Genomic DNA, 127,614 nt, shown 5'->3' with positions numbered 1-127,614 from the left:
TAGGATAAGAATAATGAGCTTGACAGAGAAATAGCCTACTATAAGAGAAGATGCAAAGAGCTAGATGATCAGATGGAACAAATGAGTAATGCAATCCCCAAGAGAGAAATTAAAGGTCAGAATTTTGTTTGGTTGCATCGTTTGCTATTTCTCTATTATTAAAAAAAATATGCCTTTGTCTTCATTTGTAGTCCAAAGAACCACTAAAATAATGGCTTACAAAATTTTGTCTGTCTGACTGACTTTCTGAATTTTATTTAACTCGAGCCGTTTTCTTTATTGTTTCAAGCTAAAAGAAATAGATAAGAATTTTTCTCGTATTCATTCGAATCCGGTGGATAGGAACCGGTTCTCATCCATACGAAAAAACTATGTCTAGCATCGTATTATATCCAGCATTTTTACGAATATAAAAATGTACAATTATAAGATTAAAGCAAGTTTTTAATTATAATTGTACATTTTATATCCGCGGAAAGCTGTTTAAAATACGATGCGAGAAATAACTATTATTCATTCCATCCTATTATATAAAGTAGTAAGCGTTTTTTGTCTGTCCCGAAGGATCTCTCTAGCCGCTGAACCGATATTGTTCTTTTTTACAGTGAAGCTTCTTATAGGTCCTGGGAAGGTTTTAAACTTTTTTTGGGGAGGGTGTCTTTACCCCCCTCCCTCCAAAAACTATTTTTTTTACTCTTTTGAAACTCAAATTTAAAAAGGGATGAAGTCAATTTTCCCCATTTTACCTTAAGTGCCCCTAGAGGCTTCTAGGGGCGTAGCCGCTAGTTAACATTAAAGCAATAGTGTTATATAATGTATCGAAGTAGTATGATGTCTTTTTGTCTAAAATTTACAATGTCTAATTTATGTTTCTTAGCTGTTTTTTTTTTTGTAGATTTACAAATTAACCAAGGGGAGGGTTTTTAATGCAACCATCTCGTAATCAATGTATAAATGGCACTTAGAATTCGAATTTCGATCTAAAATTCTGCATGAGTAATCCTTGGTAGGTCTATTTTCCCTAAATCGAACAAAAAGTTGAAAAAGTAACGGCGAACGGCTCAGCCGTTTAGCCGTTTTTGGCTATTTTTAGCCAAATTACGTAGGAATCAACTTTTTGAAACATATCTTTGCTTTAAATCATGTGAAAGGATACAAAAACAACATTTTCAGATTTCTAGTACCAGCAACATTTTGGAGCAGAAAATAGTATTATGTGGAGATAGGTTTCATGATGATTTGCACTGAAAATAGCCCCAAAAATGGCTAAACTGCTGTGCCGCCAGCTGTTAGCTGTTATTTTTCCAACTTTTTGTTCGATTTAGGGAAAATAGACCTACCAAGGATTACTCATGCAAAATTTCAGATCGAAATTCAAATTCTAAGTGTCATTTATACATTGATTACGAGATGGTTGCATTACCCCCCCCCCCCTAGATATACCACACTTTTCTGGGATCTTGCCAAGTCAAGTATCAACTGTTGGGAATATCAAAGGATGACTCCATGCAAAATTTGAGCCGGATCCGGCCAAAACCGGCCGTGAATTTTATGAAAAACCGGTTTTTTCCGGTTTTTAGGAGGTATCTGTAAATCGATTCAGCTGGAGCAAAACCGGTTAGAGGTACAAAAAATTTTACTTCACATGAAATTTAGCCAATGCAATTGCCTACAAAATTGTAATTCATCATCAACTTGATTGGACAACTCTTTCCCCTCCTAAATGTCCCTTAAAACCTCGGAAACGGCAAAAATCGCAAAAAATCACGCCTTCGGCGGCAAATAACGGCTAAACGGTCAGCCGGAGGCGAATGAAACATAAATAAAGAAATGTCTGCCTCAAAAAGTTGTTCAACATCAAAGAGATGCTTGAAGTCTCTAAAACGACTCCTTCCCCTCCTTTAAGGGGAAAAACTGAAAAAACGTGATTTTCAAAAGTATGCCCACTTCGTGGGTGTGGGGGGCACTGAACCCGTCACCCCAGGGTCACCAAATATAAAGTCTAGGCGGCCCACAATGCTGAATTTTCACCAAGTGAAAGTCTTGTGTCATTATCTCTTATGAGAAAAAAGTTATTAATTAATTAAAATTTCAAATTGTGATTTTTTGATGGATTTCTTTGATGAAATGACAGGCCGGTCAATTTTTAGGCCATTTTTTGCGGTTTTTGGGCCGTCACGCCCAAACGGTTTGAGATAATCTCACGGGACCTTTTGCCCAACCTAAGTCTGGTTATTTGTGAGGTCTAAGAAAAAAAAATCCCGGATTGGATGAAGCACGACGTCGCTGCGTGCCGTCAAAAATCGCTGGTCGGCTCATTTTGCCACCTCAAACCCTTACCTCGTGCCATTTTTCTGTGTAAAGATTATAATTATAATCTTTTGCGTAAGTCTATTTTTTTTTTCTAGACCTCACAAATAACCAGACTTAGGTTGGGCAAAAGGTCCCGTGAGATTATCTCAAACCGTTTGGGCGTGACGGCCCAAAAACCGCAAAAAATGGCCTAAAAATTGACCAGCCTGTCATTTCATCAAAGAAATCCATCAAAAAATCACAATTTGAAATTTTAATTAATTAATAACTTTTTTCTCATAAGAGATAATGACACAAGACTTTCACTTGGTGAAAATTCAGCATTGTGGGCCGCCTAGACTTTATATTTGGTGACCCTGGGGTGACGGGTTCAGTGCCCCCCACACCCACGAAGTGGGCATACTTTTGAAAATCACGTTTTTTCAGTTTTTCCCTTTAAAGGAGGGGAAGGAGTCGTTTTAGAGACTTCAAGCATCTCTTTGATGTTGAACAACTTTTTGAGGCAGACATTTCTTTATTTATGTTTCATTCGCCTCCGGCTGACCGTTTAGCCGTTATTTGCCGCCGAAGGCGTGATTTTTTGCGATTTTTGCCGTTTCCGAGGTTTTAATGGACATTTAGGAGGGGAAAGAGTTGTCCAATCAAGTTGATGATGAAGTACAATTTTGTAGGCAATTGCATTGGCTAAATTTCATGTGAAGTAAAATTTTTTGTACCTTTAACCGGTTTTGCTCCAGCTGAATCGATTTACAGATACCCCCTAAAAACCGGAAAAAACCGGTTTTTCATAAAATTCACGGCCGGTTTTGGCCGGATCCGGCTCAAATTTTGCATGGAGTCATCCTTTGATATTCCCAACAGTTGATACTTGACTTGGCAAGATCCCAGAAAAGTGTGGTATATCTACCCCCCCCCCCCCCCTTAAAATTGTGTTTCACATGACTCTATATTTGTTCATTTTTTGTTTATCTTATTGATTTATTCGTTGACCTTTGCTTTTATAGAAACTTGTCCTTGTTTAAATTTTTTGTAAAATGTATTTCTTTAAAGCATTTAAAAGCCTCAAATTTGTAGATGAGAAAATCAAGGCAGAGTTGAAACCCAAGAAAGAAGAATACATTGAAAAAGAAAATGACAATTTTGAAGTTATAGATGTTGAGTAAAATTTTTTAATGATAGATAAAGATTGTATGAAAATTAAGTTATATGGACATATAATATTTTCTTTGAGCATTCGTCTCCATGCATGTATTGGATCATCAAATAATTGATCAAATATTCGCCCCCATTTAATTTATTTATGAGCTGTATGCGGATGTAATAATTTGCGAAAATTAATGCACATGAGCATTTTCCTGTTCTATTCTTCCAAGACTAAGACGCAATTTTATTTCATTTAAATTACCAATGTATTTTTTTTTTAATTTTTAATAAACTTTAAATAAAAATTAACTTGCCTCTAACTTTTCCGTCATTCACTGCTGTGAATAAGAGCATTGTGAAATTAAGAGAATGTAACAATATACAAATTGGATTTGCCAAAAATTTAATACAAAAAAACTTTTTTCTACGTAAATGTTTGATAAATGATGCTTTCCCCAGGTGTGTATATTCTATATGGGATCCCCTGCTCAGGGGGGGGGGGGAATAAAAAATAAGTGGTTGGAGGGGAAAAAAATGTAAAAATTAAGAAAACTTAAAATATTTTTTCCATTTTCACCCCCTCCTTGGTGAAAAAAACTAAAAAAATATGTGTGGTAGGAGGGATAAAATAAATTAAATATAGAGTTCTTTAAATATTTTTCCATTTTCCTACTTGGTGAGAAAAAACATGGGGGGAAAAAAATAAAAAAAATTGTAGCCGGGGAAAAAAATAAATCTTGTGCAGAATATACACCCCTGGTTTTCCCTCAAAGTGCCTAATGAGCATAAAATCCTCTTTTAAGTGGGTCAGCCCCCCTCCCAGAGGGGGTAAACTATACATGCGGTCTTCTAACCCTCTGGGAGCCACCCTGTACCCTATATATAACCTAACCTGACTAAAAGTAAACATTAACGCGAAAAATTTAACCCATCCCCCTTGTTTTTAACTTGCTTCAAATAAGGGTGGGGGGGGGGGGGGAGAGAGAAGTTTTTTTGCTTGACTAGGCACTTGGAGGGAAACTGCCCGTAATTTTGTACTAATTTTTTGCATGCTCTATTGTTATTAAAAGATGATCTAATCCAAATCTTTCATTTGCTGTTTTACCTCATGTTAATTGTTGGGCATTAGACATTTTTACCAGTATATGATTACAATTTAATAATCATAAAAAAAATGGCAGCAAGAAAAGATATTTTAATAAATTTGATAAAAATTACTTACATATTTTTAAAAATTATTTAACTGTGATTACTTCTACCCGTTTCCAAGACGCTTACGATGAATTTTTTTTGCATAATAGGATACTTTATGGTGTTCTCAAGTCAGTTATAGTCAAAAGTAAATTTTCAGTGTTGATACGTTTGATATTCTAATCTGTGAAAAAATAGCGTTTATCCATTTAAAGGGAGAAGGCTGAGCCCAAATTTACAGTAGTTGTTTTCTCGTATTCATTCGAATCCGGTGGATAGGAACCGGTTCTCATCCATACGAAAAAACTATGTCTAGCACCGTATTATAACCAGTTTTCTACATCTCGGGGCTAAAAAAACTGGTTTTAATTTAATAACTATACATTCTATATTCGCGGAAAGCCGTTTATAATACGATGCGAGTAATAACTATTCTTTTTTTTCATTTTCCTATTTATTCTCTAGTTTTCCGTAGACGTTTACTTTAATCCTCGGTTTTCCTTAAAGTGCCTTCTCGAGCATAGAAACCCCCCATCTTTATTTTGAAATAAATAAAAATAGGTGAAGAGGGGTAGATTTTTGTGTGTTTGTTCAACAGATAGCTACCTCCCCTCCTTTTCAATGACCTTTTTCGTATCCTAGCAGCACATTGTTTTCTGCTGTTTGGATGTGTTAATATTCCCGTTACCATTGGTTGATTTTCAAAGACCAAATGAGAGTCGGCACAAGGTCATTGCGATAGGGAAATATAGCTATTTAACCCTTTCTTCCTCTAGTGTTCTACTCTAATGGTTGTTGTTTAATAACCTAAACATTTTATTCCTCTACTAAAACTTGGTTTCAACCCTCTTACTTTTTATTTTAGCCACATGCATGTTACATATAGAATTTACCAAGATATTTGTTGAAATATATTTTTCTACTTTTATAATACAATTTTGTTTATTTTCTATTTCAGATTTACGAAACAATGTAAAATGTTAGGTTCTCGACAAACATGAGTGGTTTTGGTAAAGATTAGGGTTGGGCCGGATATCTGGCAAACGTTCGATATTTGGCAAATTACCGGATATCCGGCATTAAAAATCAGCCGGGTATCCGGTATCCGGATAGTTTCGACGACGAGCCGATGCACTACGTGTTGAGCCACGGTCGCGGGTTAACATGAGTTGTGTTAGAAGCGAAGCTACTCTGTAATGTTGCTTAATATTTTACCCTTATTTTTTAGTAATGAAGCTACTCCAAAACTATTTATGCGTCATTCTGTCCGTATGCCTATTAGGGATATATGGGTTTACTTAGCTTCTACAATAGATTATTATAGAAACAAGGATGACAACGTCCATAAAAGCAAAGCACTGAAACGGTAGAACAAACGGACATTATAAATAAAATTTGTTGAAAAACGCTAGATACAGGATAATGTTTATGGACATACTTTAATTTTTTAGGACTTGATTATAGGATGCTTCGCTTATAATATTGTACTTTGTTGTCCTAGGAATCAATATTTAAAAAATCAGATCAATAGGATAATTTTATCTGATACAAATTTGTTGTTAAAAAAGTTGAAAATCAACATGTTTAAAATGGACGTACGGACATTCTAGTAACGATTATAGAGTGGCTTCGCTTTCTAAATCGTACCTAACTACTACAAAAATTACTGTGCAAAGTTTAAAAACAATTCTAACATGCCTAAATTAACGAAAAAAGCTATCCGTTACAGACGGACGGACGGACCGACCCTAATTATATAAAAGCTTCGCTTAAAAAAAATCTGTAAATAATAAGTATAACAATCTTTTTATAAGATTTATATAGTTCTTCTGTAACAAATCTTTATTTCCAAATATATCACTCTACTCGCTTTTTTTCTCACTCTCTCTCTCTCTCTCCTCCCAGAGAGAGAGGGGACAATGGGCTGTTTATTGCACTAGTTCCCAAAGTTTTATAATAACGTTTTCTTTTGCGTTGGCTTAACAACTTTGGAGACTTTAGTGAATTTTGATTTATGTTGGTTTATTATCACACCCCACCCGAAGGCGTGTTAGGTTAGAAAAAAAACCCGCAGAAACGGTTTACACAGGATGTACTGGGACCTCATGGTGGTTTCAGAACATGCTTTCCCTAAATTGAGTTAGTAGCTTCCCATAGTAGAAAATTTTAAAATTACTTTTGGTGATCAAAGTTTACTTTTAGTTCTAGACTACCTTCACCTAACCTGCTTTATTGTCTTATTTTGCCTTTTATTTTTATCATACAAATTCGCTCACATTATAGTTGAAATGACAGATATTAGAGCTTTCTAAAAAGGTCTCTAACATTGTTCTAGCTATAATACTTTTTGAGATATCTTATTTCAAAGTATTGCTGAAAATCATCTTTTACACAGCAAAAAGTTGAAATATAAAATTAGTTATTTTAGAGTAAATTACAAGTATCTTCATTTAAATCTCTCTAATATTGCTCCAAATTGGACAGTTAAGGTGCCTAAAACTATCTACATTCAATGGACAATCCAAATCCACACTTTTTGAGACTTTATAAGTCAACAGGAGAACGCTAAAATGTAATATCAAAAAAAAAAAAATGTAATTTAATTTTAATTAAAAATCACTTTTAAGTCATTTTTAATAATGTAAAAGGTGTTTTAAGTTAATAGAAACTCCTAATTAATTATGATTTATGATTTTACAAATCACAGTACTAGTTTAAAGTACCTAATAGTGTATATTAACAAAAAAAATGTGGCCTAAGAATAAATTGTTTCTTTTATTATATGTGAGATCATTTATGAAAGTCTTTTAATTACTATGTTTTCTTAGTTAGGGTGGCTAAACTAATTTTGTTTCATAAGGTTATAAGAAGTTTAAAAGGCCAATAAACTATTCTTAGAAAAAAATACTAGAATTAGTAGATTACATTTGTAAACTGCTTTGAAATGCTTAAAATTCTAACCAATTTTTGGTTTATTTTCTATGATTATGTCTATTTTTCTTAAGATATGTTTCTATTTGTTCAAAATATCAGATGATTGTGTTTTATTGGCTTTCTAATTACAAAGTGACAACTTTATACACCATAACTTACCTTAAACTCCTTGCTAAAGTCGATTATATTTCAATTTATTTAAAAAAAAAGGAAATATTTTTTCCTTTATCATTATTAAAAATCACTTCAGTATGCTCCTATTGGCAATATAGTCTTAAAAAGTATGTATTTGGATTTTCCAATGAATGTAGATAGTTTTAGGCACCTTAACTGTCCAATTTGGTCAATTTAGAGCAATATTAGAAAGATTTAGATGAAGATACTCGTAATTTTCTCTAAAATAACTAATATTATATTTCAACTTTTTGCTGTGTAAAAGATGATTTTACAGCAAAACTTTGAAATAAGATATATCAAAAAGTATTAGAGCTAGAAAAATGTTAGAGACCTTTTTAGAAAGATCCAATATCTGTCATTTCAACTGTAATGTGAGCGAATTTGCATGATAAACATGAAAGGCAAAATAAGACAATAAAGCATAGTAAGGTAGTCTAAAACTAAAAGTAAAATTTGATCACCAAAAGTAATTTTAAAAGCATGTTCTGAAACCACCATGAGGTCCCAGTACATCCTGCGTAAACCATTTCTGCGGGGAGTTTTTTCTAACCTAACACGCCTTCGGGTGGGGTGTGTTATGTTTAGTGTTCAAACGTTTAAACCACAAATTTCAATCTACAGAAGAGGTAATTTCGTGTATCATCATCTGGAATGTACAACAATTTATCGACCATTGTCTGTTCTCCTCCTCTGTGTATGCCCTAATTTTTAGTTTATAAAGTTTCAGAAGGATTCGCTTCTAATGGACATAATCGTCCATATTTTAGTTGGTATATTCCTGTCTCTGGTAGTACCCTTCGCTTCACAAGATCCGACCAATCCTATCTTGGATAAGGCCATTTGAGGCCGTCACTTACTTGGTGTGCCTTCCCTTCTGCGCATATTATCAAATCAGCAATGTGATTCAGCTTATACCAACAACGAAACTAATTTGAAAAAAATCCCCAAACCTTTATGTGACTTTCAGCTGTCTTTGGGGGGTCAACCCATAGTAGAATTGACGTCCTTTACATCTGCCCCCAAGTATTATTTTAAATTTATTTCGCTTGTTGGTTATGCCTTATTCCTAACTGTGATTTATATTGTTAAGATAATCAATAACAAAATAATAATAAGGTAGGTATGTACATTGTTCAGAGAAGTGTCAGTTTGTTCTGTTGTAATAATATGCAGTCTTGATCCGAGAGAGAGAGGGGACAATGGGCTGTTTATTACACTAGTCCCCAAAGTTTTATAATAACGTTATCTTATTTGTTGGCCTAGCAACTTTGGGGACTTTAGCGAATTTGATTGTTTGGTTTATTAAGTTAAATATTCAAATGTTTCAACTACCTACTAATTTTACGCTACAGAAAGGGTAATTTTGTGTATCAACGTTGGGGATGTGCATCAATTTATCGGTCATTGTCTTATCCCTTTAGATCCCTGGAGTTTTCAATGATAAAATTGAAGTAAAGGGGAAGTCTAAATTTGTTCTGTTGTAATAATATGCAGTCTTGATCCGAGAGAGAGGGGACAATAGGCTGTTTATTACACTAGTTAAAGTTTTATTATAACGTTTTCTTATTTGTTGGCCTAGCAACTTTGGGGACTTTAGCGAATTTGATTGATTGGTTTATTAAGTTGTATATTTAAACGTTTCAACTACTAATTGTAATCTACAGAAAGGGTTATTTTGTGTATCAACATTGGGGATGTGCATCAATTTATCGGTCATTGTCTTTTCCCTTTAGATCCCTGGAGTTTTCAATGATAAAATTGAAGTAAAGGGGAAGTCTAAATTTGTTCTGTTGTAATAATATGCAGTCTTGATCAGAAAGAGAACGGTCATTGTCTTATCCCTTCAGATCCTTGGAGTTTTCAATGACAAAATTGAATTAAGGGGAAGTTTACATTTGTACTGTTGTAATAATTTTCGGTGCTAATGGCAACTGGGGAATTGTATTCACACCTGCTTACAAATATTTGGCTTAGTCTGCACTACAGGGAAAGATGGAACAAAGCCAGGGATGGTTAGGGTTGGGCCGGATACTTTTTTGGCCGGATATCCGGTATCCGGATAGTTTCAATATCTGGTATCCGGCCGGATATCTGGCCAACGCTCGATATCCGGCAAATTACCGGATATCCGGCCAGATAACCGGGTATCCGGCAGTAAAAATCATCCGGTATCCGGATAGTTTCAATATTCGGTAACCGGCCGGATATCGAAAATGGCCGGATATCCGGCCCAACCCTAGAGATGGGACAATGGGTGAACATTTAATCAACTCCTAATTTCGTATTTCTGATTTTGGTAGTGTAAAAATATTGTGTAGAAGAAAAGTATGTAGATTTTGTCATTATGCTCTCCTTCTCTGACTAAACATAAAATATTAAATACAAACAAATTTTCAAAATTTCTTCAAATTCTTCACATCTTAATACTAAAGTAATTAGATGGTTGGTTGTTCGCATGTTTGTCTATACCTAATTTAAGGGAAGTTTTGTTTTGGGTCCTAGACAGGATTTGACGTTTTTTTGTCCCATTTTTAAAATCATTTTTTTCATTATATCATTAACTAGTGAATTTTTTTTATCTGTATAAAGCAAAAGATCCCCTTAATGAGTGGAGCAATTTTGCTGCTCTTTTCAAGAAAGTTACTATAAATACCACGGGAAGGTTTTAGGCTATTTTTAGGCTAGAGAGTGTCTATGTGATACCGGATACTTATTTTTGGCGGATTTCGGATTCCGGATTTTAGCAATATTTTAAAAAGCATTTTTTTAAATTAATAAATTTAATTGCTACTTATGTCCTAAAAATTAATGTTCTTGGTGTTCTCTATAATTCACTTCCGAGAATCGAACCTTAGGCTATTTTTAGGCTAGAGAGTGTCTATGTGTTTGACCCATATTATATGATACATACAAACCTAAATATTGTATATATTCCCTTGATATAACCAAAACTACCATTTTACTCAGCATGCAACAATTTGGTTCAGTATTCAATTCAGTATACGAGCAACATTAACACCACCATTTTAAAAGCGAACCTTTTGCATTTATTCAATGTGTTTCTTTTACATCATTCTATCGATTTTAAGATGTGCTTTAAGTCCTAAAAATATAAGTAAGCTGTTCTTAAACAGTATTCTGTAATTAAGCAGTTCTGCATTTACCTACTATTTTGTTTAGACCTAACATATGCATTATTACTCTACAAGTTTTAATGTTCGTTTGTCCTAGCTTTTGAGAATTTCCTCTATGGATGTTGTCATCCTTTGTTTTCAATATTAATTAAAGTACCTTCTAATTTAATCTAAACATAAGCAAACTGTCTTCCCCAACCATCTGTAAATAAACAGGGAATAAGGGAGGGGACAATGGGCAATTATTTCAATTTAAGAGTTTTCACTGAAAAGCAATGAAAACCAGATTTATCCAAAAAATTTGACCAAAATTATAAAGGGATCATGGTAATATAATTGAGAACAAAATTAGTTCTTAAAAAAATCATTTACTTGAAAATTAAATTACCAATACATCACAATGTAGTAAACATTCTGTAATTAATCACTAGTAAAATCTTGTTTAGAACTTCGTCAACCCTTCTCATATATTTTTAACTGCTACCTAAATTCAAGGGGTTCTTAGATCGTTTAATACATAAATATCACAGTAGAGTTTCTATACATGAAATGCCATTTTCTTGGGAAAAATATTTGTTAAAACCAGTCATCTTAGGACAAATTTTTCTGTCTGCTTTATTCAAAACTAACTCAGCTAGTTAATGGGGCATTGATGCGCTAGTACCCAAAGTCAGCCAGAAACTGCTGAATTCTTGCACATTCCCTTTAAGCCAGTACCCAAAGTCTGAGACTCTTAAAAATTGAACATTCTCCCCTCCCTTACTCCCTGGTAAATAAACGTTTAATGTAAGGAAAGCTTTGAAAGTTCTATGTAAGTAAGGTAGTATGTTTGAGGTTTAAAGTGCAATAAAAAATTTGAAGATGCGCCTTCACTTTCGCATTTAATCACAACTGCATTGCAAATTCGCAAAATACACAATGGCAAATAAATTATTTAAAGATGGGAGTAAATTTGGGGGTATACACAGTTTTGGCTGTTAAAATAATGTTCTTGAGAAATGATAACGTGATGCATGTGCGGCAGGGAAAGTACACCAAAATGATTTATTAAATTTGCATGAAGTTTTCCTTTCTCAAATGAATAGAAAAATCCCCCCTTTTTTTTAAATAAAAGGCATTATCCTTACATGGGAATTTGGACCATCATAAATGATGAAAAACATATACTTAGTTATTATAGCAATGCTGACAAATTTTTTTTTCTATTTTAACAACTAGCGGCTTCGCCCCTAGCCTCTAGGGGCTTTGCCCCAAGGGATGATAAAAAAAAGTTAAGGGGAAATTCGTAAAAAAAAATAAGAAGGACCAAGGAAATCTCCTACAAAAAAAAAAAATGGGGGAGGGATTTTTTTGTTTTTGGGGGGTTGGGGGTGTCCCACCCCCCAAGAAAATAGCCTAAAACCACCACAGGACCAGTAAGTATATTCCCTGATGAGTAGAATCCGATCGGTTCAGTGGTTACCGAGATCTTCAGCTTCAGACGGACGGACAGACATTAAGATACTTTGTATTATAGATATATGGATATCCTCCTAGCCTCTAGGATTAGTCCACAAAGTGAAAAGTTGCCATTTAACATTTGATTTAGATTTTGTTCTCAAATAAGAAAAGAAGGTAATAGTTTCTTTTTATTTAGGGCCATATCTTCTAAGGGTAAACTTTCCTCGCCGTTTACAAGATCATACACACAACCACTCATTTAGTTCATAGTAACTGGTGCGGCTTCATTCTAAGAATTAAATATAAAAATAAAATAGCCTAAAACCATTTTGGGAAATGTGTGAAGGTTCCCTAAAATGGAGTAAACGGACAAACAAACAATTCTAGCAACTCTATAGGATTAAACGTTTGTTCTTGTGATATTTTGCGGATTTTTGTTTTTAAATATCTTTATCCAGAATCCCAGTTCCTTCCATAGAATAGGAAGGGCCTTCCTTGGCAAGTGCATGACTAATACCCCACTCCCTTCTATTTCTCTCACCTTGTTTAGCGCCCCCCCCCCCCCCCCCCACATAATGGGCCTGGAAAGTTTGAGAAAGGTGGAGGGGGAGGGTAGCACTAACAGCTGAGTTACCAAAACAAGAGTTGAGTTAGATTCGGACACTAAAGTGAGATGTAATACATGATATTCTTCACAGATATACTCTACTACAGCACACCCGGTTATTATTTACACTTTTGAAGACATAAAACATTTTTGTGATTGTTAGAACAATTATCTTGTGTAATTTCGTGGATTTTTTAGTGGGTTTGGGATCTAAAATCCTAAATTTGCTAAAAAGGGACTATGCACGAACAAGAGCAGGAGATCTTAGTATCATACAGCGTTGAGCCACAACTATATATTAGATTTCTATTAAAGATAATAATAAATAAATGTTAATAATCCAGTTCTACCTAAAATAATTTGTTAAAACTGTGATTATGTTAAACAAGTTAAGTAAAATCATTCAATGTTTTCAGAATAGAACATTCTTTTGTAAATGTAAATTACTAGCGGCTGTTCCCCTACCATCTAGGGTCTTTGTACTCGAAGTGAGGGCAGAATATTAGCCTTAAACTGTCCTTAAAATTAAATCTATTAATAACATAGCCTTAAACAATCCTGGGACCTAAGTAAAGCCAAACTAAATATGAGAACTCATTCGGTTCAGTAGTAATCAAAATCTTAAGCTGCAGACTAAAAATTAAACTACTTTATATACGCCTCTAGGGACACTGGTAGGAGGAAGAAAAGTTGACCTCATCCCATTCTAAATTTGAGTTTCAAAAGAGTTAAAAAATATTTTTTGGGGGAAGGGGGTGAAGACACCCTTTCCAAAATTAGTTTAAAACCTTTCCAGGACCTATAAGAAGCCTCACTGTAAAGGAGAACAATATCGGTTCAGCGGTTAGCGAGATCCTTTGGGACAGACAAAAAACGCTTACTACTTTATATAATAGGATGATATAACTATTAACAGAGCTAGTAAATTGTAAATATATATTCAGTAAAGTTGAGTTATCTTCTGCTTTATTAGAGTTTGATGACTTTAAAAAATATTTACAATTCAAATTTGTTTCTCATAACACTGATTTATTTATTTCATTTAAAAGGGGTAGTTTCACGAAATGCATTTGAACTTAATCTAGTAAACCGCATATTTTTTCCTGGTTAATTGGTTAAACTACATTTATATGGCATATATTTGAAAGAATTTCAATTTTCTACCACGTAGTTTTTAAAATATCAAGACTTGAAAATAATCTTTTTAAATTGCATATATCACAAAAAGACGATTTTCAAGTCTTGATATTTTCAAAACTACATGGTAGAAAATTGAAATTCTTTCAAAATATGCTACATAAATATAGTTTAACCCATTAATTAGCAAAAAATATGCAGTTCACTAAATTAAGTTAAAATGCATTTCGTGAAACTACCCCTTTAATTTGATACATAACTTGATCTCCTCCGTGCATAGTCCCCTTACTTATTAGAGCAAGCTTCTTACCAAATTACCTAAATGTATAAAAGCTTTGCTTTTAACAATGTATTCTGTATGCTTAATATATTTTGTTTATGTTATACATACATTTATTGAGTTGTGGATCTCATAATACATGAATTTGCCTCTAGAATTTTAAGTTAGATAAGGCCTAGATATATAAAGGTTAAGTTAACCCTCTTAAAAGTTGAGCTCTGATTGGGGTTAGGTTCCCTTATGGGCTAAGAACTTGGGTTTTTTTAATTTATACCTTTGTTTGAATATTTTCATATAACTTCATATTTGATATTGTTATTAGATTTCTGTCTTAATTGTTAAGCTAGACTTTTATAGATGTTGCCATTCTTGTTTAGGTCCAAAACTACTTCTATGTGTAAGCCATTAGCATACAGAACAATGCTTGCATTATGCAGTCTTAATACATAAATATAAAGTGATACGCAAATAAATAAAAATCTAAGATTATATTTCTTCTATAATAGGAAACTTTAAGAATAACTTTAAAAACTTTTTATTACCCAAAAAATGACAAACTTATATTTCTACCAATATTTTTTTCATATTTTTCTTAACATTCATCAAATTTTGCCTTTTTATGGTAAAATAAGAAAAGAAAGTCAATTTTTATTGGATTCAAAATCTATATTTCAACTCCTTTTACTCGTTCCTTTTGTTTTGGAATATAATAAACAGTCATTGTATTGTTTGTTTTTATTAACTTTTAGTATAGTTCTCAGAGAAATCTACTTTTATACTTGCAAGCTGTATTATTTAGAATTGAAAGGAACAGATAACATTATACCTCAATGTTTCGGAGCCGGGAGCCGGGAGCAGCAACATTTTTCGTGCAGCCGGATCCGGAGCCGTATTTTTCGATAAAAACGACTCCGGCTCCAGATAAGCTAAAAATGATTTTTTAAGTAATATTATAATTTGGCAACGGTCTATTTCCATATAATAAACTGAAAAACTATTGTTACTTAACAAATAGACACACATTTACAAATTCAATAATAAACAAAAATTGATATATTAATTTTAAGGTAGGAGCCGGAGCCGGAGCCGCATCAAAATTATACGGCTCTGACACCATGTTATACCTAATCGTTCACTGGTCTCAAGTTCAAAATAAAAACAAAGAGGCATATTTTGGCTCTGTTAAGAAACGACAGTGTAACCGCCGCTTATGCCGAAAACCGCAGTTTCCCCGCTAAATTCTTTTCTTTTCTTACCTCCCAAATAACCGAATTTTAATAATCTGAGACAAATTTTTTTTTTACATAATGTTAAGTGAAAATACAAGTGAAATTATATGAGAAAAAAAAATAATTTTGTCTCAGATGTTTAGAAATTGTATGATTTGGCGATGAAGACAAAAAAAAACTCCATGTGAGAACGGCGGTTCGCCCCTGTTTCTTCACAGTTCCACATTTTACCTCTTTGAAGTGACTGCCATGCCAAATTACAGTGAACTATTATTTTAGTTAAGTTCCTTTAACTTTTAGTTTTGGTTTCAAAAAGTGTCACACTCGCCACTCCCTTTATAATAATGCTTTTTTTACTAAAAATATACCAATCATTTAAATGTACTTAAATTTAGATTACGCTAGGTGTAACCATTTCATTTTTTATGTGTACTTCTTTACACAGGAATCAAAAGTAGTCAGATGTAACGTTTTAATTTTATACATTTTAAGGATGACTTCAGAGATGTCCAAGCGGGGGGCCGGGGAGGGGGGGGGGGGGTAAAGAGGTGATTACCCCCCCGGCCCCCCCCCCCAACAATTGTTTTAACTTTTATTTGATAAACTAGTGGCTGTGCTTTTTAATGGGGCTTTGTATTCAGAGAGGTTAGAAAAATAGCTTGAAACCATCCCAGAATTTCAATCTAAAAATGTAATAGCCTAAAACCATCACGGGACCTATTTAAAGCTTAACTAAAAATAAAGAACCAAATCAGTTCAGTGGTTATTGAGATCATAAGCTTCAGTCAGAAAACCCTTACTACTTTATATAATAGGATTATGATGTGTTCTTAAAAATACCCAAAATTATTCGGCCTTGATACCTTTATTAATGTTCATTTTAGCTCATGCTAGAGTATATTGCATGAAAAGAACGCCCTGATTACGTACGAGCATTGAAGGGCATGGATAAATTATATAGAAAACAAATAGACGGCAAATCAATTTTTTTTTCAATTTACAAACTACATGAGGTGAAATATTAATATATGTTCTAAAAACCTCTTTATTAATTTGAATAAATTATTTGGATCAACTGCAGTTCACGGTAAAATATTCCTGGTAACGAATATTTCCAAAAATCTATTAATTTTAAAGGCTGCTATCTGCTAACCGGCTGAACGTACAGATCATGCCCGCACACTCTTTTAAGCGGCATAAGAAGGCCTACAAATAATCTGAAATGGCCATAAATCAATAATGCATAGTTATCTCGCAGTGCAGAGAAATGCGTGAAAAAGACCTATTTTACGCGCTTTTTCTTCAGTGATGCTTTCCCTGTGCATCATTGGATCTTGGCTATATATATTCCAGATTATTTGTAGGCCTTCTATTGCCGCTTAAAATAGTGTGCCGGTATGATCTGTACATTCAGCCGTTTGGCAGCTAGCAGCCTTTAAAATTCATAGATTTTTGGAAATATTCGTTACCAGGAATATTTTACCGTGAACTGCAGTTGATCCAATTATTTTATTAATTAATGATTCTTAATGATAAGCGGATATTGGACATTATTGTTATTTTTCATTGAATCTTTATCCCTGTGATGTAAGTTTGATATTTTTAAATGGTAGGTAAAAATAGAACACGCTATCTTTTGTATGACATTACTACAGATAGAAGTTTGAAAAGTAGGATTTTCTGATTAGGGCTTCTCTACATTTAGATTAATCTACTTGTTCGTTTAACGAGAAGAACTAAAAGGTATTAGATCTTTTTGGTATAGTCCCTTTCGTAACATCGCACCTTATGGGGCGAGTCTTTGTATTTTTCACAGTAGCTTTTCTCCTATTTCTAGCCCTTGCGGGGGGCTCTAACCCTGCGGGGCCAATTACCTAACCCTGTGGGGCAATCACCTAACCCAACATAACCTAACATAAAATCCTTATACTAAAGTAACAGGATGTTTGTCTGTGTATCTGTGTGTCTGTACCGAAGGATCTCGCTAACCGCTGAACCGATCGGGTTCTCCTTAACAGGGTAGATTCTCATATGTCCCAGGAAGGTTTTTAACTATTTTGGGGGAGGGTACAACCACCCTCCCAAGAGAAATGACAAAAAAATCGAAAACTTTTAAAATATATGGGAGACTTCAACTTAACATAAAGAGAATTATCGTAACATAAAGAAGTAACGTAGAGACTTTAACAAATAAAAACATCTAAAGTGCTACTAGAGGCCTCTAGGGGCGTAGCCGCTGGTAACCTATAAAAAGCCATTATAAATTACGACGAATCGCCCCTTATGGGGCGATGTTACGAAAGGGACTATTCCCGATCTTTTGATCCTCAAAATAAAGTAACAGGATGTGTGTTTGTTTGTGTGTGTGTCTGTTTGTACCGAAGGATCTCGCTAACCACTTAACCGATATGGTTTTCCTTTACAGAGTAGCTTCTCATAGGTCCCGGGAAGGTTTAAAGCTAGTTTGAGGTAGGGTATCACCACCCTACCACGAGAAATCGCAAAAAAATATTAAAAAATGAAAAAAAAACGCCGCCCTGTGGAGATTTTTGGTACTAGCGGAGAAAATAATATTTTTGGCAAATAGCTGATTTTAACATAGATTGAATAAAACAATTTTACGTGTCCCTAGAGGCCTCTAGGGGCGTAACCGCGTGCTGACTTAAAAATAAACTAATGTGGGAGGGAAGCAACATTGGAGAGTAAATTATACTGGTACCCAAAGTTTTAGAAACATGTCCAATCATTTTTTGGCTCAACACTTCTTGTGTACTTGATATGTTGGTTCAAAATAGTGGTGTGTAAACTTTTCAACCAATAATGTTAATTTATTATCAACATTAGGGACTACATCAATTTAACGTCCATTGTCTTATCCTCTAATATCCTTGACTGTGACAAATTAAATAGAAAATTTATTCCGGTGTGGCTTCAAAACCGATTCATTTCCGCTGGATTAGAAACGGTTCTAAGCCCGAATGAAAAATCATGTATCGTATTATAATATTTCCTGTTTTCCACGAATAAAAAAGAAACAATTATAATATTAAAACCAGTTTTGTCGGCTTTCGGTTTGTCGGTTTGGCCGGATATCCGGCCGGATATTGGACATTGAAGCTATCCGGAAACTGGATATCCGGCTAATTTCTAATGCCGGATATCCGGTTATACGGCTAGATATCCGTTAATTTTCCGGATATCGAACGTTGGACAGATATCCGGCGAGAACCGGATATCCGCTATTAGAAATTGGCCGGATATCCGGAATCCGGCTTTAAAAAGTATCCGGCAAAACCCTAGTTTAAATCTTATAATTGTATATTTTATTATCCGTGAAAAGCTCTTTATAAAACAATGCGATAAATAACTATTACTTTTTCCTTGTGTTAATGGGAATTTTTTTACAAATTAAATTAAAGTTCAAAATGAAAAAAAGTTTTAAAAATTTGAAATCTATTTTAAATGTTTATGATGATATTATATTTCAGTTTATTACGTGATAAAGCATAATTAGTTGTCTTTGATTTTTTCAGTGCTTCAATTTTTCATATTTTAAATGTACTGTTCATAAAAAAACAAGGATGACAACATCCATAAAAGCGAAGCACTGAAACGGTAGGACAAACAGACATTAACACTTGTATAGTGTCAGAACTGAATAATCATAATATAAATTAATGTATAGGAGTCAAAGCAAAATTGTAATTAAAGTAAATTTGTTGAAAAACTTCTTGATACAGGATAATGTTTATGGACATACTTACATTTTTAGGACTTGATTATAGAGTTGCTTCGCTTATTACATTATAATTTGTTGTCCCAGGAATCAATATACCAAAAATCAGATCAATCGGATGATTAAATTACATAAAAATTATTTGTTAAAAAAGTAAAAAAAATCAACATGTTTAAAATGGACTTACGGACATTTTGGTGATGATTATAGAGTTGCTACGCTTTCTAAATCGTACCTAACTACTAAAGGAATCACCATGAAAAATTTGAAATCGATAGGACTAACGAAAAAAGCTATCCGTGACAGACGGACGGACGGACCGACCCTAATTATAGAAAAGCTTCGCTTTTAAAAATGAAAACAAGGATGCAGACATGCATAAGTAACAGGAAACTTTAGAGACAAGACAATGGATGATAAATTGATGTACATCCCCTATGATGTTAGACAAAGTATACCTTCTTTTATCCATTTTGTTTGAAAAGTTTTAACATGGCTTGTTTGAAATAAGATTCAATTAAAAATTTCCAATATTTTTGAGCCAACGAATTAGTAGGCTTGTTTATAAACTTTTGAAAGCATTTTAATTTAATGCCCAATGTCCCCTCTCTCCCTTAGCTAGCATGGATAGCAAGAATTTGATCAACAAAATAAAATTTTCCACTGAAGAACAGACAGATGGACATGGAAAGTTAAAGAAAACTTTCCTAGTTTATAAGATAGTCTGATTTGAGTTTATACCAACAACAAAATTAATTCGAAAACAAATCACGAAACCTATACAAGATTATTAGCTGTCGTTGGAAGGGGAGGGGGGGGACTTATTAGAATTGTCGTTTTTTTTATCTGCCACCAAAATATTATTTTACGTTTATTTTGCTTGTTGGTTACACCTTTTTCCTGGTCTGATATTCCTGTTCATAAAACATTGCAAAAATTATAAAATTCAAAAGCTGCATTTGAACCACCATTTCAGACCAAAAATGGATGATGAAAGACGTGTTCCCATGCGGATGGGAGAATTTTCTGTTCTGGACACTGAATTCAACAGCATTAAAGAAAGGTAATTATCAGCGTTGCGGATCTAAAGCCGGGAGCCGCCATATTTTACTTGAGCCGGAGCTTTAGCCGTTGAAAAACGGCTCCGGCTCCGGGTTAGCTAAAAAAGAGATTTTTTATTAATTACAATTTGGTAACTCTGTTTTTTCGTGTGCAAAAGTTTTTCAAGTCCATTTTTATCAAAAATTGACAATTTAAAACATTCAAAAGTCAAAAATAGACTTGCTAAAAAAATATGTTGAGTTTTTCTTGATTTTATGACACAGAATCAAACAGTAGGAAAATATGGATCATGGAATGAAAATGAAGTAGCTGGTTTCGTCGTATTTTCATAACACCTCTTCTCCTATTTTTAGCCACTCCAGGGGGCTGTAAACCCGGCGGGGCAATCATTAACATTTACCTAACCTAAAATACCCTATTAGAAAATACTAATGTGAATATCCGTTTCGCCCGGATATCCGGCCATTTTCAATATCCTGCCGGATTCCGGATATTGAAACTATTCGGATACCGGATACCCGGCTGATTTTTAATGCTGGATATCCGGTAATTTGCCGTAAATCTTTGGCCAGATATACTACCCAACCCCAATAATTGTATTTGTTTAGATTTGATAATGAAATGAAGAGAATGGAAGATGAGATGAATAGGTAAGTTAAAACAATTTTATTTTATAAAGATTACTAGCGGATACGCCACTAGAGGCCTCTTGGGGGACGTAATAGTTATTTCTAGCATCGTATTCGTATTATAACGGGTTAAGATCAGATGTTTAACAAAAATATTTTTTCGGCTATGGAAATTTTTCATTTTCTTTGATTTTTCTTGGGTGTGATGGTACCCTACCCCAATGTAGCTACAAACCTTTCCAGGATCTATTAGAAGCTTCGCTGTAAAGGAGAACCATATCGGTTCAGCGGTTAGTGAGACCTTTTTTTATACAAACAAAAAATTCAGCGGTTAGTGAGACCTTTTTTTATACAAACAAAAAAGCTTACTACTTTATATAATAGGATTAGCTATTTATTAATAGCTTGATCTTCAATGTCAATTCCAATTCATACAAAAAAAAACAGAGATCTTCAAAGAATTCAAGGGTACTTAGTATTTTTAGGGAAGCCTTAGTTGTTTACATATCTGTATCTCTAATTATATTCTAGGTTTCGTGGAGAATTGATGAACAGAGAAAGCTCTCTCTTTAGAAAAACTGGCTCAAGGTAAGTTGTCAATGTCTTCATTTTAAAAAAGCGCAGCTACTCTCTAACAAGAATGTCTAAACGTCCTTTACTGTTTACCAATTTGTTAGGTATCTGGTTTTATACATTTTTGTTATCTTTTTTAAAAGCGAAGCTTTTCTATAATTAGGGTCGGTCCGTCCGTCCGTCCGAGATAGATAGCTTTTATTCGTTAATTTAGGCATGTTAGAATTGTCCTATCGATTTCAAACTTTGCATGATGATTCCTGTAGTAGTTAGGTACGATTTAGAAAGCGTAGCAACTCTATAATCATTACCAGAATGTCCGTACGTCCATTTTAAACATGTTGATTTTTCTACTTTTTTAACAACAAATTTTCAAGTGTTTTAATTATCCGTTTGATCTGATTTTTGGTATAGTGATTCCTGGGACAACAAAGAACAATATTATAAGCGAAGCAACTCTATAATCAAGTCCAAAAATGTAAGTATGTCCATAAACATTATCCTGTTTTTAAGCATTTTTTCATCAAATTTACCTACAATTTTGATTCGACATTTATACATTTATGTTCCGATTTTTCAGTTCAGATACTATACAAGTGTTAATGTCCGTTGGTCCTACCGTTTCAGTGCTTCGCTTTTATGGATGTTGCCATCCTTGTTCCCCCTTAAATTTAATTTTTGAACAATATAACCCTATGAGTCAAGTATGCCTTACATAATCCGCTATTTATAATTACTTGAAAAGAAAATTATAAATATAAAACTTTATAAGATGTAGGTATATTTTTTTTTGATAAATGCATTATTTGAAACTTTAAAAATGAAGTATCTTGCAAGAAGGAGCATACAGGATTTTCTTTTTGACAGACTTTAATATTACACTTTAAATTCAATTCAACTGAGGTTTTCTTTTTGTGTAATAAGAACTTGAAAGTTTATGTTCTCCTGAGTATAGCGTACAAGGTATCTAAAGGGATAAGACAATGGCCGATAAATTAATATACACCCCCAATGATGGTACACAAAATTACTCCTTCTGTAGATTACAATTAATTGTTGAAACGTTGGACACTCAACTCAATGAGCCAACCAATCAAAAGCCACTAAAGTCCCAAAGTTGTGAAACCGAAATAAGAAAACGTTATTGTACAATTTTGGAGACTAGTTTAATAAACAGCCCAATGTCCCCTCCCTCCCTGATATCATGTGCTGTCTAAAAATAAATGTAAACCATTCATAATTAACAAGTAAATAATGTCATTGTCAAGCACTCCTTAATATTTTAGTTTCAGGGATAGGACACAACGACAAAAAGTTTAAATTCTGTATCTGGAAGCTAGTAAATATAGAGGGAAGAAAGGATTTAGATTATTTTACGCGTCTTTATGTGCAGCAATCTTTAATATTTTGCAATTCATGGTTTTATTAAAGTAACATAAATAAATTGGTCTTTAACAAAATTAATCGTATTTTTTGTTTGTTTTACAATGTTTCATATTTGTTCACAAAAATTCAGATTTTCCTTAAACAAAATTTACGACTTACTTTTAGACCTTTTTTTATTCGTATGCATTAAAATTCATTATTATACTGAAAGCAGGAAAGAATGTATGCCCTCCGCAGGGGGGTTACGGTCTTTGGTGCACTACTATTCGACTATTCCTAATAAGTTTTTAAATCTCATTTTAGGCAAATAATATTAATTCAACCGATTGTGCATTATTGTAAAAGATTAATTTCAAATTATCTGGGCCACTGCATTCAAATTTTCTTTTGGCTGTTTCAGACCTTAGTTCCTGAATGTTTAACACGGAATTTTTAAAATTGCAAAAGTTTAACAATATGTTTGCTTTAAAAAATTACATTGAATGCAAGTGCATATATATAGTAATAGTTATTTCTCGCAAATTATTATAAACAGCTATTAGTGGTTATAGAATGTACAATTATAAGATTAAAACCAGTTTTTTTTAGCCCCTAGGTGCCGAAGACACGGGCTAAAAAAACTGGTTTTAATCTTATGATTGTACATTTTTATATTCGTAGAAAGCTGGATATAATACGATGCTAGACATAGTTTTTTTCGTATGGATAAGAACCGGTTCCTATCCACCGGATTCGAATGAATACAAGAAAGGAATTTGAAGGGGGGGGGGGGTAATTTTTTTTTTTTTTATGGGGGAGGAGTTGGTAGTCGACCCCAATATTTTAATTTTAGTTTTAAAAAGAAAAAAATTTTTTTGGGGGGGATATTTTTCATTTTTGGGGGGGTTTGGGGTGTCCCAACCCCCAAGAAAATAGTTATAAACCTTCCCGGGAACTATGAGAAGCTACCCTGTTAAGGAGAACCCGATCGGTTCTGTGGTTAGCGAGATCCTTCGCTACGAACAAACAGACAAACAAAAAGACAGAGAGACATCGTTCTACTTTGTATTATAGATATCTGTTTGTGTGTCTCTACCAAAGTATATCCTTAACTGCTGAACCGATATAGTTCTCCTTTACAATGTAGCCTCTTCATGTGTCCAGCAGGGAAGGTTTTGGTGGAGGGTACCACCACACTCTAGGAATGCTTAACATTTACAATTTGGATGGCTGTTTATTTCTAAATTGAAGTCTTAGGATATTTTTTTTATACTTTATTTATACTCTCTCCATTACCCCTCAGAAGAAAAACTTATATGATAGTACCGAAGCCTCTAATTGAAATTAAAAATTCATAATTACTTTATTTTACAACAAGCCACGTGGTAAGTTCCTCTTCTGAGTCAAGAACTGTAAAGAATGGAAAAGAGGTGGAGGGAAATAAATCTTCATATACCTACAGGTTCCAGAAACTGCCTGTTGTGTTTTGTTTGTGCTTGTATCCTTTTTTCAATTACATGCTTGAAATAGACACTAGCTAAATTATTATCTTATTTTTACATTTAAAAGGAAAATTTATGACTTACTTAAATGCATTTTTGTTTGTTTGATATTTTAGCATAATTCTTAAGTTTTATTTTTCAAAAAGTATCTGTTTTATTAACTTTAATCACTTTTTATACCTCATCTGCATGATTTTATAGTTTTTAACTTGATTGATTTACTTAAAATGAACTTGTTTTTAATTTTTTCAGAATGCACTCCTGTCACTCAAAGATATAGTTTGTGAAACATGTAGAATATCTATGATATTTGAGAATTTTGGAGTAAAATATTATAACTAGAAATTGTTTACCTATTATTTTATATGCAATTAGTTTAGTGCACTTTTGAATCTGTTAAAGTTAGATCTTATGGATTAAATAGAAAGTAAAGATGTGCTGCAAGTAGAGTTTACATGACCATCTGTATTTCAATATGGCTGTCTTTCAAGAATTTTAGCATGCATTCCTCAGAGAGGATAATTGAAAATTTCCTGCTTTGTTAACTGTAGGTGTCAAATATTATGCCAGGTTTTTGTAGAAAATTGTACATGATTTGATGGCATACATAATCTTTCAGTATGGCTCAAAATTATTATATGCTAGCAGAAACTAGAAACATAATTTCAAAATCAAATTTTAGTTCAAGCAGTGGAGAACCTGATTTGATACCAGGAGTAAAGGGAAGACTTGGAGGTCATTCTGCTTGGCTTCAGGTAACTTTTTAGTATATTCTGGAACATATTTGATACCAGGAGTAAAGGGAAGACATGGAGGTCATACAGGTAACATTCTAGTATATTCTGGAACATATTTGATACCAGGAGTAAAGGGAAGACTTGGAGCTCATACAGGTAATGAAAGTAATACCTCTAAAAATATGTTATTTTTAGTTAAGTTCAGAAAAAATTATGATACAGATATTTTTGAAATAAAAGATATGCAAAAAAAATTGATTATTTGACAATGGAAAAATCAGTGATGATCATCTTCTCTTGTTAATCTTTCCCTTTTGATTAATAATTATAATATAAATGTTATATTTTTTCTTGTTTAAATGATTCATTGTTTTTATTTTTAACATTAATTTATGGTTCATAATTATATGTAATAATAATCTTATTGTTAAAAACATATAGTGTGTGTATAAGTGTTCTGCCAATATGAATTAGTCCAAAGAAGTTATTATTAATAACTATTATTCATATTTACACATTGCCAAACCATATGGCCATAAGTAAATACGTATATTAATTATTTTTGCACAAAGTTTTTCAATGGTTTTTATATTCTTAAAGTTAGGTAATAAAACAATTTTTGAATATTTTAGCAATTTCATCAATATTGACAAGAATATAGATTTTCTTTAATGAACTAAAAATGTATTGAATAAACATAATGGTTAGATTTTGAAATCAGGACAACCAAATTTTAGCCAAATGGGAAGGGGTTAAATTTTAGAATTTCTTAGTTTCAATATTTTCATTCTCTTTCAAAAAATAATTTTGGGGTTTTGGGTACCCTACCAATTCTAGTTTTATTTCATAGATTTGATTAATATTGCACAGTTTTTTCAGTTATTGGTTTGTGTATTATGTAATCATAGAAAATTAATATTTGCACTTACATTATATTATCAATATCAATATTAGTCTATTCAGAACCATGAACCTGAAAAGGTTAATACGGTTGGTTGCAACAGTTATTTGTGTGTACCAGCTAGCACAATCTATCTACAAGTATTTCTCTAGACCAACTGCTGTATCAGAAGCAGATGTTGCCCTTTCTGACTTGAATCAACCACCTGTAGTTGTAATTTGTCCTAAAATAAAAGAAAATTCAACTGCCCTAAAAGATTTGGGCTACAGAAGATCATTTAGTTTTTTTCTTGGCAAACCTGAAGGATTACCTGACAATCAGTACTCTTGGGTAGGGTTGGATGGAAGTTTAACCTTTGATGAAGCTAAGAAAATTATATTTAGTGAGGAATTTGAAATTGATCTAACACATCATGTTAAGTCCTCTTTCTTTGCAAATGAAACTAACACTGTCAATCTATCAAACATATTCATTCCCTTATATGGAAATTGTAAAATGGCCAAAGAACTTGATTTCAAAAACAATCTTGGATTCTTGGAAATAAGTTCAACAGTCAGTGTTGAAGTGTTTGTTATAGATCCTTCTCTTGTAACACACTTTTCAATTCCTCAAGAATCATTTACTGGCGCAGATATTCACCTAGATATCTTTGAGGAAGAAAAGGAAGAGGCTAAACCTGATGCCATTTCTGCTACAGAAGAGAATGCTACAACAGAAAAAAGTAATTTCATCTTTATAAAATCTCTTTTAAAAGGAAATTATTCAAATGATTTGATTGAGATTAATACAACAGTAACAGAGGCTAGTTCAATGGAACTAAGTAAGAAGATCCAGAAAAGAAGCGTTGGCTCTAAAACTAAATCTTCTGATCTTCAATACTTCAAAATAAAGATCAAGCGCAGAACATTATTGCCTGATGAAGGATGTGACACTTACAGGGAATCAAGTTTCGCTCAATGCATCCAGAAAGAATTGTCTCAGAAATTGAAACCATTATTTCAATGCATACCCCCTTGGATGACCAGCAATCAGAATGTAAGTAATGTTATTTAAATTTATTTCATTACCTATTATAAATATAAAAAGTTTTGAATTAGTTTGTTCATCAAAAAAAAGTTAAATTTTTCACATGACAAGCAGCAAATTCAGCTTATCTTTATTTTTAATAAATTAATATTCTATTATGGACATGATTTGATTCCTAACTATCCACTAAATGATTTAGAAATAGGTCTAAGTTTAAGTTTTTAATTGGGAATGTACACAGCTAGCTTAAGCCAGGTACAGGTTTACCTGAGCACGCCAAAGAAACTGACTGGCAGGGGTGTTCTAGGAAGGTATTGTGAGTTCATAACCACTCTTACTTAAATCGTAGCTGTAGCTTCCCTACTATGATTTTTTTCAAAATACATTTTCTTGGCTGCTGGGTTTCAATTTTTCTTTCATGAAATGAATTGTTTGTTTCAGTGAGCTAGTTTACAAAGTTTACAAAGTTTAAAGAGCAAATCTATCTGTTAACTGGATATCTCAGTCATATAATCCAATCCATCAATGAAAAATGATATAAGAATTCATATTCTTTTACTAATTATAAATTTTAAAGTAGATACTTTCAAGGTTATATAATTTACATTTAGGCTAATAAACCATCCTTATTTTTAATTTAATTGATGAAAGCAATGATAAAAGCCTGGTGAATATGTATCAGATTGTCCCAAAATATTTCTGAGACAATTCTGAAACACCTAGTATATTTTTAAATTCTCTACTGCAAATTATATCTTTGAAGTCAAAGATAAATAAGATTATTTTAAACTTAATCATCTAAACTATAATATGTCTGAAACAAGTAAACTGAAATAATCATAACACAACAAGAACAAACTTCTTAGTAGAAATTATATTTTGATTTATTCAAGCCTTCTCAATTTTGATCATTTGAGAGTTACTGACTGGTAATATCAGTACATGTTTAACAATAGATCAGATAATTGACTCAAATTACATTGATAATTGATACCAGAACCAATTTCTTGTTGGTTGAACAAATTATTAAAGAAGGTCTCTTCTTTTTTAAAATCTGATAAACTAATTCAGATGATCTATACAGACCTGCATTTTTCTATCTTTGGAATCTTGCAGTCAAACAAATATTACAATTGCATTTCTGCTCCGTTTTATCATCTGAACAGGTACTTCTTTGCAGAATAAGATCTTTATTATTAGGCTAGCAAGTAATTCAGTTAAATTACCAGTATTTTTTGGCAGTACTTAAGATATTTCAACAAGTACTGCATTTGCCAGTTGGAAACACAGGGTTGTTAATGTTATAGTTCACATTCACTAAATATACAGAAGCTCTCAAATGATTAGAATTTAGAAGGCTTGAATAAAGCAAAATATAATTTCTACTAAGAAGTTTGTTCTTGTTGTGTAGTATAGCTCTAACCGCGCGTTTTTTGAGAAATAAACATACCATGTAAACTATTTCAGTATCACCTACTCTCATTATTTTTTTTGTCACAATGGACACAGACCATGCCATATTTGCCTGTTAGTGTAAGGATTTTTTCAGTTTACTTGTTTCATATTATAGTTTAGATGATAAGTTTAAAATAATCTCATCTATCTTTGATGATATAATTTGCAGGCTTGAATAAATCAAAATATAATTTCTACTAAGAAGTTTGTTCTTGTTGTGTTATGATTATTTCAGTTTACTTGTTTCAGACATATTATAGTTTAGATGATTAAGTTTAAAATAATCTTATTTATCTTTGACTTCAAAGATATAATTTGCAGTAGAGAAATTAAAAATATACTAGGTTTTTCAGAATTGTCTCAGAAATATTATGGGACAATCAATACAGATTCACCAGGCTTTTATCATTGCTTTCATCAATTAAATTAAAGATAAGGATGGTTTATTAGCCTAAATGTAGATTATATAAACTTGAAAGTATCTACTTTAAAATTTATAATTAGTAAAAGAATATGAATTTTTTTATCATTTTTCATTGATAGATTGGATTATATGACTAAAATATCCAGTTAACAGATAGATTTGCTCTTTAAACTTTGTAAACTAGCTCATTGAAACAAACAATTCATTTCATGAAAGAAAAATTGAAACCCAGCAGCCAAGAAAATGTATTTTGAAAAAAAATCATAGTAGGGAAGCTACAGCTACGATTTAAGTAAGAGTGGTTATGAACTCACAATACCTTCCTAGAACACCCCTGCCAGTCAGTTTCTTTGGCGTGCTCAGGTAAACCTGTACCTGGCTTAAGCTAGCTGTGTGTAACAACCAAATCTAATTGGATCTACCTTTTCCATATGCCTTCTTTTATAGAATTACAAGGTTCAAAAAGTTTTTATTTCTTGTTTTAGTCTGTTTGTTTTATCAACATAAATTTTAGGATATTTGTAATGGAATTGTTAACAATGCATCCACAGATGGTACTGACACACAGATAAGAGATGTTGTCTTTCCCCTAATGATGAACAATGAGGTTGATTGGAAGTGCAGGAGACCTTGCACAACTATGACAGCAATTGCCAGAAAAATGTACCAAAAGAAACTTGCTCCTGATGAGACACCATCTGTAAGACTTGTATTGGATTACACTGTGAAGGATACTGCTACTGTTATCACTTTTACTGGATTTGATCTTGTAATTGACATAGGTACAGGGATAAAGGACAAGTAAATGATTCTAAATTTATTATTTTTAGCATATGTTTATTTGTTTATGCATAGGAAAAAATATGCATAAATGTTATTGTTCTTTAAATGAAGATTTTGATTTTGTAAAAGTTTAGTCTTAAACTGAAATCTTAAGTGTCTGTTTTTTTATGAATAGAACTATTAACTTTAAAAATTCTATTTCCATTTACTTATCTGTTTATCCCTGCAACAAGGCAGCTCTCTTGGTCTCTGGCTCGGCATGAGTGCTGTTAGTTTGGCTGATGATGCCATAAATATTTTTAAATGGGGATCAAAACACAAGTTGATCAAATAGTTGATTGCTGGAAATAACTTAAATTTTCTGTCATCATCTTTTATTTATTTGTATTTTATGGAAAGTTGGTATATGTTAAATTTATAATTCTATTTTGATCTTTTGAATGCAATCATAATGAATTAAAAATAAACAGTTTTAAGAAAATTAAATATTATTATACTTCGACAAAAAAATTAATAACTTAATTTTTTCATGCTTAAATATTAATAACCAGATTTTAAAAATCGTCTTTTTGAACAGCTCAAGAACCATGAACATAGATATTTTTTGTATTGATGTATCTCTTGACTTTACTATAATGTTTAACTTAATTTTTAATTATTATATTATAATGAATTTAAAAAAAAAATTTAATGGACACCTATATATCATTGTATATTGTACTTTGTTTTTTAAAATAAATCAGCCATTTGATTCCTCCTTAATTCATTGTTTAATTTAGAAAATGCTTGAACTTACTGTATATATTAAGCAAAATTGTTCATGTTTAATTTCAAATGAATAAATCTTTTGTGCTTATAGAATTTGGATTCTCCATTGCTGCATGAGAAGGAAAAGAGTGAAATTGCTGGTGAAAAGGAACTTAAATTAAGGTAAAATTAAACCAGCCTATTATTTATTGTAAAGGGGGGCGGGGGTGGGGGACATTTATAATTTTTATAAATGACACTTGGAAATATTTATTGTTTGAGCTTTTTATTATGTGTATTTGCTTTTAAAAAAATGAACTATGCCTTTATGGTGGTCACCTGTCATACACAAAAGAACAAGGGCAAGATATTAACATTGAGCTTTCATAAGACAGGCAGGTCAAATAAAGCTAAATTAAGGCTTTTTAAACATTTCTTTAAATAATCCTTTAAATCATTTGGTACAAGCTTTTATGAACTATTACTAATCAATTTATTTTTTAAAAAATTATCAGTTTATCTTATCAATATTGTAGGTTTGATGTATCCCAATATGGACCAGAGGAGATAATTGTCAAGACAATTGATAACAAACTTTTGGTCCAGGCTAAACATGAAGAAAACAAGGATGGAAGGTTAGTGCAGGATAACATGGAAAGAAAACGAAGTTGCGGGTTTCGTCGTATTTTCACAGTTGCTTTTGATAGGTTAGGTTAGGTAAATGTTAATGATTGCCCCAGAGGGTTAGGAAATTGGCTCTGCAGGGTCAAAGCCCCCTCCAGGGGCTATAAATAGCAGAGCAGCTAATGTGAAAATACGACGAAACCCGCCACTTCGTTTTCTTTCCATGATCCTTAGTTTTTTTTTATTTCGGTTGTGTTGACATTCAAGTTCTCATGTATCCTGATGAGATACAATTTATAAGACTAGCGGCTTCGCCCCTAGCCTCTAGGGGCTTTGCCCCAAGAGGTTTGATCAAACCAATTTTCGTATTTTAGATTTAAAATAAAAAAGAAAAATTTTTTTTTTTGGGGGGGGAGGGAAGGGGGTTAGTCGATCCCACTATCTTATTTTTAGTTTAAAAAAAAAAAGTTTTTTTGTGGGGGGGGGTATTTTTCATTTTGGGGAAGTTGGGGGTGTCCCACCCCCCAAGAAAATAGTTATAAACCTTCCCGGGACCTATGAGAAGCTACCCTGTAAAGGAGAACCCGATCTGTTCAGCGGTTAGCGAGATCCTTCGCTACAAACTAACAGACAAACAAACAGACAGACATCGTTCTACTCTGTATTATGGATATATAAATTTAACAATCTAATAAGCCCTACTGTTTTACCGCTACTCACACCCTTATTTTGTTGTTATTTTGAAGGAAAAGATCGAGATAACCCCAAAATCAACTACAGCTAACCTAAAATATTTTCCTTGTATATTTAAAAGTATCGGTAAGTCTGTGTGTCTGTCTAAGGATCTCGCTAATATCTGAACCGATATGGTGCTCCTATACAATGTTGATTCTCATATATTTCCTAGGAAGGTTTATAAATATTTTGGTGTATGGTGCCACTAACCATCCTAAGAGAAATCTTCCATAGTAAGAAAGCAATTTTTTGTTTGTTTAAAACTAGAATTTCCTCAAGTGCCTCTAGGGGCGTAGCTGCTCATATTAATATTAATAACAGAGTCATATTGTTTGTAGATCTGTGTACCGTGAATATAACCGTGAGTTTCTCCTGCCACAGGGAACTGATCCTGAGCAAATCAAATCTTCCCTTTCAAAGGTATCCTTAAATAAAAGTAGAAGGTATGTTTGTTTTTCCAGGGAGTGAGTAGAAATTGGGCTGTTTATTACACTAGTGTTCCCAAAGTTTTATGATAACGTTTTCTTATTTGTTGGCTTAACAATTTTGGGGACTTTATTTGAATTTTCATTAGTTGGTTAATTTTTTTCAGTGTCAGTCAAATCGTTTCAACCACTCAGTAATAGTTATTTACAAAGGGGGTATCAACATTGGGGATGTATATCTACCATGTCCTATCCCGTTAGATTCCTGTTGTGTATCTGTTTCTCTGTCTGTGTGTTTGTATCGAAGGATCGTATTAAATGCAGCATTGATTGAAATGGTTCTTCCTTTTAAGTAATGCTTCTCATAGGTCCAGGGAAGGTTTATAAACATGGAGGAGGGTACATCCCTAAAGAAATCGCCCTTGGAAAAAATACCTTTTCCTTCATCCAAAGAATTTTTTAACTTCTTCTTTTCAAAACTAAAATGTTCATGGTTGTTCCCTCCCCCCTTGTTCCCTAATGTTCCGCTGGAACAATTAAGGACCCCAGGGAGGAAGGGAGGGCACAATGGATCAAATATTTAATATTTTAGGGTTTCAAACCTTGGTGCCTAGCTTAAAGTGTTCGTGAAGGATTTTGACTGAATTTGGGGACCTTAAGGACTAGCGCACAGTTGCCGCGGAATTTGTTATGAATGAAACAATTAACACAAATTCTAGCAGACAAAAAAATTATGTTGTATAGAATTATTTCGGCTGGTTCTAACAAATATTTTTCCCCAAGAAAATGTCATTTCATGTCTAGAAACTCTACTGTGATATTTGTGTAATAAACAATCAAAAACCCTCTTGAATTTTGGTGTTAGTTAATCATATCTAGGGAGGGGATAAAGATGTTCTAAGGGCAATTTTTCAAGTGATAGATTACAGAATGTTTACTTGATTGTGATGTACTGGTAATATAATTTATAAGTAGGTGCTTTTCTTATTAGAACTCTTTCTCATTTTGAGTTATCTAATTTACATAACCCTATACACTTTAAAATTTTCTGGATAAATCTGGTTTTTTTATGGCTTTTCAGCGAAAACTCTCAAATTGAATTAATTGCCCATTGTCCCCTCCCTTCCTCCCTGACAGAGCCCAATGTTGAACATTTTTAAATAATATATTTTTAAAATATTTAAAACAACCTCCATAAAAGCAAAGCTCAACAGGTCAGACGGCCAAATAGGGAGTAACAACGCATTTAATATTATTAAAAGTATGATCATAAATTTCATATTGATATCAAAATAACTATAAACAAGGATGACAACATCCATAAAAGCGAAGCACTGAAACGGTAGGACAAACGGACACTAACACTTGTATAGTGTCAGAACTGAATAATCAGAATATAATGTATAAATGTCGAAGCAAAATTGTAAGTAAAATTGTTGAAAAACTGCTTGATACAAAATAATGTTTATGGACATACTTACATTTTTAGGACTTGATTATAAAGTTTACTTCGCTTATAATATTGTACTTTGTTGTCCCAGGAATCAGTATACCAAAAATCAGATCAATCGGATTATTAGATCACATAAAAATTTGTTGTTAAAAAAGTAAAAAAATCAACATGTTTAAATGGACGTACGGACATTCTGGTAATGATTATAGAGTTGCTACGCTTTCTAAATCGTACCTTACTACTACAGGAATCACCATGTAAAGTTTGAAATCAATAGGACAATTCTAACATGCCTAAATTAGCGAAAAAAGCTATCCGTTACGGACGGACGGACGGACGAACCGACCCTAATTATAGAAAAGCTTCGCTTTTTAAAAGGATACTCAAAACTTGATTTTATTCAAGATGTGCATATTGGTGATGGGAATTAGTCGCCAACCTGAGAAAAAAAAAAATAGTACCTGGCTAATATATATTTACCCATTAGTGTTATGGAAGGCGGACAGACAAAATGATTTATAGAGGAGCTTCGCTACGAAAAAAAAAATTGGTGCTTAAAACTTTTTTGGGTTTTTACGTCGTTATGCACAATAATATTTGCTAATGTTCAGCAAACAATAGGCGAATTAATTTTTCAACACATTATTGGAATTATGCTACAATTTTAGTTTAGTGAAAATACATATAAAGATTGAGTAATTTAATCTTTTTATTACATAACAATTGTTTAATATATATAGTAGAAAGTTTTTTTTTGTCTGAAACTTAAGATTTCAATACTTAACTTAACTGATTGAGTTCTACTTTTTAGAGGAGATTAACATAGATCCCGGGATGGTTTTAGGCTGGTATCTTATTTATATATTTAAGCCTTGAGATGGTTTTAGACTATTTTATGTTCCTTCTTACTTATTTGAAAACAAAGTCCTTGGGGACATATATTTGAGAGAAATTCAAATTTCTACCAGGTAGTTCTAAAAATTTTAAATTTTAACACTTGAAAATCATATTTTTTGGATATATGCATTATTCAACACAAATGGCTGTTCTGTTTTCATCAAAACAGTATGATGAATATTTTGGTGATGTCTAATTCATTGCTATTTATTGTATTACAAAACTTCATATGTTAGTTGGTATTCTTGTAACTTATGCTTGCTATCAAACTTTTTAAATGCACTTCATGCAACCATCCCTTTTAACATATTTTCTTTTCAGGATGGAATCTTAACAGTGGAGGCACCTCTGCCTGTTCCAGCAATTATGCACAAATAATTATAACCAGTTGGAATCATTTGTATTATAGTTTACTGCACATATAATTGGAACTAAGAGGATTCATATTTACTGCAAATAGTGGAAATATTACACTGTGGGCTAGAATTGAATCAAGACAAAAGTAAGTGCCGAGCCCTGGGACCTATGTATGTTGAAAATAGACATAAAACTATGATGATTCCAGGCAGGGGCGTCCAAGCTTTTTTTTGGGGGGTGGGGGGTAAAACATTTTAGGGGGGGGGGGGTAATTCGTGTTTTGGGGGGGTAAAATGGCGAGCGAAGCGCGCCGAAATTTTTTTTTACCCCCCCCAAAATTTTTACCCCGGGGGTAAAATTTGATTGGGGGGGGTAATTACCCCCCCTAAAATCTGTTGGGGGGGGTAAATACTCCCCCCAACTCTGTTGGGGGGGGGTAATTACCCCCCCCCAAACTAATTTACCCCGGGGGTAAAATTTTTGGGGGGGGTAATTTAATTATGTAAAAAAGCACCTACCTAATCTATTAAGTTAATAAGTACTATCTTATAACATAAAGTAGTAAGTAAGGTTTATTTGACTAAAGCTTCAGATTTCATTTTTTTTAATACTGAGTTCTCCTTTTTAGGAAAGCTTCACATAGATCCCATGATGGTTCCACACTATTATAGGTCAATCCTTTGAGTGGTTTTAGGCTATTTTTCTCCTCCCTTTTTACCCTTTAGAAAACACGAGTTCTTAGATGCTAAGGGCGCCACTACTATTCAAATATATAGTAGTATCTCATTCTTTAGAACATAAAAATACAATAATTAACTCACTAACCAATGAACCAATATGATTTATTTGACTAAAGCTTCAGATTTCATTTTTTTTAATACTGAGTTCTCCTTTTTAGGAAAGCTTCACATAGATCCCATGATGGTTCCACACTATTATAGGTCAATCCTTTGAGTGGTTTTAGGCTATTTTTCTCCTCCCTTTTTACCCTTTAGAAAACACGAGTTCTTAGATGCTAAGGGCGCCACTACTATTCAAATATATAGTAGTATCTCATTCTTTAGAACATAAAAATACAATAATTAACTCACTAACCAATGAACCAATATGATTTTACTTTAAAGTGAAGCGTCTTATAGGTCCTGGTAAGTTTTATAACTAGTTTTGAGACACCCTGACATCCTCCCAAAAGAAATCGCCTATAGAAATTCTTTTTCATTATTTAATGAAATATTTAATTTAGTTAGGTATCTATTTTATGGAATCTTCAGTGCTTTACAATTACATCATAGATCCCCGGGATGGTTTAGCCCTTATAAAGGCCCAAGCAAATAAAACATGATCAAACTATTAAATTTTTTGTTATCATGGTTAAGAACTGTTTTAACTGGTTGGACAGTAAAATTTTTTTTTTAAGAACATTCAATTTGGGGGGGGGGGTAAATACCCCCCCTCAAAAAATCTTTTTTAAAGAACATTTATTTTGGGGGGGGGTAATTACCCCCCCCCCCAAAAATGGTTTGGGGGGGTAAATACCCCCCCCCAAAATCGTTGGGGGTGCCTACGGCACCCCCAGGGTAGGGGTAATTTTTTTTGGGGGGGGTATTGTTCACAAAATTTTGGGGGTGCCAAATGGCCCATTACCCCCCCCCCCCTTGGACGCCTATGATTCCAGGTAAAACCAAATTATTTCAGCGGGGGCTTTTTGAGAAAATTAGATTTGAAATTTCAAGTTTAATTTTCACTCCCTAGGAGATGCCGCATAATCATGACAAGAAAAGCAATATTATTTATTTTAAATTTTGAACAACTTTGCTTTTATAAAGTTCTTCATAAAACCCCTCCTGAAGGGAGTTAATAAATGGCCATTTTTATCACTTGCTTTGCAAAGGTCACGCTGAAATATTTTGGTTTTACCTGGAATCATCATGGTTTTATGTCTATTTTCACCATACATAGGTCCCAGGGCTCGGCACTTACTTTTGTCTTGATTCAATTCTAGCCCACAGTGATTATGTATGTATTGTGTATTGTACCATATTTATAATTGGTACCATTTTTAAAAGCGAAGCTTTTCTATAATCAGGGTCGGTCAGTCCGTCCGGAACGGATAGCTTTTTTTGTTAATTTAGGCATGTTAGAATTGTCCTATCGATTTCAAACTTTTCATGATGATTCCTGTAGTAGTTAGGTATGATTTAGAAAGCGTAGCAACTCTATAGTCGTTACCAGAATGTCCGTACGTCCATTTTAAACATGTTAATTTTTTACTTTTTAACAACAAATTTTTATGTGATCTAATTATCCGATTTATCTGATTTTTGATATACTGATTCCTGGGACAACAAAGTACAATATTATAAGCAGCGATAGTCAAATCCTAAAAATGTAAGTATGTCCATAAACATTATTCTAAAAAATCAAGCAGTCCTTCAACAAATTTACTTACAATTTTGCTTCGACTCGTATACATTTATATATTCTGATTATTCTGACACTATATAAGTATTAGTGTCCGTTTGTCCTACCGTTTCTGTGCTTCGCTTTTATGAATGTTGTCATCCTTGTTTTAAATGCACAGTTCATATAATTGGAACCATTTGGGATCATTGTTTATACAATATACAAATAATTGGTTCCAGTTGGAATCCTCTTTTTTTTGTAATGTACTAGAAATTGGTACCAATTTTATTAATTATAAGTACCACATAGATAATTGTACAATTATTTATCCTTTTGCACAAGAAATGTAGAAAATAATTTACAGTATCGCTTCGAAACCAGTTAATATCCAATGGATTAGAACCGATTCTCAGTCATACTGAAAAGGGATGAGTAGGTTGCGCTAAAAATCCGTAAAGGTTGTGAGTTGTAAGTTAAAAACAGTAGTAGAACGATAAATTTTTTTGTCTAAAGTTCTTTTCAATAAGAAATACACATATTTAGTGAATATTACCGTTCTACTACTATTTTTAAAAGCGAAGCTTTTCTATAATTAGGGTCGGTCCGTCCGTACGTCCGTAACGGATAGCTTTTTCCGTTAATTTAGGCATGTTAGAATTGTCCTATCGATTTAAAATTTTGCATGGTGATTCCTTTAGTAGTTAGGTACGATTTAGAAAGCGTATCAACTCTATAATCATTACCAAAATGTCCGTACGTCCATTTTAAACATGTTGATTTTTTTACTTTTTTAACAACAAATTTTTATGTGATCAAATCATCGGATTGATCTGATTTTTGGTATATTGATTCCTAGGACAACAAAGTATAATGTAATAAGTGAAGCAACTCTATAATCAAGCCCTAAAAATGTAAGTATGTCCATAAAAATTATCCTGTATCAAGCAGTTTTACAACAAATTTACTTACAATTTTGCTTTGACTCTTATACATTTAATTATGATAATTAAGTTCTAACACTATACAAGTGTTAATGTCCGTTTGTCCTACCGTTTCAGTGCTTCGCTTTTATGGATGTTGTCATCCTTGTTAAGCCTTAAAAACTCACGACACATTTACGGATTTTTAGCGCAACCTACTCCTCCCTTATTTATAGCATCGTATTATATCCAGTTTTCTACGAATATAAAAATGTACATATGTCATATAGGTTAAAGCCATTTTTATATCCGCGGAAAGCTGTTTATGATACGATGCGATAAATAACTATTTGAAACCTCGAATGTGACAAAACACAAAATTGGAAGAATTCCTTGAACATGGAACAAACCTAGCCCAGCTTGAAATCCATATTTTCTTTATATGCACACAGCAACAATGTTTCCTATATGTACCAATGTTAACCTTATTAATTACACTTAGTACATTTTTACAAGTATTAGACTTTAAATTTGTGAGTATTTATAAACTTTTTTTTACCTTTTCAAAAACATAAAATCTTTTTGATTTTCTCAACGCTATAAGAATTAAATTTGTGTTCATTCAAAAAACAGGAATGTCCAGTCCACCCCCCTCCCCCCATAAAACTTTTATTACCCTCCCACACAAACTTTTGAATCAACACAAAAATTTAGTTTGACGCTTTTTAAGAATCTGTATTCTAATTTTTAGTTTCTCCATTCTAAGATATAATTAGAATATTTATTTCATTAAATGATACTAAAAAATTATGTATAACATCGTATTACAGAAAATTTTCTGTAAATAATTATATCAAATCAATACCAGTTCTGGTAGCCCGGGCCTTCGGCCACTGTGGGCAAACAAAATTGGTTTAATGTAAAATTTTTCATTTTGATATTCACTGAAAGCTGTCTATATTACGATGCTATAAATAACTTTTTTAATATTCATCATTTTTAAAATGTTCTTGTAAAGCTTTACATGTCATTAAAAATGTCGCTTTCAATTGAAGACTTATTAGTGTAAGCATTTTTTTCTATGTATTTGTATTTAATTTTAACTTGTCTAGTTTAGGCGTGAGTTGTACCCAGGGAGGGAGGGGGGGGGGGGACTTCAGAATATAGATTGTACTAAGGTGGATTCTTTAAAAAAAATTTGCCCCACTAATCGCTTAGTGGGGCAAAATTGTTTTCGTGAAAAATCCTCCAAAATCACATAAAAAATCTACAAAAATTAAATAAAATCTTATGTTAATAACCCCTCTATGATTTTGTTTAATTTTTGTAGATTTTTAATGTGATTTTGGTGGATTTTTTCTCAAACCAATTTTGCCCCACTAAGCGATTAGTGGGGCAATTTTTTTTTAAGAATCCACCTCTGGTACCCAATGTTATGTGTACACATTGTCTCCTATGATTCATCGGCTTGAAAACTTTGGGTACTATTGCTAAATCTTTATTTGTTGGTTAGGTAAATCTAGAACTGTCCTAACTTTTAATCAAACTATTTTAGTCTTTTTTTTATCAGTTCATCCTTTCTAGTCTTAGGAAACGTTTGAACACTAAACCTAATAAACCAACCAATCAGTCCCCAAAGTTTTTAAGCCAACGAATGAGAAAACGTTTTTGTTAAACTTTTGGGACTAGTATAATAGCCCATTGTCCCCTCTCTCTGGAAGAAAAAGCACAGGTCAAAAATATTGACTATACTTAAAATGTGCCCTTAAAATTGTAATCAAAATTTATATCTAACAATTTTAATTGTTTAACACATTTATTTATGTTAATTTTAGTTTGATATTATTCTAATGTACCAAAATTTATGTAACACATTCCTTTTATTTACATGATCTTATTTTAACATTATCAGTATTACTATTAAAATATTATCCGATTCTAGCGGCTACGCCCCTTGAGTTCTCTAGGGGGCAGCTTTAATCTTGAATTTCTTCAAATAACAGATTCTTCTTTTTTCAATTACATTTTGAAGTACCTTTTTACATCAAAACTGAAGCAATGGACTTTGAAAATATTTGCAATTTTTATTATATTTTGTTTAGTTTTGTCAAATTTGCAATGTTAAATAATAAATTTTAGAAAATAATGTTTAACTTTAGTCAAAAATTGATTTATATCCGCTGGATTAGAATCAATTCTCATCTATGCCGAAAAATCATGTAAAGTATCGTATTACTTACACTCTTTCACGAAAAAAATCATAAAACTAGTTTTGTTAGTACGTGACTTAGGTGTTTTCATTTTACTATCGACGGAAAGCTGTCTAAGCGCAACAGTTCACATCATCTCCAATTGTAAGTTGCATCATTTACAATCATTTTACTAAAATTAGTATCTGATTTACTACTGTTTTACATTTTATGTTTTTAATTAAACACAGACCCTTAAAATTAATCTTGCAAAAAAATCATTAAAAACATTAGGTATTGAAGCCTAGGTAATGACAACTTTGCTTTTATTTTTATCGGTTGTTCTATAGTAACATAGAGGAAAAAGTCATTCTATGATGGTAGGTCGAATTTTACCGGATTGACTACATACTTTTTCATCAAAATATTTCTTTTTTCGTATTCATTCGAATCCGGTGGATAGGAACCGATTCTCATCCATACGAAAAAACTATGTCTAGCATCGTATTAAATCCAAAAAAACTAGTTTTAATCTAAAAATTGTAAGTTCTATAACCGCGGCAAGCCATTTATAATACGATGCGAGAAATAACTATTAAAGTTTTTTTCTTAAAAAAAAACATGGCGAACATGATTTTTTAGTGACGTTTTAATAAAGTAACAGGATGTATATAATTGAAAAATCTCTAACCACTGCACTGAACCGATCACATGATTCTCCTTTACAGGGAATTCTCATAGAGTTAAAGAAGGTTTAAAACTATTTTGTGAGAGGGTACTTTAACCCTTATGTTAAAGGAGCCAACGATTGAGCAACCGTTATATTAAGACTTTGGAACAACCGCGCTTTACGATGCGATAACCAATCGTTTCATTTAGATTGTTAAAAAACATGCTTAATAACTTTAATGCCAGCACTTTTTGCAGATTCTACGCCTTCAATTACAGCAACTCAATAAATATTTTATCCAGCAAGAATAATTAAATAATCACAAAATCTTTACAGGTTTATGATTATCTTTAGCAGCAAGACTTGCCAAGTAAATGGTATACTAGAAGTACAATACTAGAGGACAACTCCACAAAAAAAGGATTATAAAATCACATTTTCCCAATTACGTTACGGACGAACAGACATTTTGAATTATAGGGTAGTTTCGCTAGTAAAACAAGGAAAAAATATTTCAACGTCTAGAATACATGTATTAAAATATTTTTCAAGGACAGATTCTGAGACTAAATAATAAGAATAAAAATATCTCATATTTAAAAAAAATCACAGTAAATGCGAAAGAAAGTTAATTTATAAACTTCTTTGTAATAAAGAATTTACATATATATAGAAACTTGAACATTTGTAGAATTTTTTAATTTCCAAAAAACTTTTACCTTATTTTACTTGTAAATATTGCTTTGAAAATGAGCAAAAAGAATCTTTAATACATAAAGGAATAAAAATGAGTACTTTGCAATTGCATAATAGAAATGAAAAAAATTACAAGGCTTTGGACAGAGAAAAGAGATGGGTCAATAGAATTCAAATTAATACCCCTACATAATTTCTCAAGTTGTTGGTTAAAAAGGTACCAAAAAAAAGATCTTATTTGGGGGAGATTATTTATCATCCATTATCCCATCCCCTTATCTCTTTAGATTAGACAGATATTTTACAGTTTTGGCTTTCAAGTTCAATGTATACAATTAAGTTTTTCGGAGATTTTTCATGGTTTGTATTGCTGCTGGAGAATTTAGTTTGTAGAACCTGGCAGACTAAATTCTGCTGGTTATGTATGGAGGAAAGGTTTATTCTATTGTTGGTGACATTCAGGAGTTTCTTTTGCATCTTTGGGATCAAAATCTGGGTCTGCATCGGAGTCTGAAAAAAATTAAGATACAATACTATAATAGTTTCAGCATAAAAATTTGCAAAATCAGGAGGAAAAAAAGACAGAAAATGTAAAATTCTAATATTTTTTTTTATATATAGGTCAAAAGTTTTCGAGGTTTTATTAACAAAAAGAATAGGTATTATTATATAATTCTCTAATTTAGTAAGTTGTATGATACCCTTAGCCTAATAAATGTACTAATCTATAAATAGTAAATACCAAATTAATAAAGCAAGGAACTGTTTAAACAGCTCAGACAAACAATTTACCTAACAATGAATAGTAATGAGTTACGCCTGTTTTTAAATCTAGCCATTCCCCCCAAAACAGTAGTTATTAGTAGAGACGCGGTTTGGGCAGAGGTTCGAACCTATCACCTCGGCCAACAAGTCTTAGCTTTTAACAAATGTCATTACCTTCTTCATCATCATCGTCCTGATCAGATTCCTCCTCATCATACTCACTATCCTCCTCCAGAGCCTCACCAGTAAAATACAGAACAGCACGGGGTATTATCCTCTCACTAAAAAAAAGATATCTGTTTAGGAGATCTTAATTACCAATCTTATTTCTATTAATGAAGGAAAAAAACGGAATTATCCTATTAAGAATTAAATTTTGAAAATTTTGCCCCCTTCCCCCCAAACAAAACTGACTCTGGCCGCGGCGCTTTGACCTACAAAGCCGCAGCGCTCGGCCCCCTAGCCTACAACATAACCTAATTGTAAAAAAATCTTTGTTCTCGGCCAGTCATATTTTTGTCAGAGGATAACGCCGAAAAAAACAAATGGGAAAAACTTCTAAAACATAGACAATTAAAGTTTTTACAAAGATCTAAATAGAACTTCCATTGACCAATCCCCAATAAAAAAAATAGTGTATTATTTTTCAATACCAAAACTCTATTTGAGAAAAGTCTGTGGCAATTTGTATGAAAAATAATTTTATCTAGCCATGAACTCTACCAATTCAGCAAAAGCATACTGAATCGGTCTATCGACTGGCATAAAAGTTTAATTTTTCCCGTATTCATTCGTATCCGGTGGATAAGAACCGGTTCTCATCCATACGAAAAAACTATGTCTAGCATCGTATTATATCCAGCTTTCTACGAATATAAAAATTATATTATATTATATATTATATTATATTATATTAATTATATTAAGCCCGTGCCTTCGGCACCTCGGGGCTAAAAAACTGGTTTTAATCTTATAATTGTACATTCTATATCCGCGGAAAGCTGTTTAAAATACTGCGAGAAATAACTATTCTCGTATTCATTCGAAACCGATTATTATCCGGTGGATTAGAACCGGTTCTCAACCATACGAAAAAAAACTATGTCTAGCATCGTATTATATCCAGTTTTCTACGAATATAAAAATGTACAATCATAAGATTAAAACCATTTTTAGCACGTGCCTTCGGCATCTCGGGGCTAAAAGACTGGTATTAATCTTATAATTGTACATTTTTATATCCACGGAAAGATGTTTATAATACGATGCGAGAAATAACTATTAATTCTTATTTAAAAGTGACTTTGTGTATCGAAGGATCTCACAAACCACTGAACCAATATGATTCTCCTTTACAACGTAGCTTTTATACGTACTGAGAAGTATTTCTTTATCTTCTTTTTGAATTGAATAATAGCGGTCGACATAACCCCACTCAAATTGCCCCTAGAGGCATATTCGCTAATAAGACAAAATGCAATCCATTTCAGTTTTCCTAACGGGGAAAAAGTCCATAAAAATCCACTCATATTCTAAACTATAAAAATGTACTAAACACCAATACCAACACTCTGTGATGATAAAGCATGTGGCAATTTGATTGTTGTTTAGAAAATATATGATCTAGCCATAGTACTCTACCGATACAGCATAGGTTTGGGCTGAACCGGTCTATCGACTGGCTGTTACGAAATGACATGCGACCAGAGCTGGATCTTTAAATGTGTAGCCGTTGCCGTAGCTGTAGCCGTCACCACTGCCAGTGCTGCCAAAAAACATAGATCTTTAAATGTTAAGTTTTTACGTACTAATATTTTTTATTTAATATAGTTACTAAAAATTAAGTGGTTGTGATTTAAAGATCGGATATAGCCGTGGCCACTGGCCACGAGTAGCCAATTTGATTTATAGATCGCTTTTTGGTTAGTGGCTGTACCTCTGGCAGCGGCAACGGCTACACATTTAAAGATTCAGCTCTGGGATCTCTAAAGGGAGAACACAATGGCCGATAAGTTGATATACATCCCCAATAATTATAAACAAAAATTCTCTTTCTGTATTAGTGGTTGAAACATTTGGACACTCAAATCAATGAGCCAATCAATCAAAATTCATGAAAATTGGAAAGGACCTTTGCTTTTTTTTGACCAACTCAAGGGTTCACAACCAATGATGAGTATCTTTGCACGAGACTGTGAGAAAAAAATACTAATATACATATTATCTGAAATTAGTGGTTTGTATAGCTGCACTAATTGGCGTTCGCATCGTATTATAAACAGCTTTCCGCGGATATAAAAATTATTAATTATAAGATTAAAACCAGTTTTGTTGGCCTACAGATACAGACAGGGGTGTATATTCTGCACAAGATTTATTTTTTCCCCTGCTGCAATTTTTTCATTTTTTTCCCTCCTGGTTTTTTTTTCAAGCAAGGAAGGGGTAAAATTTTAAAAAATTTCAAAACTCTTTATTTTATTTATATTATCTCCCTTCCCACACATTATTTTAGTTTTTTTTTCACAAAGGATGAGAGAAAAATAGAATAAATGTTTTCATTTGTCTTAATTTTTTCACCCCCCCCCCCCCCCAACAACATATTTTTCATTTATTTTACCCCCCCCCCCCCCTCCTCAGCAGGGTCAATTTTAAAAATATACACCCCTGGATACAGATGGCACCGACTAACAAAACTGGTTTTAATCTTATAATTGTACCTTTTTATATTCGTAGAAAACTGGATATAATACGATACACGATTTTTCAGTGTGGCCGAGAACCGGTTCTTATCCAGGACCACCGGATATTTGTCGATTTCAAAGCCATATTGGAAAAAAAACTGTACTACTCACTTGATATAATGACCAATCTCGAAGTCGGCAGTAAGAAGAGCTTGTGTTTCCTCATCCACCTCGGCCTTGGGATCATCAGGAACCTCGGGAGGACCGAAGAAGTTGAAAAAACTGTCGGCCTTAACCTGAAATTAATACACATGTTAGTTTGTTGCTTAAGGTTCGAGCCTCAACAAAGCTGTGGCATGCTAGAGACTGAATATATGGTAACGAAGAATCTCGCTAACCCCAAGTTCTTCTAAAAAGTAAAACTTTTCGAGAGGTTCAGAGAAGGGTAAAATCTATTTTGGAGTGGAGTACCTCCAGCCAAAACGGAAAATATAACCTTATTTATCCAGTTTTAAATTGATATACTAATGCCGATAGGGTCGTCGACATTTATAAAATAAAACAGATAGCCATCAACTAAAAATTGGTAGGAAAAGGAAAAATACAATTGGGCAGATAGAAAAATACAAGAAAACTCTTTTCCACCGAAGTATCTTTTTAGACTAAGAATGTTTTTACCTGTTTTGTGATGGTTCTAACGTTGCCCTTGTTTTTATGCTTCTGCTTCTTCTTAACAGTCTTCACTGTAATATTCTTTCCTAAAAACACATCGATTCAAATAAAGTTTTAGTTATTTATCGCACCGTATTATTTTCAGCCTTCCGCGGATATTTAAAAAAATTAAGATTAAAATCCGTTTTGTTAGAGGATGAAGTTCCTAGGGTAACATTGGTATTAATTTTTCAAATTTTGTTTTAATATTCGTGGAAAGTTGTCTACAATACGATGCTATACAGGATTTTTCATTTTGGCTGCTAACCGATTAAAATACAGCGGATATTATTAGGTTTGTAATCTTACGATTTTTCTATATTACTATCAACGCATCGCAACAAGAAATTTTTTTTTTATGACCTCAATAAATGCAAAGCTTCACAAGACAGTTGAACAAACGAACATTAACATTTAATCAGTAAATGCATTCATTCATGTCTTAATTGTTCCTTAAATTTTTCGATAACCCGCCATATTAGTCATTTTTACTTATTTTTATGATATCTTGCTACTTTAGATAATAGTTATTTCTCGCATCGTATTATAAACGGCTTTCCGCGGATATAGAAAGTACAATTATGAGATTAAAACTAGTTTTTTTAGCCCCGAGATGCCGAAGTCACCGGCTAAAAAACTGGTTTTAATCTTATGATTGTACATTTTTATATTCGTAGAAAGCTGGATATAATACAATGCTAAACATAGTTTTTTCGTATGGATGAGAACCGGTTCCTATCCACCGGATTCGAATGAATACGAGAAAATCTATTTACCTTTCTTCCAATCAATAGAGCATCCCTTGCACTTGATAATTTCTGGTCCCTCGAAGCTGAATGGATCATCTTCCAAGGGTTCGCACTTCATCTCATACTCTTTTGTTAATACGCCATTTGTGAAATAATCATTCTCCTAGAAGAAAAGTATTTAGTTAATGTTGTTGTATTTTTAAAAGTATGTTTAAGGGATGTTTATCTGCTTGGGATCCCAAAACAAGGATGACAACATCCATAAGTAGCGAAGCACAAAAAATCGTCGATGGGAATACGTACAGGTAGATTTAAAAGGTTTTTACTAAAATCAAGAATAGATTTATTGGATAAAATAGACATGAAACCTTGTTTTATTTTGCATGATGACGATGGTCAAAGTAAATTTTTTTAAAGATGCTCATAACAATAGGAAAAATTATTTTGATACTGATATCCCATAAAAAGTCAAAATAAACAAAAATATGGGGAAATATGTAAAACATATAAAAATAGTCAAAAACCTGATAAAAGGCAGTCTGGCCGTCATGGTTGTTTTATTAAAACGACAAAAAATTTAATTTTTAAATCCTTAACTTAAAAAATTTGGAAAATCGGACCATATACAATACACTGAAGATATGGAAAAAAGTGTTAAATATATAAAAATAGCCAAAACCTGCCAAAAAGGCAGTCTGGCTGTCATGGCTATTTTGTTTAAAAGACGGGAAATTTAATTTTGATATATGTAACTGAAAAAAATTTGAAAATCAGACCATAAACACTGAAGATATGGAGAAAAATGTGAAAAATATAAAAATAGCCTAAAATCTGCTAAAAATCGGTCCGAACGCCAATGATGTTTTATAGTCAATTGTTCTCCTTAATGATGGGAATGTTGTCAAAAAATTTCAGCATTCTATCTTTTATAGGAGCTGAGTAAAACCCATTTCCCCCATAGCGTTACGGACGGACTGACTGACGGACGGACGTGACTGACGGACGGACAAAGTGAATTATAGAGTAGCTTCGCTACTAAAAAGTAAGTAGGGGGGTGGATATATGAAATAAATCAATCTTATAGGATGAAATACCCGCAACTTTAGGATTTTTTAGATAGGCCTCCAGGTTCCGGAGCTCCAGGCCTCCAGATGGTCTCTGTACAGGTGAAAATGAAAAAAACAAATTAAAAAAAAAGAGTTAGAGGTCAACTTATATAACAAAATATGCATATTCATCAGCTGACCTCTAACTCTTAATTTTTTTCATTTTTATCCAGGGGTGTATATTCTGCATGGGATCCCCGGCTCAGGGGGGGGGGGGAGGGGAAATAAAAAATAAGTGGTTGGAGGGAAAAAAAATGTAAAAATTAAGAAAACTGAAAACATTTTTTCCATTTCGCCCCCCTATTTGGTTAAAAAAAACTAAAAAGTGTGTGGTAGGAGGGATAAAATAAATATAATATAGAGTTCTATAAATATTTTTCTATTCCCCCCCCCCCCTACTTTTTAAGAAAAATCTAGGAGGGGAAAAAAATAAAAAAATTTGTAGCAGGGGAAAAAAAATAAATCTTGTGCAGAATATACACCCCTGTTTTTATCTGTACATCAACCACCTGGAAGCCTGGAGCTCCGGAACCTGGAGGCCTGGAGCTCCGGAGTTCTATCAATGTATTACACAGGTAAACCAACCTGAAAGTGAAAATTGATGGTGAATCCCATGGCAGGCTTCTCGTGGATTTTCACGGTAACATCCTCCAACTTTTCCAGGATAGGTTCATCATAGTCCTGCACCATTTCTGCCAACATTTCCACGTTCTTGAAGATTGTCAACCAGAAGTTGGGGATACCCTTGACGTCCTCCTCCTGAATCATGGTAGCAATGGGTTTGGACAATATTTGCATTATATTCAATGCGTTGTAGCCATCCTGAAAAAGTATTTAAGGTTTCAAGAAATTTTGTAACAAACCAATTCCAAAGGTGGCTTTAAGTGGTCTTGAAACCTTAAAGTACTTTTTCATTGGGAACAAAAACAACACACAAAACAAAAAACTAACTAAATCAAGTAAAGGAAGCAATGTTAATGTAATAAAATAGAAAGATACTGTCTTCTTTTACCCAAACTACTCTGCAATGTACTTAAAATAAAAAAAGGAAATCCAATGAAGATTATTCAGTTAAAGAAAAAACTAACTCGCGATAACTTCATAAACAAAACTTGCTCCATCCTATTATATAAAGTAGTAAGCTTTTTTGTCTGTAGTAAAGGATCTCACTAACTGCTAATCCGATATGGTTCTCCTTTTTAGTAAAGCTTCTTATAGGTCCTTATATGGTTTTAGGATACTTTTTTTTTGCAAAGACGTCGATGTAAGGTTTTAGGTTTTTTTTCTGCCCTTCCAAATCCCGTCAAATATATATAGCTCTTCCATATCCCTTCGAATAAAGAGCCCCCAAATGTTAGGGGCGCAGCCACTAGTAAAACATAAACTCTGGAAGTTAGAGAACATTAAACTAAAAATTATACATACAGGTACCCAAAGTTTTATAAACATCATATTCATTGCATGGCTTAAAAACCTTTTAGTGCATTTGATTGGTTGGATTCCATCTAATAAGTAATGTCTAAACTTTTCAACCAATAATTTAAATCTTATTTATTGTTCATTGTCTTATTCCTAATTGTCCCCTCTCCCTTTCTGATGCTAATCCTTATACTAAAGTAACAGGATGATTGTCTGTGTGTACCGAAGGATCTCGCTAACCGCTGAACCGATCGGGTTCTCCTTTACAGGGTAGCCAGGAAGGTTTACAACTATTTTCTTGGGAGTGGGGAACACCACTAACCCCCCAAAAAATGAAAAATACCCCCCATAAATTTTTTTTTACTTTATCTTTTAAAAAGGGGGGGGGCGAAAGTGACACTTTTTGAAACCAAAACTAAAAGTCAAAGGAACTCAACTAAAAAAAGTGTTACAGGTCTGACATTTTGCATGGCAGTTGCTTTATAGGGGTACAATATGGAACTGTGAAGAAACGGCGGCGCAACCGCCGAAAACCGCCGAGAAAAGTCAACAAAAATTACGGCGGGAAACGGCGGTTTTCGGCGGTTGCGCCGCCGTTTCTTCACAGTTCCATATTGTACCCCTATAAAGCAACTGCCATGCAAAATCTCAGACCTGTAACCCTTTTTTTTGTTCAGTTCCTTTGTTGACTCTTAGTTTTGGTTTCAAAAAGTGTCACTTTCGCCCCCCCCCTTTAAAATAAGAAATCAAATTCGACTCCCCCCTCCTCATGGCCTCTAGAGGGCGTATCCGCTAGTGAATTATAAAGTAGCTGCTAGCTGCGCTCTTTTGTAATATCAACTCACCTTGGCTTCTGTAACTTGATCCTTCTTCTCGTCTTCAATTGTTGCCTTCTCAAAGATTTGTAGATTTAGTATAAAAATAAATAAAGAGGGACGCAGGAGCGTGCATTCAGTTTCGCTACAGGGGTGTATATTCTACATGGGATCCCCTGCTCAGGGGGGGGGGGGGGGGGGGGGGAATAAAAAATAAGTGGTTGGAGGGGAAAAAAATGTAAAAATTAAGAAAACTGAAAACATTTTTTTCTATTTCCCCCCCCTCCTTGGTGAAGAAAAACTTTTAAAAATATGTGGTAGGAGGGATAAAATAAATAAAACATAGTTTTTTTTAAATATTTTTCTATTTCCCCCCCTACTTTTTAAGAAAAATCTAGGGGAAAAAAAAAAAAAATTTTGTAGGGGAAAAAAAATAAATCTTGTGCAGAATATACACCCCTGAAACAACGAGAAATAAAAACACAGACAGTGTGCATTCAGTTTCGCCAAGATTCCTCGAGAAATGAGGAGTGTTTAAAAATTAAAAAATGTGTAAAATTAAGAGAATTGTGAGTTTATTGTTATAATATGGTGCTCTCAATGATTTGATAAATAAATACACATCTAAATGGAAAATATTTTACAAAAGAACCCAATTTCGCATATTTTTATATAAAAAAAATTCAACCCCGCCACAATTTTTTATCTGTTAACAGAAATCTCAGCCACAAAATAAAAAATATTTGTATCCGTGGACAATCAAGCTTACCTTGTCCTTAACTTCTGATGAAAGCTCTGCCTCCTCGTCCTCGGAATCGCTGGGGAAGTCACATTCTGCATCTGTGGGCTCGTGGACACCTAGCGAGGAAAATATGAATTAAAATCATAAACTTCAAATTTGATTATCAGAAGATGTAGATAGGTTCCCTTTGCACAAATTGTATATACCAAAAAAGGAGGGATTCTCTTTTTGTATTTAACTAGCGGTTTCGCCCCTAGCCTCTAGGAGCTTTGCCCCAAGAGACGATAAAAAAAGTTAAGGTGAAATTCGTAAAAAAAAATATTATATCACATTAAAGGGGGGCCCGGGGGGGGGGGGGGTTAATGCAACTATCTCGTAATCAATGTATAAATGGCACATAGAATTCGAATTTTGATCTAAAATTCTGCACGAGTAATCCTTGGTAGGTCTATTTTCCCTAAATCGACCAAAAATTTGAAAAGTAACGGCTACCAGCTCAGCCGTTTTTTGGCTATTTTTAGGGCAAATCTGTCATAAATTACGTAGAAATAAACTTTTTGAAACATATTTTTGCTTTAAATCATGTGAAATGATACAAAAACAACATTTTCAGATTTCTAGTACCAGCAACTAACGGCTAGAACCGTTTGAAAATATTTTGGAGAAGAAAATAGTATTATGTGGAGATAGGTTTCGTGATGATTTGCATTGAAAATAGCTCAAAAAATGGCTAAACTGCTTAGCCGCCAGCTGTTAGCCGTTATTTTTCCAACTTTTTGTTCGATTTAGGGAAAATAGACCTACCAAGGATTACTCATGCAGAATTTTAGATCAAAATTCGAATTCTAAGTGCCATTTATACATTGATTACGAGATGGTTGCATTAAACCCCCCCCCCCCCTTATTGTAAAATTTCTCTCAAAACTACGTTTAAGAATCTCTGTCAAATATAAGTGTTAACAAATGGTCAGTAAGGACCTGCCATTCATTACCAGAGTAGCTGAGCTATTTGATCGAAGTTCATGGGTATAAATTCTGCACAATATTTTATACCCCCCCCCCCCCCCCGCCTCTAAATATAGTTAATTTAAGTTTCCTTCTCTATTTGATTATATATATATCATACACATGGCTCAGCTGACTATTATTTTCACCCCACCCCCTAAGCAAGAGATCGCATGCAAAATATACAACCCTGACAAAGTTAAATTCCTACCTTTAACAATCTGTGTCCTCTTATCAAATAGTGGTTGGTATAGTGCCTGGTATTTGCCTTCCAGTTCTTGAACTTCTTTGTAAAAATCTGATTCTATTTTTGTTGTCTCTAGCTGCAGTTTCTTCAAACTTTTCAATCTGCAAAATTGGGAAGAGTTTTAATGCGAAAATCTTGCTTATGAGATAAAAGATAGTTTTAATTTAGTATTTGGGTGATACATATTGAAGATACAATCGCAATCCCGATTTTGCCTTCGATTAAAGCAGACCAAATAAAATTCATCTCTCGTTTTCCTCAGAAACTAATTGAGAAAAGAAGATGGGGAAAGCCTCGAGAATTAGCAGCTAACAGTTGCAGGGCGACCACTCCAAAACAAAAAAAATATAGTATTTTTATAGTATATTTTTTTTATCCATATAGTATATATAGTATATTTTTTTTCACTCATATAGTATGATATAGTATCTGACTTTGAATTATTTAGTTATACATAGTATATACATCATTCAATAATAACTCAAAGCAAAGCTGTTATCAAAGCAATTTCACATATAAGGGGGATGAGGGGAAGTTTTGGCGCTTTCGCTTAATCTGTGATTATTAGGCTAGGTATTAATGTGAGACTATAGGTTATTTGGAATAAAGTTTACTTTTGGGTAGTATTTCAAGTATATTTAATCATTTTTGGATAGGTCTCCAGGTTCAGGTGCTGCAGGCTTGCTGGTTTCTGAACAAGTAAAAAATATTTAAATTTGAAAATTTCTGTTTGAAAAGTTAGGGATCAACTTATTAAACAGAATATGCATCTTTTTGGATGTTATTAACATATCTAAAGAAAAAATTAAGATAGGCCTCTAAGTTCCGGCCTTGAAGGCCTCCAGGTCCACTCTGGACAGGTTATAAATTATAAAGCAGAATATGCATCTTTTTGTATGTTATTAACATTAGGTAATGAAGAAAAAATTAAAATCGACCTCCAAGTTCTGGTCATCCAGGCCTCCAGGTCTACTCAAGACAGATAAAATTCAAATTTTTGTTTGAAGAGTTAGAGGTCAAAGGGGGGAGGCGGATGTGCCACTTTTTGAAACCAAAACTAAAAGTCAACAAAGGAACTCAATTAAAAAAAGACTTACAGGTCTGAGATTTTGCATGGCAGTTGCTTTATAGGGGTACAATATGGAACTGTGAAGAAACGGCGGCGCAACCGCCGAAAACCGCCGTTTCCCGCCGAAATTTTTTTTGCAATTTCTCGGCGGTTTTCGGCGGTTACGCCGCCGTTTCTTCACTGTTCCATATTGTAACCCTAAAAAGCAACTGCCATGCAAAATCTCAGACCTGTAACTCTTTTTTTAGTTGAGTTCCTTTGACTTTTAGTTTTGGTTTCAAAAAGTGGCACATCCGCCTCCCCCCTTTTAAACAAATATGCATCTATTTGGATATTTTTTTACATATTTGAAGAAACAATGACAGGCTCAGGTTCAGGTGCTACAAAGCCTCAGGTGGACTCTGGACAGGTAAAAATCAAACTTCTTATTTGAACAGTTAATGGTATATTTGTTAAAAAAATGAGCTTATATTTGGATGTTATTTATATAATTGAAGGAAAAAATTTTGGCCTCCAGCTCCAGGTTTAGGTGCTGCAGGCCTCCAGGTGGACTCTGGACAGGTATAAATTTTTTTATTTAAGAAGTTTGAGGTTAGTTTATTAACACAACATAGGCATCTTTTTAGGTGTTATTTATGTGTGAAGAAAAAATGACAATTGACCTCCAGGTTAATGTGCTGCAGGCCTCCAGGTGGACTCTGGACAGGTAAAAATCAAAATTTCTTATTTATAGAGTTAAAGGTTAGTTTTTAAAACACCACAAGCATCTTTTTAGACGTTATTTAGTATTTACATAACTGAAGAAACAAACAGCTCTCCAGGTACAGGTGCTGCAGGTATCCAGAGAAGACCTGGAGGCCTACAGGACCTGAACTTGATGGACAATTTTATTTGATCTTCAGATATGTTCAAAACATCCAAATAGATGCATATTCTGACCTCTTAACTCTTCAAATAAGAAATTTGAATACTTTAGCTCTCCTGAGTAAACCTGAACTTGGAGCCCGAAATGTTAATATTATCCAAATAAATTCATATTCTGTTATATAAATTTACCTCTTACTTGTCATATAAGAAATTTGATTATTTACCTGTCCAGAGTGGACCAAGGAGGCCTGCAAAACCTCAACTTGGAGGTCAATTTTAATTTTTTCTTAAAAATTATTAGTAACATCCAAAAAGGTACATATTCTGTTTTATAAGTAGACCTCTAACTACTAAAATAAGATTTGATTTTTTACCTGTCCAGAGTAGACCTGGAGGCCTGCAGGACCAGAACTTGGAGGCCTATTTTAATTTTTTCTTCGGATAGGTATGTTCATAAAATCCAAAAAGGTGCATAGGGATTTTGCTTAATAAGTTGATCTCTAACTCTTCAAACAAAATTTTAAATTTTTTTACCTGTCCAGAAACCACCTTCCAGCCTGCAGCACCTGAACCTATCCAAAAAAATGAATCAATATTAGTGAACTACTACCCAAAAGTAAACTTTTATCCCAAATAACCTTTAGTCTCACATTAATACCTAGCCTAATAATCATGGAGTAAGTGAAAGTGGCAAAATTCCCCCTCCACCTTAAGTTAATTCTATGATGAAATAAAACTGATATTTAAATCACAATCACAAACAATAATATATTTTAATGGATTTTCTTCATCTCTTTCTTACTGTAGAGCTTTATACATTTTTGTCGTATCACAATATCTTTTGATAGGTTATTGAAGGTTAGGTTAGATAAGATAAAGGTTATTGGTCGCCCTGCAGGGCTAGAGCCCCCCGCAGGGGCTAGAAATAGGAGAAAACCTACTGTGAAAATAAGACAAAACGCACCTTAAGAGGCATTGTCGCAAAACTGACAATATTCGTTTTTGTTATATAAATGTAATATTATATAGTATATATAGTAATTTTTGGTCAAATAAAGTTGATATTATATAGTATATATAGTAAATTTTTGTCATATAGTATGATATAGTATCCAAATTCATCCTATATAGTATAAATAGTATATATAGTATGCAGTGGTCGCCCTGCAGTTGTTAGCCGCACAAGATCAGATCATTAAATGAAATAAATGCCATTAAAAAAAAACTCATGATATGGTCTAATGTCCACGAAATAAAGAGTTTTTTTTATTAAACAAGTAAAAATCTATTTATTTTATTCATTGATGTATGATCAGTAGACATTAAATGATATTTTTTCTTCTTCTTCTCACCTGCGTTTAACTTGTGGGGGTAAAGATTGGATATAACCACTCGTCTGTCCGACCATACTACCCAGCTTGCCTTGCAGGGCTGCCAATACTGCGGGGTCCTAAATAATACATAATTCATACACTTAAAAAGTGAGTGGCATATTTTCCAAAGTTTTCAGAATTATATACTTATGTTAACAGGGGTGTATATTCTACGTGGGATCCCCTGCACAGGGGGGGAGGGGGGAATAAAAAATAAGTGGCTGAAGGGAAAAAATGTAAAAATTAAGAAAACTGAAAACATTTTTTCCATTTCCCCCCCCCCCCTCCTTGGTGAAAAAAACTTTTAAAAATGTGTGGTAGGAGGGATAAAATAAATAAGATAAAGAGAATTTTAAATATTTTTCCATTTTCCCCCCCTACTTGATGAGAAAAAACTAGGGGGGGGGGGGGGAAAGAAAAATAAAAGTTTTGTAGCAGGGAAAAAAAAATAAATCTTGTGCAGAATATACACCCCTGTATATTAATATAACAGGATGTATGTTGGTTTGTGTGCATGTATCATAATATCTCACTAACCGCTTGACCGATTTGATTCTCCTTTGCAAGTCCAGTGAAGGTTTTTCAACCGTTTAAGGGGAAGGCAACTAAAACATACTTACTCCCCTCACAAATTAAATGAACAATATTAAGTTAATGAATTAACCACAAACCCCATGCAAAGAGCCCCTTGGTGCCTTTAGAGCCGTACCCGTTAGCACTTATTAGTTACCTAATATTGCAATGAAGAAAAGGATTCCTTAAAACAATGTATTACAGGTATAATATATGTATCAAGATCCGACCCAGAGAACACATGGTTAGTGTTCGCTGGTTTAATTTCTTTCATTAATCTTGCACCAAAATATTATAATTAAACATGATATCAACATGAATAATCTAGTTAAACTTAAGTGCGTCAAATATTTTTAACATTTGTTTCCATTTCTACAATTTCAAAAGCAGCAAAGCTACTCATAATTCACGTTGCCGGACAATCCTTCAGTCAGTAACACTGCATTAGGAAATGATTTACTCGGCTGCTATACAAGATAAACCAGTGAAAAAAGTCTACCCTCGTCTAAAAATGTTTTTAATAGTGATGGCAATCCGTCGAATTTTTGGGCCGGATTCGGATTCTTAAAGAATCAGTCAAAAAAAGTGGCGGATTCCTTGCGGATTCCGTATTCTTATTTTTGGCAGATTCCGGATTCGGATTCCGAATTCTAGCAATATTTTAAAAGGATTTTTAATTTTTTTTAAATTAAGTGCTACATGTACTAAAAATCAATGTTCTTGGTGTTCTCTATAATTCACTTCAGAGAACCGAACCAGATTTTAAAAGATATTATATATAATGATGAAAATCTTTGCTTTCAAAGAGGAGGAGTTGAAAGAAAAAACTCAAGACGCTAATTTTAGCCTACCAAATAAGAATCCGGAATCCGCTATTAAAAACTGATTCCGGATCCGGATTCCAAAATTAAGCGGATTTTGGATCAGGATTGCCAACCCTAGTTTTTGTAGAATTTACCTTCTCTGGGCTCATAAGCTTTACTGTAAATAAAAACCATATCGGTTCATAAGTTAGCGAGAGCATTTGTATAAGACATACGATCTATTACTTTTATTTTTTGATAATATAATTTTGTATATCTACCTTTAATAATGAGGAAGTTAATGCGTGTTTATCTGTGATTGCAACTTTATTATAAAATATTGTATATCTACCTTTAATAATGAGGAAGCTACTGAGTGTTTATCTGTGGTTGCAACTTTATTATAAAATATTGTATATCTACCTTTAATAATGAGGAAGCTACTGAGTGTTTATCTGTGGTTGCAACTTTATTATAAAATATTGTATATCTACCTTTAATAATGAGGAAGTTAATGCGTGTTTATCTGTGGTTGCAACTTGATTATCTCCATCCTCCTCCTCTCCACTGGACATATCCTTAACAATTACGAAAATTAAACCATCTTTTCAGGGCTGTTAATTCTGCACAAGACAGGGGTGTATATTCTGCACAAGATTTATTTTTTTCCCTCTGCTACAATTTTTTTTTATTTTTCTTCCCCCCCCCCCCCTAGTTTTTTCTCACGAAGTAGGGGGAAAATGAAAAATTATTTAAAGAACTCTATATTTTATCTATTTTATCCCTCCTACCACACATTTTAAAAAGTTTTTTTCCCCAAGGAGGGGGGGAGGGGGGGGGGGGAAATGGAAAAAATGTTTGTTTTCTTAACTTTTACATTTTTCCCCCTCCAACCAATTATTTTTATTCCCCCCCCCCCCCTTTGAGCAGGGGATCCCAATAGAATATACACCCCTGGCACAAATCTAAATTTCTGATTGTCCAAATAAGTTTTTTTGGTTGGTAAATCATGATTCCAGATTGTTTCAGGTGAATATTTCCAGTTTAATTGAACTTTTGTCTTAGCTGCTTACTTCCATCGTTATGATTATCAAACTTAAGTAGGATTTTTTAGTACTGTCAAGATAGGCTTTCTGTGGAATCTGTGACAGGGCAAATTTAGTCAATTTATGTTGCTAATATAGCCCTCAGATATATCTAAATACTTTCCTCCATGATCGGGGGGTGGGTAATATTATGTTATTTTAACAAAGTAAAAGAAACATTTATCAGGGTATGCAAGTATCTCGCACGATATCGACATATTCTTAATCTATTAGCAGGGGTGTATATTCTGCACAAGATTTGTTTTTTTCCCCGGCTTCAAATCTCTTTATTTTTCCCCTTCCCCTAGTTTTTTCTCACCAAGTATGGGGGGAAATGGAAAAATATTTAAAGAACTCTATATTTTATTTATTTAAACCCTCCTACCACACATTCTTTTATTTTTTTTACCAAGGAGGGGGGGGGGGGGGGGAATGGAAAAAATGTTTTCAGTTTTCTTAATTTTTACATTTTTTCCCCCTCCAACCACTTATTTTTTTATTCCCCCCCCCCCCTCTGAGCCGGGGATCCCATGTAGAATATACACACCCCTGTCCATTAGTATCAACAACTATATATTTTACTTTGACAGTCTGTCCAAGTATTTAATAGTTGTAATAAAATACCTCATGATCATCTTCAACAAGCGCCATCTTTTCCGTACTATCCGCCATTTTTTAAGGTTTTCACTTCACAATCCTTCTGTAAGCAGATATTTCAAATTAAAATTCACTTCAGATTTTAATAATTCTTAGGATTATTATCTACAGTTTTAGAGATCTTTATATGCATACAAGAAAGAACAATTATGTATAGTACAAACTGCGCTTCAACTGTAAAACTGAATGCATATACAAATTTGCCCTAGACGTGTCTCAACAAACACACGCACATAAACCCCCGTGGCTAAACTGGAGTAAAGCACACTAAAGGAGTTTATAAAGTGTGATGTGAAAGTGATACTGGCCCGGGGGGAGAAAATACGGAGATTAAGAAAATTACTGCGCAACAGAAAAAAAAATTTGACTTGCTTACATATATCGTTACAAAAACTAGAGGAGAGCATTTAAAATGTGTATTAAAATCCGTGTAAAACTTAAAAAAATAAACTTTGCATTGACTTTAATATAATTTTAAAACGTAAATTTTTTATTTCCTCTTTAAAAGTGTTGATTTTTAAGATTACAAATTAAGACATAGATTGAATGAGTCATATACAAAATAAGGATGCAAATAATGGATGCGACTATCTACATGGTCAACTCCATAATCGCATTCACAATGTCGTTATCGTTGTTCTTCAGCGCCTTCACGGCCTTGGAGCGGGACACGTTGGCCTGGGACATGACGAGCTCGATGTCCTTGGCCTCGACTCCGGTCTCGTCGACCTCGTCATCCTCCTCTTCCTCGGGGATAGGGGCGTGGCCGGTGGTGCCGGAGGCGCCCATCTCGCTGGGTGCGGCAGCCTGGGCGTTCTAAAAACAAAGATTTTTTTTTGCAACTGGGAAATTGTAGGTTTCAAAAGGCATACATTGATACACATGTAAAAATAAAAATCTGTTTTATTGTTATATTATCAGCTTTTTTCTCTCTTGTCGATACTATTCTTAAGAGATAGAATGTTTGTATTTTCTCTATAAAAGCAAGGACTAAGTGCACTAAGGTTTTTATAATCTTCTCGTAATCAGTGCGCAAACGGCACTTATTGATTCCTTTGTAATTAATGATAGCAAAAAAAACTGCAAAACAGCTGAGCAACCATAAGTTAATTTTCAAACTTTTAAAGTTTTAATTCGATTTAGGAAAAATAAACCTACCGAGGATTACTAATTCCAAATTTCAGCCTGAAATTCGGATTCTAAGTGTCATTTGCGCACCGATTACGAGATGGTTCTTATAAGCGATTAGATTTACTACATTACGCCCCCCTTTCAGGTAAAGGTATCAAGTAATTCAATAACCAACCTGGAAAGACTTGGCAGCCTCCATCTGAGCCTGCTGGGACAGATCCTCGATCTTAGCCTCACCGAACACGATGTAGGTGTCACTGGCGGGGTTCTTGTACACGTCAGGCTTGTTAATCACGAACAGAATGTTCTTTGACTTGCGGATTGTTACACGGGAAACACCGGCGACCTAGAGGAAAATTAATATCAAGGTACAAATCATTTTCTATAAATGCGGCTTTGCTTTAAAAGACAAAATACTTAAAAATAATTATAGATTTAGCATTATTTAGCTCATTGGTGAAAAATGAAGAACTAACTTTTAGTAAACTTCTAAGTTTTGCTTAAATGGTTTAATATTTTATTTTCAACATTTACTAGCAGCAGCGTTCTAGCATATGAGGGTAGTATTGGGTAAGTTAGGTAAATAGCTTAAAACCACCCCCAAAGACATTTAAAAAGCTTTCCTGAAAAATGATAGTTATTTCTAGCATCTATTATAAACAGCTTTCCGCGGATATAGATAGAATCTTAAAATTGTACATTTTTATATTCGTAGAAAGCTCGATATAATACGATGCTAGACATAATTTTTCGTATGGATGCGAACCGGTTCCTATCCACTCGATTCGAATGAATACGAGAAAAGTTATTTCTTTCATCGTATTCCAAACGGCTTTCCGAGGATATAGAATGTACAATTATAAGATTAAAACCAGTTTTTTTAGCCCGTGCATTTGCCATCTCGGGGTTGAAAAAACTGGTTTTAATCTCATGATTGTACATTTCTATATTCGTAGAAAACTGGATGTTATACGATGCTAGACATAGTTTTTTTATATGGATGAGAACCGGTTCCTATCCACCGGATTCGAATGAATACGAGAAAACCAATTAAACCCTTTATTTTTAGAGATCTTAAGCTTCAAAACAAAAAGCCTTACTACTTAAAATAATGGGATGTATGAATATTTATATGGGGCCAAAAATACCTGTTTAAGACCAAGCTTTGACATAATCTTTCTGGCCTTCTTCTCGCCTCTGCTCTGCTTGGACTTGCTGTCGGTGGGTTCATCGTTAGCGGCGGCAACATCACCTAAAAAGATATGAAACTTACATTTGATTTGCAACAGGAAACCATTTAATTATGCTAGAATGTATGTATTGATATTTTTCTAAGTTACGAAGTTGACAAATCTTACATAAGAAACGGCGGCGAGCCGCTGCAACAGCCGGTTATTTGTTGATTAAATCTGACGGAATAGGACAATTTTCTCCCAACTACCCCCCCCCCCCCCAACATTACTTCCCTCCAAGTAAGAGAAATATAAACATGAAATTAAAACGATACTCTTTCCAAATAATAAATTTAAAAATTTTGCACAATAATAAATACAGAAAATCAACAGAGCCCTCCACCACCTCCAAAAAATACCTTAGAAGTGCATCACAAGCACTTTGAGTGAAAGCACCAAACAGTATAATGAATATTACCTCCAGCAGTCTCCTCAAGCTCGGGAATGGAGTCCTCTCCGTCGGAATCGGTTCCAGAATCGTTGGCAGCATCCTAAATACATAAAAATCACAAATAAGCTGCCATATATAGTTGAAAGTAATTATCAACCCCATACCAACCAGTTAGGGGGGGGGGGGGGATTAATTCCGTTAACCCTACCCACAAAAAACGCGAGTTAGAATCACTTTGATATGACATACAAGTTGTAAGTATACATTTAATTTATAAGGTATAATTAGTTTATTACCAAATGATTAAGAAAATAATAACCAGGGTTTCGGATCCGTATATATTGATTTTTTGCGGATCCGGATCCTCCAAATTTGGTCAGTGCGGAGCCGGATCCTACCGGATCCGGTTCCGGATCCTTGACAATAAAAAAAAACACCACACTTTTCAAAAACATTTATTCTTTAATTCGAAGTAAAAAATACTTTTAATTTTCAAGTCTGACCCTAAACCTTAAAGATTGGCTCTCATCAAGTGAATGTCTGAGATTTTTTATAAAATTAGGTAGATTTTTCCATTTATTCCGCATTTTTTGAGTCCAAGGATCCGGATCCGCATTTTTTTAATTGCGGATCCGAATCCTTGGACTCGAAAATATGCGGATCCTTGCGGATCCGGAACCCTGATAATAACCCTTTAAACCGGGAAAATATTAAAAAGGTTCGAATGGGGGGGGGGGGGGGGGAGCATATCCCACTCCATCCTCGCATCAGTAAATTCATAAGTGTTAAAAAAATCTAATTTACCGAGGCCTTCTCCTCCTCGGGCTTAGTAGAAAGAGCTTCAGTCATCTCAGGCATTTTGTTTATGTTTTAAAGATCTGAAAATTAATAAATTTTTAATACAAACAAAATTAGAAAGCAGGCATAAAATCTACAGCATTCCTTGATGATATATTCTCAGTGGGTTTAATTCTAATCCACAATGTAAATGATGTAAATGGAAGGTTTTATACTATACCCCCCTCCCACCCCCAAATTTTTATTCTTCTCTTTTAAAACTCTAATTTAAAATGTGACGAGGTCGACTTTTCCCCCTCCTACCTGAAGTGCCCCTGGTGGCTTCTAGTAAAAACAATTAAGGGCATTACTGCGTTATGATTTTAGTCTCAAGTCCACGTGCAAGGAGAAGATAATTATAACATAAAGTATTAATCACAAAATCAGATACAAGACTTTTCAGTTACTTGTATAATATATCCTAAACTAATTTTATAAATTCAGACTATATAAATAATATATAATTATAATCATTTACAGAGTTAACAAAAAAATATCGAAATTTTTAGAAATCACTGACCGGTTTCTGAGGGCTCACATGGTTAATATTTCATAATTTACTTATAATGAATCTTACACTCAAATTTCAAAAAATCACTTAAAATACAGAATTAAACATATCTTAAAATCACGATAATAGTCATAATTCTCTTAAAAATTACTCATTCAATGCGATTCCCAATTGTACAAGGCGGCCATTGCGCGGTTTTTCTTTCTGAATGAACAAGACTAAAACAGGGTTGCCGTCTAAAAATATTTGTCAACGCTACTTTTTTAAAAGTACCGTAAATTGTATTATTTTGTGCCATATGGAAAATTTACACCCTATTAATGAAAAAAAATGTAAAGGAGAGGACAATTAACGGAAAATTATCACAAAACTTTCGTAGACATTTTCTCTTTTAAATTGTTTTAAAACCTGGGGTCTTTTATTAAAATTTTAAAACGTGATTTGTGCTTTCATTAAATTTAATCCGTGGATAGGGTATTTTTGTTTACAATCATTTGGGATATAATCAAATCTTGATTCTTGGTCTTATTCTTTATAAAGACCATCCATGGTTGTAAGGATGGAGAAAAAATTGAATATTAAAATAAAAAGATGCATTAATTTTAATTTATACTTGGCTACTCTGTCTAAGCCATGCCCGTGAGTGCGGGATAATTTTAGAAAACCAGTTTCTTATTTCCGGCTATCTAAATATGTAGCGGGTATTTTTGTATAATTTTCATTAATGTAACTTTATTTTTATTTTTTTCTTATTGTTCTTTAAAGTAGAAAATTCCATTATAATATAAAAGGTAGCTTTTAGATGAAGCTGACTATTTAAAGTATTGCTAGAAAAATTTCGTAATAAATAGAGTTGCCAACCGATGAAAGCGGAAACGGTATAAATTGGCAGCTTCGACGAACTTCTTTATTTACTTTTTGAACGTTTGAATGTTTTACATTTTAAAACAATCATTTTACAAAATAAAGTACGAAAATAGTATATTTTCTTATATTAACTAAAGATAGTAGATTTTTTCTATAAAATATGAATATGGCAAATTAAAATCTGTTTGGCAGCTTGTTTTTCTTTTTAATAATCTCCGCGGTATTCGCGCTTTATAAGTGTTGTTGGTAATTCAAGCAAGTATAATAATATGCACAAGACATCTTTATAATAATAATAATATGTATAATTATCTTATAGAACTTTTACTATTAAAAAGGTATTATTATTCCATAAAAAGAAAGATTCTATATTAAGTTTATTTCAATTAATCCTTTGGATAGTATTTTATTCTTATTATAGAATTAGATTTGTTTCAAAAATATGAACTTTTTTAACTTTTACATTTATATATGTGGTTTTAAAAATTGTCTTCTGTTTGATTGTTATATGATGAGGTATTTAAATGTGTAAAATCAATCCTTATAATGTATATACCAACAATCAATGTAGTTTAATGTATGTTGTTTTACTATTCCCAATTGAAATAAATTGAATTTCTTATTGTTTTACAATCCTTTAAACAATTGAAAAAAAAGAGGAAACTCTTACATGGAAGTTATTAGATCACATGATTGTTGTTTTAGATTGTACATATCAAAAACTTTAAATAAAAATACTTGGCTAACAGTTTGAGATATTTTCATATTACTGAGATGAGTATGAAGGGAGCAAAGTTCATTTATGTCATCTTCATTTAGCCCCTGGTTGATATTTTGAAGGACAAATTGCAGATACCTCACAGCTATGTAACTTGATGTACCTGAAATCAGAATGTGAATGATAGCATTGTAAAACTATTCTTATAGTTCAATTTTTGTATTGTCACAAGCTTTATCTATAATACAAAGTAGCTTGATGTCTGTCCGTCCGTCTGTCCGTCCGTCTGAAGCTTAAGATCTTGGTAACCACCCCCCAAAAAAAAAAAAAATTCTTGAGAAAACATTAGACTATGAGCAGCACCAGTAGTAATTTTCTTGAGAACACATTAGACTATTTTTTTACGAATTTTGCGAATTCGTTATTTAAACGGGAAAATGTTTTCCTGCTGGGTAGGTGCGAAAATTTGCGATCCGTTCTGCTGGGTAAGTATTAGAAGATGTATTTATACCTCTTGGGGCAAAGCCCCTAGAGGCTAGGGGCAAAACCGCTAGTCTATAATACAAAGTAGCTTGATGTCTGTCCGTCTGAAGCTTAAGATCTCAGTAACCACTGAACCGATCGGATTCTACTCTTTAGGGTATATGCCTATTGATCATGTGGTGGTTTTAAGCTATTTTCTTGAGACACTCCCAACCCAACATCAAAATAAGAAAACAATCTAAGACAATCAAAAGATTATATTTTATATCCATTGTCCCATATCCCTATATGTCACCTTCTAAATCAAGCTCCTCACTTTCCTTGTTTTGTTTATCGTCATTGTTCTTTATAACTCTAGATTGTCTTGTTCCAATAATATGATTTACATGGCCAAGCATTCTAAAAATAGAAGGAATTAATCATAATTTTATAACATTTTTAAAAAAGTTTTAATTGGATATATATTTATCTTTTGTTGAACAAACCTGTCTATTATACTGGTAGGGCCCTTTTCTTCCTTAGCTCTTCCAGATTTATCTTGATCTAGTTTATGGATACTTGTAATTTATATTAAAAATTGGATAATTATCAATAATTTTCAAAATTATTTTAATCTGAAAAAATTAGAAGATTTATAAACAGAATGCCCCTTTTTAAGATGTAGCATGTGTGCTATTTATTATAAGGGGGGGGGGGGGGGGAAGTTTGTACAGTTATAGGAAATGAAATTCAGTACCAAATTTTGCCCTGGCCGTTTGGGCTTGTTTTTATAGTTATCAACCTAATTCTTTTTGTAAGCGCTCTCATATGATTGGATCTACCTGTAAAACTTTAAAAATTGAATTTTGGGACTTTCCCCTAAAGGGGCTAGTGGAGCAAAAGACCCCCAAACACTAAAATTTTAAGTTCTGAGTCTATTTTCTGAGATATTGAGACGATTTTTTTAATGAAAACACTTTTTAACAAAACCGAACTAAATAGCCAATACAAATTTCATTTTGGGACTTTCCTTCTAGGGGCTAGTGGAGCAAAAGGCCCCCCAAACACTAAAATTTTAAGTTCTGAGCCTATTTTCAGAGATATTGAGACGATTTTTTTAATGCAAACTTTTTTCACAAAACCGAACTAAGTAGCAATTACAAATTTCATTTTGGGACTTTCCTTCTAGGGGCTAGTGGAGCAAAAGGCCCCCCAAACACTAAAATTTTAAGTTCTGAGCCTATTTTCAGAGATATTGAGATGATTTTTTTTATGAAAACTTTTTTCACAAAACCGAACTAAGTAGCCATTACAAATTTCATTTTGGGACTTTCCCTTAAAGGGGCTAGTGGAGCAAAAGGCCCCCCAAACACTAAAATTTTAAGTTCTGAGCCTATTTTTAGAGATATTGTGACGATTTTTTAAAATGAAAATATTTTTAACAAAACCGAACTAAGTAGCCAGTACAGATTTCATTTTGGGACTTTCCTTCTAGGGGCTAGTGGAGCAAAAGACCCCCAAACACTAAAATTTCAAGTTCTTAGCCTATTTTCGGAGATATTGAGATGATATTTTAATATGAAAATATTTTTAACCAAACCGAAATAAGTAGCCATTACAAATTTCATTTTTGGACTTTCCTTCTAGGGGCTAGTTGAGCAAAAGACCCCCAAACACTAAAATTTTTAGTTCTGAGCCTATTTTCAGAGATATTGAGACGATTTTTTTAATTAAAACATTTTTAACAAAACCGAACTAAGTAGCCAATACAAATTTCATTTTGGGACTTTCCTTCTATGGGCTAGTGGAGCAAAAGGCCCCCCAAACACTGAAATTTTAAGTTCTGAGCCTATTTTTAGAGATATTGAGACGATTTTTTTTAATAAAAGCATTTTTAACAAAACCGAACTAAGTCGCCATTACAAATTTCATTTTGGGACTTTCCTTCTAGGGGCTAGTGGAGCAAAAGACCCCCAAACACTAAAATTTCAAGTTCTTAGCCTATTTTCGGAGATATTGAGATGATATTTTAATATGAAAATATTTTTAACCAAACCGAAATAAGTAGCCATTACAAATTTCATTTTTGGACTTTCCTTCTAGGGGCTAGTTGAGCAAAAGACCCCAAAACACTAAAATTTTAAGTTCTGAGCCTACTTTCAGAGATATTGAGATGATTTTTTTAATGAAAACATTTTTAACAAAACCGAACTAAGTAGCCAATACAAATTTCATTTTGGAACTTTCCTTCCAGGGGCTAGTGGAGCAAAAGACCCCCAAACACTAAAATTTTATCTTCTGATTATGTATTTCAGTTATTTGAAAAAAAATTTCATTAAAAAAATCAGCCATAATATCTTTAAAAATAAGCTCAGAACTTAAAATTTTAGTGTTTGGGGGTCTTTTACTCCACTAGTCCCTAGAAGGAAAGTCCCAAAATAAAATTTGCAATGGCTACTTAGTTAGGTTTTGTTAAAAATATTTTTATTTAAAAAAATAATCTCAATATCTCTAAAAATAGGCTCAGAACTTAAAATTTTAGTGTTTGGGGGCCTTTTGCTCCACTAGTCCCTAGAAGGAAAGTCCCAAAATGAAATTTGTAATGGCTTCTTTGTTTGGCTTCTTTAAAAATATTTTTATTAAAAAAATCGTCTCAATATCTCTAAAAATAGGCTCACACCTTAAAATTTCAGTGTTTGGGGGGCCTTTTGCTCCACTAGTCCCTAGAAGGAAAGTCCCAAAATAAAATCTGTAATGGTTCCTTAATTCGGTTCTGTTAAAAATGTTTTCATTAAAAAAATCATCTCATATCTCAAAAAATAGGCTCAGAACTTAAAATTTCAGTGTTTGGGGGGCCTTTTGCTCCACTAGTCCCTAGAAGGAAAGTCCCAGTATAAAATCTGTAATGGTTCCTTAATTCGGTTTTGTTAAAAATATTTTCATTTTAAAAAATCATCTCAATATCTCTAAAAATAGGCTCAGAACTTAAAATTTTAGTGTTTGGGGGGCCTTTTGCTCCACTAGCCCCTAGAAGGAAAGTCCCAAAATGAAATTTGTATTGGCTACTTAGTTCGAGTTTGTTAAAAAGTGTTTTCATTAAAAAAATCGTCTCAATATCTCTGAAAATAGGCTCAGAATTTAAAATTTTAGTGTTTGGGGGTCTTTTGCTCCACTAGCCCCTTTAAGGGAAAGTCACAAAATGAAATTTGTAATGGCTACTTAGTTTGGTTTTGTGAAAAAAGTTTTCATAAAAAAAATCATCTCAATATCTCTGAAAATAGGCTCAGAACTTAAAATTTTATTGTTTGGGGGGCCTTTTGCTCCACTAGCCCCTAGAAGGAAAGTCCCAAAATGAAATTTGTATTGGCTACTTAGTTCGGTTTTGTTAAAAAGTGTTTTCATTAAAAAAAATCGTCACAATATCTCTAAAAACAGGCTCAGAACTTAAAATTTTAGTGTTAGGGGGTCTTTTGCTCCACTAGCCCCTTTAAGGGAAAGTCCCAAAATTCAAGTTTTAAAGTTTTACAGGTAGATCCAATCATATAAGAGCGCTTACAAAAAGAATTAGGTTGATAACTATAAAAACAAGCCGAAACGGCCAGGGCAAAATTTGGTACTGAATTTCATTTCCTATAACTGTACAAACTTCCCCCCCCCCTTGACTTTCTAGGATATACTTTTATCAAAGTTACCTGTATTAACAATGTTATCATTTTGATCTGAAGTGTTATCATATCCTATTTTGATAGGTCTTACTCTCATAATGTTGTCCTGTCCTAACATTAATGAAGTTGCATATTGTTCAGGATTAGGAAAAACACCTTCATATTCATCTGCTGGCCTGTACTCCTCTGAATTATTCAATTGTTTGTTAATCTAGCATTAATTGTATCTAAAACTATTTGGGAATAGGTATCAAAACATGTATCAAATTATATAACTCCCCCCCCCCCACTCATAAAAAAAATCAGTGTGTGCAACTTCCCATGTAAATTTGCGTAGAAGGAATACCAAAATTTTGTGTAGCTGTATTCCATGTTACACTTGGATGTCATTGTTTTTCCATTTAATAACAGAAATTAATTTTTTTCTTCTATGTTTTACTTAGTAATTTGTTTAACTGCTTGGCTTACCCAAGGAGCTAAATGGATCTGAATAATTTCTAGCTGCTCTGAGTTGCTCAAACTCCTGGAGCCTTTTTCTTCTACGACCAGCCATAGCCATGTTCTCATTGTTAGCGCCATTGTTGGCATTAGCAATGTTGATATTAGCCAGGTTATTGTTATTCCTAAAATTTCAATATTTAAATCTCTGATATATTTATTGATAAATATAACTATATTAATAAAAATACCTGTTATTATTATTATTGTTGTTGTTATTATTGCTGTTGACATTGTTAGTTGTACTGATAATTGAGTTGACAATTGCAACTGCGAAGCTGAAATTAAGAAGCAAATTTTCTTTGTTTAATTGCCTTTGCAAAAATTTCAAATGGCAGAACAAATGATCATTAAACTGTTTTTAACCTATTTTTAAAACATATATAAAAAATATACTATGACACCAGTAGAATGAGACTGCAGAGCCTAAATTTGAATTAAGTCCCCAATAAACTTTTTTTGGGGGATTTAAATATTAATTTTTACTGTTGCCGTGATCATTTTGATCCGAGCAAAAGGTCTTTTTTTTATTTGGGTAAAATTCGTAGCTTTTAGAGTGTTTTGCTTCATAAATATTGTATTCTGGTATAGAGTAAAATTAGGCCTTATGATTTTACTATAAAAATTCACTAAAAAGTTAATTCTTTATAATATATCAACGAATTAACATTACCATGATTGTGTTCTCTCACTTATTTTAAAAACATAAAAAATGGCTGTAAAGGGTTAAATAACAACAAATGTTTATGCAATACAACAAATTTATTTTTGTCACATATACAAATGTGTTATAAAATTAGATTATTCAAACTTATCTTTTAAAATAATTTTAAAAAGTATGTATCTTTTATGTGTACGGTTTTCATTCTTTTCATTTTAATTAAATAAAAAATATTTAACTACATTGAAAATAAGTCACTTTGTGAAAACACTCTTTTTTTGAATTGTAAAGAATTATATAAAACAAGTCTTCTTATTGGTTAGATTTCAGAATTATTTGTTTTATTGTAAATGTTAGATTTTTCAATGAAATTAATTGTTTTGGAAAAAAAAAATATTTCCAATTAACAGAGTAATGTTTTTTTATTGTATCAATATAAAGTGAATTATATAAAAATGTTCTGTAAGCCACAATATTACCCGAAGTAAAAAAAAAGCTTTTGCTTCGGTCAAAATGATTACAGCAACACTAAAAATTAATTTTTAAATCCCCCCAAAAAAGTTTACTGGGGACTTAATTCAAATTTGGGCTCTGCAGTCTGATTCTATAGGTGTCCTAGTATATTTTTGACCCCCCATTCAAAATTAGGTTAAAAACAGTTTAACACATGTGATTGCCAGAACTAAAACAGCAGAAAATAAATGTATAAGTCTAAACAAAGTTGCAAAACAGCTTAAATACAGTACACATTATAGAGGTGCAAAATCAGATGAGGTGCCGAATGCATGGGCTAAAAAAACTGGTTTTAATCTTATGATTGTACATTTTTATATTTGTGGAAAGCTGGATATAATACGATGCTAGACATAGGTTTTATCGTATGGATGAGAACCAGTTCCTATCCACCGGATTCGAATGAAAACGAGAATAGTAATTTCTTGCATCATATTATAAATAGCTCTCCGCGGATATAGAAAGACAATTATGAGATTAAAAACCAGTTTTTTTAGCCCCGAGGTGCTGAAGGCTTCGGCTAAAAAAAAGTTTTAGGGACATTATAGAGGTGCAAAATCAGATGAGGTGCCGAATGCATGGGCTAAAAAAACTGGTTTTAATCTTATGATTGTACATTTTTATATTCGTTGAAAGCTGGATACAATACGATGCTAGACATAGTTTTCTTGTATGGATGAGAACCAGTTTCTATCCACCAGATTCGAATGAATACGAGAATAGTTATTTCTCGCATTATATTATAAACAGCTCTCCACGGATATAGAAAGACAATAATGAGATTAAAACCAGTTTTTTTAGAATCGAGGTGCTGAAGGCATCGGCTAAAAAAACTGCTTATGATTGTACATTTTTATATTCGTAGAAAGCTGGATACAATACGATGCTAGACATAGTTTTCTTGTATGGATGAGAACCGGTTCTTATCCACGGGATTCGAATGAATATAAGAAAATGTCTTACCCCCTAATCATCTGTAAATATTTCAACATTTTATTGATTACTAGCGGCTACGCCCCTAGAGGCCTCTAGGGGCATTTGAGGAGGAGAGAGTCGAATTTGATAATTCAATTTCTTATTTTAGATTTTAAAAGAAAAAGTAAAAAAAAAATTACGTTTGATGTTTGTTTTTCGTTGAACTCTCTTTCTAAAATTTAGAAATTTAAAAAAAATTTAATTTCTCTAGGGAGGGTGGTGGTACCCTCCCCCAAAATAGTTATAAACCTTCCCGGGACATATGAGAATCTACCCTGTTAAGGAGAACCCGATCGGTTCAGCGGTTAGCGAGATCCTTCGGTACAAACAAACACACAGATAAACAGACAGACACACAAACATCCTGTTACTTTAGTATAAGGATATTTTAACCTGAGAAATCCAAAAGCCGACATACCACTTGGTTCATCACAAACTAATCAATATTTTAAATATATTTTAACATACTTTTCTTATGTATTTCGTATATAATTTTAATGAATAAATTTCAAATATTTAGTATAAAATTTACATATCAAAGGTAAAGTTAAAGCTTTTATAATAAGGCTTAAAAAATTTCTACCTGGAGGCTTGGGGTTGGACATAAATATAACTGGTGAGGTTTTTCTAGTCCTAAAATTTTAATAATAATATAATTTTGAGGATATATATGAAAATTATAAACTAGAGCTAACAGATTTCTTTGGTAAAAATATATTTTCTCAAAAACATTTAATCTTACATTTTAATCACAGAAATTAAGGTTTTATACATAAATAATTAACAATGTAATATATTTGGAATAGGAATTAAGTTGCTTTGTTTTTAAGGAAAATTTTTGTGTTATTGGCTTTTTTTATAACATATTGTAATCTTAGAGTAGCTGCGCTTCTTTAAAAAGGTTAAAAATGATAAAATTATTACCCTGGCGATCTTTTCCACCTCTGATGTCCCTCAGTGACGAGATAATCCTACTCTCACGAGAACAAAATATAAATATTCATGTTTTTTCCTCATTTTACATAATACTTCAGGCAGGGGCGTCTAAGCTTTTTTATTTTGGGGGGGGGGGGGTTATCACCACTTTACCCCCCACCCCCTTGGACGTCCTTGAGTTCAGGTATAGTGTATAAACAACAAGCGAAATAAATCTTAGATAATATTTGGGGGGCAAATGGAGAGATCGTCAATTTTACTACATGTTGCCCCCCAACAACAGCTGAAAACCACGTATAGGCTTCATGATTTTTTTCGAATTAATTTCGTTCTTGGTATAAGCTGATAATACTTTAGGCTTCACCCTAACCTTCAAGGGCTTCATTTTCCAATATTTCACAATTATTAAAATAAAAATCATAGGTTTAATAACAGTTTTGTTAGACTGGGCCTTCGGCTCCTTGGGTATATCAAAAACTCTCTATAATATGATGTCATATATAATTATTCTAATATATATTTTTCCTTGTTGAAGTCGTCTGCATAGTTTACTAAATCAGTCAAAAAAAGTCTAAATAGAAAATTTTAAAACAAGGAAGACAGCACTCATAAGTCTGTTTGTTTGTCTGTCTGTTTGTTTGTAGCTAAGGATCTCGCCAACCTCTGAACCGATTGGGTTTTCCTTTACAGGGTAGCTTCTCATAGGTCCCGGGAAGGTTTATAACTATTTTCTTGGGGGGTGGGACACCCCTAACTCCTCTAAAAAATGGAAAATACCACCCCCTCCCAAAAAAAATTTCTTTTTAAAACTAAAATTAAAATATCGGTGTGGACTACTACCCCCCCCCCAAAAAAAAAAAAAAAATTTTCCTCCACCCCAAAGAAATTTTTTTTTACATTCTTATTTTAAATCTAAAATACGAAAATTTGGTTTTATCAAACCTCTCGGGGCCCCCCAAGCCCCTAGAGGCTAGGGGCGAAGCTGCTAGTTTCTCATAAAACACACATTTATTGAAAAACTTAATAAAAAAGGCCTGGGGGGATATATCCCCCCCTCACCCCCTCCTCACTAGCCTCGCATGACAACCTTGTTTCATCCATACTCCAAGATGTTCTTTCCATCGCCATGTTTGATTCTAATAATACCATTTTCTTTCTAAAATTATAAATTTCACTGACGCCTTGATTTAAGGTTTTTCATATGCAATCACAACCAGCGAGAGAGGGGACATTTGGCTGTTCATTACTACACTAGGGCCCAAAGTTTAATAATACCTAACGTTTTTTATTCGTATCCTTAACAACTTTTGGGGACTTTTGTGAATTTTGATACTTAAGTACAAGTATAAGTATTGAACATGAATAATAAAAATCACTTAACACAAAACTTTACACCAAGCACTACTGTACCTAAAATAGGATAATAGTTAACTGTACTTTTTTCCCACAAACTTTCATCACAAATGATAGCTTTAGAACGAGGATGACAACATCCATAATAGAGAAGCTTAAAGCAATTAATTTAAAAGGAACATTCATATTTGAAAAGTAAAATAACAGAGTTGCGTTGCTACATTTATCATATCACGACGAATATTCAAGTGCGATCATGCAATTTCGTTCAATTCTAAAATGTTAGATTCTCTGTAAAATATTATTTGCTTTGTGCTGACCTATTTAATATGATCCAAACGATCCAAAATCCTCAAAGTTTATAATAACGTTATCTTAGTTGTTGACTTAACAACTTTGGGGACTTTTGATTGGTTGGCTAATTAAGTTGAATGTTCAAACGTTTTAAATACTAATTTAAATCTACTTAAGAGGTAATTTTGTGTATCATATTTGTAAATATACATCAATATAGCGGCCATTGTGTTATCCCTTTAGATCCATGAGGTAGAGACAGCTTATAGTAGGGAAGGAAAATTTGTAGAAAATCTTCGCTATTAATAACAGTTTCGCTACTTTCATTAAATAACGGGAGAAAATATATATTAGTATTAAGCTTACGGTGTCAGTGAAAGCAAAAGTGAAACGAATTATTAATCTTCATATAAATACTTTTTCTTTCATTTAGTAAAAACAGTCAAGCATTTTTTTCGTGCACAGTATTGTGTGTTAAAATTGCCCTGTTGTTTTAAAACAAGTACACAATTGTTTAGGGTATTTTTTAGGCGTAGCAACCTTATATAAATATTGTTCTATGGTCCATACTTCTGGGATAATCAAGATTTTACGGTATTTTTAGTGAAGTATTTTCGTATTTTTTGCAAAACTTCAGACATATTTGACGAACTCTAATAAAAAATTTCTATTGATAAACAAGTCAAACATATATTCAAAATCTTACGTTTAATTTTAGTTATCATTATAAGCTTTACAACTCTATTATCATCTAATCACGCAGGTGAGCTGTAAAAATCGTATAAATAGACTTTAAATAAAGTTGATTTAAAAAGAAAAGTAAACTGTAATAGAAATTATAATTATAACAAATTAAAAGGCCAGCAATAGCATATTCTAAGCTTATGTTGCTATTTGCTATTTGCATTAGTTCAACACTCATGAATGTCCAAAAAAAATAATATCATTAATTTAAAAACAATTGCTTTATCAATATCCATGTATTCCCTGAGCTGGATCTTTAAATCATTTCAATGGTGCGCGGGGTGATTTAGCGCACCATTGAAATGATTTAAAGATCCAGCTCTGCTGAAGATGATTAAAGAACCTCCACAGATTATGACGTCATACGATAGAATAGCCAATGAGAGACCAGAGGTGGATTCTTTAAAATAATTTGCCCCACACTAATCGCTTAGTGGGGCAAAATTGTTTTCGTGAAAAATCCTCCAAAATCACATAAAAAATCTACAAAAATTAAATAAAATCTTATGTTCATAACCCTTCTATGATTTAGTTTAACTTTTGTAGATTTTTAATGTGATTTTGGTGGATTTTTCACGAAAACAAATTTTCCCCATTAAGCGATTAGTGGGGCAATTTTTTAAAAAGAATTCACCTCTGTATACACTGTAATTGACCAATGGTAAAATTTATGCTGGCCTCTCATTGGCTATTCTAAAGAAACCATATAATTCTATCGTATCATAATCTGTGGATGGACTTTATTCATCTTCATCCCCGCTGCTACTAATATGTCATATTATTGTTAGATAAAAAATGTTTGAAATAGTAGATATGTATGGAAAAATCCTACAACAAATGAATAATACCTCAACACAAACTATTTATGAAAATAAAGTTATAAAGTAAAAGTCATTTATCTCTTGAACACCATTATTTAGCTATTAAATACAGACATCTATCTTTAACAGTACCTAAGACTATTGTATTTTTGTTGAGTAAATCGGACAGATGCAGCTTATACCAATAACAAAATTAATTCGGGAAAAAATCACAAAACTTATAAAAGGTTTTCAGCTGTCGTTGGGGGGAATGACAACACATTGTAAAATTGACGACCTCTCCATTTGCCCCCCAAATATTATTTTCGATTTATTTCACTTGTTGGTTATACCTTATTATATGGGACGGATGGACATACACTGTTATAAATTACCTACTACCAGTGCAGAGCTGGATCTTTAAATCATTTTAGTGGTGAGCCAGATCGAGGTGAGCCGAATTTCAGCCAATCACAGCGCGGCATTTCATAAAATGCTGTGCTCTCATTGGTGGAAAGTTTGCTCACCCTGATCTGGCTCACCACTAAAATGATTTAAAGATTCAGCTCTGAACGCAGCTTGGTTTTGGGGTGTTGGTTAATTTTATCATTTATGCATATTTTTCAATAAGAATGTTTTGATTTTGGACATACCTTCGACTAAAGGGGAAAGGATAAGTAACAAAATGAAATATACCTTCACACAAGGCTCTCAAACTTAAAGTTTTTTATTGGGGGGGGGGGGGGCAGTACAAAATCTCATCAGGAGGTTAATTGATTTGTTTTTTTTTAGTGAGTTTGGATGGAAAGATTCAGCCAATGAGTTGTTTGATCTTATACTTGAACATGATACTAACCATGGCTGGGGAGGTACAAGGTATGTACTAATTTAAGGGGCGAAGCCACTCTATAAGTAAATGCGAGTCCTTATTAGAAATTGATAAAAACGAGAATTTTACGACTGGCAATAAGGATGTTTGGATCATGGAAAGAAAACGAAGTAGCGGGTTTCATCACATTTACACAGTAGCTTTTGTCAGCTTATTTTATTTTAGGTTAGGTTGGGTAAATTTTTATGATAGTCCTGCAGGGTTAGGGCCCCCCTCCTCAGAGGCTAGAAATGAGAAAAGCTAATGTGAAAATACAACGAAAACCTCTACTTTGTTTTCTTTCTATGATCAAAAGACAAATAAGCTGAACATTAATTTCACCTAAAATCCGCTCTCAAAATCAAAGAAAGTCATAATAACCTAATTTTAAGCCTAATTGTTAAGCTTTAAGTACATTTATCTAAATTTATTAGTAGCGAAGCTACTCTATAATTCACAATGTCCGTCCGTCCGTCCGTCCGTCCGTCCGTCTGTCCGTCCGTCCGTCCGTCTGTCCGTCCGTCCGTCCGTCTGTCCGTCCGTCCGTCCGTCTGTCCGTCCGTCCGTAATTAATGAATTGGGGAAACGTGATTTTCTCGGCTCCTATAAAAGACAGAGAGCTGAAATTTTTTGACAACATTCCCATCATTAAGGAGCACAATTAACTATAAAACATCAATGGCGGTCGGACCACTTTTTAGCAGGTTTTAGGCTATTTTTATATTTTTTCAAATTTTCCTCATAAATTGGGTGTTTGTGGTCCGATTTTCAAAATTTTTTCAGTTAAAGATATCAAAATTAAATTTCCCGTCATTTGAAGAAAACAACAATGACAGTCAGACTTCCTTTTTGCAGGTTTTTGGCTATTTTTATATTTTTTACATTTTCCCCCATATCTTTGGTGTTTATGGTCCAATTTTCGAAATTTTTTCACTTATAGATATCAAAATTAAATTTCCTGTCATTTTAAGAAAACAACAATGAAGGTCAGACTTCCTTTTTGCAGGTTTTTGGCTATTTTTATATTTTTCACATTTTCCCCCATATCTTTGGTGTTTATGGTCTAATTTTCAAAAAATTTTCAGTTAAAGATATTAAAATTAAATTTCTGGCGTTTTAAGTAAAGAAACAATGGCGGCCAAACTGCCTTTTAGCAGGTTTTTGGCTATTTTTATATGTTTGACACATTTCCCCATATCTTTGGTATTTTTGGTTTAATTTTAAAACTTTTTTGCATTAACAGTTTCAAAATATTTTTTCTCATTGTTATGTGCATCTAGTATGTAATTTACCTTAACCGTTTTCATCATGCAAATACAAACAAGGTTTCATGTTTATTTTCTCCAATAAATCTATTCTTGATTTTAATAAATACACTTTAAATCTACTTCTACGTACTCCCATCCACAATTTTTTGTGCTTCGCTACTTATGGATGTTGTCATCCTTGTTTTCTCTATTTTTTTAAGAATCAAAAGGGCTGTGGATATCTCTGACAAGAGTGGAGTTCTATATGTTTCGCTAGGTAAATTTTTTAGTAGCGAAGCTACTCTATAATTCACAATGTCCGTCCGTCCGTCTGTCCGTCTGTCCGTCCGTCCGTCCGTCCGTCCGTCTGTCCGTCCGTAATTAATGAATTGGGGGAAACGTGATTTTCTCGGCTCCTATAAAAGATAGAGAGCTGAAATTTTTTGACAACATTCCCATCATTAAGGAGCACAATTAACTATAAAACATCAATGGTGGTCGGACTGCTTTTTAGCAGGTTTTAGGCTATTTTTTATATTTTTCAAATTTTCCTCATATCTTTGGTGTTTATGGTCCGATTTTCGAAATTTTTTCAGTTAAAGATATCAAAATTAAATTTCCCGTCATTTGAAGAAAACAACAATGACGGTCAGACTGCCTTTTTGTAGGTTTTTGGCTATTTTTATATTTTTCACATTTCCCCCCATATCTTTGGTGTTTATGGTCCGATTTTCGAATTTTTTTCAGTTAAAGATATCAAAATTAAATTTCCTGTCGTTTGAAGAAAACAACAATGACAGTCAGACTGCCTTTTTGCAGGTTTTAGGCTATTTTTTATATTTTCCAAATTTTCCTCATATCTTTGGTGTTTATGGTCCGATTTTCAAAATTTTTTCAGTTAAAGTTATCAAAACAAATTTACCGTCATTTGAAGAAAACAACAATGACGGTCAGACTGCCTTTTTGCAGGTTTTTGGCTATTTTTATATTTTTCACATTTTTACCCATATCTTTGGTGTTTATAGTCCAATTTTCATAAATTTTTCAGTTAAAGATATTAAAATTAAATTTCTGTCGTTTTAAGACAAGAAACAATGGCGGCAGGTTTTTGGCTACTTTTATGTGTTGATATATTTCCCCATATCTTTGGCATTTTTGGTCCAATTTTAAAACTTTTTTGCATTAACAGTTTCAAAATATTTTTTCCCATTGTTATGTGCATCTAGTATGTAATTTACTTTAACCATCTTCATCATACAAAATAAAACAAGGTTTCATGTTTATTTTCTCCAATAAATCTATTATTGATTTTAATAAATAAACTTTAAATCTACTTCTACGTATTCCCATCCACAATTTTTGTGCTTCGCTACTTATGGATGTTGTCATCCTTGTTTACACTTTTATTTGACTTCTTCTCAGTGTACTTATCTAAATTAATGTCAAGATTTTAAATCTAAGAGAATTATCATTTTTTATGATTTTCTCAAAAATAGTTGAGTATCAACAAATTTTCCCATTTGTAGTTGAATATCCACGTAGATCAACTACTAAAGCAGATTCTAGTCCAGTTTTTCTCTCACAGATGTCTCTATCTGATATAATATCTTAGATGCTGGATCAGACACAGAAGCATGTCCTACTATAGCTGATTCTAGTGCAGTTTCTCTCTTACAGATGTCTCGATCTAATATATATTATCATAGAAGCCGGATGAGACATAGAAGCGTATCCTACTATAGATGATTCTAGTGCCGTTTATCTCTCACAGATGTCTCTATCTGATATAATATCTTAGATGCTGGATCAGACACAGAAGCATGCCCTACTATAGCTGATTCTAGTGCAGTTTCTCTCTCACAAATGTCATTTCTTGCAATGACAGTTTCTATATTTAGGTGAAATTTTGTTTATGATAAAATAATCTTATAGTTTTATTAAATATCATGTTTTTAACTTTCCTGAATATTTGTGATGCTTACTTAGCAATGTCCGTTTGTCCAACTGTAAGAAATAGAATTGGGGAAACATGAATGTACCGGCTTCAGTTCAAGAAAAACAGCCGAAAGGTATTGTGTAGGTTTCCTAAATTTATGAGCATCAAGAATATGATTTTCTTGGTTAGTCGGTGAAGCTACATTTTTGTTACTTCGCTTCTTCTGGATGATATTGTCCCTGTTAAGTGTTTATTTTTCTTTAGTGTTGTGGCAAACATCTCTAACAACTTAAACAACAACAATAACAATAACAATGACAACAACCTCAACTTTGTCCAACAACAAAATAATAATCTCAACATGAATTTGAACATCATTAATCAGGTTAGAATTTGTTCAATATCTTTTTATCGAATCCTCTCATAGGATTATTTTTTTTGTAATATTATTGAAATACTTGGGAATATTCAAGTATAATTTTCTATAGATAATTTTTTAGCTTAACTTGCCTATAATACTAGATGTCTGTCTGTCTGAAATAATATGAGAGAAAGATACACGCTTTAGATGGTTTAGAAATATGTTTTTTTCATTGGAATGATATCTATGACACATTAGTATTTTTAAGGATGTATTAACCTTGGTTGCTTTCGATTAACTATGAAATAAATTTATAATTTCAACACTTATCTATGTTTAATCCTGTGTATAATTATTTAACATTTATTAATTATGAATTATAATTTTAAAATGGAAATTAAATAGATGCTTTTAAATTTTATAATGCTTAATTTACATTTTTTGAAAATATAAGGTTTATTTTGTTTGTTTGTTTTAGATTACTATTGATCTGCCCCCGCCCATTCCTGGAAGAAAGAAAAGAGAAGCAGCCCCGCCCTCTGTGCAACTACAACCTTTGAATTTAAAAACGTTTTTGGAAGAGTTTGTTGAATTAGTTGTAGGCATTTCTGTCAGACCTTATCAGGATTTGTACTAGGTTTTGTAATGTGATTGTGATTTAAAAATTTCCTACTTTCCCTCAATGTGCCCAGTCAAGCCCAGAACTCCCTAACTTTAAAGAGAGAAATTTTTTGTTTGTTTGTATATTACTTTTGGTAAGGCCAGGTTAGGTTATTTTGTGTACAAGGTAGCCCTGCAGTGTTGGATGCACTGCAGGTATAGATCCTGTATGGATAGTCCCTCCCACAGGGTTTAAGCATCGGAAAACAATTAAAATGTTATATTTTTCCCATTTATTTTATAAATAAAAAGGGAGTGAGGAAGGTTCGGTGCTTGCTAGACATTTTGAAGGAAAGCAGCGATTATTGTTTCCTTAATATAATAAATAAGTTAAATGAATCAAATTTCATAATTGATTATAAGTTAAATCTCATAGATTATCCAAACAGTTTCTATATTAGAGTTTACTCTTTATTTTCCATAAAAATTTTGCTGCATTGCTACTTAAAGACATAATTGTACCTGTCAGGTCACAACTAATCATTTCCAGCTTTTGTTGCTATCTAATTTATGCTATAAGTATAAATTTATAGATTCATAAATTATATTCCTTTATGTAAATAATCAAAGATAAATAAGTTACAATAGTAAAAAAAATATTTATTTTTGCCCGCAAGTTATTTCTACTTTTACTTTGTCATTTAGACTTTAATCAGCTTTTTTGTCCTAAGCAACTAATTCTTTATACCTTTATAATAATCTAGATATTTTTAAATTAACAATTTTCTTGTATCATCTATTTAGATAGAAAAGAACAATAATGAAAGAGAGTGATAAGAATTGTTTAAACAAGCTTATTCTGGTCTTTGTCTAGAAATATTTAGTCTTAAAGTCATTTACTGAACAAAAAGTATAATTAGGAATGAGTTAGGTTTGGGTGGGGTAAGTCTGGGCTAGGTTTCTGTCATCATTTAGTTCACTTTTAAAGAGTTAATAAATAAAGTAAAGATTTGTGTTAGCAACAAAATAGATCATTGATTTTTCATACTTCAGTGAATGCTACATCTAGAAAAGCAGTTTATAAGATACAAACTGAACAATCATTAATTTCAACCTTTTATGTGTGTTATTTTTAAGAGTGTTTGTGTCACTATGTAAAAAAGTCAGGACAACTTTTTAATTTCATAATGTTTAGGTCAGTTTTCAACACACAGCTTCAATCTTTTCTCTAATTACCCCTTCTGAGATAACACAGCTAGCTAGAATATACATAAACTACATGAAGGAATTGTAATTATCCTAAGTCTAGCAATTTGAATATGTGAAATAACATAAAACAAGTCATTAAAGTACTATAGTCTGTTTCAAACATTAAAATTTCAACAATAATATGATTACAACAAAATTACTAAAAATCAACAAAGCAAAGAGCGCATAATTGGTGGATTTTTTATACTCTTTGGATGAAAATGTCAGAATCACATAGTGAGAAGTATACAAATATTAAGGTTAATTACTGGTACAGGGTATTCTATCTGTTGTCAGATAAAATCAGGTTGGGGATATGTTTTTACTTTCTTGGTAGGTTGGGTTTCATTTTATGCTTGGGTTTCAAGATTGTGTTTATAAAAATAAAGCAGAGTTTTTTTCTAAGGAAAGACGGTACAATGAGGCCAGCATGTGGGTGCTTCTTTCATACTTATTCTGACTCCATTTTGTTTTTCGAGCAAAAGATGGTTTATTTGCTACATGCGATGGTGTTGTAGATTTGGCGCCAAAATAAGAAGTTAATGTTGCTAATGATTCGGATACTGGTAGAGATTCATTTACAGGGCAGCAACCTAAAATATCCAGTTATATCCATTTTATGAGTTTAAAAAAAAATTCTACAGGTTATATTTACTGAGTGTTACAGTGACAAAATAATGATCTTTTTAAAAAAGTTTTTCTACTAGGTACCATATGAACAAGTACGTCCAAGGGGGGGGGGGGGTAAAGGGGTGATTACCCCCCCCCCCCCAGCAAATTTCCCCAAGCAAAATTGCGGCGCGCTTCGCGGTCCATTTTACCCCCCCCAAAAAAACAAATTACTCCCCCATTAAAAAAATTTTACTCCCACCCCCAAAATAAAAAAGCTTGGACGCCCCTGCACAAGAAGACAATATTTAAAATTAGGAAATCTACCTTGGCAATGATGTGTTCCAGGGAGAAGGCGAGCCATTCATCGAAGGAGATGGAACCATCACCGTTCTCATCCATCTTCTTGAACATCTCTGTCCTCTCATCGTTGGAGGCAAAAGGTACAGCCAGGCCGCATCTGGAAAAGTAATAGTAAAAATCCAGTAGGCAAGATTTAAGCAATGTTCTTGTAATTAAAGTTTTAATACTCTTTTGAAAGTATTATTGAATTGGAATCATTATATTTTATATCAAAAGTCAAATGAAATATCATAAATTATATTGAGAATATCAAAGTTTATTTTCTTTTTTAAAATTTCACGGTTTACTGAATGCTCAGTGTCTAAACAACATTAACTCCACTCTTGCTGTTGTTTTTCCCCCCTGATTATTACCCCATGTAAACTCATGTAAGCAAGGACGTCCAGTGATTACCCCCTCTCCCCCCCAAATTTTTTTTTAATTCCCCCCCCCCAAAAAAAAATGAAAAAGCTTGGACGTCCTTGCCTATATGATATAAAGATTACTCCCCCCCCCCCTCCCCAAATGAAAAAGCTTGGACGCCCTTGCATGTAAGTTGTCACCCCACCCAAATGTGATGGGAAAACAAACAAAGGCTTTAAAAAATGACCTGAAAGACGTGTGCACAGCAGTTAAAACTGTTTAAACAGAAAAAAAAGATTTTGTCAAAAAGGAAAATAATCCTGACACTATGTACATTAGAGATGAGAGAGCTAGAGGTATAAAAGTAGCTTTTTTTCTAAAATATTTTTAAAGTTTTTGAAAGAAAAATTAAACAAATAATTTTTTTTGATGTTGCTAGATTAAAAGATGATTCAATAAGTCAAATTCAATATGCATTTTAATTCTTTCATTTTCCATATTCCTATCATGTAATTTTTAATAATAAAAAATGCTTATGTGTATAAAATCTGCTTTAAACCATTCCCTGGTACCGAAATAGTAATGTAAAAGTACATTTAAAAATAAACATCTAAATGATAATAATCTATTATAGTTGTATATTTGTAAACTACTGACAAAAAGCTTGCACGAAAATGCTGAGCTTAACTTTGTCCCACACACAAATGTTTATATTTCTACATCTTTAAAATTATACACTTTTCTTTTATACAAACAACTAAATTTTGTCACAATTTAAATTTACAAAATTTAAATATCAAGATGACAAATGAAACATTTTCTTTAAAACTAATTCACTCAAATTGTTTAAATTAAAATAGTCTTTTTTTATAATTTGACAAATAACCTTGATCCTAATTATATAATCATTTAATTGTCTTATTTTTAAGAACACTTTTTTGCAATAGAAAGCATTTTTTTTTGCAAATTTTCAAGAGGGAAAGTATAAAGATAATTTAAGGAGTGGCTAATTTCTTAGAATGGAGATATTTGCAAATAAATGTACGTTACTAAAGACTTTAAAAGACATTTACATATTGTTAAAGTTAGCTCGCCATAAATCCTTATTAAAGGTAGCCATTACTGCTTGCTACATTTGTTTTAATCAGCTTCATTGCATTGCAAAAAAGTATTCCATTATTTATAGCTACAGTACAAATCTTTTTTACTCTTTAATTAAATAATACATATTTAAATCTAAATGACCATTTTAAAATAGATTAGAATGTTTGTCCATCTGACTTATGTCACGTAACAAGCTTTGCATTAGTATCGGCCAGGTTTAGTGCTATTTTATAATATGAAGGACAAAATCCTACCTTCCTTTAACTATTTTAAAAAATCAAATTAATGATGCAATTAATTTCCCAACCAACTTCTTGAGTCTACCTTCTGAGTAGTAGAGCAGATGCTAGTTATTTCAAATTGTGTTTTAATAAAATTTAAGTTATGTCTTGTTTAATTGTATCTAATTTGGATTTAAAAAATAATTACAGTAATAAAACTTGTAATTCACGCCAGGCTACAATTGAATCAAAATAAAACTAAGTGCCGAGCTCTGGGACCTATGTATGATGAAATTAGACATAAAACCATAATGATTCCAGGTAAAACCAAAATATTTCAGCGGGATCTTTTTGAGAAAAGATTTGAAAATTTTAAGTTCAATTTTCACCCCCTAGGAGTTGCCGCATAATCATGATTAGCAAAGATTAGTTATTTAAAATTTTGAACAAGTTTGCTTTTATAAAGTTCTTCATAAAACCACTCCTGAAGGGAGTTAATTAATGGCCATTTTTATCAATTGCTTTGCTAAGGTCACGGAAATTCAGCCTTAAATAAATCATATATAGAGAGGTTTTATGAAAGACTTCATTAAAGCAAAGTTGTTCAAAATTTAAAATAGATAATCTTAGCTTTTCTTGTCATGATTATACGGCAACTCCTAGGGGGTGAAAATTAAACCTGAAATTTGTAAATCAAATTTTCTCAAAAAGATCCCGCTGAAATATTTTGGTTTTACCTGGAATCATCATGGTTTTATGTCTAAGTTCACCAGAGCTCGGCACTTACTTTTGTCTTGATTCAATTGTAGCCTGGCGTGAATTTACTCTTTAGATCTTTGAACTTCTTAAGGTAAATATATTTTTCTGTTCCCCCTATTCTCCAAAAAAACTTGTTATCAGTGACACGTGTCACATTCACTTTGTATAAAATGCACACAATTCTATTTAAACAAAATACTTATCTAAACTTGCTAAGTAATGACAGCTTAAAATTTGCATTACAAGTATTTAAATTAAATTGGCATTCTTAAAAATTCTTTGTGGACATTCTTGTTACATTTTACAATTGAAAAAAATTTGTCTAAAAAGTCTAACAATCTCTAACTTAAAAGTAAATTAGATTTTATAAAAATAATATATATTTGACAGTCCTTTTAAGCTATCCAAAATATTTAAACAGCATAGTTGTTAAAATTAGCAAAATAAGATAAAACATTTTTAACATTTTTTTTGCCGTTAAGACATTTAAGATTTTATATGTTGTAATAAAATCTAATGCATTTGAATTTAAAGAATATAAAATTCAAAAAGTTTATTGATTAAATGAGTAGTTTAAGGCAAGGATATAAAGGGATGAGACAATCGCTGATAAATTGATGTACATCCCCAATAATGATAGAAAAAATAACCCCTTCTTTATATTACAATTAGTGGTTGAAACTTAATTATTAGTGGTTCAACTTAATGAACCAACCAATAAATATTCAATTAAAGTCCCAAAATGTGCCAAGCCAACAAAAAGAAACTTATCATGATTATCCCTGATCATGATACAGAGTATTTAAAATATACAGAAAATCATTTGTATTGAATCCTGTCTCTTAATATTACATAGAAATTTTCTCATTATTTATAAAAATTACCTTTTCTGAGCAGAGGTAGCCATATCAATCATCTTGTTGAACTCATCTCCAGAGACCATACCATCTCTGTCAGCATCAGCAGCCTTAACAAGTTTCATTATTCAATATAGTCCAAATAATGATTGTCAAAACTTCTAGAGAAGTTAAATGTGTCTTTTGATATATTGATTTTGGATTTTATATTACTTATTATTATATTTTAATATACTTTTTATCAGTTAAGATTGACTGGTAAATTAAAAAAATCTATAGCCAACAATAATGTACCTGGAAGCACTTCCAGTGGAACCAGTACAGTCTTCTGTGCTCATCAGATCCAGCCTCAGATCCCTTCTTGCAAACACCTGCAAATATTAATTCATCAGCATAGGATATTTCCACATTTATTTGTCATCTAAACCTTGCCTCCTTCACTGTGTCATGTGATATCTTAAGAGATAAAAAGTGATAACCAAAATTATACAGTTTCTTCATTACTTATAATTAAGGCATATGATTAATCATGCTTACCAACAAAGGCATCCTTCTCCTCCTCATCAAGAGATTTGGGGAGACCACCAGCAACACTCCTAAAGTAAATTGAGAAGTTGTTAATGTAATTATTAATTTTTGTTGAAATTTGTAATTTCAAAAAATTGGGATGAATAAGCAAAGCAGGGATATTTTGAATGGTTGCTATTTTAAATATCTACCATTCTCTTTTAGTTCTTTCTCTAATTCAGAATAATATTCATCAGAAACTTACTTGTAGTGCTTCAGAGCATGCTCCAGCCACTCATCAAAGGAGATGCCACCATCATTGTTGGAGTCAATCTCCTTGAACAGAGCCTCGCGGACAGTCTTCCTGGTGGCCTCATCAGGGCACTTCTCCTCGCTCCACCACTTGTATCCAAACTTTCTGTAATAAGAGAAATATCAGATTTTGTATATTTGTTTGTCTTAAATTATACTTATAATAAAGTAATCCTTATAAAATAACTAGGATCTGTGTCTGTCAGTGTGTGCCGAAGGATCTTCCTAATAACAGAACCGATATGGTTCTCCTTTACAGTGTAGCTTCTCATAGGCCATGGGGTGGTTTATAGTTATTTTAAGAAGAGAAATAATCACCCCTAGAAAATATTAACCCCCTTAAATTTTTTTACCTAAATTTTGAAAACAGTAAAAGTGTCTGACTATGACGTCAGAAAAAATTTACAATTAACCAATGAGAAGCCAGTATTCACAATGGTAAAATATATAGCGGCCTCTCATTGGTTAATTAATAATTTTTTCTGACGTCATAGTCAGACACTATTACTGTTTTCTAAATTTTAGATTATTGGTGGGTGGTATCCTACCCCCCCCCCCCCCACATTAGGTGCCCCTAATGGCCTCTAGGGGTGTAGACGGTATTGTTAGATATTCATAAATCATAAAGATTGTTTAGTAATCATGTTGATTAAATTTCATTTAAAGAGGGTGAGATAAAAGGCTTCTCCCCCCCCCAAAAAAAAAATTTAAAATATTAACCTAGGAAGGGCGGCAGCAGCTTCAATCATGCCATCAAACTCCTCAACAGAGACCTTGCCATCGAAGTCAACATCAGCGGTCACAAAGGCTCTGAAAGCAAAAACAAATAATGTTGGTACAGAACATAAAACTAGACAATTAGAATGGTAGACAATCTGGTATAGTCCCTTTCGCGACAACGCCTCTTAAGGGGCGTTTCGACTGATTTTTCACAGTAACTTCTCTCCTGTTTCCAGCCCATGCGGGAATCTCTAACCCTGCGGGGCAATCACCTAACCTAACTTAACCTAAAATAACCTTTCAAAAGCTACTGCGAAAATACGACGAAACACTTCTTAAGAGGAGTTGTCACAAAAAGGAACTACACCCGAAAAATCATTTAATTTTTAGACATTGAGAAAAACAGACAGACATAACTAAGCATACAGATAATTTATAGTGTGACGTAGATATACTTAATTTAAAGCATAGAGCCATAAACGAAATATGTTTGGATCATTTATAATGCGGCTTGCCCAATAGGTGTAACAATGGTAGATTGGCAATTCAAGCTATATTTTTTTTAAAGCGAAGCTTTTCTATAATTAGGGTCGGTCCGTCCGTACGTCCGTCCGTCAGTCCGTAACGGATAGCTTTTCTCGTTAATTTAAGCATGTTAGAATTGTCCTATCGATTTCAAACTTTGCATGGTGATTCCTTTAGTAGTTAGGTACGATTTAGAAAGCGTAGCAACTCTATAATCATTACCAGAATGTCCGCACTTCCATTTTAAACATTCCATTTTTTATCCGATTGATCTAATTTTTGGTATATTAACTCCTGGGACAACAAAGTATAATGTTATAAGCAAAGCAACTCTATAATCAAGTCCTAAAAATGTAAGTATGTCCATAAACATTATCCTGTATCCAGCAGTTTTTCAACAAATTTACTTTCAATTTTGGTTCGACTCTTATACATTTATATTCTGATTATTCAGTTCTGACTCTATACAAATGTTAATGTCCGTTTGTCCTACCGTTTCAGTGCTTCGCTTATATGGATGTTGTCATCCTTGTTTTATTTACAAATTGCTTTTGTTTAATTAGATTACTCATTAATCATCTTTGACTAATTTAGCTTGTAAACCTTTTTATTTTTAGTCCTCTATAACTTGTAGCTGTATTTTATGGGCCTATGCCTATGATTTGGGTGGGTAGACCCGAGTTGGATACTTAAATAATTTAAATTAACAGTGTTAACAAGTGGCTTACAGAGCGATTTACCAAAAGGATGTGAAGTGAGGGGTGGGGAGGGTAGGTAAATCTTCCTATTATCTGGTTATATGGTAGTGTTTGCACCCTCTTACACCCTCCATTCTGTAGGCTATTCATATACATTTTTTTCTTATTGTAGGCAATTGTATATTATATTCTTGTGGTTCTGCAATTTCTATAAGATAGGTTTCTTTTTTTTATGAATCTTTGACTTTAAAGGTATGTTTAACAAATTATTTTGCAGTATTATATCAATAAGTTTTGGTAGCTACGCCCCTAGAAGCCTCCATTAACACTTTAGAATGGAAGGAGGTAGGATATGGTGGGGGGGGGGGGGGCCGGGGGGGATGGGTTAAGAGGTCGACCCATCACTATATACTTTTGTTTAAAAAATTTAGTTTTTAAGAATTGTTCAAGGGTAAATAGTTATAAACTCTTTCCTTTTGTTACAAATCATTAGTAGCTAGTCAGAACTTAAGGGTATTGCTCAAAATTTACAGTTATTTTTAAAAGCGAAGCTTTTCTATAAGTAGGGTCGGTCCGTCCGTACGTCCGTCCGTCCGTAACGGATAGCTTTTTTCATTAATTTAGGCATGTTATAATTGTCCTATCGATTTCAAATTTTGCATGATGATTCCTTTAGTAGTTAGGTACGATTTAGAAAGCGTAGCAACTCTATAATCATTACCAAAATGTCCGTACGTCCATTTTAATTATGTTGATTTTTTTGATTTTTTTAACAACAAATTTTTATGTGAACTAATCATCTGATTGATTTGATTTTTGGTATATTGATTCCTGGGACAACAAAGTATAATATAATAAGCGAAGCAACTCTAATATTAAGTCCTAAAAATGTAAGTATATCCATAAACATTATCCTGAATCAAGCAGTTTTTTAACAAATTTACTTACAATTTTGCTTTGACCCTTATGAATTTATATTAAGATTATTCAGTTCTGACACTATTCAAGTGTTAATGTCCGTTTGTCCTACCGTTTCAGTGCTTCGCTTTTATGGATGTTGTCATCCTTGTTTTGGTTATTTATCGCTGCACCTTAATAGCCTCAAACAATCCTGAGAATCCATGAATATTAAATACAAATTTGTCCATCCGTTTATGAGAGCTTACTGGACATATATTATGAAATTATAGTTATATGACATTTTCGATATAAAGCACAATGTTAATGGCATTTATACTTAACTTACTCTGACGATACATTTCAATTTTAAGATTCAATATTAGATTTTTAATTTTTAGATACAAAAGGAAAAAAAGATTTTAATTTAATTTCTATGAAAGCAAAAATCAAAATTAAATTTTCAATAAATCTGTGAAAGAATTTATTTTTACAAAAAAGTCTTTATTCTCAGAAAAAATCTGTCAAATATTTCAATTAACTTTTGTTTAAAATTAATCTTTTTTTTCTTGTTACTAAAAGACCGCACTGTTTGGGCATAGTGAGGGTAAAAAGATGTTTAGCCAGCAATTTTGTAAGGTGAAACTATGGCAAATTATTGGACAAAATTCTTTAAATTGTTGTACTTCCATTAAATGAAGATTTTTTATTGTATAATAATGTTCTTTATCATAAAAAAACGTTGTTGATAGCTTTTTATAGCTTCGTTGCGTTACTAAAGAACATTTGGATATAAGATAAATTCTCTTTATTCAATATCAAAATAAGGAATTAAATATAAAAGACAAAAGCACCAAAGGCCAGATATTTTAAATTTAATAATATTGTCTCGAAAATGATTTTTTAGACCACTGTGCTAGAAATGAAATGTGTAGTCGCTTAGAGCCAAGACACCTGTGTGTATCATGTGTGTTTGTGTGTGTGTGTGTATATGTGTATTTGTGTGTATGTGTGTGTGAAAGTATGTGTGCAATTGTGTGAGTGTGTGTTTGTGTGTGACTGGATGAGTTTGGGTGTGTTTGTGTGTGTATGTGTGTTTGGGTTTGTGTTTGTGTGTGTGAGTGTGTGTGTAGCTAAGCAACTTTTTTTAATTTTTAAAAATTTTGTTGAAAAACATTTGTTAAAAGTATCCAGGTAAGATGATAGATAGATACAACAGAGGACTTGATAGATAGATAAACACGACAGGTAGCTTTGTAGATAGATAGATACAACAGAGGACTGGATAGATAGATAAACACGACAGGTAGCTTTGTAGATAGATAGATACAACAGAGGACTGGATAGATAGATAAACACGACAGGTAGCTTTGTAGATAGATAGATACAACAGAGGACTGGATAGATAGATAAACACGACAGGTAGCTTTGTAGATAGATAGATACAACAGAGGAGTGGATAGATAGATAAACACGACAGGTAGCTTTGTAGATAGATAGATACAACAGAGGAGTGGATAGATAGATAAACACGACAGCTAGCTTTGTAGATAGATAGATACAACAGAGGAGTGGATAGATAGATAAACACGTCAGGTAGCTTTGTAGATAGATAGATACAACAGAGGAGTGGATAGATAGATAAACACGCCAGGTAGCTTTGTAGATGGATAGATACAACAGAGGAGTGGATAGATAGATAAACACGCCAGGTAGCTTTGTAGATAGATAGATACAACAGAGGAGTGGATAGATAGATAAACACGACAGGTAGCTTTGTAGATAGATAGATACAACAGAGGAGTGGATAGATAGATAAACACGTCAGGTAGCTTTGTAGATAGATAGATACAACAGAGGAGTGGATAGATAGATAAACACGACAGGTAGCTTTGTAGATAGATAGATACAACAGAGGAGTGGATAGATAGATAATCACGACAGGTAGCTTTGTAGATAGCTAGATACAACAGAGGAGTGGATAGATAGATAAACACGCCAGGTAGCTTTGTAGATAGATAGATACAACAGAGGAGTGGATAGATAGATAAACACGACAGGTAGCTTTGTAGATAGATAGATACAACAGAGGAGTGGATAGATAGATAAACACGTCAGGTAGCTTTGTAGATAGATAGATACAACAGAGGAGTGGATAGATAGATAAACACGACAGGTAGCTTTGTAGATAGATAGATACAACAGAGGAGTGGATAGATAGATAAACACGTCAGGTAGCTTTGTAGATAGATAGATACAACAGAGGAGTGGATAGATAGATAAACACGACAGGTAGCTTTGTAGATAGATAGATACAACAGAGGAGTGGATAGATAGATAATCACGACAGGTAGCTTTGTAGATAGCTAGATACAACAGAGGAGTGGATAGATAGATAAACACGACAGGTAGCTTTGTAGATAGATAGATACAACAGAGGAGTGAATAGATAGATAAACACGACAGCTAGCTTTGTAGATAGATAGATACAACAGAGGAGTTGATAGATAGATAAACACGACAGCTAGCTTTGTAGATAGATAGATACAACAAAGGAGTGGATAGATAGATAAACACGTCAGGTAGCTTTGTAGATAGCTAGATACAACAGAGGAGTGGATAGATAGATAAACACGACAGGTAGCTTTGTAGATAGCTAGATACAACAGAGGAGTGGATAGATAGATAAACTCGTCAGGTAGCTTTGTAGATAGCTAGATACAACAGAGGAGTGGATAGATAGATAAACACGACAGGTAGCTTTGTAGATAGCTAGATACAACAGCGGAGTGGATAGATAGATAAACACGTCAGGTAACTTTGTAGATAGATAGATACAACAGAGGAGTGGATAGACAGATAAACACGACAGGTAGCTTTGTAGATAGATAGATACAACAGAGGAGTGGATAGATAGATAAACACTTTAGGTAGCTTTGTAGATAGCTAGATACAACAGAGGAGTGGATAGATAGATAAACACGACAGGTAGCTTTGTAGATAGCTAGATACAACAGAGGAGTGGATAGATAGATAAACACGTCAGGTAGCTTTGTAGATAGATAGATACAACAGAGGAGTGGATAGACAGATAAACACGACAGGTAGCTTTGTAGATAGATAGAAACAACAGAGGAGTGGATAGATAGATAAACACGACAGGTAGCTTTGTAGATAGATAGAAACAACAGAGGAGTGGATAGATAGATAAACACGACAGGTAGCTTTGTAGGTAGATAGAAACAACAGAGGAGTGGATAGACAGATAAACACGACAGGTAGCTTTGTAGATAGATAGATGCAACAGAGGAGTGGATAGATAGATAAACACGACAGGTAGCTTTGTAGATAGATAGATACAACAGAGGAGTGGATAGATAGATAAACACGCCAGGTAGCTTTGTAGATAGATAGATGTTAGGTAGCTAGATAGACAGACAGATAGACACAAGTGTTTTTCGATTGATAAATAGACAAACAGAATTTCAAAATCACCGTATAAAAAGTTATTACTAAACCTATAAAAGAAATTTAGGTATAATAACGATAAAAATGCTTAAGACATAAAATTACAAATTTCACCGGATCTGTAAACATAACTCATCTGACGTAGTGGTGGATTGTCGTAGTGACGGACATACCCTAGTTGCTATAGCGTAGCTGTGCTACAAAAAAATGTCTACAATCTGATACTATTTAAATCCGTTCTCGCCTATTTTTGTAAAATTCAATTCTATTTCTAAATTTGCAGAAGCGCGTAATTTTTGCACATTTCAACGAAAATGGAACGAAATTAGATTTTATGGTAAAATTGATTTTAGGAAGCAAAGCTTATCTATAACTATTATACGTACGTAATTATTTACGCAGTCTTGGTTAAAAATAATCTTGCAATTAGGAATATAATAGTACAATAAACCTTAAATGTACTTTAAACGTACGTAATTATTTACGCAGTCTTGGTTAAAAATAATCTTGCAATTAGGGATGTAATAAGTGTTACATTCATTATTGTTTAAACCTTACATGTATTTTAAATGACACTAGCGGCTTCGTCCCAAGCCTCTTGCAAATCATATGCAAAAAATTGGAGGGGGTGATTTTTTTGTTTTTGTGGGGGTTGGGGGTGTCCCACCCCCCAAGAATAAAGGCTAATACCACCACAGGACCATTATATTCCCTAAAGAGTAGAATCCAATCCAAGTGGTTACCGAGATCTTAAGGAATGGACAGACGGACGAACAGACATCATTCTACTTTGTATATTATAGATAATTTATCACAATTTTACGATATTTCAGTGCAAATAAAAAGTACAGTTTTTTTCTGATTGCTGCGCTGCCAAAAGGATAACTTTTCTTGTTTTTAAAATAGATCTATAACTTAAATAAGTTATCAACAAGTATAACAACAGCCATAACAACACGGACAAGGAGGATTAAAGATCATTAGTTAAAATCAGGAATAGATTTATTGGAGAAAATTCACGAAACCTTTCTCACGTATTTTTTATTAACAGACGGACAACAGACAAATTGAATTATAGAGTAGCTTTGCTTTTTAACATAAAATAAATAACTCCTTCCTAATAGCCTAAAACCTGCACTAGACCTAGACCTTCCCTGAAAAGATCTTACTGAACATGCATAAATACAAACAGACACACAAGTATCCTGTTACTACAGAATTTTGCTTATTTGTTTAGAGATTTGTTTTTGCAATTTTGAATAAATTCTTTTTCCTAACTGCGGTCAAATTTTTGGTGTAATTGAGGTGGACACAAATTTATCTAAAAACAATCTGATAATTAACAAATTACTAAATTTGTAAAAATAGAATTTGTAAATTTTGAAAAAATGTAATTTCACATTTTGCATCTTTAATGTAGCTTGAAATGACTTGTAATAACGAATTTATTTCATTTCATGTAAATTTGTAAATTTGAAGAATAAACTTTTAAAACTTTTATTTATTCATCTTATTAAGATCAAAATTGACAAATTAACAAGAAAAAGTTAATAACATATCCGACAAACGAACATTTACAAATATATGTAGAGGTAAAGTACTAAAGAACCAGCTTTTTTAAAATAAATTTGCCGTAAAATTATTGAGATAACGGATTCAATTAAAGAATATGAAGATTCTCTGATTATAAAAATTGTTCCCAATCTTCCTCGGAATAACCATACAAATATGTTAAAATATATAAAAAAGACAAAAAAATCACATGTTTTAAATAGACAGATTGACCAATACTGTAAAAAAAGCGTCAACTTTTAATTAAAGTAAAAATGTTTCACATTCCCGTTAATATTAACAAAGATAGAGAATTTATTAAGGCATATTAAAGGACATTATACCTTAATTTTTTATGTGCATTTTAAAAAGTATTTTAAGAAAATATATTAAGGTTTATCTTTTTATAAATATTTTAAAGTTATTTAACGTATAAACAACGCATCTTTAAAATTAATAGCTAAAATAAATAGGACAGAAAAATAAAGAAATAGAGAGTCCTTTTATACAGAACTGTGCAAAAAGTGTAAACAATTTGAAAACAATTTCAATGAACACTTACGTTTGATCTTCAAATTTTGAGGTTTGTTTCGCATTCAGGGACAGGACACGAGAATCTATTTTTTATTACCTTTCCTATTTCATAAGTTAAATAATATTGCAAACCGACTAATTTGTAATCACGGATTTTAAGGAATAAGTTAATGGCCGATAAATTTATGTAAATATCAAATGATAATACACAAAATTACCCCTTCTGTAGAATACAATCAATGGTTGAAACGTTTGGACATTCAATAAAAGTAAAGACAACGAATAAGAAAACGATAAAACTTTGGGGACTTGTATAATAAACAGCCCAATGTCCCCTCCCTCACTGATTTTGAATAGCGCAGCTACGCTATTTAATTAGAGTATGTCTGTTCAAAAAAAAAACATTAATAAAACAATATCAGATTATATTTAAGATTAAAATAATAAAAAAAGCTTGGATGGTCCTTTGAAATGTAAATATTAGTGATGTACGTCATAACAGATGCTTATTTTTTATTTATTGTATTGCCATGGGAAATTGTATACAGTTTTTGAAAGCAAATCTTTTCAATAATTAGGGTCGGTTCGTCCGTCCGAGACGGATAGCTTATTTCGGCAATTTAGGCATGTTAGAATTGTCCTATCGATTTCAAACTTTGCATGGCGATTCCTGTAATAGTTAGGTACGATTTAGAAAGCGTAGCAACTCTATAATCATTACCAGAATGTCCGTATGTCCATTTTAAACATGTTGATTTTTCTACTTTTTTAGCAACAAATTTTCAAGTGTTTTAATTATCCGTTTGATCTGATTTTTGGTATATTGATTCCTGGGACAACAAAGAACAATATTATAAGCGAAGCAACTCTATAATCAAGTTCAAAAATGTAAGTATGTCAATAAATATTATCCTGTTTTTAAGCAGTTTTTCAACAAATTTACCTACAATTTTGATTCGACATTTATACATTTATGTTCCGATTTTTCAGTTCAGATACTATACAAGTGTTAATGTCCGTTTATTCTAACGTTTCAGAGCTTGCTTTTATGGATGTTGTCATCCTTGTTTGTACTTAATATGCATTAATAAATCATTTTTTTAATTTAACTGATTTTCGAAAATATCAATCAAAATATTTTAATCTAATAAACACTGTAGCTTTTTTGTAGGTTATTTCCGTACAGTTAATTGAATAAAGATTGTTTTTATTGTAATTTAAGAATTTTGAAATTATTTTTATTTCTTTTTTTTAATTTATCGCCTAGTGGTTTATAACTACGACTTTCAAAGTTATCCTGTTGTGATGAATCACATTTTTATAATTTGTGTATCTTAGACTTTAAAGGCGTGTTTAATTTTTTAAAAATATACGTTTCCAGTACGGCTTCGATACATATTAATATCCGCTGGATTAGAACCGGTTTTCAGCCATAATGAAATATCATGTATAGCATCGTATTACAGAAAATTTTCCCCTAATATTAACATAAAAATCATGAAATTAATACCAGTTTTGTTAGCCGGGGCCATTGCTATTAATATTATAATATTTATTTTACTATCAGCGAAAAACTGTCTATGATAGGTATTAAAATGATTCTGATATGATTAAGTACAGTAATGATTTCTAGAATAGCTAATGAAAGTATAAAATTTCAAATCTGCCCAAATTGTGACATACGATCATAGATCATTTAAAACTCGAGTATTTCATACAATAAAGCAAATCTTAGAGGTATTAGCAAAGATTTTTTTCTTATTCTATACACTAAAGCACAAGCATAATGTTTGTCTGTCTGTCTGCATGAATAGTAAGATCTCGTAAATGACTGTAATGATCGTTTAACAATATAAGGACAGGATTTAGGCTATATTTAAAGGCTAGAAACAAAATCTCAAGAGTTAATCAATATAGATTATCTTCACTAAATCCAAGCAATTAATAATATTATTATAATCAGATAAAAACAAGGACAATCATATCAATAAGTAGCGAGCATTGAAATCATTTACACAATTGCCAAATGATTGTCCTATGTTGTCCCGTACGCACACGCACGCACAAACACCTGTATTGGCCCGTACACAATATAATCTTCCTGCTGAAATGCATAAACACTACTTGAAGTAATACATGATTACTAGATCAATATTTCAAATTCAAAATATTTATAGAATGTAAATGTTGTAAAGGGTGCAATTACTTCCGTAAACTATTAAAACAGCACAAACAACTACCTACTATTTGCTTTACTTCATCATTCAAATCCTCTCTTATTTATATAATACTAGCGGCTTCGCCCCTAGCCTCTAGGGGCTTTGCCCCAAAAGGTTTCATCAACCTATTTTTGTGTTATTTAGATTTAAAAAGGAAAAGTGTACCGCTCCCCAATGAAAAAGCTTAAAACCATCCCAGGACCAGTAGGTATATTCCCTGAAGAGAAGAGCCCAATCGGTTCTTTGGTTACTGAGATCTCAAGCTTCAGACAGATAGACAGACATACAGACATCGTACTTTTTTGTATTATAAATTGTCTTCTTTTAGAATAGAGGGAGAGGACATTGGAATGAAAATTACTCAGGCCCCTAAAGTTTAATTTTTCAATCCCTAATTTACATCTACAGAAGGGTAAATTTTGTTTATCCTCAATAGGAATATGGACCAATTTATCGTCATTGGGGATATGGATCAATATATCGTCCATTGACTTATCCCTATGCTATGAATATGCTATGCTGATGTTTCAATATGCAGAAGTGATGGCACACCGTAAATTTGTATCATGTTTAGTATTTTGATTTATTGCCCTAATGATACTTTTACTTTTCCTCATTTTTTTACAGAGTCTATTCTTAAACAAGAAAATTAATGTTCTTAAGTTGCCCAGCAAAAAGACAAATACAAAATTGTAAATTGTAGATTATGTCATTGTCTATAGAGGTATGTGTTGCGTGGATATAGCTTAGTGTCGGACATACGGACAATTTAACTAAGCAAAAAAGCCACATGGAATAGTTTATCAGTAAAAGTAATTGATTTATTGTTTACTAGTGTGTAAACCCTTTGCTTTGAGGTTGAAAAAATAGCATAAAACCATTCCAATACCTAAATCTAAAATTAAGATTGTCAAAAACCATCTCCGGACATATATGGAGATACCCTTAAAAGGAGAACTCAATCGGTTCAATATTTACAGAAATCTTAAGCTACAGACATAAAAAAAACCTTACAACTTTTTATAATAGGATTACTGCGCTATTACAAAATGTATTCGTTCTTGTTTGTTTGTTTATGTGTTTCCAAGTGCACCAGACTAGAAAGATTATCAAAAAATACACAAACTCATTAATTAGAGCAAAAAATGAGGGAGGGGCCGGGTGGGGGGGGGGGGGGGGGCGGTAAGAGAGCAGACGGTCAGTTTTAAATATATATTTTTGGATTGTTGCTATTAGTTATAGAGGATCAATAATGAATAGAAAAAAAAGAAATTGCGTTATCAAATTCGATTCCCCCCCGCCGCTAGTGAAGTATTTTTAACTAAAATTAAAAATGATGGAGGGGCCCAGGGGGGCACGGCCCCCCCCCAAAAAAAAATTTCCACTCTCCAAAATATTTTTTTTACTTTTTCTTTTAAAATCTAAAATAAGAAATTGCGTTATCAAATTCGACTCCCTCCCCTCTTCAAATGCCCCTAGAGGCCTCTAGAGGGCGTAGCCGCTAGTAAAGTATTTTTTTTATAAACTATAAAGACACTTAAAGGGGGGGGGGTTGGTGTTCTGTGATCAAAAAGTTACTTTGAGAGAAACTGCGGAAAAAAATCTGCAGAACAGACAGACTAATATTATGGAGTATCTTTGCTTGACCAAAATAGGAATACATATTTTCTTTCGTTTGGATACCTTTATTATTTTTCTTTATTTTCCTAGTAGATCCTATGACATTTAACATAATATACAGGGATAAAACAATGGATGATAAATAATCTCCTTCCCCAATTTGCTATGAGTGATATGCTGCTTCAGTCAGCTATTGGATATGGGGGAGGGGGGGGGGGGTTGGAGAATCATTTAATTGTCATTGTCCTTTCCCTCCCTGAGATACAAAAAAAAGTTAAATGTCTTTATATTGTTTGACATTTTGAATAAGCTTTATTTGAAAATCAATTCCTATTTACCCCCCCCCCCCCCCCCCCTCCTACCCTCTCTTGAAATGGCTATTATTTACCTGATTTGAAAAAACCGAGTTTTTTTTGACAATTTTACTAAGTTTATATAGATTTTTGGGGTATTTTTTGGTATATTGCCACAAATACACCCCTCCCCCCCATGGACGCCCATCATATATCAGAACATAGAATGATTGATTCACGTTCATTTGAGAATAGCGTTAAACTATAAATCCATTTGTTTGAAGCTCTTTGAGTAATAATTATCATTGTGAGTATTTTTTAATTTTTCAGTGTAGGGAAATCGGGTTGTTTCATTCACTAGTCCAAAAATAATTGTATAACAACCTTTTCTTATTCGTTAGCTCAACATGTTTGGGAACTTAAATTGATTGGTATTTGGTTGGTTTATTAAGTTGATTGCCCAAACGTTTCAACCACTAATGATAATCTACAGAAGGGTTAGTTTTGTGAATAATAATTGAGAATGTACATCAATGTATTGCCCATTGTCTTTTCCCTTTAGATCCCTACTTTTTTCTTTGCCTTTGTTTCTCTATGTGCATATGTTTGTGTGTTTGTCCATTTTTAACAGCAAAGTTTTTCTACATTTAAAGTTCTTTCGTTTGTATAACAGTTATTGAAAAATTAATAATCTTAGATTTGCCCTATAGATTTCAAACTTTGAGTGACGATTTATCTAAACAATAAAGCTGTTTCAGCATGATGACAGCATCATCTTATTAAATCCTATGACAATTAGATAGAATGTTGTAGGTATTTGTAGAGCTTTTGGATGCTTTCATACTTGTTGTTTGTATTTATGAGAGTATGCAAAAGTCAGGTTTCAAAGAAAAGGTGTTTTGCAAATATTTTTTCTCTCAGGACTGAAAGGATAATAAATGACTATTCCATGACAAAACTGTAAATTGTATATGAGTGTTTAGGTCGATAATATAGCTGCATAGGTATTATGAAAAACATAAAAGTATTAGCAGCAAAGCCATGAAATTGTCAGGAAAATTGTTAAAAAAACATGTGTTTTTTTTGTAGGAAAAGTACTATTGATTTTTGGGCCATTGTCCTATCCCTGATGGGATGTGCAAGTGCATCCACATTACACATCATATGTCTTTCTCAAACTAAATAATTGTAGCTACGCATATTAGAGTAATGGAACCAAACATTTATCTTTGCATTTTTGCATTGGCACACTGGGGCAGCACGGTGCTAAATAATGATCATTTTTGCATTTTCACAATGGGTAGCAATAAAAAGATCCAATTTTAACACTTACATATAAGAAAACAATTGACCTACTAATAGTCTAATTAAAAATTTTATTTTTGTATGGACACAGTGGGGCAACATGTTTAAAAATAATCTTTGCACATTAAAGCGACTAGTATCAATATTGAATTTAACATATTAGAAAATAAGGAAGGTAGTGTTTTACTAATATGTAAAATTCAATAAGAGTCTGATTAAAAATTTCATTTCTATTTGCAATTTTTATTTTCAATTTGTTTTGTAAAAATATTATCTGAGGGGAATTTTAACACTTACATATAAGAAAACAATTGACCTACTAATAGTCTAATTAAAAATTTTATTTTTGTATGGACACAGTGGGGCAACATGTTTAAAAATAATCTTTGCACATTAAAGCGACTAGTATCAATATTGAATTTAACATATTAGAAAATAAGGAAGGTAGTGTTTTACTAATATGTAAAATTCAATAAGAGTCTGATTAAAAATTTCATTTCTATTTGCAATTTCTATTTTCAATTTGTTTTGTAAAAATATTATCTGAGGGGAATTAATAGGTTTACTTCAATTTCACCTTTAACAAATGATAACGTACAAAATATTAGTTTATAAAATATTTTTACAAATTAATAAAAATTGTTTCTATAAAGTTTAAAAAGTAATTGTTTAAATAAAATAATTTTGACCAAATTGTACACATCAAGCCCAAGGTCACAGGTAAATTTGTACTCATAATTGCAAGGAAACGCAAATACAAATATCCAAATCTGTTTCTGATCATTTTTTTTAGCTTTGATGTTTTGATGCTTGCTTTAATGTTCATAGACTACGCAACAGAAGATCATTTATCTCACAAATTTCTTTCCGTTTTTGGTAATTCTTTTACACATTTTTCTTTATCCTTCACCGCCAATATTTACATAAAAATGCAATACATTACCCATACTTACCTATATTTATACATCTTTTTTTTATTTTTCTATATTTGTAAAAAAAATCCTTTTAAATCATATAATTAATCAAATCATGTTTTTTTATTCATATCGATTTCAAACTTTGCATGATGATCCCTAGTTAGGTACGATTTAGAAAGCGCAGCAACTCTATAATTGTTACTAGAAATTCCGTACATCCATTTAAAATTTGCTGATTTTTTACTTTTTTGACAACAACTATTTGTATGTTAGAATTATCATATTTATCTGATTTTTGGAATACTGAATACAGCAAGGTACAATGTTATAAACAAAGCATCTATATAATAAAGTCCTAAAGATGTAAGTATGTCTTTAAACAGTATAATGTATTTAAACGGTTTTGCAATCAATTTACTTACAATTTTGTGTAGATTTATTCATTCATATTCTGCTTATTCAGTTTTGACACTCTACAAGTGTTAATGTTAGTTTGTAATGCTTCGCTTTCATGGATGTTGTTTTCTTAGTTGTGTGCTTTGTCTTAGATCTTTCATCCAATCTCTTTTTATTATCTTTCTATTGTTGGCATATTTTTGTGGGTAACTATTGAATTTAAATGATGCACATAATGTTTATGCATTGGATCCAGAAACTAGGGTTGGGCCGGATACTTTTTTGGCTCGGACACCGGATATCCAGCTGATTCCTAATGCTGGATATCCGGTATCCGACAAGATATTAAATATGGCCCGATTTCCAAAAAATTACCGGATATCCGGCTGATTTACAATCAAGATATTTTCAATATCCGGTCAGATATTGAAAATAGCTGAGTATCCGACCGGATATCCGGCCCAACCCTACCAGAAACAGAAACAACAATGAATGATTTGTGTGTTGATAAGTAAAGAAAAAAAAGTACATTTTAGCAAAAGAAAATTAACAGAATATTACAATCCTAACTTTTTATTGCCAATATTGTAATGAGATGATGTGATATTAGGAAAAAAATGTAGTCTTTATTAGAAATTTTATAGACTTTTTTATATGAATTAAATGTCCTTTAAATGTGGCATTTTTAGGTGAATCTTTTAACAATTAGGAATAATGTTTTTAGTTCAGCCCTTTTGGACTTTTTAAAAAATATTCTAAACCAAGGCATGAACTGATGGAAAGAATAGTTATTTCTCGCATCGTATTATAAACGGCTTTCCGCGGATATAGAATGTACAATTATAAGATTAAAACTAGTTTTTTAGCCCCGAGGTGCCGAGGCACCGGCTAAAGAAACTGGTTTTAATCTCTTAATTCTTCATTTTTATATTCGTAGAAAGCTGGATATAATACGATGCTAGACATAGTTTTTTCGTATGGATGAGAACCGGTTCCTATCCACCGGATTCGAATGAATACGAGAAAATAAGTATATAATCTTATAGTGGTGTATAGAAGGACGATGTCTACTTTAATATTTTTAACTATCTAAAGGTATCACCCCCCTCCCCCTCCCCCTGCATAATAGCTGTGCACGACAGTGACTCTAATAATTTAGGCCATCCATAAATTTGGAGAGAACCGAAGGGTTTTAGTGCCTACCATTGGTCAATTAAATTGTATACAGGCCTGCCATTGGAAATTTAGTATGGGTAGTGGCCTATTATTGGTCATTAGTATTGTTTAACGTCATTTTTTTTATAAGGCATTATATACAGCTTGGAGAGAATCCTACCTGAGGAGAATATTGTAGAGCTCAATGTAGCAGTCATCAGTTGTGTTGGCCAGGGCGCGGAGAGAATCCTACCTGAGAGAATCCTACCTGAGGAGAATCTTACCTGAGAGAATCCTACCTGAGGAGAATGTTGTAGAGCTCAATGTAGCAGTCATCAGTTGTGTTGGCCAGGGCGCGGAGAGAATCCTACCTGAGAGAATCCTACCTGAGGAGAATCTTACCTGAGAGAATCCTACCTGAGGAGAATGTTGTAGAGCTCAATGTAGCAGTCATCAGTTGTGTTGGCCAGGGCGCGGAGAGAATCCTACCTGAGAGAATCCTACCTGAGGAGAATCTTACCTGAGAGAATCCTACCTGAGGAGAATGTTGTAGAGCTCAATGTAGCAGTCATCAGTTGTGTTGGCCAGGGCGCGGAGAGAATCCTACCTGAGAGAATCCTACCTGAGGAGAATCTTACCTGAGAAGAATGTTGTAGAGCTCAATGTAGCAGTCATCAGTTGTGTTGGCCAGGGCGCGGAGAGAATCCTACCTGAGAGAATCCTACCTGAGGAGAATCTTACCTGAGAGAATCCTACCTGAGGAGAATGTTGTAGAGCTCAATGTAGCAGTCATCAGTTGTGTTGGCCAGAGCGCGGAGAGAATCCTACCTGAGAGAATCCTACCTGAGAGAATCCTACCTGAGGAGAATCTTACCTGAGAAGAATGTTGTAGAGCTCAATGTAGCAGTCATCAGTTGTGTTGGCCAGGGCGCGGAGAGAATCCTACCTGAGAGAATCCTACCTGTGGAGAATCCTTCCTGAGGAGAATCTTACCTGAGGAGAATGTTGTAGAGCTCAATGTAGCAGTCATCAGTTGTGTTGGCCAGGGCGCGGACCATGAAGAAGTCAAAGTCAGACTTGCTAGCAACATCCATTCTAAACAGTTTATTCATTAAATAAAGATAATGTACATATACTGTAAAGGATCTGCAATTTTATAGTAAAGTTTTTCTTCTATCAACATATTTATTACTAGCGGCTACGCACCCTAGAGGCCTCTAGGGGCACTTGAGGAGGGTGGAGTTGAATTTGATAACCCAATTTCATATTTTTGATTTTTAAAGAAAAAGTAAAAACAATTTTTGGAGGGTGGAATTTTTTTTTGTAAATTTTTTTTTGTAAATTTTTTTTGAGTGGAGGGGCATTTTTAATGTTTTGGAGGTGTCCCACCCCCCTAAGAAAACAAACAGACATCCTGTTACTTTATTATAAGGATAGCTTCTGCTTTTGATGACTTTAGAAAAAGAACAAAAGTCAGTCATAGAAAAATAAATAAACTAAATTTTTAAAAGCAAAAGATCCTCATTTATTGTTCAGTTTGCTTTTACAGTAGGAGGGGTACAGGGGGTGGATGGGGGTACAATAATTTTAGCCAGCTGTTTGCATTAATTTGTCAGAGTATATGCAAATCTGGTGCAAAATCCAAGTAATAATATATCGTCTATCATGCAGGGTATTATGGGTATTTTCAGATCAACTTTCTACCTTTTAGCAAAATTGTTATATTCAAAGAAAATAAATTCAAATTTAACAAATGTTTAGAAACAAATTTGTCAAAATAAAAGATAAATTTTATGATGAATGACAATTTGTTAAATCGGGGTAGAAAAATTCTTTTCTTTTTTCTTTCTCTAAAAGGGCAAAGGAGACAAAAAAATCAGGCAAAAACTGGGGAGGGGGAAGGGGAGCAGACACCTTGACATTTGCTCATCAAAATCTGAAGGAAAAAATCACAGAAAACAAAAATTTGAAACAGAAATTTTAGTTTTAAGAAAATTTAGAATTGTTGAAAGAAAACATTGACATATTTAAATTGTAACAAAGTTTTACATTGTTTTTTTGCTTTTCTTGTAGTAGTGCAGCTACTCTTCAACTAAAATATTCCTCTGTCTGTATGTCCGTCAGTCCATAAAAATTATTGGGAAAAGTAAATTAACTCAGCTGCTACAAGAAATAAATCTAATGGGTATAGTCCCTTATAGTCCTTAAGGGGCGATTCTTCGTTTCACAGTAGCTTTTCTCCTATTTCTAGCCCCTGCGGGGGGGGGTCTAACATTTCAGGGCCAACTGCCTAACCCTGTGGGACAATCACCTAACCCAATATGACCTAACATAACCTCAAATAACTTATCAAAAGCCATTTAAAAATACGACTAATCGCCCCTGAAAGGGCGTTGCCCCGTATATAAACTCAAATTGCTTGTCAGTCAGTCTGTTCGTCTGTCCTTAACGTCAGGCTATTTTTTTGGATAAATGTTTTAAATGACTGTTATACGATGTAGATTCCCTGGATCTATTCGCTTTTGTATAATAATTCACAATGCTTTTTCAGCTTAAGTACATTAACGTTTTGATTTCTATTTTTGAGCTTCACCACTTATGGATGTTGTTCTGCTTGTTGCTAGCTGTGTGGCCTCATTGTGCCCATTGTTCCAGGAAAGAAGGGGACATTGGACTGTAAATTATACTCTGGCACCCAAATTATTAAATTTTGATTGGTTGGTTCCAAACTAGAAGTGTCCAAACTTTCCAACCAATAGTAGTACTATTATTTTGTTTATAATCATTGGGTATGTATATATAATCCGTGGTCTTATCCCTTGGGAGCCCTGGTGAGTGCCCACTGTTCAGGCAACTTTTAATTTTCAATAAATAAACATGAAAACAAAAACATATGTCAACAAAAAGTTACAAATTTAGATGTGATAAACTTATAGTCAGATTAAAATAACATATTGTTATTTTTATGAATTTAAATTTCAGTTAAAAAATAAAAATTTTTGGATGGTGGTAATTTTTTTCTAGGGGCGATTACTCTGGGGAGGGTGGTGGTACTATTTTTTTTTGAGGGGGAAATAATTTATTTATAGAGGTGTAGTATCCTCCCTCAAAATAAACCCAGAACCACTTCATTATGCAATCTACATTTTCCTGGATATTTTGTCTACGGTAGTCCATAAGTGTACAGCTTTACAGTACATTCTTTTTATTTGTTAAAGCAACACGTATGATAAAAGAAAAAGATTCTTTTTAAAGTAAAATGCTTATATTTCAATCAAAATCTATATTTTTGTATTTTTTACCGATCCACGTTTGTTTTGCACTTTTCTCCACTTTTAAAAAATGATTCTGATAAAATAACATTTTTTAAGGGATTTATGCATTAATTATAATGAAAAACAGTTTTAGGTAGATTTTAATGATTTTTCTAAATAAGAAATAATTGAAAAAAAGAAATTCTATCCCTATCACTTTAGAGGACAGCTGCTGACCCCCAGTCTTATGGATGAAGCTAAATACATGTTAAAGATAAAAATTAGCCTGAAAAGTAAACAAAAATGTTTTTTGATGAGTTAAAAAAATCCATTTTAAAATCTTGATTTTGAGGATGATGGCCTTTAAGATGCTCTTACTGGTGGTGAAGGTGAGCTAAATGTTATCTAAGTATATGACCATTACAACAACTTGACTATTAACCTATGTACCATATTTTGTAGTCATAGCAGCCTCCAGTGGAGCCTCTCGACATGAAATATAACCATTATCTAAAAACTACATTATTTACTTTATAAATTTTAGTAATTAAAATTGCAATTTTTTTCTTTTTTAATATTGCTTGGCTGGAGGCTGCTATGATCACAAAAATTGGACTATAGTTTAATATATAAGTTTTCTTCATGGGCATGCACTTTGATAACATTTAGCTCACCATCACCACCAGTAAGAGCATCTTAAAGGCCATCATCCTCAAAATCAAGATTTTAAAATGGATTTTTTTAACACATCAAAAAACATTTTTGTATACTTTTCAGGCTAATTTTTATTTTTAACATGTAATTAGCTTCATCCATAAGACTGGGGGTCGGCAGCTGTCCTCTAAAGTGATAAGGATAGAATTTCTTTTTTTCAATTATTTCTTATTTAGAAAAATCATTAAAATCTACCTTAAACTGTTTTTCATAATAGTTAATGCATAAATCCCTTAAAAAATTGTTATTTTATCAGAATTAATTTTCAAAAGTGGAGAAAAGGGCAAAACAAACGTTTTCCCATTGATTTTCTTTTGATTGCATAATGAAGTGGATCGGTAAAAATTACAAAAATATAGATTTTGATTGAAATATAAGCATTTTACTTTAAAAAGAATCTTTTTCTTTTATCATACGTGTTGCTTTAACAAATAAAAAGAATGTACTGTACACTTATGGACTACCGTAGACAAAATATCCAGGAAAATGTAGATTGCATAATGAAGTGGTTCTGGGTTTAGTTATAAACCTTCCCGAGACCTATGAGAAGCTACCCTGTTATGGAGAGCCAGATCGGTTCAGCGGTTAGCGAGCTCCTTCGGTACACACAAACAGACAGAAATCCTGTTACTTTATTATAAGGATTAAACAGAACGCATTGTGCCAAACTTACAATGGGCTTAATCAACTTTTTGTACTTTGTTAATAGTGGTCAAAAGTTTTATATTATTCTAAAATTTAATTACTAATTAGCCATATATTCCAGGGAGGGAGGGGACATTAGCTTTTTTTTTACACTAGCCTAACATCTTTGGGGACTTAATCTAAAATATGATTGGTTGGTTCTTTAAGTTCAGTATCCAAATGTTTCAACCACTAATTGTAATCTGCAGAAGGGGTAATTTTGTGTATCATCATTGGGGATGTACATCAATTTATCGGCCTTGTCTTATCCTTTCAAAATCCTGCTTATATTCATGTCGACGTTTTGATCCCATCTTCTGAATCAAATGTCTTATGTGTTTAATCTACAGCCCTTCTATCCCCCATATAGTTAAACCTAAGGCAGAATTTCACAAAAATCTGAGATAAATTTCATTGTCTGATTTTTTTTTCTCCATCAACAAAATAACCCGGGATCTTAGGAGACAAAATAACAAAGGATAAACTGATGCACACCCCCAACTATGATAAACAATATTACCCCTACTCTATATACAAATTATTGTTGGCAAAGTTCAGTCCAACCAAATAAAATTTTATGTTCCTAAAGTTTTTAAGCCAACAAATTAGATCACGTGTATGTAAAACTTTGTGGGTGAGTAAAATTTCCAGTCCAATGTCCCCATCTGCCCTGGAAATAACAATCTGTAGGCGTGAAAAAGAGAAATATTTCAAAATTTCCATTAGTTTACCGGCTTTAATAAGATTCAAGACAAAGCTAGAATTTACTTGTTAATTGCTATACTATCCTATAATATAAAGTAATAAGCTTTTTTGTGTGAAGTGAAAGATCTCGCTAACAAATAAACCGATATGGTTCTCCTTTACAGTGAAGCTTCTTATAGGTCCTGGGAAGGTTTTAAACTTTTTTGGGGGAGGGTATCTCCACCATTCAAATAGAAAATGACCCCCCCCCAAAAAAAAAAAAAATTATCTTTTTTACTTTTTCTTTAAAACTCAAATTGAAAATGGGACGTGGTTGACTTTTCCTTCTCCCACCATAAGTGCCCTTAGAGGCTTCTAGGGGGCGTAGCCGCTAGTACTCTTATACAAAGTAGTACGATGTCTGTCTGTCTGAAGCTTAAGATCTCAGTAACCGATTGAACCGATTGGGCTTTACTGTTCAGGGAATATACCTACTGGTCCTGTGATGGTTTTAAGCTATTTTCTTCGGGGAGGGTGGGACACACCCAAGCCCCCCAAAAATGAAAAATACCCAACCCCCCAGAAATTTTTACTTTATTTTTCTTTCTAAATTTAAATAACACAAAAATAGATTGGTCAAACCTCTTGGGGCAAAGCCCCTAAAAGCTAGGGGCGAAGCCGCTAGTACTAATTATATAGGAGGGGATATTAAATTGCAAATTATACTGATTAATGAACACATTTTCTCATTAAAAACTTCTGGTATTTTTATGAATTCTTGATTGCTTGGTTTAAACTAGCAAATCAAAACTTTTTATACAAGTATTTTTGTTTATCATAATTGAGGGTGTAAATCAATTGATCAACATTACCATAACTGAGCTTGCATTTGAAGTATATAAACATCTTATTTCTTTCTTGAAAAAAAGTTGTAATATAATTAAATTTTAATTTCAAAGGTTAATAATATTGATTATTCTTTCATGGAACTTATTGTTGTATTTTTGTACTTGTTATAAAATGAGAATATTATTTTCTTACTTTACCTTCCTTTCATTATAAACAAGACCCCCCCCCCCCTCAAAATAGATGTTATCTTATTATTTATCACTAGCAACTTCGCCCCTAGCATTGCCCCAAGAGGTAAATTAAAGAAAGAAAATTGATTTTTTCTCTTGCTGCCATTTATTTTGAAGTAACTGCCTCAAAACAATTTTTTGGGGGGTAGGGGGTGTTCCACCGCCCAAGAAAATTGCTTAAAACCACCTCAGGACCAATCGGTTCAGTGGTTACTGAGATCTTAAGGGACGGACGGACACACGGACGGACGGACAGACATCATTCTACTTTGTATCATAGATGGTTGTCATCTACGTGATTTACATTCGTGACTTCAAAAAACCACTTCATGCAAAAATTCGTTTATGAAAGTAAACCATAAAACCTGAAGGGGAGAGATAAACCACTATGTCTTAATTTTGTGTTCCTTTTTGATGAAATGCTGGATTATTTAGACAACATCTAATATTCAACAATGGATATATCATTACTTGGATCTTACAACAGATTTTCATGTTTTCTAAGAAAGTGAAAGTCCATCCTCTTTACCTCCTACTAAATGAACAAACTGACCAATAAATGAGTTGCATGTTAGTATGTTGGTCTATTTAATCAACCAACTTGATTCTACGGCGTTGCTACAAAAGACCAACTATACAAAAGACCAACGCCTACAAAAGTCCAACTGGTCGGTTCTACAAAAGACCAACGCCTACAAAAGACCAACTCTACAAAAGACCAACGACTACAAAAAATCGTAATGCTAGAAGGTCATGGCCGCAGAGCTCGGCCCCCTGGCCTGCCTAGCCGCGGGCGCTCGGCACCCTTGCCTATAACCTAACCTAACCTAACCTATGTGTAATAATGTATGAATATTTAATGTACATTAACTTAATTATAGTTTAGAATTTCGTGGATTTACAAAAAGTGGTTGGTAGATTTTTTTCTTCAAATTCTTAATATTTTTTTTTACAATATTTAGGTAAGGTTAGGTTAGGTTATAGGCAAAGGGGCCGAGCGCCCGCGGCTAGGCAGGCCAGGGGGCCGAGCGCTGCGGCCATGGATTGATAATGTATTACTTTATTAATAAATTTTATGTTTATATAACAATATATATTTGTTGGTCTTTTGTAGGCGTTGGTCTTTTGTAGAGTTGGTCTTTTGTAGGCATTTGTCTTTTGTAGAGTTGGTCTTTTGTAGGCGTTGGTCTTTTGTATAGTTGGTCTTTTGTAGCAACGCCGATTCTACTGCCTTTGCCTAGAATTCCTTTTGTTTATGGGTATTTATAGGTCAAGGCATTGCCTAAACTTTATAACTGTCACGCACCTGACGTAGCAGCATAATCTAACAAAAATCCAACTCTTGTGAAAGTTATCCTACCTGTTGGTTGATTAGTACGTAGCTGTGCACAAAGAGTTGACCTTCCTAGAGAGGAGTCTGAAAACAGAATGCAGGATAATGCGCGCAGTCATGAGACAGGTAAAGTCTTTTGCGCGCATAGTTGTCATTAGCACCTCCCCTTTACGCCCCCTACAAAAATCTCCTTTTCTTCAGGCCCATTCCTTCTCCTAATATTAAACATACCCCAAAAAACCTACCACTACCCCAAAAAAGGATATTTTTTTAGGCACTGTTTTTCTTACCTAACCCCTCCCTTACAACTCTTTTCTCGCCATTTACTCCCCCTTGTTAAGTTGCTACTTTACACCCATATGATGCACCCTGTACTCCTGGGTGTACTGGTAAGGAGCTGGGTGCAGGTACGAACAGTAATAATAGACACTACATGTATAGAATATTTCAATTCTATTTCTAATAGCGTTGGTTGGTTTTATTGGGAGTGTAGATAAAAAGTCAGTAGAAATCCCCCCCCCCCCAAAAAAAAAAGGCATATTAAGTCCCTTGGTAGTGTAAGCTAGGTTATATAAAGAAGGTAAATATATAAACAGCCCCCCCCCCAAAAAAAAAAAATATAGGTCAATTTAGATAAAAAAGATTTAATGCTCATTGTTGGCAGGTATTGAGAATTTATGATCAAATGTACAAATTGTGTAAATTCTCTTGAGACAGACATCAGATGATATTTAACCAAATTATATTGAAGCTGCACTACAAAAAAAATAATGTACAAAATTCTAATTTAACTCTAATGTTACACCTTTACACACCTGTGTGTGGGTGGGGGTGTGTATCTGTGTGTGGGAGTAGTAGCACACCTGTTCCGGTCAGTCTACAACTCCCAACTCCTTCCCCTTTTAGTATCATCCCCTACACCCAATTTAGATAGAAGTTAAATATGGGAGAAATATTGGGAAGGTGTCTAAAAGAGAAAGGGTTGGAGGGTGTTGCAATAAAATAGGAAAATGCAATTAATTTTTATAATAAGAATATCTTACTATTATTTAATTATATTAGCGGTAAATGGGGGAGGGAAATTAAACTTTCAGTGTTATTTTCAGTTTTTAAAAGAAAATGTTAAAATACTTTTAGGTATTTCTTCTGAGAGGTTGCCCTCACCAATAAAGGTACTTAGAAAGAGAGGTAATGTCTGATTGAGCCAATAGGAGAATCGCATTGGTACATACATTTATTTTCATTGGTTGAAATTGTGTACACATTTTGTTAAAAACGCATGTTTTTTTTCATTTCATACATAGATAAAAGTCAGCTGTAAACAGTATATTTTCTTAGTAGAAAGCTTTGCGGAATAAGAATTAATTGCCCAAAAATTTCGTCTTAAATTTGAAAGCTTCAAACAGAGGTGGACTTTTAAAAAATAAGGCTGGCGAGGTAAAATTATTTTTGTGAGAAATCCTCCAAAATCGAATAAAAAAATTTAATAAAATCTTAAAAGGGTTATTAACATATGATTTTGTTTAATTTTTGTAAATTTTTAATGTGCTTCTGGATGATCATTTTTTAAGAATCCACATCAGCTTGAGTCGAAAGTAAACAATACTTTTGTCTGTTAGAAATGTTCCTTCTTAGATTTACGAAAAAAAGGGTTCAGAATATGCTTCTATTCTTATATTTCTATTCCCTCACCAAAGTAGTTTAAAACGTTTCAGGGATATATATCAAGCATCAACGTAAAGGAGAGCCATTTTGGTTTAGCAGTAATCAAGATCTTTTGATACAGCAATAAAGACATTGTTGGGATTTACTATTTGACAACACTAGCAGCTACGCCTCTAGAAGCATCTAGGGGCACTTTACTTAAGGAAGGAGGAGGAAAAGTCGACCTCATCCCATTTAAAAATATTTTTTGGGGGAAGGGGGTGAAGACACCCTCCCCCAAAATAGTTTAAAACCTTCCCAGGACCTATAAGAAGCTTTACTGTGAAGGAGAACAAAATCGGTTCAGCAGTTAGCGAGATCCTTCAGTACAGACAAAAAACGCTCACTACTTTATGTAAAAGGATTGTGTAAAAGTAGTAAAATTTTATGATGTCCAATAAAAAATTTAAGATAATTTTATCTACAAGAAGTTTTTAAAAGTTGGACTAACTTTTGCGAAATTTTAATTTCTAAGTACTTCTGAGGCATTTTTCTTGCAACTCCGCCCGAAAAAAAATCGTCTCTGTAGGGACTACACATAATTAAGTTAAAATTCATAATAGAAAACTAAAAACAAATAGAAAGGGGGTCCAAACAAGAATAAGAGTTATCATATCAGTGTAACTATGTATAATTAAATACAAAACTAAAAAATCGAGAAATCGAGAACATGATTATATGTTTCTGTTTGTATCGAAGGATCTCGCTAACAGCAGAACCGATATGGTTGTCCTTTACAATGTAGCTTCTCATAGATCGTGGGAAGATTAATATATATTTTGCGGAAAGTTACCTCTACCCTTCCAAGAAAAATCGCCCGTTGAAACTTTTATTAATTTTAAACTAAAATAAAAGATAGTCAATTTAACCCCCCCCCCCCCAAAAAAAAATATGACCCCAAAAACTAAAATAAAACCAGGGAGGCCGAATTTAACCCCCCACTACCTCAAGTGACCTTAGAGTCCTCTAGGGGCGTAGCCGCTAGTATTTTATAAAAGTAACTACAAAAAAAGGATTATGAATTTTAATTACAGAAATATAATAAACTGATATGATTAATTTTATAATTGTATTTAACTTTCAATAAAGGCATTGAAGGCTTTGTCATGATTGGACATAAACGTTTATGTTTAAAATAACTAATCAATATAATTCCATATATTTACCTCTTGGCGTTATGGATTGCTGGTCAGGCGTACAATACAGTTATAGAGTAATGGTGCTAATGGGTGAGAGGATTCTAAAGACGAAGAAAGTCCCTAAAAAATCAGCATGTTACGTCATAAAAACGAGTGATTATCCATCTCTTTTTTAGGGGTTTTCTTTCCCACTTCTCCTTTCATCATCACTCATTTTTATAACGTCATTGAGGGAATTTCTTCGTCTTCGAGGATTCTTTTCAGTGGATTTAGGATGCCTATCATATTAAGCAGCTTAGTAGATCATATTTTTCACATTAAAATTCCATTCTATAAGACTATTGAGAATGGATGGATGAATAAAATGAGTTATGGAGTAGATTCCCATTTTTCAGAGAATCCTCAAAATAATATCATTTATACTTTATTTTGGATTTAAAATTATAATATAATTTTCCTTTTCAATGTTTTTTTACTATTGATTGAAAGGTAAACTAAGTATTTTAATAAGAAAGAATTTTTTTATGCTTAATCGAGTATTGAAAAGTTTACTTTTGTCAGGGAGAGAGTGGACATTGGCCGTTAGATTTATCTAGAATTCTTTTTTGGAAGCTTTTATATTGCGTGACGTCATATAGGATTACCATTGGTCAATTAAATACAGGCCTGCTTTTGATTATTTTATCTGTGTATTTGCCTATCAATGGTTATTTGTATTGTATGACGTCATTTTTTTTATAGGCACTATAAAGAGCTTCTTTTTCTTGTCCCCAAAAATTACAACCACTGTAAGAAAAATCTGATGAAAGATTTATTTGTCATTCATTATGTCCCTGTGTCCCTGAGATTTTCTAAAGGATACGAGGAAAATACAAAATAATAATTTTAGGAGCCAAGCTTTTCTACCGTTAGAATGAGTTAGTCTGTCCAGACGATCGTAACGGATAGCTCTAATGTTTGACTTGCTATTATTGCCCCCTTAATCATTTAGAATGAAGTGCAATATTGAAAGGAACTTGGAAAAAGTTACAATGTTTAGGCTAGGTTAGGTTAGGTTACAGGCTAGGGGGCCGAGCGCTGCGGCCATGACCTATATTAACACTTTCCTTAGGAGGCTACTTTTCTTAAGTAAATGTCCTGAGGCTACTCTGTCCAGAGGCTACGTTATCCTAGGGTACTTTGTCCAAGATTCATCTTGAAGCGTAGCAAATTCAAAGCAATAACAAATTAAAGGCAATTTAATGATACCATAAGTTTTAAAAGATCGAATTTAAATGTAAATTTGTCTTTGTATGATGATTCCTGGGACTTTTATGCACCTCCATATTTAAGCAGCATCTCTATAATTATGGTTGTTGTTTTTCTTGTTTTTTTTTTGGAAAAATTTTGCTAATATTTGTTAAAATCTTTTTCTTAACTTTACATGTCATTACGTTTAGGAGACAATATTGCAGACAGACAGACAGACAGACAGACAGATGTGCAAAAAGACAAACGCACAGACTGACTGACAGACGTCCAAAAATACAAACGTACAGACCTACCGACAGATGGACAAAAAGACAAACGTACAGACTTACCTAAAGATATGCACAAAGACAGACAGACAAAAAAAAGTAAACACTGTAGTTGGGAATTTAACTGTACTTCTATATAATTAAGTGACTATCAATTATAATATTATTACAATTTATAGATTAGCGTTTTTTTTTATGAATTTATTATGAATTTTAGAACCTTAAAGTAACTAAAATTCACGTCATTTGTGAAAACTAGGGGCTTTAAACCATTTTATGTGGGTTTCTAAAATTTTGTCTTCGGTCTGTCTGTCCATATCGCTTGGTTAATTTTTTTCTTATCTACTCTGTAAGAAGGGTTTATCAAAAATTCTTGAGAAGATTTAAACAAAATGTATAATAAGTTTGTCAGTATGTTTGTGTGTTCTTAAAATATTAATAATTAAATATTAATCTGTCCTTAGGTCCATGGCGGATAGCTTTTTCGTTAATTTAGGCACGTTTGAATTGTCCTATCGACTTTAAATTTTGCATGGTGATCCCTGTAGTAGTTAGGTACAATTTAGAAGGCGTAGCAACTCTATTATCGTTACCAAAATGTCCGTACGTCTATTTTCAACATGTTCAACTTTTTTAACAACAAATTTTATGTGATTTAATTTTCCGATTGATCTGATTTTTGATATAGTGTTTTCTGGGACAACAAAGAACAATTTTTTAAGCGCAGCAACACTATAATCAAGTCCTAAAAATGTACGTATGTCCTTAAACACTATCCTGCATCTAGCAATTTTTCAAAAAATTTACTTACAATTTGGCTTCGACTTTTATACATTTATATTCTGATTATTCAGTTCTGACACAATACTTTAATACCCTTTTGTCCTACCGTTTAAGAGCTTCGCTTTTGTGGACGTTGTAATTCTTGTTATTTTTATTTCTAAGATTAGTATTCCTTTAATCAGATAAAGTATACTTTTGTCAATTATTTAGAAAACTCTGTTTTTAATCTTTGATTGCTGTTTTAAAGTACAAATTCTAATCTAATTAAGATGTTAGCTTTTCTAAAAACAGGATATGTCAGTTCGTCCGTCAAATGGGTTTGTCTGATAGCAAATATTGCAATGTTTTAGTCGGTTCAAATATAAACAGAAGACTTTTTGGATTGATAAGGCATGCTCTAAAACGCAAATATATTGAAAACATTTTGATTTTTGACAATGAATTTGGGCATAAATACATAAGTCTTAGCGTTGATGTTGAAAAGGATGATTACTATAGCGACAAGGCACCATAATAAATGCATCTTTACCAGGTCCTGTAGGTAGAATGTCCCCTATAAACATCATTAAATTTTTTACTTTACAGTATTTAAAATTTTGTTCACACTGCTTAAAAATGATGCTGTGAGTATTGGTGCAAAAAATATGACGTAACAAAAAAAAATAGCCAATGAGAGGCCGTTATTGACCAATGGTAAAATTTATAGTGGCCTCTCATTGGCTAATTTTTTTTGTTACGTCATATTTTTTGCACCAATACTCACAGCATCCTTAAAAATTTCTAATTTTCCAAACTCTCTAAAATTGTTGATGTTCATTTGTCAGGCCTGTTGTGCTATGTTTTTGTGGATGTTGTCATCCTTGTTAAATCTATCATTATATGACGCAAACGTAAAAGCAGATATTGTAAATAAATCAATTAATTTTCATAAAATTGTCTAGATCTTTCTTAAACATTGTAATTTTAATACCGTAAAATTGGAAAAATTTATTTGTAATTGTGCTACTCATTTTTAATCTATAATACAAAGTAGAACGATGTCTGTCTGTCTGTTTGTACCGAAGGATCTCGCTAACCGCTGAACCGATCGGGTTCTACTTTACAGGGTAGCTTCTCATAGGTCCCGGGAAGGTTTATAACTATTTTCTTGCTGGGTATGAAAATTCCCCCCCCCCCAACATAATGATAAAAAAATACTTCTATTAAATCCAAAATACAAAAAATTTGGTTGATCAAACCTCTTGGGGCAAAGCCCCTAGAGGCTAGGAGCAAAAACGCTAGTTTTTGCTAAATTATGTAATAAAAGAACATTAGAGGAAAAAATTTGTGAATTGCTTCCCTTTTTCAAATAATTTGTAAGACAAGGTAAATTTTATAATTGAGTGTCACTGCAAGGATTCAGAGATAACACAATGGTGGGTAAATTAATCTTAGTTGCAATTATTTAAGAATTGTACAGGATAAGACAATGGACGAAAAATAATGTATATCGTACATCCCCAATGATAATGAATAGAATAACCCCATCCCTTTTGTAAATTAATGTTATTGGTTGAAAAGTTTAAACACTACTAGTTTAGAACCAATCACAAATAAATTAAAGTACCCAACGAAGTGGTTTAAAACTTTGGGTACCAGTGTAATTTACAGTCCAATGTCCTCTCCCCCCTTGATTACATTTATTCCTATTCCGAGGATGGTTAAGAGGGAGGGGGGGGGGGGGGGTGGGGGGCGCTAAAGAACCCCTCCCCGCAAGTAGTAAATATTGTAAGGAAAAAAGGTATGTAAATTCATCTGATCCTTAATGTTCTCTGACTCCCTGGTATTTTCAAAGTCACCGCCTTCTAAATTTAAATGTGTTAGATAAATTAATCCTAAAAATACTCGGCTAGCAGACGACACAGCTACGTGTTAAGCATGGAGGCATTACGTTGAAATGCATGTTACATCAACCACATAGCATTGATAAAAGTGTCCATAGCTGACATTATATATACATATATTTAAATAGATTAGTAATGAATGTATTTTATTTACAATTTTGACCAAATAACTACATCGAAACTATCATAATTTCATTATGAATGTTGTGTTATATTGATATAATACCAGCTCAAAGTTAGACAGGGAACCCAGCACTACAACAACGCATTACACAATCATTTTAAATCCTAAATCTTTGGGCAGGATCAACTTGAAAATGGCTGCTTTAATTTGCGACAAATTAGAAAGTTATCTCTGTTTGACATAAGTAAGGCGTTTGACGTACATACTAATATTTTTTTTTTAGATTTAAGGGATAATTAAAATCAAAATTATTGGTTTAAATGTTTGGATACTGCTAGTTTACATCTATTAATTTATATTTATTATCTAAATTTTTAAGCCAGCCAATGAGAAAACGTAAAATTTCCAGTCCAATTTACAAATGCGCCAAAACAAAATGGCGCAATTTAGTAGGCGCGCCACAGAAAGGACACAGCGTTACCTTTTGTTGTTCATAAAATTGAATATTGACACTTTCATAGCAAACAGCGATTTTATAATTATTTTAAAAAATTAAAAGTCAGGATAAACAAGAATAACACCATACATTAGTAACAAAGCTCTAAAATAAGTAAAGGCGAGGTAAAGAAAATTTGTTAATATCAAGACTTGAAATATTTTGGAGAAAAAATCAAAAACCTTTCATTGCGAAACCTTTCCAATGTCAGGAATAAGGTATAACCAACAAGCGAAATAAATCCAAAATAATATTTTTGGTTGCAAATGGAGGGGTCATCAATTTTACGATGTGTTACCCCCCCAACAACAGCTGAAAAACACATATAGGTTTCGTGATTTTTTCTGAATTAATTTCGTTATTGGTATAAGCTGTTCCCATGTATCTATGTATTTTCTAATATTAAATTTTGTAGCATGGATGACAGACTGACAGAAAGTAAATAATGACTGAATGCTTATTGGTATAGGGAATCGTCACAAAAAATTCAGTCATCTATCTAGCAGTTAAGAAAATCACATTTTTCCCATGGCGTTACAGACTGACTGACTGTCAGATGGACAGACAAAGTGATTTTTATAGTAGCTAAAATTTTTTCATCAATATCAATAGTTTGACAAGTATGGCAAATATGATACTAATAGTTCTATATAAAAGTAATAGGATGTTTGTGTGTGTGTGTGTGATTCTGTGCCAAATGATCTTGCTAACTGCTGAACCAATATAGTTCTCTAGTACAGTTCCTTGGAAGGTTTATAGCTATCTTGCGGGAGGCTACCACCACCCTTCCAAGAGATATCAAGATACAGCATAAAGTGCCCCCCAAAAAATGACGTCATTTGAAAAAATGACTAATACATATTACCATTGGTCAATAACAGTGTATACTGGGCTCTTATTGGTCAATTATATTGAATAACGTCATTTTTCTGGTGGCACTTTACGCTGTCTCGAAATTAATCCTAAAAAAATTAACATGCCACTTATTTAACAATTTTTAAAACAAACATCTAATTTGTTGGCTTTGGGTACATTTCCAAAATCGTAGTTGCAAGGTTCAAACGAGCAGTGTGAAACATAATAATAATAATAATAATAATGTTTATTTGGTGCTGCCAGGTACCCCCTAGCTTAGGAGATAGCACATACAATACTTTAAATTGCTGCTATCTATTGACAATTTAGAGTTTACATTATGATGTTTAGTCTCATACAAAAATAATATAATATATACTAAGTTTAATTATTAACTAAATATAAATTGGTGGAATAAAAGGAAAATTTTTAGGATATGCACCAGGAGCTACAGGAGTACTATCTTGACCAAAATGGGGATAGTGTATTTGATTCCTGGAGCCCCTTTTTAAGGAGGACAAAAAGAAAAAAAAAAGAATATAAAACAAATTAATTGTAAAAAAGGAAAAATTGAAACTTTAATTTAGTTAAATTGAGTTGTGAGGATGGTAAAAAAAAGAAAAACACAAATAAACATTTATATTATGTAAGAGAAATCAGTAAATAATAAGAAAGATGGAGAAAAAAAAATAGATGAAGGAATTTAGAGAAAAGTAAAACAAAATAAATCAAATATAAAAAATAATAAGATGGATCATTGTTGTATATAAGTTTAATACCATATTTTAAGTTTTAGAATATCATTGAAGATTAATAAGTAGAGATTTTATTTAAAAAGAATTTTTTTTAAAAAGAAAGGAAGAAGAAAAAAAAAACATAAAAAGGAAAAAAAAAGCAATACTTCAAGCCTATGTCATTGTATTATTTTTCAAAAAACAGAAAATTTCTCAATTCAAAATAATATCTTTTTATAGAATGCCACTTTGACTTTTGCCCTATATTCAACCCTCCCCTCCCCGCAAAAAAACAACACTCCCCTCCCCCCCAAAAAAGACAACACCCCCCCCCCCCTCCTTAATAAAAAATCACCAGGTTTTTTATGAAATCAATTTTTAAGATCTATTTATGCACTCAGAACAGTTTTCTCTATTACAAATAAAATTAAGTTTTTCCAATAAAAAATCTTTAAGTTTCATACAAAATTGTTTTCTTGACATAACTGTGCTAAAAGTATACATAACCTCGTCATTATTATTATCATTTTCAGGATTAGGATTAGTATTAGGAATAATGATTTCATTCCATAACTTTGGTAGATCAGAGTAAGGGAATTTTTTAAAAGATTCAAGTCTAACAAATGGAACATTGTACTGTTGATTATTTCTAAGAACTCTTGTTGTTCTTGTGCTATTTCTAATCCATAAGTTATCAAAAGAACATGGAAGCCTATGATTAACGTAATCAAACATAAATTGTAATTTAGAATAGACAATTTGTTGAGTTACAGGAAGAATTTCTAAATTTTTAAATAAGATTGTAGTATGTGCATTATATTTTGAGTTGGTAATTATTCTCAGTGCTTTTTTTTGCTGTTTTACAATTTTATCAAGAGTTGATGCTGCTGCACTTCCCCAAATTGGGGCACAATATGTAAGATGACTATGGACAAGTGAATTGTATAGAGTTTGCAATGCTTTTCGGCCAATAATATGTTTTGCAGCATTTATAGCAAATAATGAGCGTGAAATTTTTTTATTTATCATATCAATTTGATATTTAAAGTTTAATTTAGGATCTAGATAAACACCTAGAAATTTAATTGCAGGAGTTTCACTCCTTGAGTTGACATATGAAAGTTTGTGTACCAAATTTGGGTCATTTTGGTTATCATTATTGTGATCAAGATTAATACTAATGCTATCAAAGTCAATTGTTGATTCATCTTTTGTAAATATCATAAATTTAGTTTTTGATGGATGTAGGCTTAACTCATTAGTTCTAAACCAATAAGTTATTTTTCTTAATTCAATATTAAGAATATCAATAATATCATAAAGGTTTTTACCCGAAATTAAAAAACTGGTATCATCAGCAAAAAGTAATGTAAATAGAGTAGTACATTTAGCTAAGTCATTGATATAAATCAAAAATAGTAAGGGTCCTAAAATAGATCCTTGAGGTACACCTTTGTTAATATATTTCATATAAGACTTTTTATTGTTGATGTAAACAAATTGTTGTCTATTTGCTAAGTAATTTTTAAACCAAGTCAATTCTGTACCATTGATTCCAAGCTTAGAAAGTTTGTCCAGCAAGATTCTATGAGAACAGCAATCAAAAGCCTTTTGTAAATCACAAAAGACTCCAACTGTATACTTTTTATCATTACTATTCTTTACAATTTCATTTATTAGATGAAAAATGGGCTGTATGGTTGACTTTTTTTTCTGAAAGCCATATTGATGTTTGTAAATAAGGTTATTTTCATCAAGATATGCAGTAAGTTTATTTGCAACTATTTTTTCAAGGATTTTTGAGAAGATTGGCAGAAGACTTATTGGTCTATAATTAGACATGTTACTTAATAGATCAGATTCTTTTGTTTTAAGTTTGAAAATTGGCAAAACTTTGGCTATTTTGAGCTCATTTGGAATGTTGCCTGACTGTAAGGATAAATTTATAATGTGAGTGAGAGGAATAGCAATATTTTCAATAATTTTTTTCATAAGTTTATTAGAAACACCTAGCATGTCTTGGCTTGATTTAGACTCTAGGCCATTTACAATTGTTACTATATCTTTAGGCTGAATATGAGTAAATGAAAATATGGAGTCAGATGCAGTGGTATAATAAGTGCAGTCTCTATCGGATGGATTTATTTTAGATGTAATATCATCTGCAATGGTTGTAAAAAAATCATTAAATTTGTTAGAAATATCTTTCCCCTCCTTATAGTAAACCCCATCACTAAAAATTTCAGTTATGACTGAACTTTTGTCATTGTGCTTCCTTATTGCTTCCCTTAATATTGACCATGTTTTTCTCAAATCATTCCTATTTTCTTCAAAAGATTTTTGAAAGTACAATTTTTTCCCTGTTTTAATTGCTTTGTTATAGCATTTTCTATATTCATTGTATTTAGAAATGTTTTCTTGGGTTGGTTCTCTAAGTTTAATGTCATATAACTCAAATTTTGTCTTTCTAGATTTAAGTAAAGCATTTGTCATAAAAGGTTCAACTTTATGAATATTTTTATTTAGTTTAACTTTTTTAAATGGGAAATGTCTTGAGTATGACTCATTAAAAATACTATAGAATTTATTATATGCATCTTGAGTACTGTAATTAATAGACACTGAACTCCAATCAGCATTTAACATATCTTGTTTAAAAGAGGAAATATTTTCCTCACTAAAATTTTGAGTTTGAATAAAAACAGGACCAGGCTCTTTAACTTTGTCAAGAATAATAGTGCAAGTAGGGAAATGATCAGAAATGTCTGCTGTAATAATAAATGACTCAAACTTATTTTTATTATCATTGGTATAAATATGATCTATGAGAGTAGCACTTGTATGAGTGATCCTAGTTGGCATTGAGATTAATTCTAAGAAACCATTTGCAAAGCTATTTTCAAGCAGTGATCTAGTTTTATCATGTTGATCAAATTTTAATAGATCAAAATTTAAATCCCCAATAATATAGGAAGGGTATCTGCGGCTATTTAGATCTGCTTGTAAGTCAGAGAACAAGTTGATAAACCTGTCTAACTGCTCACTTTCTGTTAGATTAGGATGTTTACAATTTGATCTATAGACATTTGTTAGAAATATTTTATCATTTTTCCCAATATTAATCTCTAAAGTTAAACTTTCAATTATTTTTTCCTCAAATCTAGATAAAGCTTTTATTTCCTTGAATGCAATACCTTTTTTTATATATATACCAACCCCACCTCCATTAGATTGAGATCGACATTTGTATATAAAATCATACCCCTTTAGCTTAACATAATCATCATTTTTTATATTCCAGATTTCCCCTAAGCATATAATGTCAAGATAACAACCTTGCCTCAAGAATTCATCAACAAATTCTTGAAAATCAATAAATTTAGATTGAAGGCTTTGAATATTTAAACCAATAATTTTGAGACCTTTCTTTGATTTTAAGTGGTTTATAACTTTACAAATATTAAAGTATTGGCATTTTATATCAATATTTTCATATGGATTAAATAATAAATCTTCATTTATCGTTTCATTATTTAAAATTGAGAAAAAATTTCTGTTTAATTCAAAATTCAGAATCCTATTTTGCTGCATTTATAAAACATTTCAAGCAAATGATGTCAAAAAAATTTTGTTTTAAGTAGGAGTTCGGAAAAAGAAAATTATACTTATGGAAATGAATAAAAGCAGTAAGTAGATAATATGATTGAAAAAAAACATTAAGGATTGACAAAACGAAAAGTAGAATATAAGCCATTTGACAAAAAAACAATTTTTTATAGATTGACAAAAACATTGTAATTAAATTATAAATGATTAAAAAAAATGTGAAATAAAAATAATTGTAGGTGTTTGCATATATGTATAAATGTATGTGTGTGTGCATGTGAGTAAAGAAAAGAGGAAGTGTGTGTGTGTGTGTGTGCGTGCGTGCGCATGTGAGTAGAGAAGTATAATTGTAATGTAAAGAAGGCTCTCGTGTGAGTGTGTGTGTGTAAGTGTATTATTGCAGAACAAATAATAGAGCAAATAATTTAGAGTATCAGCAGTATCTACATAACTTTATAACTATATACCAAATTACGAGCGAGAATACAAATCCTCTACAGTTGTTTGAAGTTTATAATTAGAGTATGTATAAATGAGCTCACTTGGTTGAATGTCAGTCTGTTTAGAATAATGGTGTGTTATTTTCATCCATTTACTTTTAATTCTGATGGAAATTTGTCCGTTCTCATTAACCTCATACTTTTCAATTTTCTTCTCTTGTTTAAGCCTGCGTACCTCTGTCAGAAGAGACAATCTTTTCCTTGTTAGGTTAAAGTTAAGGAAAACATTTACATTTCTGTCCCCTCCTTCAGCCATGGCTTCGACCAGCTGTTGCCATGGAGAATTAAATCCTCTATCTGTGAACCTTATGATGAAGGATCCATTAGGCAGCCAATGAGAGGCTGATACATTGGAAGGTTTAACTTTAACCTTATACTTCTTGTCAATAAGCTCCAAGACTTGTTTAAGATCTTCCTCTGTGCATTTGTTATTAGCACCAGTATTTGTGGCATTAGACATAGCCATGATGGGTTTTAAGAGGCTTTGACCTTCTTTGTTAGAGGAGGAGCAAATCCAGATAGTCTAGTCTATTATTTATTCTGTTAAATTTTTGTCTGAAACTATTAGAAGCCTCCCATTGTTCATCCTTCCTCTCCTCTCTTTCTCTTTCCCTACCTCTCTCTTGACGAGAATTAGGGCTCCCCTCTCCCCCTCCGATAACAGAGGCGCTCACACCTCTTCCCACGCCCTCCTCCCTTTCCCCCAAGTTTCCGTTGCTTTTTTTGAAGCTTTCAAGCATCTCGCTTAATACTTGAATTTTTTTGTTTGCTTTCAAGCAAAAACTAAATAATGCTTCTTCAAAGTTATTAAGCTTTAACTGCTTAATATTGGATACGTCACCATCACTTATTTCGTTTAGTTGGTTAGCTTGACTATTGAAGAAATTGGTAATATCTGATTTTGATTTAAACACTTTTTCAGACATTTCTCACTTAAGGTTGTAAGATATTGAGGAGTTAAAAAAAAGTGGTGTGTCCTTGGTGACAAACTCAAGCTAACTGCAAACTCAAGCTAACATGACACATTACAAACGTTCCCGATTTTGTATTACTTTTGAGGAACATGATTCCAGTTACGTCATATTTTTCTTTCTCGAAAAAGGGAAGGGGGGAAGAAAATCTCTTCAAAAGAGATGGGGAAAACCCCCTTTTCTCCCATCTCTTTTTTCTTCCCCCCTTCCCTTTTTTTTCTTTCCCCCTTCCCTTTTTCGGGAAAGAAAAATATGACGTAACTGGAATCATGTTCCTCAAAAGTAATACAAAATCGCGAAAGTTTGTAATGTGTCGTGAAACATCTAAAGAGAGGGTACATTTGTCATAATTGGGGATGTACATTAATCTATCCTCCCTGGTCAAATGTTTAATTAATGCAATATCGCTGTCTCCTATTTATGAGAATGATTTTGTCCTGGGCAAGAATAGATAGATAGATAGAAAAAAAGCACCTATAGTGAAAGATAAACTCCTTGTCTCTAACTTGTTTGTTATAAAAAACGTTCAAGCGATTTTATGTTTGGGTTAAAATTTCAAAAGGGGATAAAATTTATCAGAATTTTTTTTCTCGTATTCATTCGAATCCGTTTTTGTAGCCCCGAGGTGCCGAAGGCACCGGCTAAAAAAACTGGTTTTAATCTTATGATTGTACATTTTTTTATTTGTAGAAAGCTGGATATAATGCGATGCTAGAAATAGTTTTTTTCGTATGGATGAGAACCGGTTCCTATCCACCTCGGGGCTAAAAAAACTAGTTTTAATCTCATAATTGTACATTATATCCGCGGAATGCCATGTATGATACGATGCGAGAAATAACTATTAACTTTTTAAAATTTATTTTCACCTAGGGTTGAAACCCTTTTTTCTGGGAGGATGGGGGATAAGGATTTGAGATATTGCCCACCTAAATATTATATCATATTTCTTTAAGATTTTAAATTGATTGATTGATTTAACTAATCTTTTTAATATGCTTAAGTTGTATAAATTTAGATTAAAAGAAGAAGGATTAAAGGGTTGTTCATTGAGGGTTGTGAAAAAAATAAACTAAAAGGATGAAGCTCAAACATATTTGTTGAAAAGATCAGAGAAGACAAAAAATATTTAAAAAGTTATTAAACTTAACAAATGCTTGGTATTTGATTAAAATTCTGGGTTATTTTTGCAAATTCTTAAATTTGCATATAGTAATACCATTTGTTTTTTGCATGTTTTTTGCATGATATAATCGTATTTTTTGAAAAAATTAAGAAAAATAATGTCCTTTTAATCCAGTAGAGCACAGAAGACAAACAAATAAACAAACATTTAAAGTTTTCACTAGCAAAACAAAATGATCTCCATACAAAACTGATTAAAAAGACAAGTTAATAAAAGGAAAATAAACAAGGATGACAACATCCATAAAAGCGAAGCACTGAAACGGTAGGACAAACGGACATTAAAACTTGTATAGTGTAAGTGTGGTAAGCCGAAGCGTTTCAGCTCTCCGGTTGCGAGTTCGAATCCAACGAGCCCCTAGCCTTGAAGTATTCTACCAAAACAAACTAGCAGGATTTACTCATACAGAAATTATATTTAAACTGAATACATTTACAATGGGTGATTACTATATATATACAAAATAGATGATAACAATGAGTTAGGTTTGAAGGGGGTGTGAGAGACAAGGGCGTAGCCCGCGGCGGTAGGCATCTGTGGGGTAAGCTGCACTAAAGGGGAAGGCACAATCTCCCGGTAGGATAGTTGCCTGAGGGGCGCGGGGTTGCTAAGTGTCCGTGCCCCTCCCCTATTTAGCCAGTCCAATCTGACCGCTGCCGATGGGGTCATCTGCGGTCATGAGGTGAATGGTGATATAATAGGATTAGTGCAGAAGGCTTGACTTGATAAGCCACTGCGTAGCAACTCTGTAAAATGCCCGTCCGTATGCTGCCGTATTACCACATAAGAACTAAAAATTCAGAATATAACTGTATAAGAGGCGAAGCAAAATTGTAAGTAAATTTGTTGAAAAACTGCTTAATACAGGATAATGTTTATGGACATTCTTACATTTTTCGCTTATAACATTATACTTTGCTGTCCCAGGAATCAATATACCAAAAATCAGATCAATCGGATGATTAGATCACATAAAAATTAGTTGTTAAAAAAGTTAACATGTTTAAAATGGACGTACGGACATTCTGGTAATGATTATAGAGTAGCTACGCTTTCTAAATTGTACCTAACTACTTTAGAAATCACCGTGTAAAGTTTGAAATCGATAGGACAATTCTAATATGCTTAAATTAACAAACAGAGCTATCTCTCTGTGACGGACGGAAGTTCGGACCGACCCTAATCATAGAAAAGCTCTGCTTTTAAAACTGGTGTGTCTGTGAGTCTGTCTTTATTAACCAAAGAATCTCAGTGACTGCTTAACTTTTAGATGCTAACCGTGCAGGGGGCGAAATTAAGGAAAGGACAATCATCAAAAGTTTCAAATCATACTGCGAACCTTTATGGTTATACTTATTTGATTAGCCTTGCTGTTAATAAAATTCTACATAAAAAGTTTCATAATAATCAGACAAATAATTTTAAATATGACATCATAATTTTTGTCCAAGACATACAGAACCTGATGATATAATAGCTCCGCTTATAAGCTTAAACTTAAAATGGTGATTTCTGTAATAGTTAGTTACGATTTTGAAAGTATAGCAAATCTATAATACCAGAATATAATCTTCGTCTGATTTTTTG

The 127,614-nt window shown here is 32.8% G+C and overlaps 7 protein-coding genes across 28 annotated transcripts; 3 read left to right on the top strand and 4 right to left on the bottom strand.

Moving 5' to 3' along the window:
* The first annotated feature begins 20,275 nt into the window (after positions 1-20,275).
* LOC145319839 (alpha-crystallin B chain-like) lies at positions 20,276-40,487 on the top strand. Of its 11 annotated transcripts, XM_080162227.1 has the most exons (12): positions 20,276-20,384; positions 20,992-21,033; positions 21,544-21,600; positions 24,329-24,412; positions 25,135-25,207; positions 30,638-30,708; positions 31,062-31,160; positions 32,223-32,304; positions 34,981-35,161; positions 37,019-37,032; positions 37,719-37,799; positions 38,659-40,487. In XM_080162227.1, exons 1-9 carry the CDS (start codon positions 20,305-20,307, stop codon positions 35,035-35,037), a joined length of 645 nt encoding a protein of 214 aa, XP_080018353.1. In that variant the 5' UTR covers positions 20,276-20,304; the 3' UTR covers positions 35,038-35,161; positions 37,019-37,032; positions 37,719-37,799; positions 38,659-40,487. The 11 variants fall into 11 exon arrangements, with proteins under 11 accessions (XP_080018353.1, XP_080018349.1, XP_080018351.1 ...); XM_080162223.1 differs by having other exon boundaries at positions 34,981-35,134; positions 37,598-40,487; XM_080162225.1 differs by having other exon boundaries at positions 37,719-40,487.
* Positions 26,148-30,532, top strand: LOC145319838 (uncharacterized). The gene is made up of 3 exons (XM_080162216.1): positions 26,148-27,125; positions 29,510-29,777; positions 30,012-30,532. Exons 1-3 carry the CDS (start codon positions 26,157-26,159, stop codon positions 30,110-30,112), a joined length of 1,338 nt encoding a protein of 445 aa, XP_080018342.1. The 5' UTR covers positions 26,148-26,156; the 3' UTR covers positions 30,113-30,532.
* A 1,223-nt stretch (positions 40,488-41,710) lies between the features above and the next one.
* On the bottom strand, positions 41,711-58,670 carry LOC145319835 (nucleosome assembly protein 1-like 1). 12 transcript variants are annotated; one of them, XM_080162206.1, is made up of 12 exons: positions 58,529-58,670; positions 57,314-57,397; positions 55,423-55,520; positions 52,099-52,235; positions 50,910-50,998; positions 50,171-50,215; positions 48,492-48,665; positions 46,828-46,963; positions 46,019-46,098; positions 45,512-45,636; positions 42,834-42,940; positions 41,711-42,404 (listed from the first exon to the last, which is right to left on the bottom strand). In XM_080162206.1, exons 1-12 carry the CDS (start codon positions 58,574-58,576, stop codon positions 42,337-42,339), a joined length of 1,191 nt encoding a protein of 396 aa, XP_080018332.1. In that variant the 5' UTR covers positions 58,577-58,670; the 3' UTR covers positions 41,711-42,336. The 12 variants fall into 12 exon arrangements, with proteins under 12 accessions (XP_080018332.1, XP_080018328.1, XP_080018331.1 ...); XM_080162202.1 differs by having other exon boundaries at positions 48,492-48,728; positions 50,171-50,218; positions 58,529-58,652; XM_080162205.1 differs by having other exon boundaries at positions 50,171-50,218; positions 58,529-58,652.
* Nacalpha (nascent polypeptide associated complex protein alpha subunit) lies at positions 58,603-62,257 on the bottom strand. Its single transcript, XM_080162215.1, has 5 exons — positions 62,120-62,257; positions 61,343-61,415; positions 60,841-60,944; positions 59,868-60,038; positions 58,603-59,377 (listed from the first exon to the last, which is right to left on the bottom strand). Exons 1-5 carry the CDS (start codon positions 62,171-62,173, stop codon positions 59,153-59,155), a joined length of 627 nt encoding a protein of 208 aa, XP_080018341.1. The 5' UTR covers positions 62,174-62,257; the 3' UTR covers positions 58,603-59,152.
* A 1,633-nt stretch (positions 62,258-63,890) lies between these two features.
* On the bottom strand, positions 63,891-72,056 carry LOC145320386 (uncharacterized). The gene is made up of 9 exons (XM_080162793.1): positions 71,947-72,056; positions 71,606-71,655; positions 71,416-71,458; positions 69,065-69,151; positions 68,844-68,998; positions 68,403-68,561; positions 65,217-65,274; positions 65,027-65,130; positions 63,891-64,411 (listed from the first exon to the last, which is right to left on the bottom strand). The coding sequence occupies exons 2-9, from the start codon at positions 71,625-71,627 to the stop codon at positions 64,197-64,199; spliced, it is 843 nt and encodes a 280-aa protein (XP_080018919.1). The 5' UTR covers positions 71,628-71,655; positions 71,947-72,056; the 3' UTR covers positions 63,891-64,196.
* Positions 72,057-75,141: 3,085 nt separating this feature from the next.
* Positions 75,142-80,737, top strand: LOC145319834 (uncharacterized). The gene is made up of 6 exons (XM_080162201.1): positions 75,142-75,233; positions 75,942-76,025; positions 77,486-77,541; positions 79,063-79,162; positions 79,465-79,585; positions 80,040-80,737. The coding sequence occupies exons 1-6, from the start codon at positions 75,145-75,147 to the stop codon at positions 80,196-80,198; spliced, it is 609 nt and encodes a 202-aa protein (XP_080018327.1). The 5' UTR covers positions 75,142-75,144; the 3' UTR covers positions 80,199-80,737.
* Positions 80,738-81,505: 768 nt separating this feature from the next.
* On the bottom strand, positions 81,506-110,902 carry LOC145319833 (uncharacterized). The gene is made up of 9 exons (XM_080162200.1): positions 110,557-110,902; positions 103,775-103,876; positions 87,204-87,293; positions 86,437-86,589; positions 86,202-86,260; positions 85,959-86,035; positions 85,692-85,774; positions 82,346-82,478; positions 81,506-82,002 (listed from the first exon to the last, which is right to left on the bottom strand). The coding sequence occupies exons 2-9, from the start codon at positions 103,873-103,875 to the stop codon at positions 81,988-81,990; spliced, it is 711 nt and encodes a 236-aa protein (XP_080018326.1). The 5' UTR covers position 103,876; positions 110,557-110,902; the 3' UTR covers positions 81,506-81,987.
* Positions 110,903-127,614: the final 16,712 nt, after the last annotated feature.

The sequence above is a fragment of the Acartia tonsa genome, chromosome 5 (assembly GCF_053477335.1).
Source record: "Acartia tonsa isolate MP-2025a chromosome 5, ASM5347733v1, whole genome shotgun sequence".
NCBI lineage: Eukaryota > Metazoa > Arthropoda > Copepoda > Calanoida > Acartiidae > Acartia > Acartia tonsa.
Note: the sequence above shows the minus strand (reverse complement) of the source record. Positions and strands in the feature narration are given on the sequence as shown.

Bases quoted from the DNA above. Each gene is read 5' to 3' on its own strand.
- LOC145319839 (XM_080162220.1), top strand. From the start codon at position 20,305: ATGGATGATGAAAGACGTGTTCCCATGCGGATGGGAGAATTTTCTGTT. The intron at 21,601-24,328 runs GTAAGTTGTCAA...TTTTACAACAAG, and splicing joins TTTAGAAAAACTGGCTCAAG to CCACGTGGTAAGTTCCTCTT. The intron at 30,709-31,061 runs GTAAAATTAAAC...TCAATATTGTAG, and splicing joins GAAAAGGAACTTAAATTAAG to GTTTGATGTATCCCAATATG.
- LOC145319838 (XM_080162216.1), top strand. From the start codon at position 26,157: ATGAACCTGAAAAGGTTAATACGGTTGGTTGCAACAGTTATTTGTGTG. The intron at 27,126-29,509 runs GTAAGTAATGTT...CATAAATTTTAG, and splicing joins GGATGACCAGCAATCAGAAT to GATATTTGTAATGGAATTGT. The intron at 29,778-30,011 runs GTACAGGGATAA...CCCTGCAACAAG, and splicing joins TGATCTTGTAATTGACATAG to GCAGCTCTCTTGGTCTCTGG.
- LOC145319835 (XM_080162202.1), bottom strand. From the start codon at position 58,576: ATGGCGGATAGTACGGAAAAGATGGCGCTTGTTGAAGATGATCATGAG. The intron at 50,999-52,098 runs GTAGGAATTTAA...TTTCCTCGCTAG, and splicing joins GAGGACACAGATTGTTAAAG to GTGTCCACGAGCCCACAGAT. The intron at 50,219-50,909 runs GTAAGCTTGATT...CAAATCTTTGAG, and splicing joins CATCAGAAGTTAAGGACAAG to AAGGCAACAATTGAAGACGA.
- Nacalpha (XM_080162215.1), bottom strand. From the start codon at position 62,173: ATGCCTGAGATGACTGAAGCTCTTTCTACTAAGCCCGAGGAGGAGAAG. The intron at 60,945-61,342 runs GTAATATTCATT...ATATCTTTTTAG, and splicing joins GCTTGAGGAGACTGCTGGAG to GTGATGTTGCCGCCGCTAAC. The intron at 59,378-59,867 runs GTTGGTTATTGA...CTTTGTTTTTAG, and splicing joins AGGCTGCCAAGTCTTTCCAG to AACGCCCAGGCTGCCGCACC.
- LOC145320386 (XM_080162793.1), bottom strand. From the start codon at position 71,627: ATGTCCAACCCCAAGCCTCCAG. The intron at 69,152-71,415 runs GTTAAAATATCC...TCTTAATTTCAG, and splicing joins TCGGCTTTTGGATTTCTCAG to CTTCGCAGTTGCAATTGTCA. The intron at 68,562-68,843 runs GTAAGCCAAGCA...TGAATAATTCAG, and splicing joins AGATCCATTTAGCTCCTTGG to AGGAGTACAGGCCAGCAGAT.
- LOC145319834 (XM_080162201.1), top strand. From the start codon at position 75,145: ATGTTTGAAATAGTAGATATGTATGGAAAAATCCTACAACAAATGAAT. The intron at 77,542-79,062 runs GTAAATTTTTTA...ATAATATCTTAG, and splicing joins AGTTCTATATGTTTCGCTAG to ATGCTGGATCAGACACAGAA. The intron at 79,586-80,039 runs GTTAGAATTTGT...TGTTTGTTTTAG, and splicing joins ATTTGAACATCATTAATCAG to ATTACTATTGATCTGCCCCC.
- LOC145319833 (XM_080162200.1), bottom strand. From the start codon at position 103,875: ATGGATGTTGCTAGCAAGTCTGACTTTGACTTCTTCATGGTCCGCGCC. The intron at 87,294-103,774 runs GTAAGATTCTCC...TTTTGCTTTCAG, and splicing joins CTCTACAACATTCTCCTCAG to AGCCTTTGTGACCGCTGATG. The intron at 86,261-86,436 runs GTAAGTTTCTGA...AATTTACTTTAG, and splicing joins CATGCTCTGAAGCACTACAA to GAGTGTTGCTGGTGGTCTCC.